Raw genomic sequence first — 144,179 nt, 5'->3', positions numbered from 1 at the left:
ATATCGATTACAGGGACTATTATTCTGCAAATCGAACGTTCTTTACCCTGGTAGATATCTACATGATAAAACTACAAAACAAATGCTAGGAAACGCAGTTTTAAAAGTACAGTGCATTCGAGGAAAAAATCTGAATACACCCGGGGCTATGTGATTTTTCCATATTTGAGAAAAAGTTTTGTTTCCAAAAACTACACTTTTTAATCATAATGCAAAACGACATTGCATCCACTTTCGATTCATGGAACTGGCACGCGTATTTGACAAAAAGTACGCAGGATACTACCGTCTGAACTTGCGCAAAGGAACAAAGAGTAACCAATTCAAATATCGATTACAGACACTCTTATTCTGCAAATCGAATATTCTTTACCCTGGTAGATATCTACATGATAAAAACTACAAAACAAATGCTAGGAGACGCAGTTTTAAAAGTACAGTGCATTCGAGGAAAAAATCTGAATACACCTAGGGGTTTGTGATTTATCCATATTTGAGAACAAGTTCAGTTTCCAAAAACTACACTTTTTAAACATCATGCCAAACTTCATTGCATCCTCCTTCGATTCATTCAACTGGCAAGCGTATTTGACAAAAAGTACCCAGTCTACTACTGTCTGAACATCCGCAAAGGTACAAAGAGTGACGAGTTCAAATACCGATTACAGACACTCTTATTCAGCGAATCGAACGATCTTTACTCTGGTAGATATCTACACGATAAAAACTACAAAACAAATGCTAGGAAACGCAGTTTTAAAAGTACAGTGCATTCGAGGAAAAAATCTGAATACACCCGGGGGTTTGTGATTTATCCATATTTGAGAACAAGTTTAGTTTCCAAAAACTACACTTTTTAAACATCATGCCAAACTTCATTGCATCCTCCTTCGATTCATTCAACTGGCAAGCGTATTTGACAAAAAGTACCCAGTCTACTACTGTCTGAACATCCGCAAAGGTACAAAGAGTGACGAGTTCAAATACCGATTACAGACACTCTTATTCAGCGAATCGAACGATCTTTACTCTGGTAGATATCTACACGATAAAAACTACAAAACAAATGCTAGGAAACGCAGTTTTAAAAGTACAGTGCATTCGAGTCAAAAATCTGAATACACCCGGGCTTTGTGATTTTTCCATATTTGAGAAAAAGTTTTGTTTCCAAAAACTACACTTTTTAATCATCATGCAAAACGACATTGCATCCACTTTCGATTCATGGAACTGGCACGCGTATTTGACAAAAAGTACGCAGTCAACTACCCTCTGAACTTGCGCAAAGGTAGACAGAGTAACGAATTCATATATCGATTACAGGGACTATTATTCTGCAAATCGAACGTTCTTTACCCTGGTAGATATCTACATGATAAAAACTACAAAACAAATGCTAGGAAACGCAGTTTTAAAAGTACAGTGCATTCAAGGAAAAAATCTGAATACACCCGGGGCTTTGTGATTTTTCCATATTTGAGAAAAAGTTTTGTTTCCAAAAACTACACTTTTTAAACATCATGCCAAAAGTCATTGCATCCTCTTTCGATTCATGGAACTAGCACGCGTATTCGACAAACAGTACGCACGATGCTACTGTCTGAACTTCCGCAAAGGTACAAAGAGTAACGAATTCAAATATGGATTACAGACACTCTCATTCTGCAAATCGAACGTTCTTTACCCTGGTAGATATCTACATGATAAAAACTACAAAACAAATGCTAGGAGACGCAGTTTTAAAAGTACAGTGCATTCGAGGAAAAAATCTGAATACACCCAGGGCTTTGTGATTTTTTCATAATTGAGAAAAAGTTTTGTTTCCAAAAACTACACCTTTTAAACTACGTGCCAAGCGTCATTGCATCCTCTTTCGATTCATGGAACTAGCACGCCTATTTGACAAAGAGTACGCAGGATACTACCGTCTGAACTTCCGCAAAGGTACGAGAAGTGACGAATTCAAATATCGATTACAGGGACTATTATTCTGCAAATCGAACGTTCTTTACCGTTGTAGATATCTATATGATAAAAACTACAAAACAAATGCTAGGAAACGCAGTTTTAAAAGTACAGTGCATTCAAGGAAAAAATCTGAATACACCTGGGGCTTTGTGATTTTTCCATATTTGAGAAAAAGTTTTGTTTCCAAAAACTACACTTTTTAATCATCATGCAAAACGACATTGCATCCACTTTCGATTCATGGAACTGGCACGCGTATTTGACAAAATGTACGCAGTCAACTACCCTCTGAACTTGCGCAAAGGTAGACAGAGTAACGAATTCATATATCGATTACAGGGACTATTATTCTGCAAATCGAACGTTCTTTACCCTGGTAGATATCTACATGATAAAAACTACAAAACAAATGCTAGGAAACGCAGTTTTAAAAGTACAGTGCATTCGAGGAAAAAATCTGGATACACCCGGGGCTATGTGATTTTTCCATATTTGAGAAAAAGTTTTGTTTCCAAAAACTACACTTTTTAATCATAATGCAAAACGACATTGCATCCACTTTCGATTCATGGAACTGGCACGCGTATTTGACAAAAAGTACACAGGATACTACTGTCTGAACTTGCGCAAAGGAACAAAGAGTAACCAATTCAAATATCGATTACAGACACTCTTATTCTGCAAATCGAACGTTCTTTACCCTGGTAGATATCTACATGATAAAAACTACAAAACAAATGCTAGGAGACGCAGTTTTAAAAGTACAGTGCATTCGAGGAAAAAATCTGAATACACCCGGGGGTTTGTGATTTATCCATATTTGAGAACAAGTTTAGTTTCCAAAAACTACACTTTTTAAACATCATGCCAAACTTCATTGCATCCTCCTTCGATTCATTCAACTGACAAGCGTATTTGACAAAAAGTACCCAGTCTACTACTGTCTGAACATCCGCAAAGGTACAAAGAGTGACGAGTTCAAATACCGATTACAGACACTCTTATTCAGCGAATCGAACGATCTTTACTCTGGTAGATATCTACACGATAAAAAACTACAAAACAAATGCTAGGAAACGCAGTTTTAAAAGTACAGTGCATTCGAGGAAAAAATCTGAATACACCCGGGGGTTTGTGATTTATCCATATTTGAGAACAAGTTTAGTTTCCAAAAACTACACTTTTTAAACATCATGCCAAACTTCATTGCATCCTCCTTCGATTCATTCAACTGGCAAGCGTATTTGACAAAAAGTACCCAGTCTACTACTGTCTGAACATCCGCAAAGGTACAAAGAGTGACGAGTTCAAATACCGATTACAGACACTCTTATTCAGCGAATCGAACGATCTTTACTCTGGTAGATATCTACACGATAAAAACTACAAAACAAATGCTAGGAAACGCAGTTTTAAAAGTACAGTGCATTCGAGTCAAAAATCTGAATACACCCGGGCTTTGTGATTTTTCCATATTTGAGAAAAAGTTTTGTTTCCAAAAACTACACTTTTTAATCATCATGCAAAACGACATTGCATCCACTTTCGATTCATGGAACTGGCACGCGTATTTGACAAAAAGTACGCAGTCAACTACCCTCTGAACTTGCGCAAAGGTAGACAGAGTAACGAATTCATATATCGATTACAGGGACTATTATTCTGCAAATCGAACGTTCTTTACCCTGGTAGATATCTACATGATAAAAACTACAAAACAAATGCTAGGAAACGCAGTTTTAAAAGTACAGTGCATTCAAGGAAAAAATCTGAATACACCCGGGGCTTTGTGATTTTTCCATATTTGAGAAAAAGTTTTGTTTCCAAAAACTACACTTTTTAAACATCATGCCAAAAGTCATTGCATCCTCTTTCGATTCATGGAACTAGCACGCGTATTCGACAAACAGTACGCACGATGCTACTGTCTGAACTTCCGCAAAGGTACAAAGAGTAACGAATTCAAATATGGATTACAGACACTCTCATTCTGCAAATCGAACGTTCTTTACCCTGGTAGATATCTACATGATAAAAACTACAAAACAAATGCTAGGAGACGCAGTTTTAAAAGTACAGTGCATTCGAGGAAAAAATCTGAATACACCCAGGGCTTTGTGATTTTTCCATAATTGAGAAAAAGTTTTGTTTCCAAAAACTACACCTTTTAAACTACGTGCCAAGCGTCATTGCATCCTCTTTCGATTCATGGAACTAGCACGCCTATTTGACAAAGAGTACGCAGGATACTACCGTCTGAACTTCCGCAAAGGTACGAGAAGTGACGAATTCAAATATCGATTACAGGGACTATTATTCTGCAAATCGAACGTTCTTTACCGTTGTAGATATCTATATGATAAAAACTACAAAACAAATGCTAGGAAACGCAGTTTTAAAAGTACAGTGCATTCAAGGAAAAAATCTGAATACACCTGGGGCTTTGTGATTTTTCCATATTTGAGAAAAAGTTTTGTTTCCAAAAACTACACTTTTTAATCATCATGCAAAACGACATTGCATCCACTTTCGATTCATGGAACTGGCACGCGTATTTGACAAAAAGTACGCAGTCAACTACCCTCTGAACTTGCGCAAAGGTAGACAGAGTAACGAATTCATATATCGATTACAGGGACTATTATTCTGCAAATCGAACGTTCTTTACCCTGGTAGATATCTACATGATAAAAACTACAAAACAAATGCTAGGAAACGCAGTTTTAAAAGTACAGTGCATTCGAGGAAAAAATCTGAATACACCCGGGGCTATGTGATTTTTCCGTATTTGAGAAAAAGTTTTGTTTCCAAAAACTACACTTTTTAATCATAATGCAAAACGACATTGCATCCACTTTCGATTCATGGAACTGGCACGCGTATTTGACAAAAAGTACGCAGGATACTACCGTCTGAACTTGCGCAAAGGAACAAAGAGTAACCAATTCAAATATCGACTACAGACACTCTTATTCTGCAAATCGAACGTTCTTTACCCTGGTAGATATCTACATGATAAAAACTACAAAACAAATGCTAGGAGACGCAGTTTTAAAAGTACAGTGCATTCGAGGAAAAAATCTGAATACACCCGGGGGTTTGTGATTTATCCATATTTGAGAACAAGTTTAGTTTCCAAAAACTACACTTTTTAAACATCATGCCAAACTTCATTGCATCCTCCTTCGATTCATTCAACTGGCAAGCGTATTTGACAAAAAGTACCCAGTCTACTACTGTCTGAACATCCGCAAAGGTACAAAGAGTGACGAGTTCAAATACCGATTACAGACACTCTTATTCAGCGAATCGAACGATCTTTACTCTGGTAGATATCTACACGATAAAAACTACAAAACAAATGCTAGGAAACGCAGTTTTAAAAGTACAGTGCATTCGAGTCAAAAATCTGAATACACCCGGGCTTTGTGATTTTTCCATATTTGAGAAAAAGTTTTGTTTCCAAAAACTACACTTTTTAATCATCATGCAAAACGACATTGCATCCTCTTTCGATTCATGGAACTAGCACGCGTATTCGACAAACAGTACGCACGATGCTACTGTCTGAACTTCCGCAAAGGTACAAAGAGTAACGAATTCAAATATGGATTACAGACACTCTCATTCTGCAAATCGAACGTTCTTTACCCTGGTAGATATCTACATGATAAAAACTACAAAAAAATGCTAGGAGACGCAGTTTTAAAAGTACAGTGCATTCGAGGAAAAAATCTGAATACACCCAGGGCTTTGTGATTTTTCCATAATTGAGAAAAAGTTTTGTTTCCAAAAACTACACCTTTTAAACTACGTGCCAAGCGTCATTGCATCCTCTTTCGATTCATGGAACTAGCACGCCTATTTGACAAAGTGTACGCAGGATACTACCGTCTGAACTTCCGCAAAGGTACGAGAAGTGACGAATTCAAATATCGATTACAGGGACTATTATTCTGCAAATCGAACGTTCTTTACCGTTGTAGATATCTATATGATAAAAACTACAAAACAAATGCTAGGAAACGCAGTTTTAAAAGTACAGTGCATTCAAGGAAAAAATCTGAATACACCTGGGGCTTTGTGATTTTTCCATATTTGAGAAAAAGTTTTGTTTCCAAAAACTACACTTTTTAAACATCATGCCAAACGTCATTGCATCCTCTTTCGATTCATGGAACTGGCAAGCGTATTTGACAATAAGTACGCAGTCTACTACCGTCTGAACTTGCGAAAAGGTACAAAGAGTAACGAATTCAAATATCGATTACAGACACTCTTACTCAGCAAATCGAACGTTCTTTACCCTGGTAGATAGCTACATGATAAAAACTACAAAACAAATGCTAGGAAGCGCAGTTTTAAAAGTACAGTGCATTCGAGGAAAAAATCTGAATACACCCGGGCCTTTGAGATTTTTCCATATTTGAGAAAAAATTTGTTTCCAAAAACTACACCTTTTAAACATCATGCCAAACGACATTGCATCCACTTTCGACTCATGGAACAGGCACGCGTATTTGACAAAAAGTACGCAGGATACTAACGTCTGAACTTGCGCAAAGGAACAAAGAGTAACGAATTCAAATATCGATTACAGACACTCTTATTCTGCAAATCGAACGTTCTTTACCCTGGTACATATCTACATGACAAAAACTTCAAAACAAATGCTAGGAAACGCAGTTTTAAAAGTACAGTGCATTCGTGGAAAAAATCTGAATACACCCGTTGCTTTGTGACTTTTCCATATTTGAGAAAAAGTTTTGTTTCCAAAAACTACACGTTTTAAACATCATGCCAAACGTCATTGCATCCTCTTTCGATTCATGAAACTGGCACGCGTATTTGACAAAAAGTACGCAGTCAACTACCCTCTGAACTTGCGCAAAGGTACAAAGAGTAACGAATTCAAATATCGATTACAGGGACTATTATTCTGCAAATCGAACGTTCTTTACCCTGGTAGATATCTACATGATAAAAACTACAAAACAAATGCTAGGAAACGCAGTTTTAAAAGTACAGTGCATTCGAGGAAAAAATCTGAATACACCCGGGGCTATGTGATTTTTCCATATTTGAGAAAATGTTTTGCTTCCAAAAACTACACTTTTTAAACATCATGCCAAACGTCATTGCATCCTCTTTCGATTCATGGAACTGGCACGCCTATTTGACAAAAAGTACGCAGTAAACTACCGTCTGAACTTCCGCAAAGGTACGAAGAGTAACGAATTTAAATATCGATTACAGACACTCTTATTCTGCAAATCGAACTTTCTTTACAATGGTAGATATCTACATGATAAAAACTACAAAACAAATACTAGGAAAAGCAGTTTTAAAAGTACAGTGCATTCGAGGAAAAAATCTGAATACACCCGGGGCTCTGTGATTTTTCCATATTTGAGAAAAAGTTTTGTTTCCAAAAACTACACTTTTTTATCATCATGCAAAACGACATTGCATCCACATTCTATTCATGGAACTGGCACGCGTATTTGACAAAAAGTACACAGGATACTACCGTCTGAACTTGAGCAAAGGTACAAAGAGTAACGAATTAAATATCGATTACAGGGACTATTATTCAGCAAATCGAACGTTCTTTACCCTGGTACATATCTACATGATGAAAACTACAAAACAATTGCTAGGAAACGCAGTTTTAAAAGTTTAGTGCATTCAAGGAAAAAATCTGAATACACCCGTGGGTTTGTGATTTATCCATATTTGAGAACAAGTTTAGTTTCCAAAAACTACACTTTTTAAACATCATGCCAAACTTCATTGCATCCTCCTTCGATTCATTCAACTGGCAAGCGTATTTGACAAAAAGTACCCAGTCTACTACTGTCTGAACATCCGCAAAGGTACAAAGAGTGACGAGTTCAAATACCGATTACAGGGACTATTATTCAGCGAATCGAACGTTCTTTACTCTGGTAGATATCTACACAATAAAAACTACAAAACAAATGCTAGGAAACGCAGTTTTAAAAGTACAGTGCATTCGAGTCAAAAATCTGAATACACCAGGGCTTTGTGATTTTTCCATATTTGAGAAAAATTTTTGTTTCCAAAAACTACACTTTTTAATCATCATGCAAAACGACATTGCATCCACTTTCGATTCATGGAACTGGCACGCGTATTTGACAAAAAGTACGCAGTCAACTACCCTCTGAACTTGCGCAAAGGTAGACAGAGTAACGAATTCAAATTTCGATTACAGGGACTATTATTCTGCAAATCGAACGTTCTTTACCCTGGTAGATATCTACATGATAAAAACTACAAAACAAATGCTAGGAAACGCAGTTTTAAAAGTACAGTGCATTCGAGGAAATAATCTGAATACACCCGGGGCTCTGTGATTTTTCCATATTTGAGAAAAAGTTTTGTTTCCAAAAACTACACGTTTTAAACATCATGCCAAACGTCATTGCATCCTCTTTTGATTCATCTAACTGGCGTGCGTATTCGACAAAAAGCACGCAGGATACTACCGTCTGAACTTCCGCAGAGGTACAAAGAGTAACGAATTCAAATATCGATTACAGGGACTATTATTCTGCAAATCGAACGTTCTTTACCCTGGTAGATATCTACATGATAAAAACTACAAAACAAATGCTAGGAAACGCAGTTTTAAAAGTACAGTGCATTCGAGGAAGAAATCTGAATACACCCGGGGCTTTGTGGTTTTTCCATATTTGAGAAAAAGTTTTGTTTCCAAAAACTACACTTTTCAAACATCATGCCAAACGTCATTGCATCCTCTTTCGATTCATGGAACTGGCACGCGTATTCGACAAAAAGCACGCAGGATACTACCGTCTGAACTTGCGCAAAGGAACAAAGAGTAACGAAATCAGATATCGATTACAGACTCTCTTATTCTTCAAATCGAACGTTCTTTACACTGGTACATATCTACATGATAAAAACTTCAAAACATATGCTAGAAAACGCAGTTTTAAAAGTACGGTGCATTCGAGGAAAAAATCTAAATGCACCCATTCCTTTGTGACTTTTCCATATTTGAGAAAATTTAGTTTCCAAAAACTACACGTTTTAAAAATCATGCCAAACGTCATTGCATCCACTTTCGATTCATGGAACTGGCGTGCGTATTCGACAAAAAGTACGCAGGATACTACTGTCTGAACTTCCGCTAAGGTACAACGAGTAACGAAATCAAATATCGATTACAGGGACTATTATTCTGCAAATCGAACGTTCTTTACCCTGGTAGATATCTACATGATAAAAACTACAAAACAAATGCAAGGAAACGCAGTTTAAAAAGTACAGTGCATTCGAGAAAAAATCTGAATACACCCGGGGATTTGAGATGTTTCCATATTTGAAAAAAAGTTTTATTTTCAAAAACTACACCTTTTAAACATCATGCCAAACGTCATTGCATCCTCTTTCGATTCATGGAACTGGAACGCCTATTCGACAAAAAGTACGCAGTCTACTACTGTCTGAACTTCCGCAAAGGTACAAAGAGTAACGAATTCAAATATCGATTACAGGGACTATTATTCTGCAAATCGAACGTTCTTTACCCTGGTAGATGTCTACATGATAAAAACTACAAAACAAATGCTAGGAAACACAGTTTTAAAAGTACAGTGCATTCGAGGAGAAAATCTGAATACACCCGGAGCTTAGTGATTTCTCCATATTTGAGAAAAAGTTTTGTTTCCAAAAACTACACTTTTTAAACATCATGCACAAACGTCATTGCATCCTCTTTCGATTCATGGAACTGGCACGCGTATTCGAGAAAAAGCACGCAGTCAACTACCGTCTGAGCTTCCGCAAAGGTACAAAGAGTAACGAATTCAAATATCGATTACAGACACTCTTATTCTGCAAATCGAACGTTCTTTACCCTGGTAGATAGCTACATGATAAAAACTACAAAACAAATGCTAGGAAACGCAGTTTTAAAAGTACAGTGCATTCGAGGAAAATATCTGAATACACCCGGGGCTTTGTGATTTTTCCATATTTGAGAAAAAGTTTTGTTTCCTAAAACTACACGTTTTAAACATCATGCCAAACGTCATTGCATCCTCTTTCGATTCATGGAACTGGCACGCGTATGCGACAAAAAGCACGCAGGATACTACTGTCTGAAGTTCCGCAAAGGTACAAAGAGTAACGAATTCAAATATCGATTACAGGGACTATTATTCTGCAAATCGAACGTTCTTTACACTGGTAGATATCTACATGATAAAAACTACAAAACAAATGCTAGGAAACACAGTTTTAAAAGTACAGTGCATTCGAGGAGAAAATCTGATTACACCCGTTGCTTTGTGACTTTTCCATATTTGAGAAAAAGTTTTGTTTCCAAAAACTACACGTTTTAAACATCATGCCACACGTCATTGCATCCTCTTTCGATTCATGGAACTGGCACGCGTATTCGACAAAAAGCACGCAGGATACTACTGTCTGAACTTTCTTAAAGGTACAAAGAGTAACGAATTCAAATATCGATTACAGGGACTATTATTCCGCAAATCGAACGTTCTTTACACTGGTAGATATCTACATGATAAAAACTTCAAAACAAATGCTCGGAAACGCAGTTTTAAAAGTACAGTGCATTCGAGGAAAAAATCTGAATACACCCGGAGCTTAGTGATTTTTCCATATTTGAGAAAAAGTTTTGTTTCCAAAAACTACACTTTTTAATCATCGTGCAAAACGACATTGCATCCACTTTCGATTCATGGAACTGGCACGAGTATTCGACAAAAGGTAGGCAGGATACTACCGTCTGAACTTGCGCAAAGGTACAAAGAGTAACGAATTCAAATATCGATTACAGGGACTATTATTCTGCACATCGAACGTTCTAAACCCTAGTAGATACCTACATGATAAAAACTACAAAACAAATGCTAGGAAACGCAGTTTTAAAAGTACATTGCATTCGAGGAAAAAATTTGAATACACCCGGGGCTTTGTGATTTTTCCATATTTGAGATAAAGTTTTGTTTCCAAAAACTACACTTTTTAAACATCATGCCAAACGTCATTGCATCCTCTTTCGATTCATGAAACTGGCACACCTATTCGACAAAAAGTACGCAGTAAACTACCGTCTGAACTTCCGCAAAGGTTCAAAGAGTAACGAATTCAAATATCGATTACAGACACTCTTATTCTGCAAATCGAACTTTCTTTACCAAGGTAGAAATCTACATGATAAAAACTACAAAACAAATGCTGGGAAACGCAGTTTTAAAAGTTTAGTGCATTCGAGGAAAAAATCTGAATACACCTGGGGCTTTGTGATTTATCCATATTTGAGAACAAGTTTAGCTTCCAAAAACTACACTTTTTTAACATCATGCCAAACTTCATTGCATCCTCCTTCGATTCATTTAACTGGCAAGCGTATTTGACAAAAAGTATGCAGGATACTACCTTCTGAACATGCGCAAAGGAACAAAGGGTAACGAATTCAAATATCGATTACAGACACTCTTATTCTGCAAATCGAACGTTCTTTACCCTGGTACATATCTACATGATAAAAACTACAAAACAAATGCTAGGAAACGCAGTTTTAAAACTACAGTGCATTCGAGGAAAGAATCTGAATACACCTGGTGCTTTGTGACTTTTCCATATTTGAGAAAAGGTTTTGTTCCCAAAGACTACACTTTTTAAACATCATGCACAAACGTCATTGCATCCTCTTTCGATTCATGGAACTGGCACACCTATTCGAGAAAAAGCACGCAGTCAACTACCGTCTGAGCTTCCGCAAAGGTACAAAGAGTAACGAATTCAAATATCGATTACAGACACTCTTATTCTGCAAATTGAACGTTCTTTACCCTGGTAGATATCTACATGATAAAAACTACTAAACAAATGCTAGGAAACGCAGTTTTAAAAGTACAGTGCATTGGAGGAAAAAATCTGAATACACCCGGGGCTTTGTGATTTTTCCATAATTGAGAAAAAGTTTTGTTTCCAAAAACTACACTTTTTAAACATCATGCCAAACGTCATTGCATCTTCTTTCGATTCATGAAACTGGCACACGTATTCGACAAAAAGTACGCAGGATACTACCGTCTGAACTTCCGCAAAGGTACAAAGAGTAACGAATTCAAATATCGATTACAGACACTCTTATTCTGCAAATCGAACGTTCTTTACCCTGGTAGAAATCTACATGATAAAAACTACAAAACAAATGTTAGGAAACGCAGTTTTAAAAGTACAGTGCATTCGAGGAAAAAAGCTGAATACACCCGGAGCTTTGTGATTTCTCCATATTTGAGAAAAAGTTTTGTTTCCAAAAACTACACTTTTTAATCATAATGCAAAACAACAATGCAACCACTTTCGATTCATGGAACTGGCACGCTTATTTGACAAAAGGTACTCAGGATACTACCGTCTGAACATGCGCAAAGGAACAAAGGGTGACGAATTCAAATATCGATTACAGACACTCTTATTCTGCAAATCGAACGTTCTTTACCCTGGTACATATCTACATGATAAAAACTACAAAACAAATGCTAGGAAACGCAGTTTTAAAAGTACAGTGCATTCGAGGAAAGCAACTGAATACACCCGGTGCTTTGTGACATTTCCATATTTGAGAAAAGGTTTTGTTCCCAAAAACTACACTTTTTAAACATCATGCACAAACGTCATTGCATCCTCTTTCGATTCATGGAACTGGCACGCGTATTCGAGAAAAAGTACGCATTCAACTACCGTCTGAACTTCCGCAAAGGTACAAAGAGTAACGAATTCAAATATCGATTACAGACACTCTTATTCTGCAAATCGAACGTTCTTTACCCAGGTAGATATCTACATGATAAAAACTACAAAACAAATGCTAGGAAACGCAGTTTTAAAAGTACAGTGCATTCGAGGAAAATATCTGAATACACCCGTGGCTTTGTGATTTTTCCATATTTGAGAAAACGTTTTGTTTCCAAAAACTACACTTTTTAAACATCATGCCAAACGTCATTGCATCCTCTTTTGATTCATGGAACTGGCACGCGTATTCGACAAAAAATACGCAGGATACTACCGTCTGAACTTGCGCAAAGGTACAAAGAGTAACGAATTCAAATATGGATTACAGACACTCTCTTTCCTCAAATCGAACGGTCTTTAGCCTGGTAGATATCTACATGATAAAAACTACAAAACAAATGCTAGGAAACGCATTTTTAATAGTACAGTGCATTCGAGGAAAAAATCTGAATACACCCGGTGCTTTGTGACTTTTCCACATTTGAGAAAAAGTTTTGTTCCCAAAAACTAAACTTTTTAAACATCATGCCAAACGTCATTGCATCCTCTTTCGATTCATAGAACTGGCACGCGTATTGGAGAAGAAGCACGCAGTCAACTACCGTCTGAGCTTCCGCAAAGGTACAAAGAGTAACGAATTCAAATATCGATTACAGACACTCTTATTCTCCAAATTGAACGTTCTTTACCCTGGTAGATATCTACATGATAAAAACTACTAAACAAATGCTAGGAAACGCAGTTTTAAAAGTACAGTGCATTCGAGGAAAAAATCTGAATACACCCGGGGCTTTGTGATTTTTCCATAATTGAGAAAAAGTTTTGTTTCCAAAAACTACACTTTTTAAACATCATGCCAAACGTCATTGCATCCTCTTTCGATTCATGGAACTGGCACGCGTATTCGAGAAAAAGTACGCAGTCAACTACCGTCTGAGCTTCCGCAAAGGTACAAAGAGTAACGAATTCAAATATCGATTACAGTCACTCTTATTCTGCAAATCGAACGTTCTTTACCCAGGTAGATAGCTACATGATAAAAACTACAAAACAAATGCTAGGAAACGCAGTTTTAAATGTACAGTGCATTCGAGGAAAAAATCTGAATACACCCGGGGCTTTGAGATTTTTCCATATTTGAGAAAGAGTTTTATTTCCAAAAACTACACCTTTTAAACATCATGCCAAACGTCATTGCATCCTCTTTCGATTCATGGAACTGGAACGCCTATTCGACAAAAAGTACGCAGTCTACTACCGTCTGAACTTCCGCAGAGGTACAAAGAGTAACGAATTCAAATATCCATTACAGACACTCATATTCTGCAAATCGAACGTTCTTTACCCTGGTAGATATCTACATGATAAAAACTACAAAACAAATGCTAGGAAACGCAGTATTAAAAGTACTGTGCATTCAAGGAAAAAATCTGAATACACCTGGGGCTTTGTGATTTTTCCATATTTGAGAAAAAGTTTTGTTTCCAAAAACTACACTTTTTAAACATCATGTCAAACGTCATTGCATCCTCTTTCGATTCATGGAACTGGCAAGCGTATTTGACAATTAGTACGCAGTCTACTACCGTCTGAACTTGCGAAAAGGTACAAAGAGTAACGAATTTAAATATCGATTACAGACACTCTTATTCAGCAAATCGAACGTTCTATACCCTGGTAGATAGCTACATGATAAAAACTACAAAACAAATGCTAGGAAACGCAGTTTTAAAAGTACAGTGCATTCGAGGAAAAAATCTGAATACACCTGGGGCTTTGTGATTTTTCCGTATTTGAGAAAAAGTTTTGCTTCCAAAAACTACACTTTTTGAACATCATGCACAACGTCATTTCAACCTCTTTCGAATCATGGAACTGGCACGCGTATTCGAGAAAAAGTATGCAGTCAACTACCGTCTGAGCTTCCGCAAAGGTACAAACAGTAACGAATTCAAATATCGATTACAGACACTCTTATTCTGCAAATCGAACGTTCTTTACCCTGGTAGATATCTACATGATAAAAACTACAAAACAAATGCTGGGAAACGCAGTTTTAAAAGTACAGTGCATTTGAGGAAAAAATCTGAATACACCCGGGGCTTTGTGATTTTTCCATAATTGAGAAAAAGTTTTGTTTCCAAAAACTACACTTTTTAAACTACGTGCCAAACGTCATTGCATCCTCTTTCGATTCATGGAACTAGCACGCCTATTCGACAAAAAGTACGCAGGATACTACCGTCTGAACTTCCGCAAATGTACAAAGAGTAAGGAATTCAAATATCGATTATAGGGACTATTATTCTGCAAATCGATTGTTCTTTACCTTAGTAGATATCTACATGATAAAAACTACAAATCAAATGCTAGGAAACGCAGTTTTAAAAGTACAGTGCATTCGAGGTAAAAATCTGATTTTTCCATATTTGAGAAAAAAGTTTGTTTCCAAAAACTACACTTTTTGAACATCATGCCAAACGTCATTGCATCCTCTTTCGATTCATGGAACTGGCACGCGTATTTGACAAAAAGTACGCACGATACTACTGTCCAAACTTCCGCAAGGGTACAAAGAGTAACGAATTCAAATATCGATTACAGACACTTCTATTCTGCAAATCGAACGTTCTTTACCCTGGTAGATATCTACATGATAAAAACTACACAATAAATGCTAGGGAACGCAGTTTTAAAAGTACACTGCAATCGAGGAAAAAATCTGAATACACCTGGGGCTTTGTGATTTTTCCATAGTTGAGAAAAAGTTTTGTTTCCAAAAACTACACTTTTGAAACATCATGCCAAACGTCATTGCATCCTCTTTCGATTCATGGAACTGGCACGCGTATTCGACAAAAAATACGCAGGATACTACCGTCTGAACTTGCGCAAAGGTACAAAGAGTAACAAATTCAAATATCGATTGCAGGGACTATTATTCTGCAAATCGAACGTTCTTTACCGTGGTACATATCTACATGATAAAAACTACAAAACAAATGCTAGGAAACGCATTTTTAATAGTACAGTGCATTCGAGGAAAAAATCTGAATACACCCGGTGCTTTGTGACTTTTCCACATTTGAGAAAAAGTTTTGTTCCCAAAAACTACACTTTTTAAACATCATGCCAAACGTCATTGCATCCTCTTTCGATTCATGGAACTGGCACGCGTATTCGAGAAAAAGTACGCAGTCAACTACCGTCTGAGCTTCCGCAAAGGTACAAAGAGTAACGAATTCAAATATCGATTACAGTCACTCTTATTCTGCAAATCGAACGTTCTTTACCCAGGTAGATAGCTACATGATAAAAACTACAAAACAAATGCTAGGAAACGCAGTTTTAAATGTACAGTGCATTCGAGGAAAAAATCTGAATACACCCGGGGCTTTGAGATTTTTCCATATTTGAGAAAGAGTTTTATTTCCAAAAACTACACCTTTTAAACATCATGCCAAACGTCATTGCATCCTCTTTCGATTCATGGAACTGGAACGCCTATTCGACAAAAAGTACGCAGTCTACTACCGTCTGAACTTCCGCAGAGGTACAAAGAGTAACGAATTCAAATATCCATTACAGACACTCATATTCTGCAAATCGAACGTTCTTTACCCTGGTAGATATCTACATGATAAAAACTACAAAACAAATGCTAGGAAACGCAGTATTAAAAGTACTGTGCATTCAAGGAAAAAATCTGAATACACCTGGGGCTTTGTGATTTTTCCATATTTGAGAAAAAGTTTTGTTTCCAAAAACTACACTTTTTAAACATCATGTCAAACGTCATTGCATCCTCTTTCGATTTATGGAACTGGCAAGCGTATTTGACAATTAGTACGCAGTCTACTACCGTCTGAACTTGCGAAAAGGTACAAAGAGTAACGAATTTAAATATCGATTACAGACACTCTTATTCAGCAAATCGAACGTTCTATACCCTGGTAGATAGCTACATGATAAAAACTACAAAACAAATGCTAGGAAACGCAGTTTTAAAAGTACAGTGCATTCGAGGAAAAAATCTGAATACACCTGGGGCTTTGTGATTTTTCCGTATTTGAGAAAAAGTTTTGCTTCCAAAAACTACACTTTTTGAACATCATGCACAAGGTCATTTCAACCTCTTTCGAATCATGGAACTGGCACGCGTATTCGAGAAAGGTATGCAGTCAACTACCGTCTGAGCTTCCGCAAAGGTACAAACAGTAACGAATTCAAATATCGATTACAGACACTCTTATTCTGCAAATCGAACGTTCTTTACCCTGGTAGATATCTACATGATAAAAACTACAAAACAAATGCTGGGAAACGCAGTTTTAAAAGTACAGTGCATTTGAGGAAAAAATCTGAATACACCCGGGGCTTTGTGATTTTTCCATAATTGAGAAAAAGTTTTGTTCCCAAAAACTACACTTTTTAAACTACGTGCCAAACGTCATTGCATCCTCTTTCGATTCATGGAACTAGCACGCCTATTCGACAAAAAGTACGCAGGATACTACCGTCTGAACTTCCGCAAATGTACAAAGAGTAAGGAATTCAAATATCGATTATAGGGACTATTATTCTGCAAATCGATGGTTCTTTACCTTAGTAGATATCTACATGATAAAAACTACAAATCAAATGCTAGGAAACGCAGTTTTAAAAGTACAGTGCATTCGAGTTAAAAATCTGATTTTTCCATATTTGAGAAAAAAGTTTGTTTCCAAAAACTACACTTTTTGAACATCATGCCAAACGTCATTGCATCCTCTTTCGATTCATGGAACTGGCACGCGTATTTGACAAAAAGTACGCACGATACTACTGTCCAAACTTCCGCAAGGGTACAAAGAGTAACGAATTCAAATATCGATTACAGACACTTCTATTCTGCAAATCGAACGTTCTTTTCCCTGGTAGATATCTACATGATAAAAACTACAAAATAAATGCTAGGGAACGCAGTTTTAAAAGTACACTGCAATCGAGGAAAAAATCTGAATACACCTGGGGCTTTGTGATTTTTCCATAGTTGAGAAAAAGATTTGTTTCCAAAAACTACACTTTTGAAACATCATGCCAAACGTCATTGCATCCTCTTTCGATTCATGGAACTGGCACGCGTATTCGACAAAAAATACGCAGGATACTACCGTCTGAACTTGCGCAAAGGTACAAAGAGTAATAAATTCAAATATCGATTACAGGGACTATTATTCTGCAAATCGAACGTTCTTTACCGTGGTACATATCTACATGATAAAAACTACAAAAGAAATGCTAGGAAACGCAATTTAAATAGTACAGTGCATTCGAGGAAAAAATCTGAATACACCCCGTGCTTAGTGACTTTTCCATATTTGAGAAAAAGGTTTGATCCCAAAAACTACACTTTTTAAACGTCATGCCAAACGTCATTGCATCCTCTTTCGATTCATGGAACTGGCACGCGTATTCGAGAAAAAGCACGCAGTCAACTACCGTCTGAGCTTCCGCAAAGGTACAAAGAGTAACGTATTCAAATATCGATTACAGACTCTATTAGTCTGCAAATCGAACGTTCTTTACCGTGGTAGATATCTACATGATAAAAACTACAAAACAAATGCTAGGAAACGCAGTTTTAAAAGTACAGTGCATTCGAGGAAAAAATCTGAATACACCCGGGGCTTTGTTATTTTTCCATAATTTAAAAAAAATTTTGTTTCCAAAAACTACACTTTTTAAACTACGTGCCAAACGTCATTCCATCCTCTTCCGATTCATGGAACTAGCACGCCTATTTGATTAAAAGTACGCAGGATACTACCGTCTGAACTTCCGCAAAGGTACGAGGAGTGACGAATTCAAATATCGATTACAGGGACTATTATTCTGCAAATCGAACGTTCTTTACCGTTGTAGATATCTATATGATAAAAACTACAAAACAAATGCTAGGAAACGCAGTTTTAAAAGTACAGTGCATTCAAAGAAAAAATCTGAATACACCTGGGGCTTTGTGATTTTTCCATATTTGAGAAATAGTTTTGTTTCCAAATACTACACTTTTGAAGCATCATGCCAAACGTCATTGCATTCTCTTTCGATTCATGGAACTGGCACGCGTATTCGACAAAAAATACGCAGGATACTACCAACTGAACTTGCGCAAAGGTACAAAGAGTAACGAATTCAAATATGGATTACAGACACTCCCATTCTGCAAATCGAACGTTCTTTACCGTGGTACATATCTACATGATAAAAACTACAAAACAAATGCTAGGAAACGCATTTTTAATAGAACAGTGCATTCGAGGAAAAAATCTGAATACACCCTGTGCTTTGTGACTTTTCCCTATTTGAGAAAAAGTTTTGTTCCCAAAAACTACACTTTTTAAACATCATGCCAAACGTCATTGCATCCTCTTTCGATTCATGGAGCTGGCACGCATATTCGACAAAAAGCACGTAGTCAATTACCGTCTGAGCTTCCGCAAAGGTACAAAGAGTAACGAATTCAAATATCGATTACAGACACTCTTAATCTGCAAATCGAACGATCTTTACCCTGGTAGATATCTACATGATAAAAACTACAAAACAAATGCTAGGAAACGCAGTTTTAAAAGTACAGTGCATTCGAGGAAAAAATCTGAATACACCCGGGGCTTTGAGATTTTTCCATATTTGAGAAAAACTTTGTTTCCAAAAACTACACCTTTTAAACATCATGCCAAACGTCATTGCATCCTCTTTCGATTCATGGAACTGGCACGCGTATTCGACAAAAAATACGCACGATACTACCGTCTGAACTTGCGCAAATGTACAAAGAGTAACGAATTGAAATATGGATTACAGACACTCTTATTCTGCAAATCGAACGTTCTTTACCCTGGTAGATATCTACATGATAAAAACAACAAAATAAATGCTAGGAAACGCATTTTTAATAGTACAGTGAATTCGAGGAAAAAATCTGAATACACCCGGTGCTTTGTGACTTCTCCATATTTGAGAAAATGTTTTGTTCCCAAAAACTACACTTTTTAAACATCATGCCAAACGTCATTGCATCCTCTTTCGATTCATGGAACTGGCACGCGTATTCGAGAAAAAGTACGCAGTCCACTACCGTCTGAGCTTCCGCAAAGGTAAAAAGAGTAACGAATTCAAATATCGATTACAGACACTCTTATTCTCCAAATCGAACGTTCTTTACCCTGGTAGATATCTACATGATAAAAACTACAAAACAAATGCAAGGAAACGCAGTTTTAAAAGTACAGTGCATTCGAGGAAAAAATCTGAATACACCCGGGGCTTTGTGATTTTTCCATAATTGAGAAGAAGTTTTGTTTCCAAAAACTACACTTTTTAAACTACGTGCCAAACGTCATTGCATCCGCTTTTGATTCATGGAACTAGCAAGCCTATTCGACAAAAAGTACGCAGGATACTACCGTCTGAACTTCCGCAAATGTACAAAGAGTAAGGAATTCAAATATCGATTATAGTTACTATTATTCTGCAAATCGAAAGTTCTGTACCTTAGTAGATATCTACATGATAAAAACTACAAATCAAATGCTAGGAAACGCTTTTTTAAAAGTACAGTGCATTCGAGGAAAAAATCTGAATACACCTGGGGCTTTGTGATTTTTCCATATTTGAGAAAATGTTTTGTTTCCAAAAACTACACTTTCGAAACATCATGCCAAACGTCATTGCATCCTCTTTCGATTCATGGATGTGGCACGCGTATTCGACAAAAAGTACGCAATATAATACCGTCTGAACTTCCGCAAATGTACAAAGAGTAACAAATTCAAATATCGATTACAGGGACTCTTATTCTGCAAATCGAACGTTCTTTACCCTGGTAGATATCTACATGATAAAAACTACAAAACAAATGCTAGGGAACGCAGTTTTAAAAGTTCAGTGCATTCAAGGAAAAAATCTGAATACACCCGGGGCTTTGTAATTTTCCATATTTGAGAAAACGTTTTGTTTCCAAAAACTACACTTTTTAAACATCATGCCAAACGTCATTGCATCCTCTTTCGATTCATGGAACTGGCACGCGTATTCGACAAAAAGTACGCAGTCAACTACCGTTTGAACTTCCGCAAAGGTACAAAGAGTAACGAATTCGAATATCGATTACTGGGACTATTATTCTGCAAATCGAACGTTATTTACCGTTGTAGATATCTACATGAAAAAAACTACAAAACAAATGCTAGGAAATGCAGTTTTAAAAGTACAGTGCATTCGAGGAAAATATCTGAATACACCCGGGGCTTTGTGAATTTTCCAATTTTGAGAAAAAGTTTTGTTTCCAAAAACTACACTTTTTAAACATCATTCCAAACGTCATTGCATCCTCTTTCGATTCATGGAACTGGCACGCGTATTCAACAAAAAATAAACTGTCAACTACCGTCTGAATTTCGCAAAGGTACAAAGATCTACGAATTCAAATATCGATTACAGGGACTATTATTCTGCAAAAAGAACGTTCTTTACCGTGTTACATATCTACATGATAAAATCTACAAAACAAATGCTAGGGAACCCAGTTTTAAAAGATCAGTGCATTCAAGGAAAAAATCTGAATACACCCGGGGCTTTGTGATTTTTCCATATTTGACAAAAAGTTTTGTTTCCAAAAACTACACTCTTTAAACATCTTGCTAAACGTCATTGCATCCTCTTTCGATTCATGGAACTGGCAAGCGTATTCGAGAAAAAATACGCAGGATACTACCGTCTGAACTTCCGCAAAGGTACAAAGAGTAACGAATTCAAATATCGATTACAGTGACTATTATGCTGCAAATCGAACGTTCTTTAGCCTGGTAGATATCTACATGATAAAAACTACAAAACAAATGCTAGGGAATGCAGTTTTAAAAGATCAGTGCATTCAAGGAAAAAATCTGAATACACCCGGGGCTTTGTGATTTTTCCATATTTGAGAAAAAGTTTTGTTTCCAAAAACTACACTTTTTAAACATCATGCCAAACGTCATTGCATCCTCTTTCGATTCATGGAGCTGGCACGCATATTCGACAAAAAGCACGCAGTCAATTACCGTCTGAGCTTCCGCAAAGGTACAAAGAGTAACGAATTCAAATATCGATTACAGACACTCTTAATCTGCAAATCGAACGTTCTTTACCCTGGTAGATATCTACATGATAAAAACTACAAAACAAATGCTAGGAAACGCAGTTTTAAAAGTACAGTGCATTCGAGGAAAAAATCTGAATACACCCGGGGCTTTGAGATTTTTCCATATTTGAGAAAAACTTTGTTTCCAAAAACTACACCTTTTAAACATCATGCCAAACGTCATTGCATCCTCTTTCGATTCATGGAACTGGCACGCGTATTCGACAAAAAATGCGCACGATACTACCGTCTGAACTTGCGCAAAAGTACAAAGAGTAACGAATTGAAATATGGATTACAGACACTCTTATTCGGCGAATCGAACGTTCTTTACCCTGGTAGATATCTACATGATAAAAACAACAAAATAAATGCTAGGAAACGCATTTTTAATAGTACAGTGCATTCGAGGAAAAAATCTGAATACACCCGGTGCTTTGTGACTTCTCCATATTTGAGAAAAAGTTTTGTTCCCAAAAACTACACTTTTTAAACATCATGCCAAACGTCATTGCATCCTCTTTCGATTCATGGAACTGGCACGCGTATTCGAGAAAAAGTACGCAGTCAACTACCGTCTGAGCTTCCGCAAAGGTAAAAAGAGTAACGAATTCAAATATCGATTACAGACACTCTTATTCTGCAAATCGAACGTTCTTTACCCTGGTAGATATCTACATGATAAAAACTACAAAACAAATGCAAGGAAACGCAGTTTTAAAAGTACAGTGCATTCGAGGAAAAAATCTGAATACACCCGGGGCTTTGTGATTTTTCCATAATTGAGAAGAAGTTTTGTTTCCAAAAACTACACTTTTTAAACTACGTGCCAAACGTCATTGCATCCGCTTTTGATTCATGGAACTAGCACGCCTATTCGACAAAAAGTACGCAGGATACTACCGTCTGAACTTCCGCAAATGTACAAAGAGTAAGGAATTCAAATATCGATTATAGTTACTATTATTCTGCAAATCGAAAGTTCTGTACCTTAGTAGATATCTACATGATAAAAACTACAAATCAAATGCTAGGAAACGCAGTTTTAAAAGTACAGTGCATTCGAGGAAAAAATCTGAATACACCTGGGGCTTTGTGATTTTTCCATATTTGAGAAAATGTTTTGTTTCCAAAAACTACACTTTCGAAACATCATGCCAAACGTCATTGCATCCTCTTTCGATTCATGGATGTGGCACGCGTATTCGACAAAAAGTACGCAATATAATACCGTCTGAACTTCCGCAAATGTACAAAGAGTAACAAATTCAAATATCGATTACAGGGACTCTTATTCTGCAAATCGAACGTTCTTTACCCTGGTAGATATCTACATGATAAAAACTACAAAACAAATGCTAGGAAACGCAGTTTTAAAAGTACAGTCCATTCGAAAAAAAAATTTTAATACACCCGGGGTTTTGTGATTTTTCCATAATTGAGAAAAAGTTTTGTTTAAAAAAACTACACTTTTTAAACATCATGCCAAACGTCATTGCATCCTCTTTCGATTCACAGAACTAGCACGCCTATTCGACAAAAAGTACGCAGGATACTACCGTCTGAACTTCCGCAAAGGTACAAAGAGTAACGAATTCAAATATCGATTACAGACACTCTTATTCTGCAAATCGAGCATTCTTTACCCTGGTAGAAATCTACATGATAGAAACCACAAAACAAATGCAAGGAAACGCAGTTTTAAAAGTACAGTGCATTCGAGGAAGAAATATGAATACACCAGGGGCTTTGTGATTTTTCCATATTTCAGAAAAAGTTTTGTTTCCAAAAACTACACTTTTTAAACATCATGCCAAACGTCATTGCATCCTCTTTCGATTCATGGAACTGGCACGCGTATTAAAAAAAAAATATACTGTCAACTACCGTCTGAATTTCCGCAAAGGTACAAAGATCATCGAATTCAAATATCGATTACAGGGACTATTATTCTGCAAATAGAACGTTCTTTACCGTGGTAGATATCTACATGATAAAAACTACAAAACAAATGCTAGGGAACGCAGTTTTAAAAGTTCAGTGCATTCAAGGAAAAAATCTGAATACACCCGGGGCTTTGTAATTTTCCATATTTGAGAAAACGTTTTGTTTCCAAAAACTACACTTTTTAAACATCATGCCAAACGTCATTGCATCCTCTTTCGATTCATGGAACTGGCACGCGTATTCGACAAAAAGTACGCAGTCAACTACCGTTTGAACTTCCGCAAAGGTACAAAGAGTAACGAATTCGAATATCGATTACTGGGACTATTATTCTGCAAATCGAACGTTATTTACCGTTGTAGATATCTACATGAAAAAACTACAAAACAAATGCTAGGAAATGCAGTTTTAAAAGTACAGTGCATTCGAGGAAAATATCTGAATACACCCGGGGCTTTGTGAATTTTCCAATTTTGAGAAAAAGTTTTGTTTCCAAAAACTACACTTTTTAAACATCATTCCAAACGTCATTGCATCCTCTTTCGATTCATGGAACAGGCACGCGTATTCAACAAAAAATAAACTGTCAACTACCGTCTGAATTTCGCAAAGGTACAAAGATCTACGAATTCAAATATCGATTACAGGGACTATTATTCTGCAAATAGAACGTTCTTTACCGTGGTAGATATCTACATGATAAAATCTACAAAACAAATGCTAGGGAACCCAGTTTTAAAAGATCAGTGCATTCAAGGAAAAAATCTGAATACACCCGGGGCTTTGTGATTTTTCCATATTTGACAAAAAGTTTTGTTTCCAAAAACTACAGCCTTTAAACATCTTGCTAAACGTCATTGCATCCTCTTTCGATTCATGGAACTGGCAAGCGTATTCGAGAAAAAATACGCAGGATACTACCGTCTGAACTTCCGCAAAGGTACAAAGAGTAACGAATTCAAATATCGATTACAGTGACTATTATGCTGCAAATCGAACGTTCTTTACCCTGGTAGATATCTACATGATAAAAACTACAAAACAAATGCTAGGGAATGCAGTTTTAAAAGATCAGTGCATTCAAGGAAAAAATCTGAATACACCCGGGGCTTTGTGATTTTTCCATATTTGAGAAAAAGTTTTGTTTCCAAAAACTACACTCTTTAAACATCTTGCCAAACGTCATTGCATCCTCATTCGATTCATGGAACTGGCACGCATATTCGAGAAAAAGTACGCAGGATACTACCGTCTGAAATTCCGCAAACGTACAAAGAGTAACGAATTCAAATATCGATTACAGTGACTATTATTCTGCATATCGAACGTTCTTTACCCTAGTAGATATCTACATGATAAAAACTACAAGACAAATGCTAGGAAACGCAGTTTTAAAAGTAGAGTGCATTCGAGGAAAAAATCTGAATACACCTGGGGCTTTGTTATTTTTCCATAATTGAGAAAAAGTTTTGTTTCCAAAAACTACACTTTTTAAACATCATGCCAAACGTCATTGCATCCTCTTTCGCTTCATGGAACTGGCACGCGTATTCGACTAAAAGTACTCAGTCAACTACCGTCTGAACTTCCGCAAAGGTACAAAGAGTAACGAATTCAAATATCGATTACAGATACTCTTATTCTGCAAATCGAACGTTCTTTACCCTGGTAGAAATCTACATGATAAAAACTACAAAACAAATGCAAGGAAACGCAGTTTTAAAAGTACAGTGCATTCGAGGAAAAAATATGAATACACCAGGGGCTTTGTGATTTTTCCATATTTGAGAAAACGTTTTGTTTCCAAAAACTACACGTTTTAAACATCATGCCAAACGTCATTGCATCCTCTTTCGATTCATGGAACTATCACGTGTATTCGACAAAAAGGACGCAGTCAACTACTGTCTGAACATCCGCAAAGGTACAAAGTGTAACGAATTCAAATATCGATTACAGGGACTATTAATCTGCAAATCGAACGTTCTTTACCGTGATAGATATCTACATGATAAAAACAACAAAACACATGCTAGGAAACGCAGTTTTAAAAGTACAGTGCATTCGAGGAAAAAATCAGAATACACCCGGTGCTTTGTGATTTTTCCATATTTGAGAAAAAGTTTTGTTTCCAAAAACTACACTTTTTAAACATCATGCCAAACGTCATTGCATCCTCTTTCGATTCATGGAACTGGCACGCGTATTCGACAAAAAGTACGCAATCAACTACTGTCTGAACTTCCGCAAAGGTACAAAGTGTAACGAATTGAAATATTGATTACAGACACTCTTATTCTGCAAATCGAACGTTCTTTACCCTGGTAGAAATCTACATGATAAAAACTACAAAACAAATGCAAGGAAACGCAGTTTTAAAAGTACAGTGCATTCGAGGAAGAAATATGAATACACCAGGGGCTTTGTGATTTTTCCATATTTGAGAAAACGTTTTGTTTCCAAAAACTACACTTTTTAAACATCATGCCAAACGTCATTGCATCCTCTTTCGATTCATGGAACTATCACGTGTATTTGACAAAAAGTACGCACGATACTACTGTCCGAACTTCCGCAAAGGTACAAAGAGTAACGAATTCAAATATCGATTACAGACAATCTTATTCTGCAAATCGAACGTTCTTTACCCTGGTAGATATCTACATGATAAAAACTACAAAACAAATGCTAGGAAACGCCGTTTTAAAAGTACAGTGCATTCGAGGAAAAAATCAGAATACACCCGGTGCTTTGTGATTTTTCCATATTTGAGAAAAAGTTTTGTTTCCAAAAACTACACTTTTTAAACATCATGCCAAACGTCATTGCATCCTCTTTCGATTCATGGAACTGGCACGCGTATTCGACAAAAAGTACTCAGTCAACTACCGTCTGAACTTCCGCAAAGGTACAAAGTGTAACGAATTGAAATATTGATTACAGACACTCTTATTCTGCAAATCGAACGTTCTTTACCCTGGCAGATATCTACATGGTAAAAACTACAAAACAAATGCTAGGAAACGCAGTTTTAAAAGTACAGTGCATTCGTGGAAAAAATCTGAATACACCTGGGGCTTTGTGATTTTTCCATATTTGAGAAATAGTTTTGTTTCCAAAAACTACACTTTTTAAACATCATGCCAAAACGTCACTGCATCCTCTTTCGATTCATGGAACTGGCACGCGTATTCGACAAACAGTACGCAGGATACTACCGTCTGAACTTCCGCAAAGGTACAAAGAGTAACGAATTCAAATATCGATTACAGGGACTATTATTCTGCAAATCGAACGTTCCTTACCCTGATAGAGCTCTACATGATTAAAACTACAAAACAAATGCAAGGAAACGCTGTTTTAAAAGTACAGTGCATTAGAGGAAAAAATCTGAATACACCCGGGGCTTTGTGATTTTTCCATATTTGAGAAAAAGTTTTGTTTCCAAAAACTACACTTTTTAAACATCATGCCAAACGTCATTGCATCCTCTTTCGATTCATGGAACTGGCACGCGTATTCGACAAAAAGTACTCAGTCAACTACCGTCTGAACTTCCGTAAAGGTACAAACAGTAACGAATTCAAATATCGATTACAGACACTCTTATTCTGCAAATCGAACGTTCTTTACCCTGGTAGAAATCTACATGATAGAAACTACAAAACAAATGCAAGGAAACGCAGTTTTAAAAGTACAGTGCAATCGAGGAAGAAATATGAATACACCAGGGGCTTTGTGATTTTTCCATATTTGAGAAAACGTTTTGTTTCCAAAAACTACACTTTTTAAACATCATGCCAAACGTCATTGCATCCTCTTTCGATTCATGGAACTATCACGTGTATTCGACAAAAAGGACGCAGTCAACTACTGTCTGAACATCCGCAAAGGTACAAAGTGTAACGAATTCAAATATCGATTACTGGGACTATTATTCTGCAAATCGAACGTTCTTTACCGTTGTAGATATCTACATGATAAAAACTACAAAACAAATGCTAGGAAGTGCAGTTTTAAAAGTACAGTGCATTCGAGGAAAATATCTGAATACACCCGGTGCTTTGTGATTTTTCCATATTTGAGAAAAAGTTTTGTTTCCAAAAACTACACGTTTTAAACATCATGCCAAACGTCATTGCATCCTCTTTCGATTCATGGAACTATCACGTGTATTCGACAAAAAGGACGCAGTCAACTACTGTCTGAACATCCGCAAAGGTACAAAGTGTAACGAATTCAAATATCGATTACAGGGACTATTAATCTGCAAATCGAACGCTCTTTACCGTGATAGATATCTACATGATAAAAACAACAAAACACATGCTAGGAAACGCAGTTTTAAAAGTACAGTGCATTCGAGGAAAAAATCAGAATACACCCGGTGCTTTGTGATTTTTCCATATTTGAGAAAAAGTTTTGTTTCCAAAAACTACACTTTTTAAACATCATGCCAAACGTCATTGCATCCTCTTTCGATTCATGGAACTGGCACGCGTATTCGACAAAAAGTACGCAATCAACTACTGTCTGAACTTCCGCAAAGGTACAAAGTGTAACGAATTGAAATATTGATTACAGACACTCTTATTCTGCAAATCGAATGTTCTTTACCCTGGTAGAAATCTACATGATAAAAACTACAAAACAAATGCAAGGAAACGCAGTTTTAAAAGTACAGTGCATTCGAGGAAGAAATATGAATACACCAGGGGCTTTGTGATTTTTCCATATTTGAGAAAACGTTTTGTTTCCAAAAACTACACTTTTTAAACATCATGCCAAACGTCATTGCATCCTCTTTCGATTCATGGAACTATCACGTGTATCTGACAAAAAGTACGCACGATACTACTGTCCGAACTTCCGCAAAGGTACAAAGAGTAACGAATTCAAATATCGATTACAGACAATCTTATTCTGCAAATCGAACGTTCTTTACCCTGGTAGATATCTACATGATAAAAACTACAAAACAAATGCTAGGAAACGCCGTTTTAAAAGTACACTGCATTCGAGGAAAAAATCAGAATACACCCGGTGCTTTGTGATTTTTCCATATTTGAGAAAAAGTTTTGTTTCCAAAAACTACACTTTTTAAACATCATGCCAAACGTCATTGCACCCTCTTTCGATTCATGGAACTGGCACGCGTATTCGACAAAAAGTACGCAATCAACTACTGTCTGAACTTCCGCAAAGGTACAAAGTGTAACGAATTGAAATATTGATTACAGACACTCTTATTCTGCAAATCGAACGTTCTTTACCCTGGCAGATATCTACATGGTAAAAACTACAAAACAAATGCTAGGAAACGCAGTTTTAAAAGTACAGTGCATTCGAGGAAAAAATCTGAATACACCTGGGGCTTTGTGATTTTTCCATATTTGAGAAATAGTTTTGTTTCCAAAAACTACACTTTTTAAACATCATGCCAAAACGTCACTGCATCCTCTTTCGATTCATGGAACTGGCACGCGTATTCGACAAACAGTACGCAGGATACTACCGTCTGAACTTCCGCAAAGGTACAAAGAGTAACGAATTCAAATATCGATTACAGGGACTATTATTCTGCAAATCGAACGTTCCTTACCCTGATAGAGATCTACATGATTAAAACTACAGAACAAATGCAAGGAAACGCTGTTTTAAAAGTACAGTGCATTAGAGGAAAAAATCTGAATACACCCGGGGCTTTGTGATTTTTCCATATTTGAGAAAAAGTTTTGTTTCCAAAAACTACACTTTTTAAACATCATGCCAAACGTCATTCCATCCTCTTTCGATTCATGGAACTGGCACGCGTATTCGACAAAAAGTACTCAGTCAACTACCGTCTGAACTTCCGTAAAGGTACAAACAGTAACGAATTCAAATATCGATTACAGACACTCTTATTCTGCAAATCGAACGTTCTTTACCCTGGTAGAAATCTACATGATAGAAACTACAAAACAAATGCAAGGAAACGCAGTTTTAAAAGTACAGTGCATTCGAGGAAAAAATCGGAATACACCCGGGGCTTTGTGATTTTTCTATAATTGAGAAAAAGTTTTGTTTAAAAAAACTACACTTTTTAAACATCATGCCAAACGTCATTGCATTCTCTTTCGATTCATGGAACTGGCACGGGTATTTGACAAAAAGTACGCACGATAGTACTGTCCGAACTTCCGCAAAGGTACAAAGAGTAACGAACTAAAATATCGATTACAGACAATCTTATTCTGCAAATCGAACGTTCTTTACCCTGGTAGATATCTACATGATAAAAACTACAAAACAAATGCTAGGAAATGACGTTTTAAAAGTACAGTGCATTCGAGGAAAAAATCAGAATACACCCGGTGCTTTGTGATTTTTCCATATTTGAGAAAAAGTTTTGTTTCCAAAAACTACACTTTTTAAACATCATGCCAAACGTCATTGCATCCTCTTTCGATTCATGGAACTGGCACGCGTATTCGACAAAAAGTACGCAATCAACTACTGTCTGAACTTCCGCAAAGGTACAAAGTGTAACGAATTGAAATATTGATTACAGACACTCTTATTCTGCAAATCGAACGTTCTTTACCCTGGCAGATATCTACATGGTAAAAACTACAAAACAAATGCTAGGAAACGCAGTTTTAAAAGTACAGTGCATTCGAGGAAAAAATCTGAATATACCTGGGGCTTTGTGATTTTTCCATATTTGAGAAATAGTTTTGTTTCCAAAATCTACACATTTTAAACATCATGTCAAAACGTCACTGCATCCTCTTTCGATTCATGGAACTGGCACGCGTATTCGACAAACAGTACGCAGGATACTACCGTCTGAACTTCCGCAAAGGTACAAAGAGTAACGAATTCAAATATCGATTACAGGGACTATTATTCTGCAAATCGAACGTTCCTTACCCTGATAGAGATCTACATGATTAAAACTACAAAACAAATGCAAGGAAACGCTGTTTTAAAAGTACAGTGCATTAGAGGAAAAAATCTGAATACACCCGGGGCTTTGTGATTTTTCCATATTTGAGAAAAAGTTTTGTTTCCAAAAACTACACTTTTTAAACATCATGCCAAACGTCATTCCATCCTCTTTCGATTCATGGAACTGGCACGCGTATTCGACAAAAAGTACTCAGTCAACTACCGTCTGAACTTCCGTAAAGGTACAAACAGTAACGAATTCAAATATCGATTACAGACACTCTTATTCTGCAAATCGAACGTTCTTTACCCTGGTAGAAATCTACATGATAGAAACTACAAAACAAATGCAAGGAAACGCAGTTTTAAAAGTACAGTGCAATCGAGGAAGAAATATGAATACACCAGGGGCTTTGTGATTTTTCCATATTTGAGAAAACGTTTTGTTTCCAAAAACTACACTTTTTAAACATCATGCCAAACGTCATTGCATCCTCTTTCGATTCATGGAACTATCACGTGTATTCGACAAAAAGGACGCAGTCAACTACTGTCTGAACATCCGTAAAGGTACAAAGTGTAACGAATTCAAATATCGATTACAGACACTCTTATTCTGCAAATCGAACGTTCTTTACCGTGGTAGATATCTACATGATAAAAACAACAAAACACATGCTAGGAAACGCAGTTTTAAAAGTACAGTGCATTCGAGGAAAAAATCGGAATACACCCGGGGCTTTGTGATTTTTCTATAATTGAGAAAAAGTTTTGTTTAAAAAAACTACACTTTTTAAACATCATGCCAAACGTCATTGCATTCTCTTTCGATTCATGGAACTGGCACGGGTATTTGACAAAAAGTACGCACGATAGTACTGTCCGAACTTCCGCAAAGGTACAAAGAGTAACCAACTCAAATATCGATTACAGACAATCTTATTCTGCAAATCGAACGTTCTTTACCCTGGTAGATATCTACATGATAAAAACTACAAAACAAATGCTAGGAAATGCCGTTTTAAAAGTACAGTGCATTCGAGGAAAAAATCAGAATACACCCGGTGCTTTGTGATTTTTCCATATTTGAGAAAAAGTTTTGTTTCCAAAAACTACACTTTTTAAACATCATGCCAAACGTCATTGCATCCTCTTTCGATTCATGGAACTGGCACGCGTATTCGACAAAAAGTACGCAATCAACTACTGTCTGAACTTCCGCAAAGGTACAAAGTGTAACGAATTGAAATATTGATTACAGACACTCTTATTCTGCAAATCGAACGTTCTTTACCCTGGCAGATATCTACATGGTAAAAACTACAAAACAAATGCTAGGAAACGCAGTTTTAAAAGTACAGTGCATTCGAGGAAAAAATCTGAATATACCTGGGGCTTTGTGATTTTTCCATATTTGAGAAAAAGTTTTGTTTCCAAAAACTACACTTTTTAAACATCATGCCAAAACGTCATTGCATCCTCTTTCGATTCATGGAACTGGCACGTGTATTCGACAAACAGTACGCAGGATACTACCGTCTGAACTTCCGCAAAGGTACAAAGAGTAACGAATTCAAATATCGATTACAGGGACTATTATTCTGCAAATCGAACGTTCCTTACCCTGATAGAGATCTACATGATTAAAACTACAAAACAAATGCAAGGAAACGCTGTTTTAAAAGTACAGTGCATTCGAGGAAAAAATCTGAATACACCCGGGGCTTTGTGATTTTTCCATATTTGAGAAAAAGTTTTGTTTCCAAAAACTACACTTTTTAAACATCATGCCAAACGTCATTGCATCCTCTTTCGATTCATGGAACTGGCAAGCGTATTCGACAAAAAGTACTCAGTCAACTACCGTCTGAACTTCCGCAAAGGTACAAACAGTAACGAATTCAAATATCGATTACAGACACTCTTATTCTGCAAATCGAACGTTCTTTACCGTGGTAGAAATCTACATGATAGAAACTACAAAACAAATGCAAGGAAACGCAGTTTTAAAAGTACAGTGCAATCGAGGAAGAAATATGAATACACCAGGGGCTTTGTGATTTTTCCATATTTGAGAAAACGTTTTGTTTCCAAAAACTACACTTTTTAAACATCATGCCAAACGTCATTGCATCCTCTTTCGATTCATGGAACTATCACGTGTATTCGACAAAAAGGACGCAGTCAACTACTGTCTGAACATCCGCAAAGGTACAAAGTGTAACGAATTCAAATATCGATTACTGGGACTATTATTCTGCAAATCGAACGTTCTTTACCGTAGTAGATATCTACATGATAAAAACAACAAAACAAATGCTAGGAAACGCGGTTTTTAAAGTACAGTGCATTCGAGGATAAAATCTAAATACACCCGGGGCTTTGTTATTTTTCCATAATTGAGAAAAAGTTTTGTTTCCAAAAACTACACTTTTTAAACATCGTGCCAAACGTCATTGCATCCTCTTTCGATACATGGAACTGGCACGCGTATTCGACAAAAAGTACGCAGGATACTACTGTCTGAAATTCCGCAAAGGTACAAAGAGTAACGAATTCAAATATCGATTACAGGGACTATTATTCTGCAAATCGAACGTTCTTTACCCTGGTAGATATCTACATGATAAAAACAACAAAACAAATGCTAGGAAACGCAGTTTTAAAAGTACAGTGCATTCGAGGAAAAAATCTGAATACACCCGGGGCTTTGTGACTTTTCCACACTAGAGAAAAAGGTTTGTTTCCAAAAACTACACTTTTTAAACATCATGCCAAACGTCATTGCATCCTCTTTCGATTCATGGAACTAGCACGCGTATTCAACAAAAAATAAACTGTCAACTACCGTCTGAATTTCCGCAAAGGTACAAAGATCAACGAATTCAAATATCGATTACAGGGACTATTATTCTGCAAATAGAACGTTCTTTACCGTGGTAGATATCTACATGATAAAAACTACAAAACAAATGCTAGGGAACGCAGTTTTAAAAGATCAGTGCATTCAAGGAAAAAATCTGAATACACCCGGGGCTTTGTGATTTTTCCATATTTGAGAAAAAGTTTTGTTTCCAAAAACTACACTCTTTAAACATCTTGCCAAACGTCATTGCATCCTCTTTCGATTCATGGAACTGGCACGCGTATTCGAGAAAAAGTATGCAGGATACTACCGTCTGAACTTCCGCAAAGGTACAAAGAGTAACGAATTCAAATATCGATTACAGGGACTATTATTCTGCAAATCGAACGTTCCTTACCCTGATAGAGATCTACATGATTAAAACTACAAAACAAATGCAAGGAAACGCTGTTTTAAAAGTACAGTGCATTAGAGGAAAAAATCTGAATACACCCGGGTCTTTGTGATTTTTCCATATTTGAGAAAAAGTTTTGTTTCCAAAAACTACACTTTTTAAACATCATGCCAAACGTCATTCCATCCTCTTTCGATTCATGGAACTGGCACGCGTATTCGACAAAAAGTACTCAGTCAACTACCGTCTGAACTTCCGTAAAGGTACAAACAGTAACGAATTCAAATATCGATTACAGACACTCTTATTCTGCAAATCGAACGTTCTTTACCCTGGTAGAAATCTACATGATAGAAACTACAAAACAAATGCAAGGAAACGCAGTTTTAAAAGTACAGTGCAATCGAGGAAGAAATATGAATACACCAGGGGCTTTGTGATTTTTCCATATTTGAGAAAACGTTTTGTTTCCAAAAACTACACTTTTTAAACATCATGCCAAACGTCATTGCATCCTCTTTCGATTCATGGAACTATCACGTGTATTCGACAAAAAGGACGCAGTCAACTACTGTCTGAACATCCGTAAAGGTACAAAGTGTAACGAATTCAAATATCGATTACAGACACTCTTATTCTGCAAATCGAACGTTCTTTACCGTGGTAGATATCTACATGATAAAAACAACAAAACACATGCTAGGAAACGCAGTTTTAAAAGTACAGTGCATTCGAGGAAAAAATCGGAATACACCCGGGGCTTTGTGATTTTTCTATAATTGAGAAAAAGTTTTGTTTAAAAAAACTACACTTTTTAAACATCATGCCAAACGTCATTGCATTCTCTTTCGATTCATGGAACTGGCACGGGTATTTGACAAAAAGTACGCACGATAGTACTGTCCGAACTTCCGCAAAGGTACAAAGAGTAACCAACTCAAATATCGATTACAGACAATCTTATTCTGCAAATCGAACGTTCTTTATCCTGGTAGATATCTACATGATAAAAACTACAAAACAAATGCTAGGAAATGCCGTTTTAAAAGTACAGTGCATTCGAGGAAAAAATCAGAATACACCCGGTGCTTTGTGATTTTTCCATATTTGAGAAAAAGTTTTGTTTCCAAAAACTACACTTTTTAAACATCATGCCAAACGTCATTGCATCCTCTTTCGATTCATGGAACTGGCACGCGTATTCGACAAAAAGTACGCAATCAACTACTGTCTGAACTTCCGCAAAGGTACAAAGTGTAACGAATTGAAATATTGATTACAGACACTCTTATTCTGCAAATCGAACGTTCTTTACCCTGGCAGATATCTACATGGTAAAAACTACAAAACAAATGCTAGGAAACGCAGTTTTAAAAGTACAGTGCATTCGAGGAAAAAATCTGAATATACCTGGGGCTTTGTGATTTTTCCATATTTGAGAAAAAGTTTTGTTTCCAAAAACTACACTTTTTAAACATCATGCCAAAACGTCATTGCATCCTCTTTCGATTCATGGAACTGGCACGTGTATTCGACAAACAGTACGCAGGATACTACCGTCTGAACTTCCGCAAAGGTACAAAGAGTAACGAATTCAAATATCGATTACAGGGACTATTATTCTGCAAATCGAACGTTCCTTACCCTGATAGAGATCTACATGATTAAAACTACAAAACAAATGCAAGGAAACGCTGTTTTAAAAGTACAGTGCATTCGAGGAAAAAATCTGAATACACCCGGGGCTTTGTGATTTTTCCATATTTGAGAAAAAGTTTTGTTTCCAAAAACTACACTTTTTAAACATCATGCCAAACGTCATTGCATCCTCTTTCGATTCATGGAACTGGCAAGCGTATTCGACAAAAAGTACTCAGTCAACTACCGTCTGAACTTCCGCAAAGGTACAAACAGTAACGAATTCAAATATCGATTACAGACACTCTTATTCTGCAAATCGAACGTTCTTTACCCTGGTAGAAATCTACATGATAGAAACTACAAAACAAATGCAAGGAAACGCAGTTTTAAAAGTACAGTGCAATCGAGGAAGAAATATGAATACACCAGGGGCTTTGTGATTTTTCCATATTTGAGAAAACGTTTTGTTTCCAAAAACTACACTTTTTAAACATCATGCCAAACGTCATTGCATCCTCTTTCGATTCATGGAACTATCACGTGTATTCGACAAAAAGGACGCAGTCAACTACTGTCTGAACATCCGCAAAGGTACAAAGTGTAACGAATTCAAATATCGATTACTGGGACTATTATTCTGCAAATCGAACGTTCTTTACCGTAGTAGATATCTACATGATAAAAACAACAAAACAAATGCTAGGAAACGCGGTTTTTAAAGTACAGTGCATTCGAGGATAAAATCTAAATACACCCGGGGCTTTGTTATTTTTCCATAATTGAGAAAAAGTTTTGTTTCCAAAAACAACACTTTTTAAACATCGTGCCAAACGTCATTGCATCCTCTTTCGATACATGGAACTGGCACGCGTATTCGACAAAAAGTACGCAGGATACTACTGTCTGAAATTCCGCAAAGGTACAAAGAGTAACGAATTCAAATATCGATTACAGGGACTATTATTCTGCAAATCGAACGTTCTTTACCCTGGTAGATATCTACATGATAAAAACAACAAAACAAATGCTAGGAAACGCAGTTTTAAAAGTACAGTGCATTCGAGGAAAAAATCTGAATACACCCGGGGCTTTGTGACTTTTCCACACTAGAGAAAAAGGTTTGTTTCCAAAAACTACACTTTTTAAACATCATGCCAAACGTCATTGCATCCTCTTTCGATTCATGGAACTAGCACGCGTATTCAACAAAAAATAAACTGTCAACTACCGTCTGAATTTCCGCAAAGGTACAAAGATCAACGAATTCAAATATCGATTACAGGGACTATTATTCTGCAAATAGAACGTTCTTTACCGTGGTAGATATCTACATGATAAAAACTACAAAACAAATGCTAGGGAACGCAGTTTTAAAAGTTCAGTGCATTCAAGGAAAAAATCTGAATACACCCGGGGCTTTGTAATTTTCCATATTTGAGAAAACGTTTTGTTTCCAAAAACTACACTTTTTAAACATCATGCCAAACGTCATTGCATCCTCTTTCGATTCATGGAACTGGCACGCGTATTCGACAAAAAGTACGCAGTCAACTACCGTTTGAACTTCCGCAAAGGTACAAAGAGTAACGAATTCAAATATCGATTACAGGGACTATTATTCTGCAAATCGAACTTTCTTTACCGTTGTAGATATCAACATGATAAAAACTACAAAACAAATGCTAGGAAATGCAGTTTTAAAAGTACAGTGCATTCGAGGAAAATATCTGAATACACCCGGGGCTTTGTGAATTTTCCAATTTTGAGAAAAAGTTTTGTTTCCAAAAACTACACTTTTTAAACATCATGCCAAACGTCATTGCATCCTCTATCTTTTCATGGAACTGGCACGCGTATTTGACAAAAAGTACGCACGATACTACTGTCCGAACTTACGCAAAGGTACAAAGAGTAACGAATTCAAATATCGATTACAGACACTCTTATTCTGCAAATCGAACGTTCTTTACCCTGGCAGATATCTACATGGTAAAAACTACAAAACAAATGCTAGGAAACGCAGTTTTAAAAGTACAGTGCATTCGAGGAAAAAATCTGAATATACCTGGGGCTTTGTGATTTTTCCATATTTGAGAAAAAGTTTTGTTTCCAAAAACTACACTTTTTAAACATCATGCCAAAACGTCATTGCATCCTCTTTCGATTCATGGAACTGGCACGTGTATTCGACAAACAGTACGCAGGATACTACCGTCTGAACTTCCGCAAAGGTACAAAGAGTAACGAATTCAAATATCGATTACAGGGACTATTATTCTGCAAATCGAACGTTCCTTACCCTGATAGAGATCTACATGATTAAAACTACAAAACAAATGCAAGGAAACGCTGTTTTAAAAGTACAGTGCATTAGAGGAAAAAATCTGAATACACCCGGGGCTTTGTGATTTTTCCATATTTGAGAAAAAGTTTTGTTTCCAAAAACTACACTTTTTAAACATCATGCCAAACGTCATTGCATCCTCTTTCGATTCATGGAACTGGCAAGCGTATTCGACAAAAAGTACTCAGTCAACTACCGTCTGAACTTCCGCAAAGGTACAAACAGTAACGAATTCAAATATCGATTACAGACACTCTTATTCTGCAAATCGAACGTTCTTTACCCTGGTAGAAATCTACATGATAGAAACTACAAAACAAATGCAAGGAAACGCAGTTTTAAAAGTACAGTGCAATCGAGGAAGAAATATGAATACACCAGGGGCTTTGTGATTTTTCCATATTTGAGAAAACGTTTTGTTTCCAAAAACTACACTTTTTAAACATCATGCCAAACGTCATTGCATCCTCTTTCGATTCATGGAACTATCACGTGTATTCGACAAAAAGGACGCAGTCAACTACTGTCTGAACATCCGCAAAGGTACAAAGTGTAACGAATTCAAATATCGATTACTGGGACTATTATTCTGCAAATCGAACGTTCTTTACCGTAGTAGATATCTACATGATAAAAACAACAAAACAAATGCTAGGAAACGCGGTTTTTAAAGTACAGTGCATTCGAGGATAAAATCTAAATACACCCGGGGCTTTGTTATTTTTCCATAATTGAGAAAAAGTTTTGTTTCCAAAAACTACACTTTTTAAACATCGTGCCAAACGTCATTGCATCCTCTTTCGATACATGGAACTGGCACGCGTATTCGACAAAAAGTACGCAGGATACTACTGTCTGAAATTCCGCAAAGGTACAAAGAGTAACGAATTCAAATATCGATTACAGGGACTATTATTCTGCAAATCGAACGTTCTTTACCCTGGTAGATATCTACATGATAAAAACAACAAAACAAATGCTAGGAAACGCAGTTTTAAAAGTACAGTGCATTCGAGGAAAAAATCTGAATACACCCGGGGCTTTGTGACTTTTCCACACTAGAGAAAAAGGTTTGTTTCCAAAAACTACACTTTTTAAACATCATGCCAAACGTCATTGCATCCTCTTTCGATTCATGGAACTAGCACGCGTATTCAACAAAAAATAAACTGTCAACTACCGTCTGAATTTCCGCAAAGGTACAAAGATCAACGAATTCAAATATCGATTACAGGGACTATTATTCTGCAAATAGAACGTTCTTTACCGTGGTAGATATCTACATGATAAAAACTACAAAACAAATGCTAGGGAACGCAGTTTTAAAAGTTCAGTGCATTCAAGGAAAAAATCTGAATACACCCGGGGCTTTGTAATTTTCCATATTTGAGAAAACGTTTTGTTTCCAAAAACTACACTTTTTAAACATCATGCCAAACGTCATTGCATCCTCTTTCGATTCATGGAACTGGCACGCGTATTCGACAAAAAGTACGCAGTCAACTACCGTTTGAACTTCCGCAAAGGTACAAAGAGTAACGAATTCAAATATCGATTACAGGGACTATTATTCTGCAAATCGAACTTTCTTTACCGTTGTAGATATCAACATGATAAAAACTACAAAACAAATGCTAGGAAATGCAGTTTTAAAAGTACAGTGCATTCGAGGAAAATATCTGAATACACCCGGGGCTTTGTGAATTTTCCAATTTTGAGAAAAAGTTTTGTTTCCAAAAACTACACTTTTTAAACATCATGCCAAACGTCATTGCATCCTCTATCTTTTCATGGAACTGGCACGCGTATTTGACAAAAAGTACGCACGATACTACTGTCCGAACTTACGCAAAGGTACAAAGAGTAACGAATTCAAATATCGATTACAGACACTCTTATTCTGCAAATCGAACGTTCTTTACCCTGGTAGATATCTACATGATAAAAACTACAAAACAAATGCTAGGAAACGCCGTTTTAAAAGTACAGTGCATTCGAGGAAAAAATCAGAATTCACCCGGTGCTTTGTGATTTTTCCATATTTGAGAAAAAGTTTGGTTTCCAAAAACTACACTCTTTAAATATCATGCCAAACGTCATTGCATCCTCTTTCGATTCATGGAACTGGCACGCGTATTCGACAAAAAATATGAAGTCAACTACCGTCTGAATTTCCGCAAAGGTACAAAGAGTAACGAATTCAAATATCGATTACAGGGACTATTATTCTGCAAATCGAATGTTCTTTACCCTGGTAGATATCGACATGATAAAAACTACAAAACAAATGCTAGGGAACGCAGTTTTAAAAGATCAGTGCATTCAAGGAAAAAATCTGAATACACCCGGGGCTTTGTGATTTTTCCATATTTGAGAAAAAGTTTTGTTTCCAAAAACTACACTCTTTAAACATCTTGCCAAACGTCATTGCATCCTCTTTCGATTCATGGAACTGGCACGCGTATTCGAGAAAAAGTATGCAGGATACTACCGTCTGAACTTCCGCAAAGGTACAAAGAGTAACGAATTCAAATATCGATTACAGGGACTATTATTCTGCAAATCGAACGTTCTTTACCCTGGTAGATATGTACATGATAAAAACTACAAAACAAATGCTAGGAAACGCTGTTTTAAAAGTACAGTGCATTCAAGGAAAAAATCAGAATACACCCGGGGCTTTGCGATTTTTCCATATTTGAGAGAAAGTTTTGTTTCCAAAAACTACACTTTTCAAACATCATGCCAAACGTCATTGCATCCTCTTTCAATTCATGGAACTGGCACGCTTATTCAACAAAAAGTACGCAGTCTACTACCGTCTGAACTTCCGCAAAGGTACAAAGAGTAACGAATTCAAATATCGAATACAGGGACTATTATTCTGCAAATCAAACGTTCATTACCCTGGTAGATATCTACATGATAAAAACTACAAAACAAATGCTAGGAAACGCAGTTTTAAAAGTACAGTGCATTCGAGGAAAAAATCTGAATACACCCGGGGCTTTGTGATTTTTCCATATTAGAGAAAAAGTTTTGGTTCCAAAAACTACACTTTTTAAACATCATGCCAAACGTCATTGCATCCTCTCTCGATTCATGGAACTGGCACGCGTATTCGAGAAAATGTACGCAGTCAACTACCGTCTGAGCTTCCGCAAAGGTACAAAGAATAACGAATTCAAATATCGATTACAGACACTCTTATTCTGCAAATCGAACGTTCTTTACCCTGGTAGATATCTACATGATAAAAACTACAAAACAAATGCTAGGAAACGCAGTTTTAAAAGTACTGTGCATTCGAGGAAAAAATCTGAATACACCCGGGGGTTTGTGATTTTTCCATAATTGAGAAAAAGCTTTGTTTCCAAAAACTACACTTTTTAAACTACGTGCCAAACGTCATTGCATCCTCTTTCGATTCATGGAACTAGCACGCCAAATTCGACAAAAAGTACGCAGGATACTACCGTCTGAACTTCCGCAAATGTACAAAGAGTAAGGAATTCAAATATCGATTATAGGGACTATTATTCTGCAAATCGAAGGTTCTTTACCTTAGTATATATCTACATGATAAAAACTACAAATCAAATGGTAGGAAACGCCGTTTTAAAAGTACAATGCATTCGAGGAAAAAATCAGAATACACCCGGTGCTTTGTGATTTTTCCAAATTTGAGAAAAAAGTTTTGTTTCCAAAAACTACACTTTTTAAACATCATGCCAAACGCTATTGCATCCTCTTCCAATTCATGGAACTGGCACGCGTATTTGACAAAATGTACGCACGATACTACTGTCCGAACTTCCGCAAAGGTACAATGAGTAACGAATTCAAATATCGATTACAGACACTCTTATTCTGCAAATCGAACGTTCTTTACCCTGGTAGATATCTACATGATAAAAACTACAAAACAAATGCTAGGAAACGCCGTTTTAAAAGTACAATGCATTCGAGGAAAAAATCAGAATACACCCGGTGCTTTGTGATTTTTCCATATTTGAGAAAAAGTTTTGTTTCCAAAAACTACACTTTTTAAACATCATGCCAAACGTCATTGCATCCTCTTTCGATTCACGGAACTGGCACGCGTATTCGACAAAAAGTACGCAGTCAACTACTGTCTGAACTTCCGCAAAGGTACAAAGTGTAACGAATTCAAATATCGATTACAGGGACTATTATTCTGCAAATCGAACATTCTTTACCCTGGCAGACATCTACATGGTAAAAACTACAAAACAAATGCTAGGAAACGCAGTTTTAAAAGTACAGTGCATTCGAGGAAAAAATCTGAATACACCCGGGGCTTTGTGATTTTTCCATATTTGAGAAAAAGTTTTGTTTCCAAAAACTACACTTTTTAAACATCATGCCAAACGTCATTGCATCCTCTTTCGATTCATGGAACTGGCACGCGTATTCGACAAACAGTACGCAGGATACTACCGTCTGAACTTCCGCAAAGGTACAAAGAGTAACGAAATCAAATATCGATTACAGGGACTATTATTCTGCAAATCGAACGTTCCTTACCCTGGTAGATATCTACATGATAAAATCTACAAAACAAATGCAAGGAAACGCAGTTTTAAAAGTACAGTGCATTTGAGGAAAAAATCTGAATACACCCGTGGCTTTGTGATTTTTCCATATTTGAGAAAAAGTTTTGTTTCCAAAAACTACACTTTTTAAACATCATGCGAAACGTCATTGCATCCTCTTTCGATTCATGGAACTGGCACGCGTATTCGACAAAAAGTACGCAGTCAACTACCGTCTGAACTTCCGCAAAGGTACAAAGAGTAACGAATTCAAATATCGATTACAGACACTCTTATTCTGCAAATCGAACGTTCTTTACCCTGGTAGAAATCTACATGATAAAAACTACAAAACAAATGCAAGGAAACGCAGTTTTAAAAGTACAGTGCATTCGAGGAAGAAATATGAATACACCAGGGTCTTTGTGATTGTTCCATATTTGAGAAAAAGTTTTGTTTCCAAAAACTACACTTTTTAAACATCGTGCCAAACGTCATTGCATCCTCTTTTGTTTCATGGAACTGGCACGCGTATTCGACAAAAGATACGCTGTCAACTACCGTCTGAATTTCCGCAAAGGTACAAAGAGTAACGAATTCAAATATCGATTACAGGGACTATTATTCTGCAAATAGAACGTTCTTTACCGTGGTAGATATCTACATGATAAAAACTACAAAACAAATGCTAGGGAACGCAGTTTTAAAAGTACAGTGCATTCGAGGAAAATATCTGAATACACCCGGGGCTTTGTGATTTTTCCATATTAGAGATAAACTTTTGTTTCCAAAACTACACTTTTTAAACTACGTGCCAAACGTCATTGCATCCTCTTTCGATTCATGGAACTAGCACGCTTATTCGACAAAAAGTACGCAGGATACTACCGTCTGAACTTCCGCAAATGTACAAAGAGTAAGGAATTCAAATATCGATTATAGGGACTATTATTCTGCAAATCGAAGGTTCTTTACCTTAGTAGATATCTAAATGATAAAAACTAAAAATCAAATGCTATGAAACGCAGTTTTAAAAGTACAGTGCATTCGAGGAAAATATCTGAATACACCCGGGGCTTTGTGATTTTTCCATATTAGAGAAAAAGTTTTGTTTCCAAAAACTACACTTTTTAAACATCATGAGAAACGTCATTGTATCCTCTTTCAATTCATGGAAATGGCACGCGTATTCGTCAAACAGTACGCATGATACTACCGTCTGAACTTCCGCAAAGGTACAAAGAGTAACGAATTCAAATATCGATTACAGACACTCTTATTCTGCAAATCGAACGTTCTTTACCCTGGTAGAAATCTACATGATAATAACTACAAAAAAAAATGCAAGGAAACGCAGTTTTAAAAGTACAGTGCATTCGAGGATGAAATATGAATACACCAGGGGCTTTGTGATATTTCCATATTTGAGAAAACATTTTGTTTCCAAAAACTACACTTTTTAAACATCATGCCAAACGTCATTGCATCCTCTTTCGATTCATGGAACTATCACGCGTATTCGACAAATAGGACGCAGTCAACTACTGTCAGAACATCCGCAAAGGTACAAAGTGTAACGAATTCAAATATCGATTACAGACACTCTTATTCTGCAAATCGAACGTTCTTTACCCTGGTAGATATCTACATGATAAAAACAACAAAACAAATGCTAGGAAACGCAGTTTTTAAAGTACAGTGCATTCGAGGAAAAAATCTGAATACACCCGGGGCTTTCTTATTTTTCCATAATTGAGAAAAAGTTTTGTTTCCAAAAACTACATTTTTTAAACATCATGCCAAACGTCATTGCATCCTCTTTCGATTCATGGAACTGGCACGTGTATTCGACAAAAAATACGCTGTCAACTACCGTCTGAATTTCTGCAAAGGTACAAAGAGTAACGTATTCAAATATCGATTACAGGGACTATTATTCTGCAAATAGAACGTTCTTTACCGTGGTAGATATCTACATGATAAAAACTACAAAACAAATGCTAGGGAACGCAGTTTTAAAAGTTCAGTGCATTCAAGGAAAATATCTGAATACACCCGGGGCATTGTAATTTTCCATATTTGAGAAAACGTTTTGTTTCCAAAAACTACACTTTTTAAACATCATGCCAAACGTCATTGCATCCTCTTTCGATTCATGAAACTGGCACGCGTATTCGACAAAAAATACGCTGTCAACTACCGTCTGAATTTCCGCAAAGGTACAAAGAGTAACGAAATCAAATATCGATTACAGGGACTATTATTCTGCAAATCGAATGTTCTTTACCCTGGTAGATATCTACATGATAAAAACTACAAAACAAATGCTAGGGAACGCAGTTTTAAAAGATCAGTGCATTCAAGGAAAAAATCTGAATACACCCAGGACTTTGTGATTTTTCCATATTTGAGAAAAAGTTTTGTTTCCAAAAACTACACTCTTTAAACATCTTGCCAACGTGATTGCATCCTCTTTCGATTCATGGAACTGGCACGCGTATTCGAGAAAAAGTACGCAGGATACTACCGTCTGAACTTCCGCAAAGGTACAAAGAGTAACGAATTCAAATATCGATTACAGACACTCTTATTCTGCAAATAGAACGTTCTTTACCCTGGTAGATATCAACTTGATAAAAACTACAAAACAAATGTTAGGAAACGCAGTTTTAAAAGTACAGTTCATTTGAAGGAAAGAATCTGAATACACCCGGGTCTTTGTGATTTTTCCATAAATGAGAAAAATTTTGTTTCCAAAAACTACACTTTTTAAACATCGTGCCAAACGTCATTGCATCCTCTTTCGATTCATGGAACTATCTCGCCTATTCGACAAAATGTACGTAGGATACTACCGTCTGAACTTCCGCAAAGGTACAAAGAGTAACGAATTCAAATATCGATTACTGGGACTATTATTTTGCAAATCGAACGTACTTTACCCTTGTAGATATCAACATGATAAAAACTACAAAACAAATGCTAGGAAACGCCGTTTTAAAAGTACAGTGCATTCGAGGAAAAAATCAGAATACACCCGGTGCTTTCTGATTTTTCCATATTTGAGAAAAAGCTTTGTTTCCAAAAACTACACTCTTTAAACATCATGCCAAACGTCATTGCATTCGCTTTCGATTCATGGAACTGGAACGCGTATTTGACAAAAAGTGCGCACGATACTACCGTCTGAACTTCCGCTAAGGTACAATGAGTAACGAATTCAAATATCGATTACAGACACTCTTATTCAGCAAGTCGAACGTACTTTACCCTGGTAGATATCTACACGATAAAAACTACAAAACAAATGCTAGGAAACGTAGTTTTAAAAGTACAGTGCATTCGAGGAAAAAATCTGAATACACCCGGGCTTTGTGATTTTTCCATATTTGAGAATAAGTTTTGTTTCCAAAAACTACACTTCTTAGACATCATGCCAAAGGTCATTGCATCCTCTTTCGATTCATGGAACTCGCACGCCTATTCAGCAAAAAGTACGCAGTTTACTACCGTCTGAACTTCCGCAAAGGTACAAAGAGTAACGAATTCAAATATCGATTACAGGGACTATTATTCTGCAAATCGAACGTTCTTTACCCTGGTAGATATCTACATGATAAGAACTACAAAACAAATGCTAGGAAACGCAGTTATAAAAGTACAGTGCATTCGAGGAAAATACCTGAATACACCCGGGGCTTTGTGATTTTTCCATATTAGAGAAAAAGTATTGTTTCCAAAAACTACATTTTTTAAACATAATGCCAAACGTCATTGCTTCCTCTTTCGATTCATGGAACTGGCAAGCGTATTTGACAAAAAGTACGCAGTCTACTACCGTCTTAACTTCCTTCAAGGTACAAAGAGTAACGAATTCAAATATCGATTACAGACACTCTTATTCTGCAAATCGAACGTTCTTTACCCTGGTAGATATCTACATGATAAAAACGACAAAACAAATGCTAGGAAACGCACTTTTAAAAGTACAGTGCATTTGAGGAAAAAATCTGAATACACCCGGGGCTTTGTGATTTTTCCATAATTGAGAAAAAGTTTTGTTTAAAAAAACTACACTTTTTAAACATCATGCCAAACGTCATTGCATCCTCTTTCGATTCATGGAACTGGCACGCGTATTCGTCAAACAGTACGCAGGATACTACTGTCTGAACTTCCGCAAAGGTACAAAGAGTAACGAAATCAAATATCGATTACAGGGACTATTATTCTGCAAATCGAACGTTCCTTACCCTGGTAGATATCTACATGATAAAAACTACAAAACAAATGCAAGGAAACGCAGTTTTAAAAGTACAGTGCATTCGAGGAATAAATCTGAATACACCCGGGGCTTTGTGATTTTTCCATATTTGAGAAAAAGTTTTGTTTCCAAAAACTACACGTTTTAAACATCATGCCAAACGTCATTGCATCCTCTTTCGATTCATGGAACTAGCACACGTATTCGACAAAAAGTATGCAGTCAACTACCGTCTGAACTTCCGCAAACGTACAAAGAGTAACGAATTCAAATATCGATTACAGACACTCTTATTCTGCAAATCGAAAGGTCTTTACCCTGGTAGAAATCTACATGATAAAAACTACAAAAAAAATGCAAGGAAACGCAGTTTTAAAAGTACAGTGCATTCGAGGAAGAAATATGAATACACCAGGGGCTTTGTGATATTTCCATATTTGAGAAAACGTTTTGTTTCCAAAAACTACACTTTTTAAACATCATGCCAAACGTCATTGCATCCTCTTTCGATTCATGGAACTATCATGTGTATTCGACAAATAGGACACAGTCAACTACAGTCAGAACATCCGCAAAGGTACAAAGTGTAACGAATTCAAATATCGATTACAGACACTCTTATTCTGCAAATCGAACGTTCTTTACCCTGGTAGATATCTACATGATAAAAACAACAAAACAAATGCTAGGAAACGCAGTTTTTAAAGTACAGTGCATTCGAGGAAAAAATCTGAAAACACCCGGGGCTTTGTGACTTTTCCAATTTTGAGAAAAAGTTTTGTTTCCAAAAACTACACTTTCTAAACATCATGCCAAACGTCATTGCATCCTCTTTCGATTCATGGAACTGGCACGCGTATTTGACAAAAAGTACGCACGATACTACTGTCCGAACTTCCGCAATGGTACGAAGAGTAACGAATTCAAATATCGATTACAGACACTCTTATTCTGCAAATCGAACGTTCTTTACACTGGTAGATATCTACATTATAAAAACTACAAAACAAATGCTAGGAAACGCCGTTTTAAAAGTACAGTGCTTTCGAGGAATAAATCAGAATACACCCGGGGCTTTGTGATTTTTCCATATTTGAGAAAATGTTTGGTTCCCAAAAACTACACTCTTTAAACATCATGCCAAACGTCATTGCATCCTCTTTCGATTCATGGAACTGGCAAGCGTATTCGACAAAAAATACGCTGTAAACTACCGTCTGAATTTCGGCAAAGGTACAAAGAGTAACGAATTCAAATATCGATTACAGGGACTATTATTCAGCAAATCGAATGTTCTTTACCCTGGTAGATATCTACATGATAAAAACTACAAAACAAATGTTAGGAAACGCAGTTTGAAAAGTACAGTTCATTCGAGGAATGAATCTGAATACACCCGGGTCTTTGTGATTTTTCCATAAATGAGAAAAAGTTTTGTTTCCAAAAACAACACTTTTTAAACATCGTGCCAAACGTCATTGCATCCTCTTTCGATTCATGGAACTAGCTCGCCTATTCGACAAAATGTACGTAGGATACTACCGTCTGAACTTCCGCAAAGGTACAAAGAGTAACGAATTCAAATATCGATTGCTGGGACTATTATTTTGCAAATCGAACGTTCTTTACCCTGGTAGATATCTACATGATAAAAACTACAAAACAAATGCTAGGATACGCCGTTTTAAAAGTACAGTGCATTCGAGGAAAAAATCAGAATACACCCGGTGCTTTGTGATTTTTCCATATTTGAGAAAAAGTTTTGTTTCCAAAAACTACACTCTTTAAACATCATGCCAAACGTCATTGCATTCGCTTTCGATTCATGGAACTGGCACGCGTATTTGACAAAAAGTGCGCACGATACTACCGTCTGAACTTCCGCAAAGGTACAATGAGTAACGAATTCAAATATCGATTACAGGGACTATTATTCTGCAAATCGAACGTTCTTTACCCTGCTACATATCTACATGATAAAAACTACAAAAGAAATGCTAGGAAACGTAGTTTTAAAAGTACAGTGCATACAAGGAAAAAATCTCAATACACCCGGGCTTTGCGATTTTTCCATATTTGAGAAAAAGTTTTGCTTCCAAAAACTACACTTTATAAACATCATGCCAAACGTCATTGCATCCTCTTTCAATTCATGGAACTGGCACGCTTATTCAACAAAAAGTATGCAGTCTACTACCGTCTGAACTTCCGCAGAGGTACAAAGAGTAACGAATTCAAATATCGATTACAGGGACTATTATTCTGCAAATCGAACGTTCCTTACCCTGGTAGATATCTACATGCTAAAAACTACAAAACAAATGCTAGGAAACGCAGTTTTAAAAGTACAGTGCATTCGATTAAAATATCTGAATACACCCGGGGCTTTGTGATTTTTCCATATTAGAGAAAAAGTTTTGTTTCCAAATACTACACTTTTTAAACATCATGCCAAACGTCATTGCATCCTCTTTCGATTCATGGAACTGGCAAGCATATTTGACAAAAAGTACGCAGTCTACTACCGTCTGAACTTCCGCAACGGTACAAAAAGTAACGAATTAAAATATCGATTACAGACACTCCTATTCTGCAAATCGAACGTTCTTTACCCTGGTAGATATCTACATGATAAAAACAACAAAACAAATGCTAGGAAACGCAGTTTTAAAAGTACAGTGCATTCGAGGAAAAAATCTGAATACACCCGGGGCTTTGTTACTTTACCACACTAGAGAAAAAGGTTTGTTTCCAAAAACTACGCTTTTGAAACATCATGCCAAACTTCATTGCATCATCTTTCGATTCATTTAACTGGCAAGCGTATTTGACAAAAAGTACGCAGTCTACTACCGTCTGAACTTCCGCAAAGGTACAAAGGGGAACGAATTCAAATATCGATTACAGGGACTATTATTCTGCAAATCGAACGTTCTTTACCCTGGTACATATGTATATGATGAAAACTACAAAACAAATGCTAGAAAACGCAGTTTTAAAAGTACAGTGCATTCGAGGAAAAAATCTGAATACACCCGGTGGTTTGTGATTTTTCCATATTTGAGAAAAAGCTTTGTTTCCAAAACCTACACTTTTTACACATCATGCCAAACGTCAATGCATCCTCTTTCGATTCATGGAACTGGCACGCGTATTCGACAAAAAGTACGCAGTCTACTACCGTCTGAACTTCCGAAAAGGTACAAAGAGTAACGAATTCAAATATCGATTACGGGGACTATTATTCTGCGAATCGAACGATCTTTACCCTGGTACATATCTACATGATGAAAACTACAAAACAAATGCTAGGAAACGCAGTTTTAAAAGTACATTGCATTCGAGGAAAAATCTGAATACACCGAGGCTTTCTGATTTTTCTATATTTGAGAAAAAGTTTTGTTTCCAAAAACTACACTTTTTAAACATCATGCCAAACGTCATTGCATCCTCTTTCGATTCATGGAACTGGCACGCGTATTCGACAAACAGTACGCAGTCAACTACCGTCTGAACTTCCGCAAAGGTACAAAGAGTAACGAATTCAAATATCCATTACAGACACTCTTATTCTGCAAATCGAACGTTCTTTACACTGGTAGATATCTACATTATAAAAACTACAAAACAAATGTTAGGAAGCGCAGTTTTTAATGTACAGAGCATTCTAGGAAAATATCTGAATACACCCGGGGCTTTGTGATTTTTCCATATTTGAGAAAAAGTTTTGTTTCCAAAAACTATACATTTTAAACATCATGCCAAAAGTCATGCATCCTCTTTCGATACATGGAACTGGCACGCGTATTCGACAAAAAGTACGCAGGATACTACTGTCTGAAATTCCGCAAAGGTACAAAGAGTAACGAATTCAAATATCGATTACAGGGACTATTATTCTGCAAATCGAACGTTCTTTACCCTGGTAGATATCTACATGATAAAAACAACAAAACAAATGCTAGGAAACGCAGTTTTAAAAGTACAGTGCATTCGAGGAAAAAATCTGAATACACCCGGGGCTTTGTGACTTCTCCACACTAGAGAAAAAGGTTTGTTTCCAAAAACGACACTTTTTAAACATCATACCAAACTTCATTGCATCCTCTTTCGATTCATTTAACTGGCAAGCGTATTTGACAAAAAGGACGCAGTCTACTACCGTCTGAACTTCCGCAAAGGTACAAAGAGTAACGAATTCAAATATCCATTACAGACACTCTTATTCAGCAAATCGAACGTTCTTTACCCTGGTAGATAGCTACATGATAAAAACTACAAAACAAATGCTAGGAAACGCAGTTTTAAAAGTACAGTGCATTCGAGGCAAAAATCTGAATACACCTGGGGCTTTGTGATTTTTCCGTATTTGAGAAAAAGTTTTGCTTCCAAAAACTACACTTTTTGAACATCGTGCACAACGTCATTTCATCCTCTTTCGATTCATGGAACTGGCACGCGTATTCGAGAAAAAGTATGCAGTCAACTACGGTCTGAGCTTCCGCAAAGGTACAAAGAGTAACGAATTCAAATATCGATTACAGACACTCTTATTCTGCAAATCGAACGTTCTTTACCCTGGTAGATATCTACATGATAAAAACTACAAAACAAATGCTGGGAAACGCAGTTTTAAAAGTACAGTGCATTCGAGGAAAAAATCTGAATACACCCGGTGGTTTGTGATTTTTCCATATTTGAGAAAAAGCTTTGTTTCCAAAACCTACATTTTTTACACATCATGCCAAACGTCAATGCATCCTCTTTCGATTCATGGAACTGGCACGGGTATTCGACAAAAAGTACGCAGTCTACTACCGTCTGAACTTCCGAAAAGGTACAAAGTGTAACGAATTCAAATATCGATTACAGGGACTATTATTCTGCGAATCGAACGATCTTTACCCTGGTACATATCTACATGATGAAAACTACAAAACAAGTGCTAGGAAACGCAGTTTTAAAAGTACATTGCATTCGAGGAAAAATCTGAATACACCGAGGCTTTCTGATTTTTCTATATTTGAGAAAAAGTTTTGTTTCCAAAAACTACACTATTGAAACATCATGCCAAACGTCATTGCATCCTCTTTCGATTCATGGAACTGGCACGCGTATTCGACAAACAGTATGCAGTCAACTACCGTCTGAACTTCCGCAAAGGTACAAAGAGTAACGAATTCAAATATCCATTACAGACACTCTTATTCTGCAAATCGAACGTTCTTTACACTGGTAGATATCTACATTATAAAAACTACAAAACAAATGTTAGGAAACGCAGTTTTTAAAGTACAGAGCATTCTAGGAAAATATCTGAATACACCCGGGGCTTTGTGATTTTTCCATATTTGAGTAAAAGTTTTGTTTCCAAAAACTACACTTTTTAAACATCATGCCAAAAGTCATTGCATCCTCTTTCGATACATGGAACTGGCACGCGTATTCGACAAAAAGTACGCAGGATACTACTGTCTGAAATTCCGCAAAGGTACAAAGAGTAACGAATTCAAATATCGATTACAGGGACTATTATTCTGCAAATCGAACGTTCTTTACCCTGGTAGATATCTACATGATAAAAACAACAAAACAAATGCTAGGAAACGCAGTTTTAAAGGTACAGTGCATTCGAGGAAAAAATCTGAATACACCCGGGGCTTTGTGACTTTTCCACACTAGAGAAAAAGGTTTGTTTCCAAAAACGACACTTTTTAAACATCATGCCAAACTTCATTGCATCCTCTTTCGATTCATTTAACTGGCAAGCGTATTTGACAAAAAGGACGCAGTCTACTACCGTCTGAACTTCCGCAAAGGTACAAAGAGTAACGAATTCAAATATCCATTACAGACACTCTTATTCTGCAAATCGAACGTTCTTTACACTGGTAGATATCTACATTATAAAAACTACAAAACAAATGCTAGGAAACGCAGTTTTAAAAGTACAGTGTATTTGAGGAAAAAATCTGAATACACCCGTTGCTTTGTGATTTTTCTATATTTGAGAAAAAGTTTTGTTTCCAAAAACTACACTCTTTAAACATCATGCCAAACGTCATTGCATTCGCTTTCGATTCATGGAACTGGCACGCGTTTTTGACAAAAAGTGCGCACGATACTACCGTCTGAACTTCCGCAAAGGTACAATGAGTAACGAATTCAAATATCGATTACAGGGACTATTATTCTGCAAATCGAACGTTCTTTACCCTGCTACATATCTACATGATAAAAACTACAAAACAAATGCTAGGAAACGTAGTTTTAAAAGTACAGTGCATTCAAGGAAAAAATCTCAATACACCCGGGCTTTGCGATTTTTCCATATTTGAGAAAAAGTTTTGTTTCCAAAAACTACACTTTATAAACATCATGCCAAACGTCATTGCATCCTCTTTCAATTCATGGAACTGGCACGCTTATTCAACAAAAAGTACGCAGTCTACTACCGTCTGAACTTCCGCAGAGGTACAAAGAGTAACGAATTCAAATATCGATTACAGGGACTATTATTCTGCAAATCGAACGTTCCTTACCCTGGTAGATATCTACATGCTAAAAACTACAAAACAAATGCTAGGAAACGCAGTTTTAAAAGTACAGTGCATTCGATTAAAATATCTGAATACACCCGGGGCTTTGTGATTTTTCCATATTAGAGAAAAAGTTTTGTTTCCAAATACTACACTTTTTAAACATCATGCCAAACGTCATTGCATCCTCTTTCGATTCATGGAACTGGCAAGCGTATTTGACAAAAAGTACGCAGTCTACTACCGTCTGAACTTCCGCAACGGTACAAAAAGTAACGAATTAAAATATCGATTACAGACACTCCTATTCTGCAAATCGAACGTTCTTTACCCTGGTAGATATCTAGATGATAAAAACAACAAAACAAATGCTAGGAAACGCAGTTTTAAAAGTACAGTGCATTCGAGGAAAAAATCTGAATACACCCGGGGCTTTGTTACTTTACCACACTAGAGAAAAAGGTTTGTTTCCAAAAACTACACTTTTGAAACATCATGCCAAACTTCATTGCATCATCTTTCGATTCATTTAACTGGCAAGCGTATTTGACAAAAAGTACGCAGTCTACTACCGTCTGAACTTCCGCAAATGTACAAAGGGTAACGAATTCAAATATCGATTACAGGGACTATTATTCTGCAAATCGAACGTTCGTTACCCTGGTACATATGTATATGATGAAAACTACAAAACAAATGCTAGAAAACGCAGTTTTAAAAGTACAGTGCATTCGAGGAAAAAATCTGAATACACCCGGTGGTTTGTGATTTTTCCATATTTGAGAAAAAGCTTTGTTTCCAAAACCTACACTTTTTACACATCATGCCAAACGTCAATGCATCCTCTTTCGATTCATGGAACTGGCACGCGTACTCGACAAAAAGTACGCAGTCTACTACCGTCTGAACTTCCGAAAAGGTACAAAGAGTAACGAATTCAAATATCGATTACATTGACTATTATTCTGCGAATCGAACGATCTTTACCCTGGTACATATCTACATGATGAAAACTACAAAACAAATGCTAGGAAACGCAGTTTTAAAAGTACATTGCATTCGAGGAAAAATCTGAATACACCGAGGCTTTCTGATTTTTCTATATTTGAGAAAAAGTTTTGTTTCCAAAAACTACACTTTTTAAACATCATGCCAAACGTCATTGCATCCTCTTTCGATTCATGGAACTGGCACGCGTATTCGACAAACAGTACGCAGTCAACTACCGTCTGAACTTCCGCAAAGGTACAAAGAGTAACGAATTCAAATATCCATTACAGACACTCTTATTCTGCAAATCGAACGTTCTTTACACTGGTAGATATCTACATTATAAAAACTACAAAACAAATGTTAGGAAGCGCAGTTTTTAAAGTACAGAGCATTCTAGGAAAATATCTGAATACACCCGGGGCTTTGTGATTTTTCCATATTTGAGAAAAAGTTTTGTTTCCAAAAACTACACTTTTTAAACATCATGCCAAAAGTCATTGCATCCTCTTTCGATACATGGAACTGGCACGCGTATTCGACAAAAAGTACGCAGGATACTACTGTCTGAAATTCCGCAAAGGTACAAAGAGTAACGAATTCAAATATCGATTACAGACACTCTTATTCTGCAAATCGAACGTTCTTTACCCTGGTAGATATCTACATGATAAAAACAACAAAACAAATGCTAGGAAACGCAGTTTTAAAAGTACAGTGCATTCGAGGAAAAAATCTGAATACACCCGGGGCTTTGTGACTTTTCCACACTAGAGAAAAAGGTTTGTTTCCAAAAACGACACTTTTTAAACATCATGCCAAACTTCATTGCATCCTCTTTCGATTCATTTAACTGGCAAGCGTATTTGACAAAAAGGACGCAGTCTACTACCGTCTGAACTTCCGCAAAGGTACAAAGAGTAACGAATTCAAATATCCATTACAGACACTCTTATGCAGCAAATCGAACGTTCTTTACCCTGGTAGATAGCTACATGATAAAAACTACAAAACAAATGCTAGGAAACGCAGTTTTAAAAGTACAGTGCATTCGAGGCAAAAATCTGAATACACCTGGGGCTTTGTGATTTTTCCGTATTTGAGAAAAAGTTTTGCTTCCAAAAACTACACTTTTTGAACATCGTGCACAACGTCATTTCATCCTCTTTCGATTCATGGAACTGGCACGCGTATTCGAGAAAAAGTATGCAGGCAACTACGGTCTGAGCTTACGCAAAGGTACAAAGAGTAACGAATTCAAATATCGATTACAGGGACTCTTATTCTGCAAATCGAACGTTCTTTACCCTGGTAGATATCTACATGATAAAAACTACAAAACAAATGCTGGGAAACGCAGTTTTAAAAGTACAGTGCATTCGAGGAAAAAATCTGAATACACCCGGTGGTTAACTACCGTCTGAAGTTCCGCAAAGGTACAAAGAGTAACGAATTCAAATATCCATTACAGACACTCTTATTCTGCAAATCGAACGTTCTTTACACTGGTAGATATCTACATTATAAAAACTACAAAACAAATGTTAGGAAACGCAGTTTTTAAAGTACAGAGCATTCTAGGAAAATATCTGAATACACCCGTTGCTTTGTGATTTTTCTATATTTGAGGAAAAGTTTTGTTTCCAAAAATTACACTTTTTATACATCATGCCAAACGTCAATGCATCCTCTTTCGAATCATGGAACTGGCATGCATATTCGACAAACAGTACGCAGTCAACTACCGTCTGAACTTCCGCAAAGGTACAAAGAGTAACCAATTCAAATATCGATTACAGGGACTATTATTCTGCAAATCGAACGTTCTTTACCCTGGTAGATATCTACATGATAAAAACTACAAAACAAATGCTAGGAAACGCAGTTTTAAAAGTACAGTGCATTCGAGGAAGAAATCTGAATACACCCGGGGCTCTGTGATTTTTCCATATTTGAGAAAAAGTTTTGTTTCCAAAAACTACACTTTTTAAACATCATGCCAAACGTCATTGCATCCTCTTTCGATTCATGGAACTGGCATATGTATTCGACAAAAAGTACGCAGGATACTACTGTCTGAACTTCCGCAAAAGGACAAAGAGTAACGAATTCAAATATCGATTACAGGGACAATTATTCTTCAAATCGAGCATTCTTTACCCTGGTAGATATCTACATGATAAAAACTACAAAACAAATGCTAGGAAACGCAGTTTTAAAAGTACAATGCTTTCGAGGAAAAAATCTAAATGCAACCGGGCTTTGTGATTTTTCCATTATTGAGAAAAAGTTTTGTTTCCAAAAACTACACTTTTTAATCATCATGCACAACGACATTGCATCCACTTTCGATTCATGGAACTGGCACGCCTAAACGACAAAAAGTACGCAGGATACTACCGTTTGAACTTGCGCAAAGGTACAAAGAGTAACGAATTCAAATATCGATTACAGACACTCTTATTCTGCAAATCGAAAGTTCTTTACCCTGGTAGTTACCTACATGATAAAAACTACAAAACAAATGTTTTGAAACGCAGTTTTGAAAGTACAGTGCATTCGAGGAAAAAATCTCAATACACCCGGGGCTTTGTGAATTTTCCATATTTGAGAAAAAGTTTTGTTTCCAAAAACTACACTTTTTACACATCATGCCAAACGTCATTGCATCCTCTTTCGATTCATGGAAATGGCACGCTTATTCGACAAACAATACGCAGTCAACTACCGTCTGAACTTCCACAAAGGTACAAAGAGTGACGAATTCAATTTTCGATTACAGGGACTATTATTCTGCAATTCGAACGTTCTTTATCCTGGTAGATATCTACTTGATAAAAACAACAAAACAAATGCTAGGAAACGCAGTTTTAAAAGTACAGTGCATTCGAGGAAAAAATGTGAATACAAGCGGGGCTTTGTGACTTTTCCATATTAGAGGAAAAGGTTTGTTTCCAAAAACTACACTTTTTAAACATCATGCCAAACGTCATTGCATCCTCTTTCGAATCATGGAATTGGCACGCGTATTCGACAAAAAGTACGCAGTCAACTACCGTCTGAACTTGCGCAAAGGTACAAAGAGTAACGAATTCAAATGTCGATTAAAGACACTCTTATTCTGCAAATCGAACGTTCTTTACCCTGGTAGATATCTACATGATAAAAACTACAAAAGAAATGCTAGAAAACGCAGTTTTAAAAGTACTTTGCTTCAAGGAAAAATCTGAATACACCCGGGCTTTGTGATTTTTCCATATTTGAGAAAAAGTTTTGTTTCCAAAAACTACACTTTTTAAACATCATGCCAAACGTCATGGCATCCTCTTTCGATTCATGGCACTGGCACGCATATTCGACAAAAGGTACGCAGTCAACTACCGTCTGAACTTGCGCAAAGGTACAAAGAGTATCGAATTCAAATATCGATTAAAGACACTCTTGTTCTGCAAATCGAACGTTCTTTACCCTGGTAGATATCTACATGATAAAAACAGCAAAACAAATGCTAGGAAACGCAGTTTTAAATGTACAGTGCACTCGAGGAAAATATCTGAATACACCCGGGGCTTTGGGATTTCTCCATATTAGAGAAAAGGGTTTGTTTCCAAAAAATACACTTTTTAAACATCATGCCAAACGACATTGCATCCTCTTTCGATTCATGGAACTGGCACGCGTATTCGACTAAAAGTACGCAGGATGCTACTGTCTGAACTTGCACAAAGGTACAAAGAGTAACGAATTCAAATATCGATTACAGACACTCTCATTCAGCAAATCGAACGTTCTTTACGCTGGTACATATCTACAAGATAAAAACTACAAAACAAATGCTAGGAAACGCAGTTTTAAAAGTACATTGCATTCGAGGAAGAAATCTGAATACACCCAGGCTTTGTGATTTTTCTATATTTGAGATAAAGTTTTGTTTTCAAAAACTACACTTTTTAATCATCATGCAAAACGACATTGCATCCACTTTCGATTCATGGAACTGGCACGCATATTCGACAAAAAGTACGCAGGATACTACTGTCTGAACTTCCGCAAAGGGACAAAGAGTAACGAATTCAAATATCGATTACAGACACTCTTATTCTGCAAATCGAACGTTCTTTACCCTGTTAGATATCTACATGATAAAAAATACAAAACAAATGCTAGGAAACGCAGTTTTAAACTACAGTGCATTCGAGGAAATAATTTGAATAGACCCGGGGCTTTGTAATTTTTCCATATTCGAGAAAAAGTTTTGTTTCCAAAAACTACACTTTTTAAACATCATGCTAAACGTCATTGCATCCTCTTTCGATTCATGGAACTGGCACGCCTATTCGACAAAAAGTACACAGTCTACTACAGTCTGAACTTCCGCAAAGGTACAAAGAGTAACGAATTCAAATATCGATTACAGGGACTATTATTCTGCAAATCGATCGTTCTTTACCCTGGTAGATATCTACATGATAAAAACCTCAAAACAAATGGTAGCAAACGCAGTTTTAAAAGTACATTGCGTTCGAGGAAAAAAACTGAATACACCCGGGCCTTCTTGATTTTTCCACATTTGAGAAAAAGTTTTGTTTCCAAAAACTACACTTTTTAAACATCATGCCAAACGACATTGCATCCACTTTCGATTCATGGAACTGGACACGTATTCGACAAAAAGTACGCAGGATACTACCGTCTGAACTTCCGCAAAGGTACAAAGAGTAACGAATTCAAATATCGATTACAGACACTCTTATTCTGCAAATTGAACGTTCTTTACCTTGGTAGATATCTACATGATAAAAACTACAAAACAAATTTTAGGAAACGCATTTTTGAAACTACAGTGCATTCGAGGAAAAAATCTGAATACACCCAGAGCTTTGTGATTTTTCCATATTCCAAAAAAAGTTCTGTTTCCAAAAACTACACTTTTTAAACATCATGTCAAACGTCATTGCATCCTCTTTCGATTCATGGAACTGGCAAGCGTATTTGACAAAAAATACGCAGTCTACTACCATCTGAACTTCCGCAAAGGTACAAAGTGTAACGAATTCAAATATCGATTACAGACACTCTTATTCTGCAAATCAAACGTTCTTTACCCTGGTAGATATCTACATGATAAAAACTACAAAACAAATGCAAGAAAACGCAGTTTTAAAAGTACAGTGCATTCGAGGAAAGTATCTGAATACACCAGGGGCTTTGTGATTTTTCCATATTTGAAAAACAGTTTTGTTTCCAAAAACTACACTTTTTAATCATCATGCAAAACGACATTGCATCCTCTTTCGATTCATGGAACTGGCACGCGTATTCGACTAAAAGTACGCAGGATGCTACTGTCTGAACTTGCACAAAGGTACAAAGAGTAACGAATTCAAATATCGATTACAGACACTCTCATTCAGCAAATCGAACGTTCTTTACGCTGGTAGATATCTACAAGATAAAAACTACAAAACAAATGCTAGGAAACGCAGTTTTAAAAGTACATTGCATTCGAGGAAGAAATCTGAATACACCCAGGCTTTGTGATTTTTCTATATTTGAGATAAAGTTTTGTTTTCAAAAACTACACTTTTTAATCATCATGCAAAACGACATTGCATCCACTTTCGATTCATGGAACTGGCACGCATATTCGACAAAAAGTACGCAGGATACTACTGTCTGAACTTCCGCAAAGGGACAAAGAGTAACGAATTCAAATATCGATTACTGACACTCTTATTCTGCAAATCGAACGTTCTTTACCCTGTTAGATATCTACATGATAAAAACTACAAAACAAATGCTAGGAAACGCAGTTTTTAAAGTACAGTGCATTCGAGGAAAATATCTGAATACACCAGGGGCTTTGTTATTTTTCCATATTTGAGAAAACGTTTTGTTTCCAAAAACTACACTTTTTAAACATCATGCCAAACGACATTGCATCCACTTTCGATTCATGGAACTGGCACGCGTATTCGACAAATAGTACGCAGGATACTACTGTCTGAACTTCCGCAAAGGGACAAAGAGTAACGAATTCAAATATCGATTACAGGGACTATTACTCTGCAAATCGAACGTTCTTTACCCTGGTTGATATCTACATGATAAAAACTACAAAACAAATGCTAGAAAATGCAGTTTTTAAACTACAGTGCATTCGAGGAAAATATCTGAATACACCCGGGGCTTTGTGATTTTTCCATATTTGAGAAAAAGTTTTGTTTCCAAAAACTACACTTTTTAATCATCATGCAAAACGACATTGCATCCTCTTTCGATTCATGGAACTGGCACGCGTATTCGACAAAAAGTACGCAGGATGCTACCGTCTGAACTTGCGCAAAGGTACAAAGAGTAACGAATTCAAATATCGATTACAGACACTCTTATTCTGCAAATCGAACGTTCTTTACCCTGGTAGATATCTACATTATAAAAACTACAAAACAAATGCTAGGAAACGCAGTTTCAAAGGTATAGTGCATTCGAGGAAAATATCTGAATACACCCGGGGCTTTGTGATTTTTCCATATTTGAGAAAAAGTTTTGTTTCCAAAAACTACACTTTTTAATCATCATGCAAAACGACATTGCATCCTCTTTCGATTCATGGAACTGGCACGCGTATTCGACAAAAAGTACGCAGGATGCTACCGTCTGAACTTGCGCAAAGGTACAAAGAGTAACGAATTCAAATATCGATTACAGACACTCTTATTCTGCAAATCGAACGTTCTTTACCCTGGTAGATATCTACATTATAAAAACTACAAAACAAATGCTAGGAAACGCAGTTTCAAAGGTATAGTGCATTCGAGGAAAATATCTGAATACACCCGGGGCTTTGTGATTTTTCCATATTTGAGAAAAAGTTTTGTTTCCAAAAACTACACTTTTTAAACATCATGCCAAACGTCATTGCATCCTCTTTCGATTCATGGAACTGGCACGCGTATTCGGCAAACAGTACGCAGGATACTACTGTCTGAACTTCCGCAAAGGGACAAAGAGTAACGAATTCAAATATCGATTACAGGGACTATTATTCTGCAAATCGATCGTTCTTTAACCTGGTAGATATCTACATGATAAAAACTACAAAACAAATGCTAGGAAACGCAGTTTTTAAAGTACAGTGCATTCGAGGAAAATATCTGAATACACCCGGGTCTTTGTGATTTTTCCATATTTGAGAAAAAGTTTTGTTTCCAAAAACTACACTTTTTAATCATCATGCAAAACGACATTGCATCCTCTTTCGATTCATGGAACTGGCACGCGTATTCGACTAAAAGTACGCAGGATGCTACTGTCTGAACTTGCACAAAGGTACAAAGAGTAACGAATTCAAATATCGATTACAGACACTCTCATTCAGCAAATCGAACGTTCTTTACGCTGGTAGATATCTACAAGATAAAAACTACAAAACAAATGCTACGAAACGCAGTTTTAAAAGTACATTGCATTCGAGGAAGAAATCTGAATACACCCAGGCTTTGTGATTTTTCTATATTTGAGATAAAGTTTTGTTTCCAAAAACTACACTTTTTAATCATCATGCAAAACGACATTGCATCCTCTTTCGATTCATGGAACTGGCACGCGTATTCGACAAATAGTACGCAGGATGCTACTGTCTGAACTTGCACAAAGGTACAAAGAGTAACGAATTCAAATATCGATTACAGACACTCTTATTCTGCAAATCGAACGTTCTTTACCCTGTTAGATATCTACATGATAAAAACTACAAAACAAATGCTAGGAAACGCAGTTTTTAAAGTACAGTGCATTCAAGGTAAATATCTGAATACACCCGGGGCTTTGTGATTTTTCCATATTTGAGAAAAAGTTTTGTTTCCAAAAACTACACTTTTTAATCATCATGCAAAACGACATTGCATCCTCTTTCGATTCATGGAACTGGCACGCGTATTCGACAAAAAGTACGCAGGATGCTACCGTCTGAACTTGCGCTAAGGTACAAAGAGTAACGAATTCAAATATAGATTACAGACACTCTTATTCTGCAAATCGAACGTTCTTTACCCTGGTTGATATCTACATTATAAAAACTACAAAACAAATGCTAGGAAACGCAGTTTCAAAGGTATAGTGCATTCGAGGAAAATATCTGAATACACCCGGGGTTTTGTGATTTTTCCATATTTGAGAAAAAGTTTTGTTTCCAAAAACTACACTTTTTAAACATCATGCCAAACGTCATTGCATCCTCTTTCGATTCATGGAACTGGCACGCGTATTCGGCAAACAGTACGCAGGATACTACTGTCTGAACTTCCGCAAAGGGACAAAGAGTAACGAATTCAAATATCGATTACAGGGACTATTATTCTGCAAATCGAACGTTCTTTACCCTGGTAGATATCTACATGATAAAAACTACAAAACAAATGCTAGGAAACGCAGTTTTTAAAGTACAGTGCATTCGAGGAAAATATCTGAATACACCCGGGTCTTTGTGATTTTTCCATATTTGAGAAAAAGTTTTGTTTCCAAAAACTACACTTTTTAATCATCATGCAAAACGACATTGCATCCTCTTTCGATTCATGGAACTGGCACGCGTATTCGACAAAAAGTACGCAGGATGCTACTGTCTGAACTTGCACAAAGGTACAAAGAGTAACGAATTCAAATATCGATTACAGACACTCTCATTCAGCAAATCGAACGTTCTTTACGCTGGTAGATATCTACAAGATAAAAACTACAAAACAAATGCTAGGAAACGCAGTTATAAAAGTACATTGCATTCGAGGAAGAAATCTGAATACACCCAGGCTTTGTGATTTTTCTATATTTGAGATAAAGTTTTGTTTCCAAAAACTACACTTCTTAATCATCATGCAAAACGACATTGCATCCACTTTCGATTCATGGAACTGGCACGCATATTCGACAAAAAGTACGCAGGATACTACTGTCTGAACTTCCGCAAAGGGACAAAGAGTAACGAATTCAAATATCGATTACAGACACTCTTATTCTGCAAATCGAACGTTCTTTACCCTGTTAGATATCTACATGATAAAAACTACAAAACAAATGCTAGGAAACGCAGTTTTTAAAGTACAGTGCATTCAAGGAAGATATCTGAATACACCCGGGGCTTTGTGATTTTTCCATATTTGAGAAAAAGTTTTGTTTCCAAAAACTACACTTTTTAATCATCATGCAAAACGACATTGCATCCTCTTTCGATTCATGGAACTGGCACGCGTATTCGACAAAAAGTACGCAGGATGCTACCGTCTGAACTTGCGCAAAGGTACAAAGAGTAACGAATTCAAATATCGATTACAGGGACTATTATTCTGCAAATCGAACGTTCTTTACCCTGGTAGGTATCTACATGATAAAAACTACAAAACAAATGGTAGGAAACGCAGTTTTAAAAGTACAGTGCATTCGAGGAAAAAATCTGAATACACCCGAGCCTTTTTGATTTTTCCACATTTGAGAAAAAGTTTTGTTTCCAAAAACTACACTTTTCAATAATCATGCCAAACGTCACTGCTTCCTCTTTCGATTCATGGAACTGGCTCGCGTATTCGACAAATAGTACGCAGTCAACTACCGTCTGAACTTCCGCAAAGGTACAAAGGGTAACGAATTCAAATATCGATTACAGACACTCTTATTCAGCAAGATGAACGTTCTTTACCCTGGTAGATATCTACATGATAAAAACTATAAAACAAATGCTAGGAAACGCAGTTTTAAAAGTACAGTGCATTCGAGGAAAAAATCTGAATACATCCGGGCTTTGTGATTTTTCCATATTTGAGAAAAAGTTTTGTTTCCAAAAACTACACTTTTTAAACATCATGCCAAACGTCATTGCATCCTCTTTCGATTCATGGAACTGGCACGCTTATTCGACATAAAGTACGCAGTCAAATACCGTCTGAACTTCCGCAAAGGTACAAAGAGTAACGAATTCAAATATCGATTACAGACACTCTTAATCTGCAAATCGAACGTTCTTTACCGTGGTAGATATCTACATGATAAAAACTACAAAACAAATGCTAGGAAACGCAGTTTTCGAGGAAAATATCTGAATACACCCGAGGCTTTGTGATTTTTCCATATTTGAGAAAAAGTTTTGTTTCCAAAAACTACACTTTTTAAACATCATGTCAAACGTCATTGCATCCTCTTTCGATTCATGGAACTGGCACGCGTATTCGACAAAAAGTACGCAGTCAACTACTGTCTGAACTTCCACAAAGGTACAAAGTGTAACGAATTCAAATATCGATTACAGACACTCTTATTCTGCAAATCAAACGTTCTTTACCCTGGTAGATATCTACATGATAAAAACTACAAAACAAATGCAAGAAAACGCAGTTTTAAAAGTACAGTGCATTCGAGGAAAATATCTGAATACACCAGGGGCTTTGTGATTTTTCCATATTTGAAAAACAGTTTTGTTTCCAAAAACTACACTTTTTAATCATCATGCAAAACGACATTGCATCCTCTTTCGATTCATGGAACTGGCACGCGTATTCGACTAAAAGTACGCAGGATGCTACTGTCTGAACTTGCACAAAGGTACAAAGAGTAACGAATTCAAATATCGATTACAGACACTCTCATTCAGCAAATCGAACGTTCTTTACGCTGGTAGATATCTACAAGATAAAAACTACAAAACAAATGCTAGGAAACGCAGTTTTAAAAGTACATTGCATTCGAGGAAGAAATCTGAATACACCCAGGCTTTGTGATTTTTCTATATTTGAGATAAAGTTTTGTTTTCAAAAACTACACTTTTTAATCATCATGCAAAACGACATTGCATCCACTTTCGATTCATGGAACTGGCACGCATATTCGACAAAAAGTACGCAGGATACTACTGTCTGAACTTCCGCAAAGGGACAAAGAGTAACGAATTCAAATATCGATTACTGACACTCTTATTCTGCAAATCGAACGTTCTTTACCCTGTTAGATATCTACATGATAAAAACTACAAAACAAATGCTAGGAAACGCAGTTTTTAAAGTACAGTGCACTCGAGGAAAATATCTGAATACACTAGGGGCTTTGTTATTTTTCCATATTTGAGAAAACGTTTTGTTTCCAAAAACTACACTTTTTAAACATCATGCCAAACGACATTGCATCCACTTTCGATTCATGGAACTGGCACGCGTATTCGACAAATAGTACGCAGGATACTACTGTCTGAACTTCCGCAAAGGGACAAAGAGTAACGAATTCAAATATCGATTACAGGGACTATTACTCTGCAAATCGAACGTTCTTTACCCTGGTTGATATCTACATGATAAAAACTACATTACAAATGCTAGAAAATGCAGTTTTTAAACTACAGTGCATTCGAGGAAAATATCTGAATACACCCGGGGCTTTGTGATTTTTCCATATTTGAGAAAAAGTTTTGTTTCCAAAAACTACACTTTTTAATCATCATGCAAAACGACATTGCATCCTCTTTCGATTCATGGAACTGGCACGCGTATTCGACAAAAAGTACGCAGGATGCTACCGTCTGAACTTGCGCAAAGGTACAAAGAGTAACGAATTCAAATATCGATTACAGACACTCTTATTCTGCAAATCGAACGTTCTTTACCCTGGTAGATATCTACATTATAAAAACTACAAAACAAATGCTAGGAAACGCAGTTTCAAAGGTATAGTGCATTCGAGGAAAATATCTGAATACACCCGGGGCTTTGTGATTTTTCCATATTTGAGAAAAAGTTTTGTTTCCAAAAACTACACTTTTTAAATATCATGCCAAACGTCATTGCATCCTCTTTCGATTCATGGAACTGGCACGCGTATTCGGCAAACAGTACGCAGGATACTACTGTCTGAACTTCCGCAAAGGGACAAAGAGTAACGAATTCAAATATCGATTACAGGGACTATTATTCTGCAAATCGATCGTTCTTTAACCTGGTAGATATCTACATGATAAAAACTACAAAACAAATGCTAGGAAACGCAGTTTTTAAAGTACAGTGCATTCGAGGAAAATATCTGAATACACCCGGGTCTTTGTGATTTTTCCATATTTGAGAAAAAGTTTTGTTTCCAAAAACTACACTTTTTAATCATCATGCAAAACGACATTGCATCCTCTTTCGATTCATGGAACTGGCACGCGTATTCGACTAAAAGTACGCAGGATGCTACTGTCTGAACTTGCACAAAGGTACAAAGAGTAACGAATTCAAATATCGATTACAGACACTCTCATTCAGCAAATCGAACGTTCTTTACGCTGGTAGATATCTACAAGATAAAAACTACAAAACAAATGCTACGAAACGCAGTTTTAAAAGTACATTGCATTCGAGGAAGAAATCTGAATACACCCAGGCTTTGTGATTTTTCTATATTTGAGATAAAGTTTTGTTTCCAAAAACTACACTTTTTAATCATCATGCAAAACGACATTGCATCCACTTTCGATTCATGGAACTGGCACGCATATTCGACAAAAAGTACGCAGGATACTACTGTCTGAACTTCCGCAAAGGGACAAAGAGTAACGAATTCAAATATCGATTACAGACACTCTTATTCTGCAAATCGAACGTTCTTTACCCTGTTAGATATCTACATGATAAAAACTACAAAACAAATGCTAGGAAACGCAGTTTTTAAAGTACAGTGCATTCAAGGTAAATATCTGAATACACCCGGGGCTTTGTGATTTTTCCATATTTGAGAAAAAGTTTTGTTTCCAAAAACTACACTTTTTAATCATCATGCAAAACGACATTGCATCCTCTTTCGATTCATGGAACTGGCACGCGTATTCGACAAAAAGTACGCAGGATGCTACCGTCTGAACTTGCGCTAAGGTACAAAGAGTAACGAATTCAAATATCGATTACAGACACTCTTATTCTGCAAATCGAACGTTCTTTACCCTGGTTGATATCTACATTATAAAAACTAGAAAACAAATGCTAGGAAACGCAGTTTCAAAGGTATAGTGCATTCGAGGAAAATATCTGAATACACCCGGGGTTTTGTGATTTTTCCATATTTGAGAAAAAGTTTTGTTTCCAAAAACTACACTTTTTAAACATCATGCCAAACGTCATTGCATCCTCTTTCGATTCATGGAACTGGCACGCGTATTCGGCAAACAGTACGCAGGATACTACTGTCTGAACTTCCGCAAAGGGACAAAGAGTAACGAATTCAAATATCGATTACAGGGACTATTATTCTGCAAATCGAACGTTCTTTACCCTGGTAGATATCTACATGATAAAAACTACAAAACAAATGCTAGGAAACGCAGTTTTTAAAGTACAGTGCATTCGAGGAAAATATCTGAATACACCCGGGTCTTTGTGATTTTTCCATATTTGAGAAAAAGTTTTGTTTCCAAAAACTACACTTTTTAATCATCATGCAAAACGACATTGCATCCTCTTTCGATTCATGGAACTGGCACGCGTATTCGACAAAAAGTACGCAGGATGCTACTGTCTGAACTTGCACAAAGGTACAAAGAGTAACGAATTCAAATATCGATTACAGACACTCTCATTCAGCAAATCGAACGTTCTTTACGCTGGTAGATATCTACAAGATAAAAACTACAAAACAAATGCTAGGAAACGCAGTTATAAAAGTACATTGCATTCGAGGAAGAAATCTGAATACACCCAGGCTTTGTGATTTTTCTATATTTGAGATAAAGTTTTGTTTCCAAAAACTACACTTCTTAATCATCATGCAAAACGACATTGCATCCACTTTCGATTCATTTAACTGGCACGCATATTCGACAAAAAGTACGCAGGATACTACTGTCTGAACTTCCGCAAAGGGACAAAGAGTAACGAATTCAAATATCGATTACAGACACTCTTATTCTGCAAATCGAACGTTCTTTACCCTGTTAGATATCTACATGATAAAAACTACAAAACAAATGCTAGGAAACGCAGTTTTTAAAGTACAGTGCATTCAAGGAAGATATCTGAATACACCCGGGGCTTTGTGATTTTTCCATATTTGAGAAAAAGTTTTGTTTCCAAAAACTACACTTTTTAATCATCATGCAAAACGACATTGCATCCTCTTTCGATTCATGGAACTGGCACGCGTATTCGACAAAAAGTACGCAGGATGCTACCGTCTGAACTTGCGCAAAGGTACAAAGAGTAACGAATTCAAATATCGATTACAGGGACTATTATTCTGCAAATCGAACGTTCTTTACCCTGGTAGGTATCTACATGATAAAAACTACAAAACAAATGGTAGGAAACGCAGTTTTAAAAGTACAGTGCATTCGAGGAAAAAATCTGAATACACCCGAGCCTTTTTGATTTTTCCACATTTGAGAAAAAGTTTTGTTTCCAAAAACTACACTTTTCAATAATCATGCCAAACGTCACTGCTTCCTCTTTCGATTCATGGAACTGGCTCGCGTATTCGACAAATAGTACGCAGTCAACTACCGTCTGAACTTCCGCAAAGGTACAAAGGGTAACGAATTCAAATATCGATTACAGACACTCTTATTCAGCAAGATGAACGTTCTTTACCCTGGTAGATATCTACATGATAAAAACTATAAAACAAATGCTAGGAAACGCAGTTTTAAAAGTACAGTGCATTCGAGGAAAAAATCTGAATACATCCGGGCTTTGTGATTTTTCCATATTTGAGAAAAAGTTTTGTTTCCAAAAACTACACTTTTTAAACATCATGCCAAACGTCATTGCATCCTCTTTCGATTCATGGAACTGGCACGCTTATTCGACATAAAGTACGCAGTCAAATACCGTCTGAACTTCCGCAAAGGTACAAAGAGTAACGAATTCAAATATCGATTACAGACACTCTTAATCTGCAAATCGAACGTTCTTTACCGTGGTAGATATCTACATGATAAAAACTACAAAACAAATGCTAGGAAACGCAGTTTTCGAGGAAAATATCTGAATACACCCGAGGCTTTGTGATATTTCCATATTTGAGAAAAAGTTTTGTTTCCAAAAACTACACTTTTTAAACATCATGTCAAACGTCATTGCATCCTCTTTCGATTCATGGAACTGGCACGCGTATGCGACAAAAAGTACGCAGTCAACTACTGTCTGAACTTCCACAAAGGTACAAAGAGAAACGAATTCAAATATCGATTACAGACACTCTTATTCTGCAAATCGAACGTTCTTTACCCTGGTAGATATCTACATGATAAAAACTACAAAACAAATGCTAGGAAACGCAGTTTTTAAAGTACAGTGCATTCGCGGAAAATATCTGAATACACCCGGGGCTTTGTGATTTTTCCATATTTGAGAAAAAGTTTTGTTTCCAAAAACTACACTTTTTAACCATCATGCAAAACGACATTGCATCCTCTTTCGATTCATGGAACTGGCACACGTATTCGACAAAAAATACGCAGGATACTACCGTCTGAACTTGCGCAAAGGTACAAAGAGTAACGTATTCAAATATCGATTACAGACACTCTTATTCTGCAAATCGAACGTTCTTTACCCTGGTAGATATCTACATTATAAAAACTACAAAACAAATGCTAGGAATCGCAGTTTTAAAAGTATAGTGCATTCGAGGATGAAATATGAATACACCCGGGCTTTGTGATTTTTCCATATTTGAGAAAACGTTTTGTTTCGAAAAACTACCCTTTTTAATCATCATGCAAAACGACATTGCATCCACTTTCGATTCATGGAACTGGCACATCTATTCAACAAAAAGTACGCAGTAAACTACCGTCTGAACTTCCGCAAAGGTACAAAGAGTAACGAATTCAAATATCGATTACAGACTCTCTTATTCTGCAAATCGAACGTTCTTTACCCTGGTAGATAACTGCATGATAAAAACAGCAAAACAAATGCTAGGAATCGCAGTTTTAAATGTACAGTGCATTCGAGAAAAAAATCTGAATACACCGTGGCTTTGCAATTTTTCAATATTCGAGAAAAAGTTTTGTTTCCAAAAACTACACTTTTTAAACATCATGCCAAACGTCATTGCATCCTCTTTCGATTCATGGAACTGGCACGCCTATTCGACAAAAGGTACACAGTCTATTACCGTCTGAACTTCCGCAAAGGTACAAAGAGTAACGAAATCAAATATCGATTACAGGGACTATTATTCTGCAAATCGAACGTTCTTTACCCTGGTAGGTATCTACATGATAAAAACTACAAAACAAATGCTAGGAAACGCAGTTTTTAAAGCACAGTGCATTCGAGGAAAAAATCTGAATACACCCGGGGCTTTGTGACTTTTCCATATTGGAGAAAAGTGTTTGTTTCCAAAAACTACACTTTTTAAACATCATGCCTACCTTCATTGCATCCTCTTTCGATTCATTCAACTGGCATGCGTATTTGACAATAAGTACGCAGTCTACTACCGTATGAACATGCGCAATGGTTCAAAGAGTAACGAATTCAATTATCTATTACAGACACTCTTATTCTGAAAATCGAGCGTTCTTTACCCTGGTAGATATGTACATGATAAAAACTACAAAACAAATGGTAGGAAACGCAGTTTTAAAAAGTATGGTGCATTCGAGAAAAAAATCAGAATACACCCAGGTCTTTGTAATTTTTCAATATTCGAGAAAAAGTTTTGTTTCCAAAAACTACACTTTTTAAACATCATGCCAAACGTCATTGCATCCTCTTTCGATTCATGGAACTGGCACGCCTATTCGACAAAAAGTACACAGTCTACTACCGTCTTAACTTATGCAACGGTACAAAGAGTAAGGATTTCAAATATCGATTACAGGGACTATTATTCTGCATATCGAACGTTCTTTACCCTGGTAGGTATCTACATGATAAAAACTACAAAACAAATGCTAGGAAACGCAGTTTTCAAAGTACAGTGCATTCGAGGAAAAAATCTGAATACACCCGGGCCTTTTTGATTTCTCCACATTTGAGAAAAAGTTTTGTTTCCAAAAACTACACTTTTCAAACATCATGCCAAACGTCACTGCATCCTCTTTCGATTCATGGAACTGGCACGCGTATTCGAGAAATAGTACGCAGTCAACTACCGTCTGAACTTCCGCAAAGGTACAAAGAGTAACGAATTCAAATATCGATTACAGACACTCTTATTCTGCAAATCGAACGTTCTTTACCCTGGTAGATATCTACATGATAAAAACTACAAAACAAATGCTAGGAAACGCAGTTTTAAAAGTACAGTGCATTCGAGGAAAAAATCTGAATACACCCGGGTCTTTGTGATATTTCCATATTAGAGAAAATGTTTGTTTCCAAAAACTACACTTTTTAAACATCATGCCAAACGTGACAGCATCCTCTTTCGAGTCATGGAATTGGCACGCGTATTCGACAAAAAGTACGCAGTCAACTACTGTCTGAACTTCCGCAAAGGTACAAAGAGTAACGAATTCAAATATCGATTACAGACACTCTTATTCTGCAAATCGAACGTTCTTTATCCTGGTAGATACATGACAAAAACTACAAAACAAATGGTAGGAAACGCAGTTTTAAAAGTATGGTGCATTCGAGGAAAAAATCTGAATACACCCGGGGCTTTGTGATTTTTCCATATTTGAGAAAAAGTTTTGTTTCCAAAAACTACACTTTTTAAACATCATGCCAATCGTCATTGCATCCTCTTTCGATTCATGGAACTGGCACACGTATTCGACAAAAAGTACGCAGGATACTACCGTCTGAACTTGCGCAAAGGTACAAAGAGTAACGAATCAAATATCGATTACAGAAACTCTTACTCTTCAAATCGAACGTTCTTTACCTTGTTAGATATCTACATAATAAAAACTACAAAACAAATGCTAGGAAACGCAGTTTTTAAAGTACAGTGCATTGGAGGAAAAAATCTGAATACACCCGGGGCTTTGTGATTTTTCCATATTTGAGAAAAAGTTTTGTTTCCAAAAACCACACTTTTTAATCATCATGCAAAACGACGTTGCATCCACTTTCGATTCATGGAACTGGCACGCGTATTCGACAAAAAGTACGCAGGATGCTACCGTCTGAACTTGCGCAAAGGTACAAAGAGTAACGAATTCAAATATCTATTACAGACACTCTTATTCTGCAAATCGAACGTTCTTTACCCTGGTAGATATGTACATGATAAAAACTACAAAACAAATGGTAGGAAACGCAGTTTTAAAAAGTACGGTGCATTCGAGAAAAAAATCTGAATACACCCGGGGCTTTGTAATTTTTCAATATTCGAGAAAAAGTTTTGTTTCCAAAAACTACACTTTTTAAACATCATGCCAAACGTCATTGCATCCTCTTTCGATTCATGGAACTGGCACGCCTATTCGACAAATAGTACACAGTCTACTACCGTCTTAACTTATGCAACGGTACAAAGAGTAAGGAATTCAAATATCGATTACAGGGACTATTATTCTGCAAATCGAACGTTCTTTACCCTGGTAGGTATCTACATGATAAAAACTACAAAACAAATGCTAGGAAACGCAGTTTTCAAAGTACAGTGCATTCGAGGAAAAAATCTGAATACACCCGGGCCTTTTTGATTTTTCCACATTTGAGAAAAAGTTTTGTTTCCAAAAACTACACTTTTCAAACATCATGCCAAACGTCACTGCATCCTCTTGCGATTCATGGAACTGGCACGCGTATTCGAGATATAGTACGCAGTCAACTACCGTCTGAACTTCCGCAAAGGTACAAAGAGTAACGAATTCAAATATCGATTACAGACACTCTTATTCTGCAAATCGAACGTTCTTTACCCTGGTAGATATCTACATGATAAAAACTACAAAACAAATGCTAGGAAACGCAGTTTTTAAAGTACAGTGCATTCGAGGAAAATATCTGAATACACCCGGGCTTTGTGATTTTTCCATATTTGAGAAAAAGTTTTCTTTCCAAAAACTACACTTTTTAAACATCATGCCAAACGTCATTGCATCCTCTTTCGATTCATGTAACTGGCACGTGTATTCGACAAAAAGTACGCAGTCAACTACCGTCTGAACTTCCGCAAAGGTACAAAGAGTAACGAATTCAAATATCGATTACAGACACTCTTATTCAGCAAAACGAACGTTCTTTACCCTGGAAGATATCTACATGATAAAAACTATAAAACAAATGCTAGGAAACGCAGTTTTAAAAGTACAGTGCATTCGAGGAAAAAATCTGAATACACCCGGGGCTTTGTGATTTTTCCATATTAGAGAAAATGTTTGTTTCCAAAAACTACACTTTTTAAACATCATGCCAAACGTGACAGCATCCTCTTTTGATTCATGGAACTGGCACGCGTATTCGACAAAAAGTACACAGTCAACTACCGTCTGAACTTCCGCAAAGGTACAAAGAGTAACGAATTCAAATATGGATTACAGACACTCTTATTCTGCAAATCGAACGTTCTTTATCCTGGTAGATACATGATAAAAACTACAAAACAAATGGTAGGAAACGGAGTTTTAAAAGTATGGTGCATTCGAGGAAAAAATCTGAATACACCCGGGGCTTTGTGATTTTTCCATATTTGAGAAAAAGTTTTGTTTCCAAAAACTACACTTTTTAAACATCATGCCAATCGTCATTGCATCCTCTTTCGATTCATGGAACTGGCACACGTATTCGACAAAAAGTACGCAGGATACTACCGTCTGAACTTGCGCAAAGGTACAAAGAGTAACGAATCAAAAATCGATTACAGAAACTCTTATTCTGCAAATCGAACGTTCTATACCTTGTAAGATATCTACATGATAAAAACTACAAAACAAATGCTAGGAAACGCAGTTTTTAAAGTACAGTGCATTCGAGGAACAAATCTGAATACACCCGGGGCTTTGTGATTTTTCCATATTAGAGAAAATGTTTGTTTCCAAAAACTACACTTTTTAAACATCATGCCAAACGTCATTGCATCCTCTTTCGATTCATGGAACTGGCACGCCTATTCGACAAAAAGTACGCAGGATGCTAATGTCTGAACTTGCGCAAAGATACAAAGAGTAACGAATTCAAATATCGATTACAGGGACTATTATTCTGCAAATCGAACGTTCTTTACCCTGGTAGGTATCTACATGATAAAAACTACAAAACAAATGCTAGGAAACGCAGTTTTTAAAGTACAGTGCATTCGAGGAAAATATCTGAATACACCCGGGCTTTGTGATTTTTCCATATTTGAGAAAAAGTTTTGTTTCCAAAAACTACACTTTTTAAACATCATGCTAAACGTCATTGCATCCTCTTTCGATTCATGGAACTGGCACGCGTATTCGACAAAAAGTACGCAGTCAACTACCGTCTGAAATTCCGCAAAGGTACAAAGAGTAACGAATTCAAATATCGATTACAGACACTCTTATTCAGCAAAACGAACGTTCTTTACCCTGGAAGATATCTACATGATAAAAACTATAAAACAAATGCTAGGAAACGCAGTTTTAAAAGTACAGTGCATTCGAGGAAAAAATCTGAATACACCCGGGGCTTTGTGATTTTTCCATATTAGAGAAAATGTTTGTTTCCAAAAACTACACTTTTTAAACATCATGCCAAACGTGACAGCATCCTCTTTCGATTCATGGAACTGGCACGCGTATTCGACAAAAAGTACGCAGTCAACTACCGTCTGAACTTCCGCAAAGGTACAAAGAGTAACGAATTCAAATATCGATTATAGACACTCTTATTCTGCAAATCGAACGTTCGTTATCCTGGTAGATACATGATAAAAACTACAAAACAAATGGTAGGAAACGGAGTTTTAAAAGTATGGTGCATTCGAGGAAAAAATCTGAATACACCCGGGGCTTTGTGATTTTTCCATATTTGAGAAAAAGTTTTGTTTCCAAAAACCACACTTTTTAATCATCATGCAAAACGACATTGCATCCACTTTCGATTCATGGAACTGGCACGTGTATTCGACAAAAAGTACGCAGTCAACTACCGTCTGAACTTCCGCAAAGGTACAAAGAGTAACGAATTCAAATATCGATTACAGACACTCTTATTCAGCAAAACGAACGTTCTTTACCCTGGAAGATATCTACATGATAAAAACTATAAAACAAATGCTAGGAAACGCAGTTTTAAAAGTACAGTGCATTCGAGGAAAAAATCTGAATACACCCGGGGCTTTGTGATTTTTCCATATTAGAGAAAATGTTTGTTTCCAAAAACTACACTTTTTAAACATCATGCCAAACGTGACAGCATCCTCTTTTGATTCATGGAACTGGCACGCGTATTCGACAAAAAGTACACAGTCAACTACCGTCTGAACTTCCGCAAAGGTACAAAGAGTAACGAATTCAAATATGGATTACAGACACTCTTATTCTGCAAATCGAACGTTCTTTATCCTGGTAGATACATGATAAAAACTACAAAACAAATGGTAGGAAACGGAGTTTTAAAAGTATGGTGCATTCGAGGAAAAAATCTGAATACACCCGGGGCTTTGTGATTTTTCCATATTTGAGAAAAAGTTTTGTTTCCAAAAACTACACTTTTTAAACATCATGCCAATCGTCATTGCATCCTCTTTCGATTCATGGAACTGGCACACGTATTCGACAAAAAGTACGCAGGATACTACCGTCTGAACTTGCGCAAAGGTACAAAGAGTAACGAATCAAAAATCGATTACAGAAACTCTTATTCTGCAAATCGAACGTTCTATACCTTGTAAGATATCTACATGATAAAAACTACAAAACAAATGCTAGGAAACGCAGTTTTTAAAGTACAGTGCATTCGAGGAACAAATCTGAATACACCCGGGGCTTTGTGATTTTTCCATATTAGAGAAAATGTTTGTTTCCAAAAACTACACTTTTTAAACATCATGCCAAACGTCATTGCATCCTCTTTCGATTCATGGAACTGGCACGCCTATTCGACAAAAAGTACGCAGGATGCTAATGTCTGAACTTGCGCAAAGATACAAAGAGTAACGAATTCAAATATCGATTACAGGGACTATTATTCTGCAAATCGAACGTTCTTTACCCTGGTAGGTATCTACATGATAAAAACTACAAAACAAATGCTAGGAAACGCAGTGTTTAAAGTACAGTGCATTCGAGGAAAATATCTGAATACACCCGGGCTTTGTGATTTTTCCATATTTGAGAAAAAGTTTTGTTTCCAAAAACTACACTTTTTAAACATCATGCCAAACGTCATTGCATCCTCTTTCGATTCATGGAACTGGCACGCGTATTCGACAAAAAGTACGCAGTCAACTACCGTCTGAAATTCCGCAAAGGTACAAAGAGTAACGAATTCAAATATCGATTACAGACACTCTTATTCAGCAAAACGAACGTTCTTTACCCTGGAAGATATCTACATGATAAAAACTATAAAACAAATGCTAGGAAACGCAGTTTTAAAAGTACAGTGCATTCGAGGAAAAAATCTGAATACACCCGGGGCTTTGTGATTTTTCCATATTAGAGAAAATGTTTGTTTCCAAAAACTACACTTTTTAAACATCATGCCAAACGTGACAGCATCCTCTTTCGATTCATGGAACTGGCACGCGTATTCGACAAAAAGTACGCAGTCAACTACCGTCTGAACTTCCGCAAAGGTACAAAGAGTAACGAATTCAAATATCGATTACAGACACTCTTATTCTGCAAATCGAACGTTCGTTATCCTGGTAGATACATGATAAAAACTACAAAACAAATGGTAGGAAACGGAGTTTTAAAAGTATGGTGCATTCGAGGAAAAAATCTGAATACACCCGGGGCTTTGTGATTTTTCCATATTTGAGAAAAAGTTTTGTTTCCAAAAACCACACTTTTTAATCATCATGCAAAACGACATTGCATCCACTTTCGATTCATGGAACTGGCACGCGTATTCGACAAAAAGTACGCAGGATGCTACCGTCTGAACTTGCGCAAAGGTACAAAGAGTAACGAATTCAATTATCGATTACAGGGACTATTATTCTGCAAATCGAACGTTCTTTACCCTGGTAGGTATCTACATGATAAAAACTACAAAACAAATGCTAGGAAACGCAGTTTTTAAAGTACAGTGCATTCGAGGAAAATATCTGAATACACCCGGGCTTTGTGATTTTTCCATATTTGAGAAAAAGTTTTGTTTCCAAAAACTACACTTTTTAAACATCATGCCAAACGTCATTGCATCCTCTTTCGATTCATGGAACTGGCACGCGTATTCGACAAAAAGTACGCAGTCAACTACCGTCTGAATTTCCGCAAAGGTACAAAGAGTAACGAATTCAAATATCGATTACAGACACTCTTATTCTGCAAATCGAACGTTCTTTACCCTGGTAGATATCTACATGATAAAAACAGCAAAACAAAAGCTAGGACACGTAGTTTTAAATGTACAGTGCACTCGAGGAAAATATCTGAATACACCCGGGGCTTTGTGATTTTTCCATATTAGAGAAAAGGGTTTGTTTCCAAAAACTACACTTTTTAAACATCATGCCTACCTTCATTGCATCGTCTTTCGATTCATTCAACTGGCAAGCGTATTTGACAAAAAGTACGCAGGATACTACCGTCTGAACTTCCGCAAAGGTACAAAGAGTAACGAATTCAAATATCGATTACAGACACTCTTATTCTGCTAATCGAACGTTCTTTACCCTGGTGGATATCTACACGAAAAAAACTACAAAACAAATGCTATGAAACGCAGTTTTAAAAGTACAGTGCATTCGAGGAAATAATCTGAATACACCAGGGGCTTTGTGATTTTTCCATATTCGAGAAAAAGTTTTGTTTCCAAAAACTACATTTTTTAATCATCATGCAAAACCACATTGCATCCACTTTCGATTCATGGAACTGGCACACGTATTCGACAAAAAGTACGCAGGATACTACCGTCTGAACTTCCGCAAAGGTACAAAGAGTAACGAATTCAAATATCGATTACAGACACTCTTATTCTGCAAATCGAACGTTCTTTACCCTGGTAGATATCTACATGATAAAAACTACAAAACAAATGCTAGGAAACGCAGTTTGAAACTACAGTGCATTCAAGGAAAAAATCTGAATACACCCGGAGCTTTGTGATTTTTCCATATTCGAATAAAAGATTTGTATCCAAAAACTACACTTTTTAAACATCATGCCAAACGTCATTGCATCCTCTTTCGATTCATGGAACTGGCACGCCTATTCGACAAAAAGTACGCAGGATACTACCGTCTGAACTTCCGCAAAGGTACAAAGAGTAACGAACTCAAATATCGATTACAGACACTCTTATTCTGCAAATCGAAAGTTCTTTACCCTGGTAGATATATACATGATAAAAACTAAAAAACAAATGCTAGGAAACGCAGTTTTAAAAGTACAGTGCATTCGAGGAAATAATCTGAATACACCAGGGGCTTTATTAATTTTTTATATTCGAGAAAAAGTTTTGTTTCCAAAAACTACATTTTTTAATCATCATGCAAAACGACGTTGTATCCACTTTCGATTCATGGAACTGGCACACGTATTCGACAAAAAGTACGCAGGATACTACCGTCTGAACTTCCGCAAAGGTACAAAGAATAACAAACTCAAATATCGATTACAGACACTCTTATTCTGCAAATCGAAAGTTCTTTACCCTGGTAGATATATACATGATAAAAACTAAAAAACAAATGCTAGGAAACGCAGTTTTTAAAGTAAAGTGCATTCGAAAAAAAAATCTGAATACACCCGGAGCTTTGTGATTTTTCTATATTTGAGAAAAAGTTTTGATTCCAAAAACTACACTTTTTAAACATCATGCCAAACGTCATTGCATCCTCTTTCATTTCATGGAAGTGGCACGCCTATTCGACAAAAAGTACGCAGTCTACTACCGTCTGAACTTCCGCAAAGGTACAAAGAGTAACGAATTCAAATATCGATTACAGACACTCTTATTCAGCAAAACGAACTTTCTTTACCCTGGTAGATATCTACAAGATAAAAACTACAAAACAAATGCTAGGAAACGCAGTTTTAAATGTATAGTGCACTCGAGGAAAATATCGGAATACACCCGGGGCTTTGTGATTTTTCCTTATTTGAGAAAAAGTTTTGTTTCCAAAAACTACACTTTTTAAACATCATGCCAAACGTCATTGCATTTTCTTTCGATTCATGGAACTGGCACACGTATTCGACAAAGAATACGCAGTCAACTACCGTCTGAACTTCCGCAAAGGTACAAAGAGTAACGAATTCAAATATCGATTACATGGACTATTATTCTGCAAATCGAACGTTCTTTACCCTGGTAGATATCTACATGATAAAAACTACAAAACAAATGCTAGGAAACGCAGTTTTAAAAGTACAGTGCATTCGAGGAAAAAATCTGAATACACCCGGGGCTTTGTGATTTTTCCATATTTGAGAAAAAGTTTTGTTTCCAAAAACTACACTTTTTAAACATCATGCCAAACGTCACTGTATCCTCTTTCGATTCATGGAACTGGCACGCGTATTCGAACAAAAGTACGCAGTCAACTACCGTCTGAACATCCGCAAAGGTACAAAGAGTAACGAATTCAAATATCGATTACAGACACTCTTATTCTGCAAATCGAACGTTCTTTACCCTGGTAGATATCTACATGATAAAAACTACAAAACAAATGCTAGGAAACGCAGTTTGAAACTACAGTGCATTCGAGGAAAAAATCTGAATACACCCGGAGCTTTGTGATTTTTCCATATTCGAATAAAAGTTTTGTTTCCAAAAACTACACTTTTTAAACATCATGCCAAACGTCATTGCATCCTCTTTCGATTCATGGAACTGGCACGCGTATTCGACAAAAAGTACGCAGTCTACTACCGTCTGAACTTCCGCAAAGGTACAAAGAGTAACGAATTCAAATATCGATTACAGACACTCTTATTCAGCAAAACGAACTTTCTTTACCCTGGTAGATATCTACAAGATAAAAACTACAAAACAAATGCTAGGAAACGCAGTTTTAAAAGTACAGTGGATTCGAGGCAACAATCTGAATACACCCGTGGCTTTGTGATTTTTCCATATTTGAGAAAAAGTTTTGTTTCAAAAAACTACACTTTTCAAACATCATGCCAAACGTCATTGCATCCTCTTTGGATTCATGGAACTGGCTCACGTATTCGACAAAAAGTATGCAGGATACTACCGTCGGTATTTGCGCAAAGGTACAAAGAGTAACGAATTCAAATATCGATTACAGGGCCTATTATTCTGCAAATCGAACGTTCTTTACCCTGGTAGATATCTACATGATAAAAACTGAAAAACAAATGCTTATAAACGCAGTTTTAACAGTACAAGCATTCGAGGAAAAAATCTGAATACACCCGGGGCTTTGTGATTTTTCCATATTTGAGAAAAAGTTTTGTTTCCCAAAACTACACTTTTTAAACATCATGCCAAACGTCATTGCATCCTCTTTCGATTCATGGAACTGGCACGCGTATTCGACAAAAATTACGCAGGATACTACCGTCTGAACTTCCACAAAGGTACAAAGAGTAACGAATTCAAATATCGATTACAGGGACTATTATTCTGCAAATCGAACGTTCTTTACCCTGGTAGATATCTACATGATAAAAACTACAAAACAAATGCTAGGAAACGCAGTTTTAAAAGTACAGTGCATTCGAGGAGAAAATCTGAATACACCCGAGGCTTTGTGATTTTTCCATTTTTTAGAAATAGTTTTGTTTCCAATAACTACATTTTTTAATCATTATGCAAAACGACATTGCATCCACTTTCGATTCATGGAACTGGCACGCGTATTCGACAAAAAGTACGCCGGATACTACCGTCTGAACTTCCGCAAAGGTACAAAGAGTAACGAATTCAAATATCGATTACAGACACTCTTATTCAGCAAAACGAACTTTCTTTACCCTGGTAGATATCTACATGATAAAAACTACAAAACAAATGCTAGGAAACGCAGTTTTAAAAGTACAGTGCAGTCGAGGCAACAATCTGAATACACCCGTGGCTTTGTGATTTTTCCATATTTGAGAAAAAGTTTTGTTTCCAAAAACTACACTTTTTAAACATCATGCCAAACGTCATTGCATCCTCTTTGGATTCATGGAACTGGCACGGGTATTCGACAAAAAGTACACAGGATACTACCGTCTGAACTTGCGCAAAGGTACAAAGAGTAACGAATTCAAATATCGATTACAGTGACTATTATTCTGCAAATCGAACGTTCTTTACCCTGGTAGATATCTACATGATAAAAACTACAAAACAAATGGTAGGAAACGCAGTTTTAACAGTACAAGCATTCGAGGAAAAAATCTGAATACACCCGGGGCTTTGTTATTTTTCCATATTTGAGAAAAAGTTTTGTTTCCAAAAACTACACTTTTTAAACATCATGCCAAACGTCATTGCATCCGCTTTCGATTCATGGAACTGGCACGCGTATTCGACAAAAAGTACGCAGTATACTACCGTCTGAACTTCCGCAAAGGTACAAAGAATAACGAATTCAAATATCTATTACAGACACTCTTCTTCGGCAAATAGAACGTTCTTTACCCTGGTAGATATCTACATGATAAAAACTACAAAACTAATGCAAGGAAACGCAGTTTTAAAGGTACAGTGCATTCGAGGAAATAATCTGAATACACCCAGGGCTTTGTGATTTTTCCATATTTGAGAAAAAGTTTTGTTTCCAAAAACTACACTTTTTAATCATCATGCCAAACGACATTGCATCCACTTTCGATTCATCGAACTGGCACGCGTATTCGACAAAAAGTACGCAGGATACTACCGTCTGAACTTGCGCAAAGGTACAAAGAGTAACGAATTACAGACACTCTTATTCTGCAAATCGAACGTTCTTTACCCTGGTAGATATCTACATGATAAAAACAACAAAACAAATGTTAGGAAACGCAGTTTTAAATGTATAGTGCACTCGAGGAAAATATCGGAATACACCCGGGGCTTTGTGATTTTTCCTTATTTGAGAAAAAGTTTTGTTTCCAAAAACTACACTTTTTAAACATCATGCCAAACGTCATTGCATTTTCTTTCGATTCATGGAACTGGCACACGTATTCGACAAAGAATACGCAGTCAACTACCGTCTGAACTTCCGCAAAGGTACAAAGAGTAACGAATTCAAATATCGATTACATGGACTATTATTCTGCAAATCGAACGTTCTTTACCCTGGTAGATATCTACATGATAAAAACTACAAAACAAATGCTAGGAAACGCAGTTTTAAAAGTACAGTGCATTCGAGGAAAAAATCTGAATACACCCGGGGCTTTGTGATTTTTCCATATTTGAGAAAAAGTTTTGTTTCCAAAAACTACACTTTTTAAACATCATGCCAAACGTCACTGTATCCTCTTTCGATTCATGGAACTGGCACGCGTATTCGAACAAAAGTACGCAGTCAACTACCGTCTGAACATCCCCAAAGGTACAAAGAGTAACGAATTCAAATATCGATTACAGACACTCTTATTCTGCAAATCGAACGTTCTTTACCCTGGTAGATATCTACATGATAAAAACTACAAAACAAATGCTAGGAAACGCAGTTTGAAACTACAGTGCATTCGAGGAAAAAATCTGAATACACCCGGAGCTTTGTGATTTTTCCATATTCGAATAAAAGTTTTGTTTCCAAAAACTACACTTTTTAAACATCATGCCAAACGTCATTGCATCCTCTTTCGATTCATGGAACTGGCACGCGTATTCGACAAAAAGTACGCAGTCAACTACCGTCTGAACTTCCGCAAAGGTACAAAGAGTAACGAATTCAAATATCAATTACAGTCACTCTTATTCATCAAAACGAACGTTCTTTACCCTGGTAGATATCTACATGATAAAAACTACAAAACAAATGCTAGGAAACGCAGTTTTAAAAGTACAGTGCATTCGAGGAAAAAATCTGAATACACCCGGGCTTTGTGATTTTTCCATATTTGAGAAAAAGTTTTGTTTCCAAAAACTACACTTTTTAAACATCATGCCAAACGTCATTGCATCCTCTTTCGATTCATGGAACTGGCACGCGTATTCGACAAATAGTACGGAGTCAACTACCGTCTGAACTTCCGCAATGGTACAAAGAGTAACGAATTCAAATATCGATTACAGACACTCTTATTCTGCAAATCGAACGTTCTTTATCCTGGTAGATACATGATAAAATCTACAAAACAAATGCTAGGAAACGCAGTTTTAAAAGTACGGTGCATTCGAGGAAAAATCTGAATACACCCGGGGCTTTGTGATTTTTCCATATTTGAGAAAAAGTTTTGTTTCCAAAAACTACACTTTTTAAACATCATGCCAATCGCCATTGCATCCTCTTTCGATTCATGGAACTGGCACGCGTATTCGACAAAAAGTACGCAGTCAACTACCGTCTGAACTTCCGCAAAGGTACAAAGAGTAACGAATTCAAATATCGATTACAGGGACTATTATTCTGCAAATCGAACGTTCTTTACCCTGGTAGGTATCTACATGATAAAAACTACAAAACAAATGGTAGGAAACGCAGTTTTAAAAGTACAGTGCATTCGAGGAAAAAATCTGAATACACCCGGGCCTTTTTGATTTTTCCACATTTGAGAAAAAGTTTTGTTTCCAAAAACTACACTTTTTAAACATCATGCCAAACGTCACAGCATCCTCTTTCGATTCATGGAACTGGCACACGTATTCAACAAACAGTACGCAGTCAACTACCGTCTGAATTTCCGCAAAGGTACAAAGAGTAACGAATTCAAATATCGATTACAGACACTCTTATTCTGCAAATCGAACGTTCTTTACCCTGGTAGATATCTACATGATAAAAACAGCAAAACAAAAGCTAGGACACGTAGTTTTAAATGTACAGTGCACTCGAGGAAAATATCTGAATACACCCGGGGCTTTGTGATTTTTCCATATTAGAGAAAAGGGTTTGTTTCCAAAAACTACACTTTTTAAACATCATGCCTACCTTCATTGCATCGTCTTTCGATTCGTTCAACTGGCAAGCGTATTTGACAAAAAGTTCGCAGGATACTACCGTCTGAACTTCCGCAAAGGTACAAAGAGTAACGAATTCAAATATCGATTACAGACACTCTTATTCTGCTAATCGAACGTTCTTTACCCTGGTGGATATCTACACGAAAAAAACTACAAAACAAATGCTAGGAAACGCAGTTTTAAAAGTACAGTGCACTCGAGGAAATAATCTGAATACACCAGGGGCTTTGTGATTTTTCCATATTCGAGAAAAAGTTTTGTTTCCAAAAACTACATTTTTTAATCATCATGCAAAACCACATTGCATCCACTTTCGATTCATGGAACTGGCACACGTAGTCGACAAAAAGTACGCACGATACTACCATCTGAACTTCCGCAAAGGTACAAAGAGTGACGAATTCAAATATCGATTACAGACACTCTTATTCTGCAAATCGACCGTTCTTTACCATGGTATATATCTACACGATAAAAACTACAAAACAAATGCTAGGAAACGCAGTTTTAAAAGTACAGTGCATTCGAGGAAATAATCTGAATACACCAGGGGCTTTATTAATTTTTTATATTCGAGAAAAAGTTTTGTTTCCAAAAACTACATTTTTTAATCATCATGCAAAACGACATTGTATCCACTTTCGATTCATGGAACTGGCACACGTATTCGACAAAGAGTACGCAGGATACTACTGTCTGAACTTCCGCAAAGGTACAAAGAGTAACGAATTCAAATATCGATTACAGACACTCTTATTCTGCAAATCGAAAGTTCTTTACCCTGGTAAATATATACATGATAAAAACTAAAAAACAAATGCTAGGAAACGCAGTTTGAAACTACAGTGCATTCGATGAAAAAATCTGAATACACCCGGAGCTTTGTGATTTTTCCATATTCGAATGAAAGGTTTGTTTCCAAAAACTACACTTTTTAAACATCATGCCAAACGTCGTTGCATCCTCTTTCATTTCATGGAAGTGGCACGCCTATTCGACAAAAAGTACGCAGTCTACTACCGTCTGAACTTCCGCAAAGGTACAAAGAGTAACGAATTCAAATATCGATTACAGACACTCTTATTCTGCAAATCGAAAGTTCTTTACCCTGATAGATATCTACATGATAAAAACAACAAAACAAATGTTAGGAAACGCAGTTTTAAATGTATAGTGCACTCGAGGAAAATATCGGAATACACCCGGGGCTTTGTGATTTTTCCTTATTTGAGAAAAAGTTTTGTTTCCAAAAACTACACTTTTTAAACATCATGCCAAATGTCATTGCATTTTCTTTCGATTCATGGAACTGGCACACGTATTCGACAAAGAATACGCAGTCAACTACCGTCTGAACTTCCGCAAAGGTACAAAGTGCAACGAATTCAAATATCGATTACAGGGACTATTATTCTGCAAATCGAACGTTCTTTACCCTGGTAGATATCTACATGATAAAATCTACAAAACAAATGCTAGGAAACGCAGTTTTAAAAGTACGGTGCATTCGAGGAAAAATCTGAATACACCCGGAGCTTTGTGATTTTTCCATATTCGAATAAAAGTTTTGTTTCCAAAAACTACACTTTTTAAACATCATGCCAAACGTCATTGCATCCTCTTTCGATTCATGGAACTGGCACGCGTATTCGACAAAAAGTACGCAGTCAACTACCGTCTGAACTTCCGCAAAGGTACAAAGAGTAACGAATTCAAATATCAATTACAGTCACTCTTATTCATCAAAACGAACGTTCTTTACCCTGGTAGATATCTACATGATAAAAACTACAAAACAAATGCTAGGAAACGCAGTTTTAAAAGTACAGTGCATTCGAGGAAAAAATCTGAATACACCCGGGCTTTGTGATTTTTCCATATTTGAGAAAAAGTTTTGTTTCCAAAAACTACATTTTTTAATCTTCATGCAAAACGACATTGTATCCACTTTCGATTCATGAAACTGGCACACGTATTCGACAAAAAGTACGCAGGATACTACCGTCTGAACTTCCGCAAAGGTACAAAGAGTAACGAATTCAAATATCGATTACAGACACTCTTATTCTGCAAATCGAACGTTCTTTACCCTGGTAGATATCTACATGATAAAAACTACAAAACAAATGCTAGGAAACGCAGTTTGAAACTACAGTGCATTCAAGGAAAAAATCTGAATACACCCGGAGCTTTGTGATTTTTCCATATTCGAATAAAAGATTTGTATCCAAAAACTACACTTTTTAAACATCATGCCAAACGTCATTGCATCCTCTTTCGATTCATGGAACTGCCACGCCTATTCGACAAAAAGTACGCAGTCTACTACCGTCTGAACATCCGCAAAGGTACAAAGAGTAACGAATTCAAATATCGATTACAGACACTCTTATTCTACTAATCGAACGTTCTTTACCCTGGTGGATATCTACACGAAAAAAACTACAAAACAAATGCTAGGAAACGCAGTTTTAAAAGTACAGTGCATTCGAGGAAATAATCTGAATACACCAGGGGCTTTGTGATTTTTCCATATTTGAGAAAAAGTTTTGTTTCCAAAAACTACACTTTTTAAACATCATGCCAATCGTCATTGCATCCTCTTTCGATTCATGGAACTGGCACGGGTATTCGACAAAAAGTACGCAGGATACTACCGTCTGAACTTGCGCAAAGGTACAAAGAGTGACGAATTCAAATATCGATTACAGACACTCTTATTCTGCAAATCGACCGTTCTTTACCATGGTATATATCTACACGATAAAAACTACAAAACAAATGCTAGGAAACGCAGTTTTAAAAGTACAGTGCATTCGAGGAAATAATCTGAATACACCAGGGGCTTTATTAATTTTTTATATTCGAGAAAAAGTTTTGTTTCCAAAAACTACATTTTTTAATCATCATGCAAAACGACATTGTATCCACTTTCGATTCATGGAACTGGCACACGTATTCGACAAAAAGTACGCAGGATACTACTGTCTGAACTTCCGCAAAGGTACAAAGAGTAACGAATTCAAATATCGATTACAGACACTCTTATTCTGCAAATCGAAAGTTCTTTACCCTGGTAGATATATACATGATAAAAACTAAAAAACAAATGCTAGGAAACGCAGTTTGAAACTACAGTGCATTCGATGAAAAAATCTGAATACACCCGGAGCTTTGTGATTTTTCCATATTCGAATGAAAGGTTTGTTTCCAAAAACTACACTTTTTAAACATCATGCCAAACGTCATTGCATCCTCTTTCATTTCATGGAAGTGGCACGCCTATTCGACAAAAAGTACGCAGTCTACTACCGTCTGAACTTCCGCAAAGGTACAAAGAGTAACGAATTCAAATATCGATTACAGACACTCTTATTCAGCAAAACGAACTTTCTTTACCCTGGTAGATATCTACATGATAAAAACTACAAAACAAATGCTAGGAAACGCAGTTTTAAAAGTTTAGTGCATTCGTGGAAAACATCTGAATACACCCGGGGGTTTGTGATTTATCCATATTTGAGAACAAGTTTAGTTTCCAAAAACTACACTTTTTAAACATCATGCCAAACTTCATTGCATCCTCCTTCGATTCATTCAACTGGCAAGCGTATTTGACAAAAAGTACCCAGTCTACTACTGTCTGAACTTCCGCAAAGGTACAAAGAGTAACGAATTCAAATATCGATTACAGACACTCTTATTCTGCAAATCGAAAGTGCTTTACCCTGTTAGATATCTACATGATAAAAACTAAAAAACAAATGCTAGGAAACGCAGTTTGAAACTACAGTGCATTCGAGGAAAAAATCTGAATACACCCGGAGCTTTGTGATTTTTCCATATTCGAATGAAAGGTTTGTTTCCAAAAACTACACTTTTTAAACATCATCCCAAACGTCATTGCATCCTCTTTCGATTCATGGAACTTGCACGCGTATCCGACAAAAAGTACGTAGTCAACTACCGTCTGATCTTCCGCAAAGGTACAAAGAGTAACGAATTCAAATATCGATTACAGACACTCTCATTCTGCAAATCGAACGTTCTTTACCCTGGTAGATATCTACATGATAAAAACTGAAAAACAAATGTTTATAAACGCAGTTTTAAAAGTACAGTGCATTCGAGGAAAAAATCTGAATACACCCGGGGCTTTGTGATTTTTCCCTATTTGAGAAAAAGTTTTGTTTCCAAAAACTACACTTTTTAAACGTCATGTCAAACGTCATTGCATCCTCTTTCGATTCATGGAACTGGCACGGGTATTCGACAAAAAGTACGCAGGATACTACCGTCTGAACTTGCGCAAAGGTACAAAGAGTAACGAATTCAAATATCGATTACAGTGACTATTATTCTGCAAATCGAAGGTTCTTTACCCTGGTAGATATCTACATGATAAAAACTACAAAACAAATGGTAGGAAACGCAGTTTTTACAGTACAAGCATTCGAGGAAAAAATCTGAATACACCCGGGGCTTTGTGATTTTTCCATATTTGAGAAAAACTTTTGTTTCCCAAAACTACACTTTATTAACATCATGCCAAACGTCATTGTATCCTCTTTCGATTCATGGAACTGGCACGCGTATTCGACAAAAAGTACGCAGGATACTACCGTCTGAACTTCCGCAAAGGTACAAAGAGTAACGAATTCAAATATCGATTACAGGGACTATTATTCTGCAAATCGAACGTTCTTTACCCTGGTAGATATCTACATGATAAAAACTACAAAACAAATGCTGGGAAACACAGTTTTAAAAGTACAGTGCATTCGAGGAAAAATCTGAATACATCCGAGGCTTTGTGATTTTTCCACATTTGAGAAAAAGTTTTGTTTCCAAAAACTACACATTTTAAACATCATGCCAAACGTCACTGCATCCTCTTTCGATTCATGGAACTGGCACGCGTATTCGACAAAAAGTACGCAGTCAACTACCGTCTGAACTTCCGCAAACGTACAAAGAGTAACGAATTCAACTATCGATTACAGACACTCTTATTCTGCAAATCGAACGTACTTTACCCTGGTAGATATCTACATGATAAAAACTACAAAACAAATGCTAATAAACGCAGTTTTAAAAGTACAGTGCATTCGAGGAAATAATCTGAATACACCCAGGGCTTTGTGATTTTTCCATTTTTGAGAAATAGTTTTGTTTACAAAAACTACATTTTTTAATCATCATGCAAAACGACATTGCATCCACATTCGATTCATGGAACTGGCACGCGTATTCGACAAAAAGTACGCAGGATACTACCGTCTGAACTTCCGCAAAGGTACAAAGAGTAACGAAGTCAAATATCGATCACAGGGACTATTATTCAGCAAAACGAACTTCTTTACCCTGGTAGATATCTACATGATAAAAACTAAAAAACAAATGCTTATAAACGCAGTTTTAAAAGTACAGTGCATTCGAGGAAAAAATCTGAATACACCCGGGGCTTTGTGATTTTTCCCTATTTGAGGAAAAGTTTTGTTTCCAAAAACTACACTTTTTAAACGACATGCCAAACGTCATTGCATCCTCTTTCGATTCATGGAACTGGCACGCGTATTCGACAAAAAGTACGCAGGATACTACCGTCTGAACTTCCGCAAAGGTACAAAGAGTAACGAATTCAAATATCGATTACAGGGACTATTATTCTGCAAATCGAACGTTCTTTACCCTGGTAGATATCTAATGGTAAAAACTACAAAACAAATGCTAGGAAACACAGTTTTATAGGTACAGTGCATTCGAGGAGAAAATCTGAATACACCCGAGGCTTTGTGATTTTTCCACATTTGAGAAAAAGTTTTGTTTCCAAAAACTACACATTTTAAACATCATGCCAAACGTCACTGCATCCTCTTTCGATTCATGGAACTGGCACGCGTATTCGACAAAAAGTACGCAGTCAACTACCGTCTAAACTTCCGCAAACGTACAAAGAGTAACGAATTCAAATATCGATTACAGACACTCTTATTCTGCAAATCGAACGTACTTTACCCTGGTAGATATCTACATGATAAAAACTACAAAACAAATGCTAATAAACGCAGTTTTAAAAGTACAGTGCATTCGAGGAAATAATCTGAATACACCCGGGGCTTTGTGATTTTTCCATTTTTGAGAAATAGTTTTGTTTACAAAAACTACATTTTTTAATCATCATGCAAAACGACATTGCATGCACATTCGATTCATGGAACTGACACGCGTATTCGACAAAAAGTACGCAGTCAACTACCGTCTGATCTTCCGCAAAGGTACAAAGAGTAACGAATTCAAATATCGATTACAGACACTCTTATTCTGCAAATCGAACGTTCTTTACCCTGGTAGATATCTACATGATAAAAACTACAAAACAAATGCTAGGAAACGCAGTTTTAAAAGTACGGTGCATTCGAGAAAAAAATCTGAATACACCCGGGGCTTTGTGATTTTTCCATATTTGAGAAAAAGGTTTGTTTCCAAAATCTACACTTTTTAATCATCATGCAAAACGTCATTGCATCCACTTTCGATTCATGGAACTGGCACACGTATTCGACAAAAAGTACACAGGATACTACCGTCGGTATTTGCGCAAAGGTACAAATAGTAACGAATTCAAATATCGATTACAGGGACTATTATTCTGCAAATCGAACGTTCTATACCCTGGTAGATATCTACATGATAAAAACTAAAAAACAAATGCTAATAAACGCAGTTCTAAAAGTACAGTGCATTCGAGGAAAAAATCTGAATACACCCGGGGCTCTGTGATTTTTCCATATTTGAGAAAAAGTTTTGTTTCCAAAAACTACACTTTTTAAACATCATGCCAAACGTCATTGCATCCGCTTTCGATTCATGGAACTGGCACGCATATTCGACAAAAAGTACGCAGTATACTACTGTCTGAACTTCCGCAAAGGTACAAAGAGTAACGAATTCAAATATCTATTACAGACACTCTTATTCAGCAAATAGAACGTTCTTTACCCTGATAGATATCTACATGATAAAAACTACAATACAAATGCAAGGAAACGCAGTTTTAAAGGTAATGTGCATTCGAGGAAATAATCTGAATGCACCCAGGGCTTTGTGATTTTTCCATATTTGAGAAAAAGTTTTGTTTCCAAAAACTACACTTTTTAAACATCATGCCAAACTTCATTGCATCCTCCTTCGATTCATTCAACTGGCAAGCGTATTTGACAAAAAGTACCCAGTCTACTACTGTCTGAACTTCCGCAAAGGTACAAAGAGTAACGAATTCAAATATCGATTACAGACACTCTTATTCTGCAAATCGAACGTTCTTTAACCTGATAGATATCTACATAATAAAAACAACAAAACAAATGTTAGGAAACGCAGTTTTAAATGTATAGTGCACTCGAGGAAAATATCTGAATACACCCGGAGCTTTGTGATTTTTCCATATTCGAATAAAAGTATTGTTTCCAAAAACTACACTTTTTAAACATCATGACAAACGTCATTGCATCCTCTTTCGATTCATGGAACTGGCACGCGTATTCGACAAAAAATACGCAGTCTACTACCGTCTGAACTTCCGCAATGGTACAAAGAGTAACGAATTCAAATATCGATTACAGACACTCTTATTCTGCAAATCGAACGTTCTTTATCCTGGTAGATACATGATAAAATCTACAAAACAAATGCTAGGAAACGCAGTTTTAAAAGTACGGTGCATTCGAGGAAAAATCTGAGTACACCCGGGGCTTTGTGATTTTTCCATATTTGAGAAAAAGTTTTGTTTCCAAAAACTACACTTTTTAAACATCATTCCAATCGTCATTGCATCCTCTTTCGATTCATGGACTGGCATGCGTATTCGAAAAAAAGTACGAAGGATACTACTGTCTGAACTTGCGCAAAGGTACAAAGAGTAACGAATTCAAATATCGATTACAGACACTCTTACTCTGCAAATCGACCGTTCTTTACCCTGGTGGATATCTACACGATAAATACTACAAAACAAATGCTAGGAAACGCAGTTTTAAAAGTACAGTCCATTCGAGGAAATAATCTGAATACACCAGGGGCTTTATTAATTTCTTATATTCGAGAAAAAGTTTTGTTTGAAAAACTACATTTTTTAATCATCATGCAAAACGACATTGTATCCACTTTCGATTCATGAAACTGGCACACGTATTCGACAAAAAGTACGCAGGATACTACCGTCTGAACTTCCGCAAAGGTACAAAGAGTAACGAATTCAAATATCGATTACAGACACTCTTATTCTGCAAATCGAACGTTCTTTACCCTGGTAGATATCTACATGATAAAAACTACAAAACAAATGCTAGGAAACGCAGTTTTAAAAGTACGATGCATTTGAGAAAAAAATCTGAATACACCCGGGGCTTTGTTATTTTTCCATATATGAGAAAAAGGTTTGTTTCCAAAAACTACACTTTTTAAACATCATGCCAAACGTCATTGCATCCGCTTTCGATTCATGGAACTGGCACGCGTATTCGACAAAAAGTGCGCAGTATACTACTGTCTGAACTTCCGCAAAGGTACAAAGAGTAACGAATTCAAATATCGATTACAGGGGCTATTATTCTGCAAATCGAACGTTCTTTACCCTGGTAGGTATCTACATGATACAAACTAAAAAACAAATGCTTATAAACGCAGTTTTAAAAGTACAGTGCATTCGAGGAAAAAATCTGAATACACCCGGGGCTCTGTGATTTTTCCATATTTGAGAAAAAGTTTTGTTTCCAAAAACTACACTTTTTAAACATCATGCCAAACGTCATTGCATCCGCTTTCGATTCATGGAACTGGCACGCGTATTCGACAAAAAGTACGCAGTATACCACTGTCTGAACTTCCGCAAAGGTACAAAGAGTAACGAATTCAAATATCTATTACAGACACTCTTATTCAGCAAATAGAACGTTCTTTACCCTGGTAGATATCTACATGATAAAAACTACAAAACAAATGCAAGGAAACGCAGTTTTAAAGGTACAGTGCATTCGAGGAAATAATCTGAATACACCCAGGGCTTAGTGATTTTTCCATATATGAGAAAAAGTTTTGTTTCCAAAAACTACACTTTTTAATCATCATGCAAAACGACATTGCATCCACTTTCGATTCATGGAACTGGCACGCGTATTCGACAAAAAGTACGCAGGATACTACCGTCTGAACTTGCGCAAAGGTACAAAGAGTAACGAATTCAAATATCGATTACAGACACTCTTATTCTGCAAATCGAACGTTCTTTACCCTGATAGATATCTACATGATAAAAACAACAAAACAAATGTTAGGAAACGCAGTTTTAAATGTATAGTGCACTCGAGGAAAAAATCTGAATACACCCGGAGCGTTGTGATTTTTCCATATTCGAATAAAAGTTTTGTTTCCAAAAACTACACTTTTTAAACATCATGCCAAACGTCATTGCATCCTCTTTCGATTCATGGAACTGGCACGCGTATTCGACAAAAAGTACGCAGTCAACTACCGTCTGAACTTCCGCAAACGTACAAAGCGTAACGAATTCAAATATCGATTGCAGACACTCTTATTCTGCAAATCGAACGTACTTTACCCTGGTAGATATCTACATGATAAAAACTACAAAACAAACGCTAATAAACGCAGTTTTAAAAGTACAGTGCATTCGAAGAAATAATCTGAATACACCCGGGGCTTTGTGATGTTTCCATTTTTGAGAAATAGTTTTGTTTCCAAAAACTACATTTTTTAATCATCATGCAAAACGACATTGCATCCACTTTCGATTCATGGAACTGGCACGCGTATCCGACAAAAAGTACGTAGTCAACTACCGTCTGATCTTCCGCAAAGGTACAAAGAGTAACGAATTCAAATATCGATTACAGACACTCTTATTCTGCAAATCGAACGTTCTTTACCCTGATAGATATCTACATGATAAAAACAACAAAACAAATGTTAGGAAACGCAGTTTTAAATGTACAGTGCACTCGAGGAAAATATCGGAATACACCCGGGGCTTTGTAATTTTTCCATATTTGAGAAAAAGTTTTGTTTCCAAAAACTACACTTTTTAACATCATTCCAAACGTCATTGCATCCTCTTTCGATTCATGGAACTGGCACGGGTATTCGACAAAGAATATGCAGGCAACTACCGTCTGAACTTCCGCAAAGGTACAAAGAGTAATGAATTCAAATATCGATTACAGGGACTATTATTCTGCAAATCGAACGTTCTTTACCCTGGTAGATATCTAAATGATAAAAACTACAAAACAAAGCTAGGGAACGCAGTTTTAAAAGTACAGTGCATTCGAGGCAAAAATCTGAATACACCCGGGGCTTTGTGATTTTTCCATATTTGAGAAAAAGTTTTGTTTCCAAAAACTACACTTTTTAAACATCATGCCAAACGTCACTGTATCCTCTTTCGATTCATGGAACTGGCACGCGTATTCGACAAAAAGTACGCAGTCAACTACCGACTGAACTTCTGCAAAGGTACAAAGAGTAACGAATTCAAATATCGATTACAGACAATGTTATTCTGCAAATCGAACGTTCTTTACCCTGGTAGATATCTACATGATAAAACCTACAAAACAAATGTTAGGAAACGTAGTTTTAAATGTACAGTGCACTCGAGGAAAATATCTGAATACACCCTGGGATTTGTGATTTTTCCATATTAGAGAAAAAGGTCTGTTTCCAAAAACTACACTTTTTAAACAACATGCCAAACTTCATTGCATTATCTTTCGATTCATTCAACTGGCAAGCGTATTTGACAAAAAGTACACAGTCTACTACCGTCTGAACATCCGCAAAGGTACAAAGAGTAACGAATTCAAATATCGATTACAGACACTCTTATTCAGCAAATCGAACGTTCTTTACCCTGTAGATATCTACATGATAAAAACTACAAAACAAATGCTAGGAATCGCAGTTTTAAAAATACTGTGCATTCGAGGAAAAAATCTGAATACACCCTGGCTTTGTGATTTATCCATATTTGAGAAAAAGTTTTGTTTCCAAAAACTACACTTTTTAAACATCAAGCCGAACGTCATTGCATCCTCTTTCGATTCATGCAATTGGCACGGGTATTCGACAAAAAGTACGCAGCATACTACCGCCTGAACTTGCGCAAAGGTACAAAGAGTAACAAATTCAAATATCGATTACAGGGACTATTATTCTGCAAATCGAACGTTCTTTACCCTTGTAGATATCTGCATGATAAAAACTACAAAACAAATGCTACTAAACGCAGTTTATAAAGTATAGTGCATTCGAGGAAAATATCTGAATACACCCGGGGCTTTGTGATTTTTCCATATTTGAGAAGAAGTTTTGTTTCCAAAAACTACACTTATTAAACATCATGCCAAATGTCACTGCATCCTCTTTCGATTCATGGAACTGGCACGCGTATTCGACAAAAAGTACGCAGGATACTACTGTCTGAACTTCCGCAAAGAGACAAAGAGTAACGAATTCAAATATCGATTACAGGGACTATTATTCTGCAAATCGAACGTTCTTTACCCTGGTAGATATCTACATGATAAAAACTACAAAACAAATACTAGGAAACGCAGTTTTTAAAGTACAGTGCAATCGATGAAAATATCTGAATACACCCGTGTCTTTGTGATTTTTCCATATTTGAGAAAAAATTTTGTTTCCAAAAACTACACTTTTTAAACATCATGCCAAACGTCATTGCATCCTCTTTCGATTCATGGAACTGGCACGCGTATTCGACAAAAAGTACGCAGTCAACTACTGTCAGAACTTCCGCAAAGGTACAAAGAGTAACGAATTCAAATATCGATTACAGACACTCTTATTCTGCAAATCGAACGTACTTTACCCTGGAAAATATCTACATGATAAAAACTACAAAACAAATGCTAGGAAACGCAGTTTTAAAAATACAGTGCATTCGAGGAAAAAATCTGAATACACCCGGGCTTTGTGATTTTTCCATATTTTAGAAAAAGGTTTGTTTCTAAAAACTACACTTTTTAAACATCATGCCAAACTTCATTGCATCCTCTTTCCATTCATTCAACTGGCAAGCGTATTTGACAAAAAGTATGCAGTCTACTACCGTCTGAACATCCGCAAAGGTACAAAGAGTAACGAATTCAAATATCGATTACAGGGACTATTATTCTGCAAATCGAACGTTCTTTACCCTTGTAGATATCTTCATGATAAAAACTACAAAACAAATGCTACTAAACGCAGTTTTTAAAGTACAGTGCATTCGAGGAAAATATCTGAATACACCCGGGGCTTTGTGATTTTTCCATATTTGAGAAAAAGTTTTGTTTCCAAAAACTACACTTTTTAAACATCATGCCAAAAGTCATTGCATCCTCTTTCGATTCATGGAACGGGCACACGTATTCGACAAAAAGTACGCAGGATACTACCATCTGAACTTCCGCAAAGGTACAAAGAGTAACGAATTCAAATTTCGATTACAGACACTCTTATTCTGCAAATCGAACATTCTTTACCCTGGTAGATATCTACATGATAAAAACTACAAAACAAGTGCTAGGAAATGCAGTTTTAAAAGAACAGTGCATTCGAGGAAAATATCTGAATACACCCGGGGCTTTGTGATTTTTCCATATTTGAGAAAAAAAGTTTGTTTCAAAAAACTACACTTTTTAAACATCATGCCAAACGTCATTGCATCCTCCTTCAATTCATGGAACTGGAGCGCGTATTTGACAAAAAGTACGCACGATTCCACCGTCTGAACGTCCGCAAAGGTACAAAGAGTAACGAATTCAAATATTGATTACAGGGACTATTATTCTGCAAATCAAACGTTCTTTACGCTGGTAGATATCTACATGATAAAAACAACAAAACAAATGTTAGGAAACGCAGTTTTAAAAGTACAGTGCATTCGAAAAAAAATCTAAATACACCCGGGGCTTTGTGATTTTTCCATATTTTGAGAAAAAGTTTTGTTTCCAAAAACTACACTTTTTAAACATCATGCCAAACGTCATTGCATCCTCTTTCGATTCATGGAACTGGCACACGTATTCGACAAAAAATACGCTGTAAACTACTGTCTGAACTTCCGCAAAGGTACAAAGAGTAACGAATTCAAATATCGATTACAGGGACTATTATTCTGCAAATCAAACGTTCTTTACCCTGGTAGATATCTACATGATAAAAACTACAAAACAAATGCTAGGAAACGCAGTTTTAAAAGTACAGTGCAGTCGAGGCCACAATCTGAATACACACGTGGCTTTGTGATTTTTCCATATTTGAGAAAAAGTTTTGTTTCCAAAATCTACACTTTTTAAACATCATGCCAAACGTCATTGCATCCTCTTTCGATTCATGGAACTGGCACGCGTATCCGACAAAAAGTACGTAATCAATTACCGTCTGATCTTCCGCAAAGGTACAAAGAGTAACGAATTCAAATATCGATTACAGACACTCTTATTCTGCAAATCGAACGTTCTTTACCCTGGTAGATATCTACATGATAAAAACTACAAAACAAATGCTAGGAAACGCAGTTTTAAAAGTACGGTGCATTCCAGAAAAAAATCTGAATACACCCGGGGCTTTGTGATTTTTCCATATTTGAGAAAAAGGTTTGTTTCCAAAATCTACACTTTTTAATCATCATGCCAAACGTCATTGCATCCACTTTCGATTCATGGAACTGGCACATGTATTCGACATAAAGTACACAGGATACTACCGTCGGTATTTGCGCAAAGGTACAAATAGTAACGAATTCAAATATCGATTACAGGGACTATTATTCTGCAAATCGAACGTTCTATACCCTGGTAGATATCTACATGATAAAAACTAAAAAACAAATGCTAATAAACGCAGTTCTAAAAGTACAGTGCATTCGAGGAAAAAATCTGAATACACCCGGGGCTCTGTGATTTTTCCATATTTGAGAAAAAGTTTTGTTTCCAAAAACTACACTTTTTAAACATCATGCCAAACGTCATTGCATCCGCTTTCGATTCATGGAACTGGCACGCGTATTCGACAAAAAGTACGCAGTATACTACTGTCTGAACTTCCGCAAAGGTACAAAGAGTAACGAATTCAAATATCTATTACAGACACTCTTATTCAGCAAATAGAACGTTCTTTACCCTGGTAGATATCTACATGATAAAAACTACAAAACAAATGCAAGGAAACGCAGTTTTAAAGGTACAGTGCATTCGAGGAAATAATCTGAATGCACCCAGGGCTTTGTGATTTTTCCATATTTGATAAAAAGTTTTGTTTCCAAAAACTACACTTTTTAATCATCATGCAAAACGACATTGCATCCACTTTCGATTCATGGAACTGGCACGCGTATTCGACAAAAAGTACGCAGGATACTACCGTCTGAACTTGCGCAAAGGTACAAAGAGTAACGAATTCAAATATCGATTACAGACACTCTTATTCTGCAAATCGAACGTTCTTTAACCTGATAGATATCTACATAATAAAGACAACAAAACAAATGTTAGGAAACGCAGTTTTAAATGTATAGTGCACTCGAGGAAAAAATCTGAATACACCCGGAGCTTTGTGATTTTTCCATATTCGAATAAATGTTTTGTTTCCAAAAACTACACTTTTTAAACATCATGCCAAACGTCATTGCATCCTCTTTCGATTCATGGAACTGGCACGCGTATTCGAGAAAAAATACGCAGTCTACTACCGTCTGAACTTCCGCAAAGGTACAAAGAGTAACGAATTCAAATATCGATTACAGACACTCTTATTCTGCAAATCGAACGTTCTTTACCCTGGTAGATATCTACATGATACAAACTAAAAAACAAATGCTTATAAACGCAGTTTTAAAAGTACAGTGCATTCGAGAAAAAAATCTGAATACACCCGGGGCTCTGTGATTTTTCCATATTTGAGAAAAAGTTTTGTTTCCAAAAACTACACTTTTTAAACATCATGCCAAACGTCATTGCATCCGCTTTCGATTCATGGAACTGGCACGCGTATTCGACAAAAAGTACGCAGGATACTACCGTCTGAACTTGCGCAAAGGTACAAAGAGTAACGAATTCAAATATCGATTACAGACACTCTTATTCTGCAAATCGAACGTTCTTTACCCTGATAGATATCTACATGATAAAAACAACAAAACAAATGCAAGGAAACGCAGTTTTAAAGGTACAGTGCATTCGAGGAAATAATCTGAATACACCCAGGGCTTAGTGATTTTTCCATATTTGAGAAAAAGTTTTGTTTCCAAAAACTACACTTTTTAATCATCATGCAAAACGACATTGCATCCACTTTCGATTCATGGAACTGGCACGCGTATTCGACAAAAAGTACGCAGGATACTACCGTCTGAACTTGCGCAAAGGTACAAAGAGTAACGAATTCAAATATCGATTACAGGGACTATTATTCTGCAAATCGAACGTTCTTTACCCTGATAGATATCTACATGATAAAAACAACAAAACAAATGTTAGGAAACGCAGTTTTAAATGTATAGTGCACTCGAGGAAAAAATCTGAATACACCCGGAGCTTTGTGATTTTTCCATATTCGAATAAAAGTTTTGTTTCCAAAAACTACACTTTTTAAACATCATGCCAAAAGTCATTGCATCCTCTTTCGATTCATGGAACTGGCACGCCTATTCGACAAAAAATACGCAGTCTACTACCGTCTGAACTTCCGCAAAGGTACAAAGAGTAACGAATTCAAATATCGATTACAGTGACTATTATTCTGCAAATCGAACGTTCTTTACCCTGGTAGATATCTACATGATAAGAACTACAAAACAAATGCTAGGAAACGCAGTTTTAAAGGTACAGTGCATTCGAGGAAAAAATCTGAATACACCCGGGGCTTTGTGACTTTTCCACATTTGAGAAAAAGTTTTGTTTCCAAAAACTACACTTTTTAAACATCATGCCAAACGTCACTGCATCCTCTTTCGATTCATGGAACTGGCACGCGTATTCGACAAAAAGTACGCAGTCAACTACCGTCTGAACTTCCGCAAACGTACAAAGTGTAACGAATTCAAATATCGATTACAGACACTCTTATTCTGCAAATCGAACGTACTTTACCCTGGTAGATATCTACATGATAAAAACTACAAAACAAACGCTAATAAACGCAGTTTTAAAAGTACAGTGCATTCGAGGAAATAATCTGAATACACCCGGGGCTTTGTGATTTTTCCATTTTTGAGAAATAGTTTTGTTTCCAAAAACTACATTTTTTAATCATCATGCAAAACGACATTGCATCCACTTTCGATTCATGGAACTGGCACGCGTATCCGACAAAAAGTACGTAGTCAACTACCGTCTGATCTTCCGCAAAGGTACAAAGAGTAACGAATTCAAATATCGATTACAGGCGCTCTTATTCTGCAAATCGAACGTTCTTTACCCTGGTAGATATCTACATGATAAAAACTACAAAACAAATGCTAGGAAACGCAGTTTTAAAAGTACGGTGCATTCGAGAGAAAAATCTGAATACACCCGGGGCTTTGTGATTTTTCCATATTTGAGAAAAAGGTTTGTTTTCAAAATCTACACTTTTTAATCATCATGCAAAACGTCATTGCACCCACTTTCGATTCATGGAACTGGCACACGTATTCGACAAAAAGTACGCAGTCAACTACTGACTGAACTTCTGCAAAGGTACAAAGAGTAACGAATTCAAATATCGATTACAGACACTGTTATTCAGCAAATCGAACGTTCTTTACCCTGGTAGATATCTACATGATAAAACCTACAAAACAAATGTTAGGAAACGCAGTTTTAAATGTACATTGCACTCGAGGAAAATATCTGAATACACCCTGGGCTTTGTGATTTTTCCATATTAGAGAAAAAGGTCTGTTTCCAAAAACTACACTTTTTAAACAACATGCCAAACTTCATTGCATTACTTTTCGATTCATTCAACTGGCAAGCGTATTTGACAAAAAGTACACAGTCTACTACCGTCTGAACATCCGCAACGGTACAAAGAGTAACGAATTCAAATATCGATTACAGTCACTCTTATTCAGCAAATCGAACGTTCTTTACCCTGGTAGATATCTACATGATAAAAACTACAAAACAAATGCTAGGAATCGCAGTTTTAAAAATACTGTGCATTCGAAGAAAAAATCTGAATACACCCTGGCTTTGTGATTTTTCCATATTTCAGAAAAAGTTTTGTTTTAAAAAAGTACACTTTTTAAACATCAAGCCGAACGTCATTGCATCCTCTTTCGATTCATGGAATTGGCACGGGTATTCGACAAAAAGTACGCAGCATACTACCGCCTGAACTTGCGCAAAGGTACAAAGAGTAACAAATTCAAATATCGATTACAGGGACTATTATTCTGCAAATCGAACGTTCTTTACCCTTGTAGATATCTGCATGATAAAAACTACAAAACAAATGCTACTAAACGCAGTTTTTAAAGTATAGTGCATTCAAGGAAAGTATCTGAATACACCCGGGGCTTTGTGATTTTTCCATATTTGAGAAAAAGTTTTGTTTCCAAAAACTACACTTTTTAAACATCATGCCAAACTTCATTGCATCTTCTTTCCATTCATTCAACTGGCAAGCGTATTTGACAAAAAGTACGCAGTCTACTACCGTCTGAACATCAGCAAAGGTACAAAGAGTAACGAATTCAAATATCGATTACAGGGACTATTATTCTGCAAATCGAACGTTCTTTACCCTTGTAGATATCTGCATGATAAAAACTACAAAACAAATGCTACTAAACGCAGTTTTTAAAGTACAGTGCATTCGAGGAAAATATCTGAATACACCCGGGGCTTTGTGATTTTTCCATATTTGAGAAAAAGTTTTGTTTCCAAAAACTACACTTTTTAAACATCATGCCAAACGTCACTGCATCCTCTTTCGATTCATGGAACTGGCACGCGTATTCGACAAAAAGTACGGAGGATACTACTGTCTGAACTTCCGCAAAGGGACAAAGAGTAACGAATTCAAATATCGATTACAGGGACTATTATTCTGCAAATCGAACGTTCTTTACCCTGGTAGATATCTACATGATAAAAACTACAAAACAAATGCTAGGAAACGCAGTTTTTAAAGTACAGTGCAATCGATGAAAATATCTGAATACACCCGTGTCTTTGTGACTTTCCATATTTGAGAAAAAATTTTGTTTCCAAAAACTACACTTTTTAAACATCATGCCAAACGTCATTGCATCCTCTTTCGATTCATGGAACTGGCACGCGTATTCGACAAAAAGTACGCAGTCAACTACTGTCAGAACTTCCGCAAAGGTACAAAGAGTAACGAATTCAAATATCGATTACAGACACTCTTATTCTGCAAATCGAACGTACTTTACCCTGGAAAATATCTACATGATAAAAACTACAAAACAAATGCTAGGAAACGCAGTTTTAAAAATACAGTGCATTCGAGGAAAAAATCTGAATACACCCGGGCTTTGTGATTTTTCCATATTTTAGAAAAAGGTTTGTTTCTAAAAACTACACTTTTTAAACATCATGCCAAACTTCATTGCATCTTCTTTCCATTCATTCAACTGGCAAGCGTATTTGACAAAAAGTACGCAGTCTACTACCGTCTGAACATCAGCAAAGGTACAAAGAGTAACGAATTCAAATATCGATTACAGGGACTATTATTCTGCAAATCGAACGTTCTTTACCCTTGTAGATATCTGCATGATAAAAACTACAAAACAAATGCTACTAAACGCAGTTTTTAAAGTACAGTGCATTCGAGGAAAATATCTGAATACACCCGGGGCTTTGTGATTTTTCCATATTTGAGAAAAAGTTTTGTTTCCAAAAACTACACTTTTTAAACATCATGCCAAAAGTCATTGCATCCTCTTTCGATTCATGGAACGGGCACACGTATTCGACAAAAAGTACGCAGGATACTACCATCTGAACTTCCGCAAAGGTACAAAGAGTAACGAATTCAAATTTCGATTACAGACCGTCTTATTCTGCAAATCGAACATTCTTTACCCTGGTAGATATCTACATGATAAAAACTACAAAACAAGTGCTAGGAAATGCAGTTTTAAAAGAACAGTGCATTCGAGGAAAATATCTGAATACACCCGGGGCTTTGTGATTTTTCCATATTTGAGAAAAAAAGTTTGTTTCCAAAAACTACACTTTTTAAACATCATGCCAAACGTCATTGCATCCTCCTTCAATTCATGGAACTGGAGCGCGTATTTGACAAAAAGTACGCACGATTCCACCGTCTGAACGTCCGCAAAGGTACAAAGAGTAACGAATTCAAATATTGATTACAGGGACTATTATTCTGCAAATCAAACGTTCTTTACCCTGGTAGATATCTACATGATAAAAACTACAAAACAAATGCTAGGAAACGAAGGTTTTAAAAGTACAGTGCATTCGAGGAAAATATCTGAATACACCTGGGGCTTTGTGATTTTTCCATATTTGAGAAAAAATTTTGTTTCCAAAAACTACACTTTTTAAACATCATGCCAAACGTCATTGCATCCTCTTTCGATTCATGGAACTGGCACGCCTACTCGACAAAAAGTACGCAGTCAACTACTGTCTGAACTTCCGCAAAGGTACAAAGAGTAACGAATTCAAATATCGATTACAGACACTCTTATTCTGCAAATCGAACGTACTTTACCCTGGAAGATATCTACATGATAAAAACTACAAAACAAATGCTAGGAAACGCAGTTTTAAAAATACAGTGCATTCGAGGAAAAAATCTGAATACACCCGGGCTTTGTGATTTTTCCATATTTCAGAAAAAGGTTTGTTTCTAAAAACTACACTTTTTAAACATCATGCCAAACTTCATTGCATCCTCTTTCCATTTATTCAACTGGCAAGCGTATTTGACAAAAAGTACGCAGTCTACTACCGTCTGAACATCCGCAAAGGTACAAAGAGTAACGAATTCAAATATCGATTACTGACACTCTTACTCAGCAAATAGAACGTTCTTTACCCTGGTAGATATCTACATGAAAAAAACTACAAAACAAATGCTAGGAAACGCAGTTTTAAAAATACAGTGCATTCGAGGAAAAAATCTGAATACACCCCGGCTTTGTGATTTTTCCATATTTTAGAAAAAGGTTTGTTTCCAAAAACTACACTTTTTAAACATCAAGCCAAACGTCATTGGATCCTCTTTCGATTCATGGAACTGGCACGCGTATTCGACAAAAGAAACGCAGTCAACTACCGTCTGAACTTCCGCAAAGGTACAAAGAGTAACGAATTCAAATTTCGATTACAGACACTCTTATTCTGCAAATCGAACATTCTTTACCCTGGTAGATATCTACATGGTAAAAACTACAAAACAAGTGCTAGGAAATGCAGTTTTAAAAGTACAGTGCATTCGAGGAAAATATCTGAATACACCCGGGGCTTTGTGATTTGTCCATATTTGAGAAAAAGTTTTGTTTCCAAAAACTACACTTTTTAAACATCGTGCCAAACGTCATTGCATCCTCTTTCGATTCATAGAACTGGCACGCGTATTTGACAAAAAGTACGCAGTCAACTACCGTCTGTACTTCCGCAAAGGTACAAAGAGTAACGAATTCAAATATCGATTACAGGGACTATTAATCTGCAAATCGAATGTTCTTTACCCTGGTAGATATTTACAAGATAAAAACTACAAAAAAATGCAAGGAAACGCAGTTTTAAAAGTACAATGCATTCGAGGAAAAAATCTGAATACACCCGGGACTTTGTGATTTTTCCAAATTTGAGAAAAGTTTTGTTTCCAAAAACTACAGTTTTTAAACATCATGCCACACGTCATTGCATCCTCTTTCGATTCATGGAACTGGCACGCGTATTTGACAAAAAGTACGCACGATACTACTGCCTGAACTTCCGGAAATGTACAAAGAGTAACGAATTCAAATATCGATTACAGACTATTATTCTGCAAATCGAACGTTCTTTACCCTGGTAGATATCTACATGATAAAAACTACAAAACAAGTGCTAGGAAATGCAGTTTTAAAAGTACAGTGCATTCGAGGAAGATATCTGAATACACCCGGGGCTTTGTGATTTTTCCAAATTTGAGAAAAACTTTTGTTTCCAAAAACTACACTTTTATAACATCATGCAAAACGTCATTGCATCCCTTTTCGATTCATGGAACTGGCACGCGTATTCGACAAAAAATACGCTATCAACTACCGACTGAACTTCCGCAAAGGTACAAAGAGTAACGAATTCAAATATCGATTACAGTTACTATTATTCGGCAAATCGAACGTTCTTTACCCTGGTAGATATCTACATGATAAAAACTACAAAATAAATGCTAGGAAACGCAGTTTTTAAAGTACAGTGCATTCGAGGAAAAAATCTGAATTGGATTTTTCCACATTTGAGAAAAAGTTTTGTTTCCAAAAACTACACTTTTTAAACATCATGCTAAACGTCATTGCACCCTCTTTCGATTCATGGAACTGGCACGGGTATTCGACAAAAAATACGCAGTCAACTACCATCTGAACTTCCGCAAAGGTACAAAGAGTAACGAATTCAAATATTGATTACAGGGACTATTATTCTGCAAATCGAACGTTCTTTACCCTGGTAGATATCTAAATGATAAAAACTACAAAATAAATGCTAGGAAATGCAGTTTTAAAAGTACAGTGCATTCGAGGAAAAAATCTGAATACACCCGAGGCTTTGCGATTTTTCCATATTTGAGAAAAAATTTTGTTTCCAAAAACTACACTTTTTAAACATCATGCCAAACGTCATTGCATCCTCTTTCGATTCATGGAACTGGCACGCGTATTCGACATATAGTACGCAGGATACTACCGTGTGAACATCCGCAAAGGTACAAAGAGTAACGAATTCTAATATCGATTACAGACACTCTTATTCTGCAAATCGAACGTTCTTTACCCTGGTAGATATCTACATGATAAAAACTACAAAACAAATGCTAGGAAACTCAGTTTTAAAAGTACAGTGCATTCGAGGAAAAAATCTGATTACACCTGGGGCTTTGTGATTTTTCCCTATTTGAGAAAAAGTTTTGTTTCAAAAAACTACACTTTCTTAAACATCATTGCAAACGTCATTGCATCTTCTTTCGATTCATGCAACTGGAATGCCTATTCGACAAAAAGTACGCAGTCTACTACCGTCTGAACTTCCGCAAAGGTACAAAGAGTAACTAATTCAATTATCGATTACAGGGACTATTATTCTGCAAATCGAACTACAGTTTTAATCATCATGCAAAACGACATTGCATCCTCTTTTGAATCATGGAACTGGCATGCGTATTCGACAAAAAGTACGCAGTCAACTACCGTCTGAACTTCCGCAAAGGTACAAAGAGTAACGAATTCAAATTTCGATTACAGGGACTATTATTCTGCAAATCGAACGTTCTTTACACTGGTACATATCTACATGATAAAAACTACAAAACAAATGCTAGGAAACGCAGTTTTTAAAGTACAGTGCATTCGAGGAAAAAATCTGAATTGGATTTTTCCACATTTGAGAAAAAGTTTTGTTTCCAAAAACTACACTTTTTAAACATCATGCTAAACGTCATTGCACCCTCTTTCGATTCATGGAACTGGCACGGGTATTCGACAAAAAATACGCAGTCAACTACCATCTGAACTTCCGCAAAGGTACAAAGAGTAACGAATTCAAATATCGATTACAGGGACTATTATTCTGCAAATCGAACGTTCTTTAACCTGGTAGATATCAACATGATTAAAACTACAAAACAAATGCTAGGAAACGCAGTTTTCAAAGTACAGTGCATTCGAGGAAAAAATCTGAATACACCCCGGGCTTTGTGATTTTTCCATATTTGAGAAAAAGTTTTGTTTCCAAAAACTACACTTTTTAAACATCATGCTAAACGTCATTGCATCCTCTTTCGATTCATGGAACTGGCACGCGTATTCGACAAACAGTACGCAGGATACTACTGTCTGAACTTCCGCAAAGGTACAAAGAGTAACGAATTCAAATATCGATTACAGACACTATTATTCTGCAAATCGAATGTTCTTTACCCTGGTAGATATTTACAAGATAAAAACTACAAAAAAATGCAAGGAAACGCAGTTTTAAAAGTACAATGCATTCGAGGAAAAAATCTGAATACACCCGGGACTTTGTGATTTTTCCAAATTTGAGAAAAGTTTTGTTTCCAAAAACTACAGTTTTTAAACATCATGCCACACGTCATTGCATCCTCTTTCGATTCATGGAACTGGCACGCGTATTTGACAAAAAGTACGCACGATACTACTGCCTGAACTTCCGGAAATGTACAAAGAGTAACGAATTCAAATATCGATTACAGGGACTATTATTCTGCAAATCGAACGTTCTTTACCCTGGTAGATATCTACATGATAAAAACTACAAAACAAGTGCTAGGAAATGCAGTTTTAAAAGTACAGTGCATTCGAGGAAGATATCTGAATACACCCGGGGCTTTGTGATTTTTCCAAATTTGAGAAAAACTTTTGTTTCCAAAAACTACACTTTTATAACATCATGCAAAACGTCATTGCATCCCTTTTCGATTCATGGAACTGGCACGCGTATTCGACAAAAAATACGCTATCAACTACCGACTGAACTTCCGCAAAGGTACAAAGAGTAACGAATTCAAATATCGATTACAGGGACTATTATTCGGCAAATCGAACGTTCTTTACCCTGGTAGATATCTACATGATAAAAACTACAAAACAAATGCTAGGAAACGCAGTTTTAAAAGTACAGTGCATTCGAGGAAAAACTCTGAATACACCCGGGGCTTTGTGATTCTTCGATAATTGAGAAAAAGATTGTTTCCAAAAACTACACTTTTTAAACATCGTGCCAAACGTCATTGCATCCTCTTTCGATTCATGGAACTAGCACGCCTAATCTACAAAATGTACGCAGGATACTACCGTCTGAACTTCCGCAAAGGTACAAAGAGTATCGAATTCAAATATTGATTACAGGGACTATTATTCTGCAAATCGAACGTTCTTTACCCTGGTAGATATCTAAATGATAAAAACTACAAAATAAATGCTAGGAAATGCAGTTTTAAAAGTACAGTGCATTCGAGGAAAAAATCTGAATACACCCGAGGCTTTGCGATTTTTCCATATTTGAGAAAAAATTTTGTTTCCAAAAACTACACTTTTTAAACATCATGCCAAACGTCATTGCATCCTCTTTCGATTCATGGAACTGGCACGCGTATTCGACAAAAAGTACGCAGGATACTACCGTGTGAACATCCGCAAAGGTACAAAGAGTAACGAATTCTAATATCGATTACAGACACTCTTATTCTGCAAATCGAACGTTCTTTACCCTGGTAGATATCTACATGATAAAAACTACAAAACAAATGCTAGGAAACTCAGTTTTAAAAGTACAGTGCATTCGAGGAAAAAATCTGATTACACCTGGGGCTTTGTGATTTTTCCCTATTTGAGAAAAAGTTTTGTTTCAAAAAACTACACTATCTTAAACATCATTGCAAACGTCATTGCATCTTCTTTCGATTCATGCAACTGGAATGCCTATTCGACAAAAAGTACGCAGTCTACTACCGTCTGAACTTCCGCAAAGGTACAAAGAGTAACGAATTCAATTATCGATTACAGGGACTATTATTCTGCAAATCGAACTACAGTTTTAATCATCATGCAAAACGACATTGCATCCTCTTTTGAATCATGGAACTGGCATGCGTATTCGACAAAAAGTACGCAGTCAACTACCGTCTGAACTTCCGCAAAGGTACAAAGAGTAACGAATTCAAATTTCGATTACAGGGACTATTATTCTGCAAATCGAACGTTCTTTACACTGGTACATATCTACATGATAAAAACTACAAAACAAATGCTAGGAAACGCAGTTTTTAAAGTACAGTGCATTCGAGGAAAAAATCTGAATTGGATTTTTCCACATTTGAGAAAAAGTTTTGTTTCCAAAAACTACACTTTTTAAACATCATGCTAAACGTCATTGCACCCTCTTTCGATTCATGGAACTGGCACGGGTATTCGACAAAAAATACGCAGTCAACTACCATCTGAACTTCCGCAAAGGTACAAAGAGTAACGAATTCAAATATCGATTACAGGGACTATTATTCTGCAAATCGAACGTTCTTTAACCTGGTAGATATCAACATGATTAAAACTACAAAACAAATGCTAGGAAACGCAGTTTTCAAAGTACAGTGCATTCGAGGAAAAAATCTGAATACACCCCGGGCTTTGTGATTTTTCCATATTTGAGAAAAAGTTTTGTTTCCAAAAACTACACTTTTTAAACATCATGCTAAACGTCATTGCATCCTCTTTCGATTCATGGAACTGGCACGCGTATTCGACAAACAGTACGCAGGATACTACTGTCTGAACTTCTGCAAAGGTACAAAGAGTAACGAATTCAAATATCGATTACAGACACTATTATTCTGCAAATCGAACGTTCTTTACCCTGGTACATATCTACATGATAAAAACTACAAAACAAATGCTAGGAAACGCAGTTTATAAAGTACACTGCATTCGAAAAAAAAATCTGAATACACCCGGGGCTTTGTGATTTTTCCATATGTGAGAAAAAGTTTTGTTTCCAAAAACTACACTTTTTAAACACCATGCTAAACGTCATTGCATCCTCTTTCGATTCATGGAAATGGCACGCGTATTCGACAAACAGTACGCAGGATACTACAGTCTGAACTCTCGCAAAGGTACAAAGAGTAACGAATTCAAATATCGATTACAGGGACTATTATTATGCAAATCGAACGTTCTTTAACCTGGTAGATATCAACATGATTAAAACTACAAAACAAATGCTAGGAAACGCAGTTTTCAAAGTACAGTGCATTCGAGGAAAAAATCTGAATACACCCGGGGCTTTGTGATTTTTCCATATTTGAGAAAAAGGTTTCTTTTCAAAAACTACACATTTTAAACATCATGCTAAACGTCATTGCATCCTCTTTCGATTCATGGAACTGGCACGCGTATTCGACAAACAGTACGCAGGATACTACTGTCTGAACTTCCGCAAAGGTACAAAGAGTAACGAATTCAAATATCGATTACAGACACTCTTATTTTGCAAATCGAACGTTCTTTACCCTGGTTGATATCTACATGATAGAAACTACAAAACAAATGCTAGGAAAAGCAGTTTTTAAAGTACAGTGCATTCGAGGAAAAAATCTGAATACAATCGGGGCTTTGTGATTTTTCCATACTTGAGAAAAAGTTTTGTTTCCAAAAACTACACTTTTTAAACATCATGCCATAAGGCATTGCATCCTCTTACGATTCATGGAACTGGCACGCGTATTTGACAAAAAGTACGCAGTCAACTACCGTCTGTACTTCCGCAAAGGTACAAAGAGTAACGAATACAAATATCGATTACAGGGACTATTAATCTGCAAATCGAATGTTCTTTACCCTGGTAGATAACTACAAGATAAAAACTACAAAAAAATGCAAGGAAACGCAGTTTTAAAAGTACAATGCATTCGAGGAAAAAATCTGAATACACCCGGGACTTTGTGATTTTTCCAAATTTGAGAAACGTTTTGTTTCCAAAAACTACAGTTTTTAAACATCATGCCAAACGTCATTGCATCCTCTTTCGATTCATGGAACTGGCACGCGTATTCGACAAAAAGTACGCACGATACTACTGTCTGAACTTCCGGAAATGTACAAAGAGTAACGAATTCAAATATCGATTACAGGGACTATTATTCTGCAAATCGAACGTTCTTTACCCTGGTAGATATCTACATGATAAAAACTAAAAACAAATGCTAGGAAATGCAGTTTTAAAAGTACAGTGCATTCGAGGAAGATATCTGAATACACCCGGGGCTTTGTGATTTTTCCAAATTTGAGAAAAACTTTTGTTTCCAAAAACTACACTTTTTAAACATCATGCAAAACGTCATTGCATCCCTTTTCGATTCATGGAACTGGCACGCGTATTCGACAAAAAATACGCTATCAACTACCGACTGAACTTCCGCAAAGGTACAAAGAGTAACGAATTCAAATATCGATTACAGGGACTATTATTCGGCAAATCGAACGTTCTTTACCCTGGTAGATATCTACATGATAAAAACTACAAAACAAATGCTAGGTAACGCAGTTTTAAAAGTACAGTGCATTCGAGGAAAAACTCTGAATACAACCGGGGCTTTGTGATTCTTCGATAATTGAGAAAAAGTTTGTTTCCAAAAACTACACTTTTTAAACATCGTGCCAAACGTCATTGCATCCTCTTTCGATTCATGGAACTAGCACGCGTAATCGACAAAAAGTACGCAGGATACTACCGTCTGAACTTCCGCAAAGGTACAATGAGTATCGAATTCAAATATTGATTACAGGGACTATTATTCTGCAAATCGAACGTTCTTTACCCTGGTACATATCTACATGATAAAAACTACAAAATAAATGCTAGGAAATGCAGTTTTAAAAGAACAGTGTATTCGGGGAAAAAATCTGAATACACCCGAGGCTTTGCGATTTTTCCATATTTGAGAAAAAATTTTGTTTCCAAAAACTACACTTTTTAAACATCATGCCAAACGTCATTGCATCCTCTTTCGATTCATGCAACTGGAATGCCTATTCGACAAAAAGTACGCAGTCTACTACCGTCTGAACTTCCGCAAAGGTACAAAGAGTAACGAATTCAAATTTCGATTACAGGGACTATTATTCTGCAAATCGAACGTTCTTTACCCTGGTACATATCTACATGATAAAAACTACAAAACAAATGCTAGGAAACGCAGTTTTTAAAGTACAGTGCATTCGAGGAAAAAATCTGAATACACCCGGGGCTTTGTGATTTTTCCACATTTGAGAAAAAGTTTTGTTTCCAAAAACTACACTTTTTAAACATCATGCTAAACGTCATTGCATCCTCTTTCGATTCATGGAACTGGCACGGGTATTCGACAAAAAATACGCAGTCAACTACCATCTGAACTTCCGCAAAGGTACAAAGAGTAACGAATTCAAATATCGATAAAGGGACTATTATTCTGCAAATCGAACGTTCTTTAACCTGGTAGATATCAACATGATTAAAACTACAAAACAAATGCTAGGAAACGCAGTTTTTAAAGTACAGTGCATTCGAGGAAAAAAATCTGAATACACCCGGGGCTTTGTGATTTTTCCATATTTGACAAAAAGTTTTGTTTCCAAAAACTACAGTTTTAATCATCATGCAAAACGACATTGCATCCTCTTTCGATTCATGGAACTGGCATGCGTATTCGACAAAAAGTACGCAGTCAACTACCGTCTGAACTTCCGCAAAGGTACAAAGAGTAACGAATTCAAATTTCGATTACAGGGACTATTATTCTGCAAATCGAACGTTCTTTACCCTGGTACATATCTACATGATAAAAACTACAAAACAAATGCTAGGAAACACAATTTTTAAAGTACAGTGCATTCGAGGAAAAAATCTGAATACACCCGGGGCTTTGTGATTTTTCCATATTTGAGAAAAAGTTTTGTTTCCAAAAACTTCACTTTTTAAACATCATGCTAAACGTCATTGCATCCTCTTTCGATTCATGGAACTGGCACGCGTATTCGACAAACAGTACGCAGGATACTACTGTCTGAACTTCCGCAAAGGTACAAAGAGTAACGAATTCAAATATCGATTACAGAGACTATTATTCTGCAAATCGAACGTTCTTTAATATGTTACATATCTACATGATAAAAACTACAAAACTAATGCTAGGAAACGCAGTTTTTAAAGTACACTGCATTCGCGGAAAAAATCTGAATACACCCGGAGCTTTGTGATTTTTCCATATGTGAGAAAAAGTTTTGTTTCCAAAAACTACACTTTTTAAACACCATGCTAAACGTCATTGCATCCTCATTCGATTCATGGAACTGGCACGCGTATTCGACAAACAGTACGCAGGATACTACTGTCTGAACTTCCGCAAAGGTACAAAGAGTAACAAATTCAAATATCGATTACAGGGACTATTATTATGCAAATCGAACGTTCTTTAACCTGGTAGATATCAACATGATTAAAACTACAAAACAAATGCTAGGAAACGCAGTTTTCAAAGTACAGTGCATTCGAGGAAAAAATCTGAATACACCCGGGGCTTTGTGATTTTTCCATATTTGAGAAAAAGTTTTCTTTCCAAAAACTACACATTTTAAACATCATGCTAAACGTCATTGCATCCTCTTTCGATTCATGGAACTGGCACGCGTATTCGACAAACAGTACGCAGGATACTACTGTCTGAACTTCCGCAAAGGTACAAAGAGTAACGAATTCAAATATCGATTACAGGGACTATTATTCTGCAAATCGAACGTTCTTTAACCTGGTACATATCTACATGATAAAAACTACATAACAAATGCTAGGAAACGCAGTTTTTAAAGTACACTGCATTCGAGGAAAAAATCTGAATACACCCGGGGCTTTGTGATTTTTCCATATTTGAGAAAAAGTTTTGTTTCCAAAAACTACACTTTTTAAACATCATGCTAAACGTCATTGCATCCTCTTTCGATTCATGGAACTGGCACGCGTATTTGACAAACAGTACGCAGGATACTACTGTCTGAATTTCCGCAAAGGTACAAAGAGTAACGAATTCAAATATCGATTACAGGGACTATTATTCTGCAAATCCAACGTTCTTTACCCTGGTACATATCTACATGATAAAAACTACAAAACAAATGCTAGGAAACGCAGTTTTTAAAGTACAGTGCATTCGAGGAAAAAATCTGAATACACCCGGGGCTTTGTGATTTTTCCATATTTGAGAAAAAGTTTTGTTTCCAAAAACTACACTTTTTAAACATCATGCTAAACGTCATTGCATTCTCTTTCGATTCATGGAACTGGCACGCGTATTCGACAAACAGTACGCAGGATACTACTGTCTGAACTTCCGCAAAGGTACAAAGAGTAACGAATTCAAATATCGATTACAGGGACTATAATTCTGCAAATCCAACGTTCTTTACCCTGGTACATATCTACATGATAAAAACTACAAAACAAATGCTACGAAACGCAGTTTTCAAAGTACACTGCATTCGAGGAAAAAATCTGAATACACCCGGGGCTTTGTGATTTTTCCATATTTGAGAAAAAGTTTTGTTTCCAAAAACTACACTTTTTAAACATCATGCTAAACGTCATTGCATCCTCTTTCGATTCATGGAACTGGCACGCGTATTCGACAAACAGTACGCAGGATACTACTGTCTGAACTTCCGCAAAGGTACAAAGAGTAACGAATTCAAATATCGATTACAGGGACTATTATTCTGCAAATCGAACGTTCTTTAACCTGGTAGATATCAACATGATTAAAACTACAAAACAAATGCTAGGAAACGCAGTTTTAAAAGTACACTGCATTCGAGGAAAAAATCTGAATACACCCGGGGCATTGTGATTTTTCCATATTTGAGAAAAAGTTTTGTTTCCAAAAACTACACTTTTTAAACATCATGCTAAACGTCATTGCATCCTCTTTCGATTCATGGAACTGGCACGCGTATTCGACAAACAGTTCGCAGGATACTACTGTCTGAACTTCCGCAAAGGTACAAAGAGTAACGATTTCAAATATCGATTACAGGGACTATTATTCTGCAAATCGAACGTTCTTTACCTGGTACATATCTACATGACAAAAACTACAAAACGAATGCTAGGAAACGCAGTTTTTAAATTACAGTGCATTCGAAAAAAAAATCTGAATACACCCGGGGCTTTGTGATTTTTCCATATTTGAGAAAAAGTTTTGTTTCCAAAAACTACACTTTTTAAACATCATGCTAAACGTCATTGCATCCTCTTTCGATTCATGGAACTGGCACGCGTATTCGACAAACAGTACGCAGGATACTACTGTCTGAACTTCCGCAAAAGTACAAAGAGTAACGAATTCAAATATCGATTACAGGGACTATTATTCTGCAAATCCAACGTTCTTTACCCTGGTACATATCTACATGATAAGAACTACAAAACAAATGCTTGGAAACGCAGTTTTTAAAGTACACTGCATTCGAGGAAAAAATCTGAATACACCCGGGGCTCTGTGATTTTTCCATATTTGAGAAAAAGTTTTGTTTCCAAAAACTACACTTTTTAAACATCATGCTAAACGTCATTGCATCCTCTTTCGATTCATGGAACTGGCACCAGTATTCGACAAACAGTATGCAGGATACTACTGTCTGAACTTCCGCAAAGGTACAAAGAGTAACGAATTCAAATATCGATTACAGGGACTATTATTCTGCAAATCGAACGTTCTTTAACGTGGTAGATATCAAATGATTAAAAGTACAAAACAAATGCTAGGAAACGCAGTTTTCAAAGTACAGTGCATTCGAGGAAAAAATCTGAATTCACCCGGGGCTTTGTGATTTTTCCATATTTGAGAAAAAGTTTTGTTTCCAAAGACTACACTTTTTAAACATCATGCTAAACGTCATTGCATCCTCTTTCGATTCATGGAACAGGCACGCGTATTCGACAAACAGTACGCAGGATACTACTGTCTGAATTTCCGCAAAGGTACAAAGAGTAACGAATTCAAATATCGATTACAGGGACTATTATTCTGCAAAACCAACGTTCTTTACCCTGGTACATATCTACATGATAAAAACTACAAAACAAATGCTAGGAAACGCAGTTTTTAAAGTACACTGCATTCGAGGAAAAAATCTGAATACACCCGGGGCCTTGTGATTTTTCCATATTTGAGAAAAAGTTTTGTTTCCAAAAACTACACTTTTTAAACATCATGCTAAACGTCATTGCATCCTCTTTCGATTCATGGAACTGGCACGCGTAATCGACAAACAGTACACAGGATACTACTGTCTGAACTTATGCAAAGGTACAAAGAGTAACGATTTCAAATATCGATTACAGGGACTATTAATCTGCAAATCGAATGTTCTTTACCTGGTACATATCTACATGATAAAAACTACAAAACAAATGCTAGGAAACGCAGTTTTTAAAGTACAGTGCATTCGAAAAAAAAATCTGAATACACCCGAGGCTTTGTGATTTTTCCATATTTGAGAAAATGTTTTGTTTCCAAAAACTACACTTTTTAAACATCATGCTAAACGTCATTGCATCCTCTTTCGATTCATGGAACTGGCACGCGTATTCGACAAACAGTACGCAGGATACTACTGTCTGAACTTCCGCAAAGGTACAAAGAGTAACGATTTCAAATATCGATTACAGGGACTATTATTCTGCAAATCGAACGTTCTTTACCCTGGTACATATCTACATGATAAAAACTACAAAACAAATGCTAGGAAACGCAGTTTTTAAAGTACACTGCATTCCAGGAAAAAATCTGAATACACCCGGGGCTTTGTGATTTTTCCATATGTGAGAAAAAGTTTTGTTTCCAAAAACTACACTTTTTAAACACCATGCTAAACGTCATTGCATCCTCTTTCGATTCATGGAAATGGCACGCGTATTCGACAAACAGTACGCAGGATACTACTGTCTGAACTCTCGCAAAGGTACAAAGAGTAACGAATTCAAATATCGATTACAGGGACTATTATTATGCAAATCGAACGTTCTTTAACCTGGTAGATATCAACATGATTAAAACTACAAAACAAATGCTAGGAAACGCAGTTTTCAAAGTACAGTGCATTCGAGGAAAAAATCTGAATACACCCGGGGCTTTGTGATTTTTCCATATTTGAGAAAAAGGTTTCTTTTCAAAAACTACACATTTTAAACATCATGCTAAACGTCATTGCATCCTCTTTCGATTCATGGAACTGGCACGCGTATTCGACAAACAGTACGCAGGATACTACTGTCTGAACTTCCGCAAAGGTACAAAGAGTAACGAATTCAAATATCGATTACAGACACTCTTATTCTGCAAATCGAACGTTCTTTACCCTGGTTGATATCTACATGATAGAAACTACAAAACAAATGCTAGGAAACGCAGTTTTTAAAGTACAGTGCATTCGAGGAAAAAATCTGAATACAATCGGGGCTTTGTGATTTTTCCATACTTGAGAAAAAGTTTTGTTTCCAAAAACTACACTTTTTAAACATCATGCCATAAGGCATTGCATCCTCTTACGATTCATGGAACTGGCACGCGTATTTGACAAAAAGTACGCAGTCAACTACTGTCTGTACTTCCGCAAAGGTACAAAGAGTAACGAATACAAATATCGATTACAGGGACTATTAATCTGCAAATCGAATGTTCTTTACCCTGGTAGATAACTACAAGATAAAAACTACAAAAAAATGCAAGGAAACGCAGTTTTAAAAGTACAATGCATTCGAGGAAAAAATCTGAATACACCCGGGACTTTGTGATTTTTCCAAATTTGAGAAACGTTTTGTTTCCAAAAACTACAGTTTTTAAACATCATGCCAAACGTCATTGCATCCTCTTTCGATTCATGGAACTGGCACGCGTATTCGACAAACAGTACGCAGGATACTACTGTCTGAACTTCCGCAAAGGTACAAAGAGTAACAAATTCAAATATCGATTACAGGGACTATTATTATGCAAATCGAACGTTCTTTAACCTGGTAGATATCAACATGATTAAAACTACAAAACAAATGCTAGGAAACGCAGTTTTCAAAGTACAGTGCATTCGAGGAAAAAATCTGAATACACCCGGGGCTTTGTGATTTTTCCATATTTGAGAAAAAGTTTTGTTTCCAAAAACTTCACTTTTTAAACATCATGCTAAACGTCATTGCATCCTCTTTCGATTCATGGAACTGGCACGCGTATTCGACAAACAGTACGCAGGATACTACTGTCTGAACTTCCGCAAAGGTACAAAGAGTAACGAATTCAAATATCGATTACAGAGACTATTATTCTGCAAATCGAACGTTCTTTAATATGTTACATATCTACATGATAAAAACTACAAAACTAATGCTAGGAAACGCAGTTTTTAAAGTACACTGCATTCGCGGAAAAAATCTGAATACACCCGGAGCTTTGTGATTTTTCCATATGTGAGAAAAAGTTTTGTTTCCAAAAACTACACTTTTTAAACACCATGCTAAACGTCATTGCATCCTCATTCGATTCATGGAACTGGCACGCGTATTCGACAAACAGTACGCAGGATACTACTGTCTGAACTTCCGCAAAGGTACAAAGAGTAACAAATTCAAATATCGATTACAGGGACTATTATTATGCAAATCGAACGTTCTTTAACCTGGTAGATATCAACATGATTAAAACTACAAAACAAATGCTAGGAAACGCAGTTTTCAAAGTACAGTGCATTCGAGGAAAAAATCTGAATACACCCGGGGCTTTGTGATTTTTCCATATTTGAGAAAAAGTTTTCTTTCCAAAAACTACACATTTTAAACATCATGCTAAACGTCATTGCATCCTCTTTCGATTCATGGAACTGGCACGCGTATTCGACAAACAGTACGCAGGATACTACTGTCTGAACTTCCGCAAAGGTACAAAGAGTAACGAATTCAAATATCGATTACAGGGACTATTATTCTGCAAATCGAACGTTCTTTAACCTGGTACATATCTACATGATAAAAACTACAAAACAAATGCTAGGAAACGCAGTTTTTAAAGTACACTGCATTCGAGGAAAAAATCTGAATACACCCGGGGCTTTGTGATTTTTCCATATTTGAGAAAAAGTTTTGTTTCCAAAAACTACACTTTTTAAACATCATGCTATACGTCATTGCATCCTCTTTCGATTCATGGAACTGGCACGCGTATTCGACAAACAGTACGCAGGATACTACTGTCTGAACTTCCGCAAAGGTACAAAGAGTAACGAATTCAAATATCGATTACAGGGACTATTATTCTGCAAATCGAACGTTCTTTAACCTGGTAGATATCAACATGATTAAAACTACAAAACAAATGCTAGGAAACGCAGTTTTAAAAGTACACTGCATTCGAGGAAAAAATCTGAATACACCCGGGGCATTGTGATTTTTCCATATTTGAGAAAAAGTTTTGTTTCCAAAAACTACACTTTTTAAACATCATGCTAAACGTCATTGCATCCTCTTTCGATTCATGGAACTGGCACGCGTATTCGACAAACAGTACGCAGGATACTACTGTCTGAACTTCCGCAAAGGTACAAAGAGTAACGATTTCAAATATCGATTACAGGGACTATTATTCTGCAAATCGAACGTTCTTTACCTGGTACATATCTACATGACAAAAACTACAAAACGAATGCTAGGAAACGCAGTTTTTAAATTACAGTGCATTCGAAAAAAAAATCTGAATACACCCGGGGCTTTGTGATTTTTCCATATTTGAGAAAAAGTTTTGTTTCCAAAAACTACACTTTTTAAACATCATGCTAAACGTCATTGCATCCTCTTTCGATTCATGGAACTGGCACGCGTATTCGACAAACAGTACGCAGGATACTACTGTCTGAACTTCCGCAAAAGTACAAAGAGTAACGAATTCAAATATCGATTACAGGGACTATTATTCTGCAAATCCAACGTTCTTTACCCTGGTACATATCTACATGATAAAAACTACAAAACAAATGCTAGGAAACGCAGTTTTTAAAGTACACTGCATTCGAGGAAAAAATCTGAATACACCCGGGGCTCTGTGATTTTTCCATATTTGAGAAAAAGTTTTGTTTCCAAAAACTACACTTTTTAAACATCATGCTATACGTCATTGCATCCTCTTTCGATTCATGGAACTGGCACGCGTAATCGACAAACAGTACACAGGATACTACTGTCTGAACTTATGCAAAGGTACAAAGAGTAACGATTTCAAATATCGATTACAGGGACTATTAATCTGCAAATCGAATGTTCTTTACCTGGTACATATCTACATGATAAAAACTACAAAACAAATGCTAGGAAACGCAGTTTTTAAAGTACAGTGCATTCGAAAAAAAAATCTGAATACACCCGAGGCTTTGTGATTTTTCCATATTTGAGAAAATGTTTTGTTTCCAAAAACTACACTTTTTAAACATCATGCTAAACGTCATTGCATCCTCTTTCGATTCATGGAACTGGCACGCGTATTCGACAAACAGTACGCAGGATACTACTGTCTGAACTTCCGCAAAGGTACAAAGAGTAACGATTTCAAATATCGATTACAGGGACTATTATTCTGCAAATCGAACGTTCTTTACCCTGGTACATATCTACATGATAAAAACTACAAAACAAATGCTAGGAAACGCAGTTTTTAAAGTACACTGCATTCCAGGAAAAAATCTGAATACACCCGGGGCTTTGTGATTTTTCCATATGTGAGAAAAAGTTTTGTTTCCAAAAACTACACTTTTTAAACACCATGCTAAACGTCATTGCATCCTCTTTCGATTCATGGAAATGGCACGCGTATTCGACAAACAGTACGCAGGATACTACTGTCTGAACTCTCGCAAAGGTACAAAGAGTAACGAATTCAAATATCGATTACAGGGACTATTATTATGCAAATCGAACGTTCTTTAACCTGGTAGATATCAACATGATTAAAACTACAAAACAAATGCTAGGAAACGCAGTTTTCAAAGTACAGTGCATTCGAGGAAAAAATCTGAATACACCCGGGGCTTTGTGATTTTTCCATATTTGAGAATAAGGTTTCTTTCCAAAAACTACACATTTTAAACATCATGCTAAACGTCATTGCATCCTCTTTCGATTCATGGAACTGGCACGCGTATTCGACAAACAGTACGCAGGATACTACTGTCTGAACTTCCGCAAAGGTACAAAGAGTAACGAATTCAAATATCGATTACAGACACTCTTATTCTGCAAATCGAACGTTCTTTACCCTGGTTGATATCTACATGATAGAAACTACAAAACAAATGCTAGGAAACGCAGTTTTTAAAGTACAGTGCATTCGAGGAAAAAATCTGAATACAATCGGGGCTTTGTGATTTTTCCATACTTGAGAAAAAGTTTTGTTTCCAAAAACTACACTTTTTAAACATCATGCCATAAGGCATTGCATCCTCTTACGATTCATGGAACTGGCACGCGTATTTGACAAAAAGTACGCAGTCAACTACTGTCTGTACTTCCGCAAAGGTACAAAGAGTAACGAATACAAATATCGATTACAGGGACTATTAATCTGCAAATCGAATGTTCTTTACCCTGGTAGATAACTACAAGATAAAAACTACAAAAAAATTGCAAGGAAACGCAGTTTTAAAAGTACAATGCATTCGAGGAAAAAATCTGAATACACCCGGGACTTTGTGATTTTTCCAAATTTGAGAAACGTTTTGTTTCCAAAAACTACAGTTTTTAAACATCATGCCAAACGTCATTGCATCCTCTTTCGATTCATGGAACTGGCACGCGTATTCGACAAAAAGTACGCACGATACTACTGTCTGAACTTCCGGAAATGTACAAAGAGTAACGAATTCAAATATCGATTACAGGGACTATTATTCTGCAAATCGAACGTTCTTTACCCTGGTAGATATCTACATGATAAAAACTAAAAACAAATGCTAGGAAATGCAGTTTTAAAAGTACAGTGCATTCGAGGAAGATATCTGAATACACCCGGGGCTTTGTGATTTTTCCAAATTTGAGAAAAACTTTTGTTTCCAAAAACTACACTTTTTAAACATCATGCAAAACGTCATTGCATCCCTTTTCGATTCATGGAACTGGCACGCGTATTCGACAAAAAATACGCTATCAACTACCGACTGAACTTCCGCAAAGGTACAAAGAGTAACGAATTCAAATATCGATTACAGGGACTATTATTCGGCAAATCGAACGTTCTTTACCCTGGTAGATATCTACATGATAAAAACTACAAAACAAATGCTAGGTAACGCAGTTTTAAAAGTACAGTGCATTCGAGGAAAAACTCTGAATACAACCGGGGCTTTGTGATTCTTCGATAATTGAGAAAAAGTTTGTTTCCAAAAACTACACTTTTTAAACATCGTGCCAAACGTCATTGCATCCTCTTTCGATTCATGGAACTAGCACGCCTAATCGACAAAAAGTACGCAGGATACTACCGTCTGAACTTCCGCAAAGGTACAATGAGTATCGAATTCAAATATTGATTACAGGGACTATTATTCTGCAAATCGAACGTTCTTTACCCTGGTACATATCTACATGATAAAAACTACAAAATAAATGCTAGGAAATGCAGTTTTAAAAGAACAGTGTATTCGGGGAAAAAATCTGAATACACCCGAGGCTTTGTGATTTTTCCATATTTGAGAAAAAATTTTGTTTCCAAAAACTACACTTTTTAAACATCATGCCAAACGTCATTGCATCCTCTTTCGATTCATGCAACTGGAATGCCTATTCGACAAAAAGTACGCAGTCTACTACCGTCTGAACTTCCGCAAAGGTACAAAGAGTAACGAATTCAAATTTCGATTACAGGGACTATTAATCTGCAAATCGAACGTTCTTTACCCTGGTACATATCTACATGATAAAAACTACAAAACAAATGCTAGGAAACGCAGTTTTTAAAGTACAGTGCATTCGAGGAAAAAATCTGAATACACCCGGGGCTTTGTGATTTTTCCACATTTGAGAAAAAGTTTTGTTTCCAAAAACTACACTTTTTAAACATCATGCTAAACGTCATTGCATCCTCTTTCGATTCATGGAACTGGCACGGGTATTCGACAAAAAATACGCAGTCAACTACCATCTGAACTTCCGCAAAGGTACAAAGAGTAACGAATTCAAATATCGATAAAGGGACTATTATTCTGCAAATCGAACTTTCTTTAACCTGGTAGATATCAACATGATTAAAACTACAAAACAAATGCTAGGAAACGCAGTTTTTAAAGTACAGTGCATTCGAGGAAAAAAATCTGAATACACCCGGGGCTTTGTGATTTTTCCATATTTGAGAAAAAGTTTTGTTTCCAAAAACTACAGTTTTAATCATCATGCAAAACGACATTGCATCCTCTTTCGATTCATGGAACTGGCATGCGTATTCGACAAAAAGTACGCAGTCAACTACCGTCTGAACTTCCGCAAAGGTACAAAGAGTAACGAATTCAAATTTCGATTACAGGGACTATTATTCTGCAAATCGAACGTTCTTTACCCTGGTACATATCTACATGATAAAAACTACAAAACAAATGCTAGGAAACACAATTTTTAAAGTACAGTGCATTCGAGGAAAAAATCTGAATACACCCGAGGCTTTGTGATTTTTCCATATTTGAGAAAAAGTTTTGTTTCCAAAAACTTCACTTTTTAAACATCATGCTAAACGTCATTGCATCCTCTTTCGATTCATGGAACTGGCACGCGTATTCGACAAACAGTACGCAGGATACTACTGTCTGAACTTCCGCAAAGGTACAAAGAGTAACGAATTCAAATATCGATTACAGAGACTGTTATTCTGCAAATCGAACGTTCTTTAATATGTTACATATCTACATGATAAAAACTACAAAACTAATGCTAGGAAACGCAGTTTTTAAAGTACACTGCATTCGCGGAAAAAATCTGAATACACCCCGAGCTTTGTGATTTTTCCATATGTGAGAAAAAGTTTTGTTTCCAAAAACTACACTTTTTAAACACCATGCTAAACGTCATTGCATCCTCATTCGATTCATGGAACTGGCACCAGTATTCGACAAACAGTACGCAGGATACTACTGTCTGAACTTCCGCAAAGGTACAAAGAGTAACGAATTCAAATATCGATTACAGGGACTATTATTATGCAAATCGAACGTTCTTTAACCTGGTAGATATCAACATGATTAAAACTACAAAACAAATGCTAGGAAACGCAGTTTTCAAAGTACAGTGCATTCGAGGAAAAAATCTGAATACACCCGGGGCTTTGTGATTTTTCCATATTTGAGAAAAAGTTTTCTTTCCAAAAACTACACATTTTAAACATCATGCTAAACGTCATTGCATCCTCTTTCGATTCATGGAACTGGCACGCGTATTCGACAAACAGTACGCAGGATACTACTGTCTGAACTTCCGCAAAGGTACAAAGAGTAACGAATTCAAATATCGATTACAGGGACTATTATTCTGCAAATCGAACGTTCTTTAACCTGGTACATATCTACATGATAAAAACTACAAAACAAATGCTAGGAAACGCAGTTTTTAAAGTACACTGCATTCGAGGAAAAAATCTGAATACACCCGGGGCTTTGTGATTTTTCCATATTTGAGAAAAAGTTTTGTTTCCAAAAACTACACTTTTTAAACATCATGCTAAACGTCATTGCATCCTCTTTCGATTCATGGAACTGGCACGCGTATTTGACAAACAGTACGCAGGATACTACTGTCTGAATTTCCGCAAAGGTACAAAGAGTAACGAATTCAAATATCGATTACAGGGACTATTATTCTGCAAATCGAACGTTCTTTAACCTGGTAGATATCAACATGATTAAAACTACAAAACAAATGCTAGGAAACGCAGTTTTAAAAGTACAGTGCATTCGAGGAAAAAATCTGAATACACCCGGGGCATTGTGATTTTTCCATATTTGAGAAAAAGTTTTGTTTCCAAAAACTACACTTTTTAAACATCATGCTAAACGTCATTGCATCCTCTTTCCATTCATGGAACTGGCACGCGTATTCGACAAACAGTACGCAGGATACTACTGTCTGAACTTCCGCAAAGGTACAAAGAGTAACGATTTCAAATATCGATTACAGGGACTATTATTCTGCAAATCGAACGTTCTTTACCTGGTACATATCTACATGATAAAAACTACAAAACGAATGCTAGGAAACGCAGTTTTTAAATTACAGTGCATTCGAAAAAAAAATCTGAATACACCCGGGGCTTTGTGATTTTTCCATATTTGAGAGAAAGTTTTGTTTCCAAAAACTACACTTTTTAAACATCATGCTAAACGTCATTGCATCCTCTTTCGATTCATGGAACTGGCACGCGTATTCGACAAACAGTACGCAGGATACTACTGTCTGAACTTCCGCAAAAGTACAAAGAGTAACGAATTCAAATATCGATTACAGGGACTATTATTTTGCAAATCCAACGTTCTTTACCCTGGTACATATCTACATGATAAAAACTACAAAACAAATGCTAGGAAACGCAGTTTTTAAAGTACACTGCATTCGAGGAAAAAATCTGAATACACCTGGGGCTCTGTGATTTTTCCATATTTGAGAAAAAGTTTTGTTTCCAAAAACTACACTTTTTAAACATCATGCTAAACGTCATTGCATCCTCTTTCGATTCATGGAACTGGCACCAGTATTCGACAAACAGTATGCAGGATACTACTGTCTGAACTTCCGCAAAGGTACAAAGAGTAACGAATTCAAATATCGATTACAGGGACTATTATTCTGCAAATCGAACGTTCTTTAACGTGGTAGATATCAAATGATTAAAAGTACAAAACAAATGATAGGAAACGCAGTTTTCAAAGTACAGTGCATTCGAGGAAAAAATCTGAATTCACCCGGGGCTATGTGATTTTTCCATATTTGAGAAAAAGTTTTGTTTCCAAAGACTACACTTTTTAAACATCATGCTAAACGTCATTGCATCCTCTTTCGATTCATGGAACAGGCACGCGTATTCGACAAACAGTACGCAGGATACTACTGTCTGAATTTCCGCAAAGGTACAAAGAGTACCGAATTCAAATATCGATTACAGGGACTATTATTCTGCAAAACCAACGTTCTTTACCCTGGTACATATCTACATGATAAAAACTACAAAACAAATGCTAGGAAACGCAGTTTTTAAAGTACACTGCATTCGAGGAAAAAATCTGAATACACCCGGGGCCTTGTGATTTTTCCATATTTGAGAAAAAGTTTTGTTTCCAAAAACTACACTTTTTAAACATCATGCTAAACGTCATTGCATCCTCTTTCGATTCATGGAACTGGCACGCGTAATCGACAAACAGTACACAGGATACTACTGTCTGAACTTCCGCAAAGGTACAAAGAGTAACGATTTCAAATATCGATTACAGGGACTATTAATCTGCAAATCGAATGTTCTTTACCTGGTACATATCTACATGATAAAAACTACAAAACAAATGCTAGGAAACGCAGTTTTTAAAGTACAGTGCATTCGAAAAAAAAATCTGAATACACGCGAGGCTTTGTGATTTTTCCATATTTGAGAAAATGTTTTGTTTCCAAAAACTACACTTTTTAAACTTCATGCTAAACGTCATTGCATCCTCTTTCGATTCATGGAACTGGCACGCGTATTCGACAAACAGTACGCAGGATACTACTGTCTGAACTTCCGCAAAGGTACAAAGAGTAACGATTTCAAATATCGATTACAGGGACTATTATTCTGCAAATCGAACGTTCTTTACCCTGGTACATATCTACATGATAAAAACTACAAAACAAATGCTAGGAAACGCAGTTTTTAAAGTACACTGCATTCGAGGAAAAAATCTGAATACACCCGGGGCTTTGTGATTTTTCCATATTTGAGAAAAAGTTTTGTTTCCAAAAACTACACTTTTTAAACATTATGCAAAACGTCATTGCATCCTCTTTCGATTCATGGAACTGGCACGCGTATTCGACAAACAGTACGCAGGTTACTACTGTCTGAACTTCCGCAAAGGTGCAAAGAGTAACTCATTCAAATATCGATTACAGGGACTATTATTCAGCAAATCGAACGTTCTTTACCCTGGTACATATCTACATGATAAAAACTACAAAACAAATGCTAGGAAACGCAGTTTTTAAAGTACAGTGCATTCGAGGAAAAAATCTGAATACACCCGGGGCTTTGTGATTTTTCCATATTTGAGAAAAAGTTTTGTTTCCAAAAACTACACTTTTTAAACATCACGCTAAACGTCATTGCATCCTCTTTCGACTCATGGAACTGGCACGCGTATTCGACAAACAGTACGCAGGATACTACTGTCTGAACTTCCGCAAAGGTACAAAGAGTAACGATTTCAAATATCGATTACAGGGACTATTATTCTGCAAATCGAACGTTCTTTAACCTGGTAGATATCAACATGATTAAAACTACAAAACAAATGCTAGGAAACACAGCTTTTAAAGTACGGTGCATTCGAAAAAAAAATCTGAATACACCCGGGGCATTGTGATTTTTCCATATTTGAGAAAAAGTTTTGTTTCCAAAAACTACACTTTTTAAACATCATGCTAAACGTCATTGCATCCTCTTTCGATTCATGGAACTGGCACCAGTATTCGACAAACAGTATGCAGGATACTACTGTCTGAACTTCCGCAAAGGTACAAAGAGTAACGAATTCAAATATCGATTACAGGGACTATTATTCTGCAAATCGAACGTTCTTTAACGTGGTAGATATCAAATGATTAAAAGTACAAAACAAATGCTAGGAAACGCAGTTTTCAAAGTACAGTGCATTCGAGGAAAAAATCTGAATTCACCCGGGGCTATGTGATTTTTCCATATTTGAGAAAAAGTTTTGTTTCCAAAGACTACACTTTTTAAACATCATGCTAAACGTCATTGCATCCTCTTTCGATTCATGGAACAGGCACGCGTATTCGACAAACAGTACGCAGGATACTACTGTCTGAATTTCCGCAAAGGTACAAAGAGTAACGAATTCAAATATCGATTACAGGGACTATTATTCTGCAAAACCAACGTTCTTTACCCTGGTACATATCTACATGATAAAAACTACAAAACAAATGCTAGGAAACGCAGTTTTTAAAGTACACTGCATTCGAGGAAAAAATCTGAATACACCCGGGGCCTTGTGATTTTTCCATATTTGAGAAAAAGTTTTGTTTCCAAAAACTACACTTTTTAAACATCATGCTAAACGTCATTGCATCCTCTTTCGATTCATGGAACTGGCACGCGTAATCGACAAACAGTACACAGGATACTACTGTCTGAACTTCCGCAAAGGTACAAAGAGTAACGATTTCAAATATCGATTACAGGGACTATTAATCTGCAAATCGAATGTTCTTTACCTGGTACATATCTACATGATAAAAACTACAAAACAAATGCTAGGAAATGCAGTTTTTAAAGTACAGTGCATTCGAAAAAAAAATCTGAATACACCCGAGGCTTTGTGATTTTTCCATATTTGAGAAAATGTTTTGTTTCCAAAAACTACACTTTTTAAACATCATGCTAAACGTCATTGCATCCTCTTTGGATTCATGGAACTGGCACGCGTATTCGACAAACAGTACGCAGGATACTACTGTCTGAACTTCCGCAAAGGTACAAAGAGTAACGATTTCAAATATCGATTACAGGGACTATTATTCTGCAAATCGAACGTTCTTTACCCTGGTACATATCTACATGATAAAAACTACAAAACAAATGCTAGGAAACGCAGTTTTTAAAGTACACTGCATTCGAGGAAAAAATCTGAATACACCCGGGGCTTTGTGTTTTTTCCATATTGGAGAAAAAGTTTTGTTTCCAAAAACTACACTTTTTAAACATTATGCAAAACGTCATTGCATCCTCTTTCGATTCATGGAACTGGCACGCGTATTCGACAAACAGTACGCAGGATACTACTGTCTGAACTTCCGCAAAGGTGCAAAGAGTAACTCATTCAAATATCGATTACAGGGACTATTATTCAGCAAATCGAACGTTCTTTACCCTGGTACATATCTACATGATAAAAACTACAAAACAAATGCTAGGAAACGCAGTTTTTAAAGTACAGTGCATTCGAGGAAAAAATCTGAATACACCCGGGGCTTTGTGATTTTTCCATATTTGAGAAAAAGTTTTGTTTCCAAAAACTACACTTTTTAAACATTATGCAAAACGTCATTGCATCCTCTTTCGATTCATGGAACTGGCACGCGTATTCGACAAACAGTACGCAGGATACTACTGTCTGAACTTCCGCAAAGGTACAAAGAGTAACAAATTCAAATATCGATTACAGGGACTATTATTCAGCAAATCGAACGTTCTTTACCCTGGTACATATCTACATGATAAAAACTACAAAACAAATGCTAGGAAACGCAGTTTTTAAAGTACAGTGCACTCGAAAAAAAAATCTGAATACACCCGGGGCATTGTGATTTTTCCATATTTGAGAAAAAGTTTTGTTTCCAAAAACTACACTTTTTAAACATCACGCTAAACGTCATTGCATCCTCTTTCGACTCATGGAACTGGCACGCGTATTCGACAAACAGTACGCAGGATACTACTGTCTGAACTTCCGCAAAGGTACAAAGAGTAACGATTTCAAATATCGATTACAGGGACTATTATACTGCAAATCGAACGTTCTTTAACCTGGTAGATATCAACATGATTAAAACTACAAAACAAATGCTAGGAAACACAGCTTTTAAAGTACAGTGCATTCGAAAAAAAAATCTGAATACACCCGGGGCATTGTGATTTTTCCATATTTGAGAAAAAGTTTTGTTTCCAAAAACTACACTTTTTAAACATCATGCTAAACGTCATTGCATCCTCTTTGGATTCATGGAACTGGCACGCGTATTCGACGAACAGTACGCAGGATACTACTGTCTGAAGTTCCGCAAAGGTACAAAGAGTAAGGAATTCAAATATCGATTACAGGGACTATTATTCTGCAAATCGAACGTTCTTTACCCTGGTACATATCTACATGATAAAAACTACAAAACAAATGCTAGGAAACGCAGTTTTTAAAGTGCAGTGCATTCGAAAAAAAAATCTGAATACACCCAGGGCATTGTGATTTTTCCATATTTGAGAAAAAGTTTTGTTTCCAAAAACTACACTTTTTAAACATCATGCTAAACGTCATTGCATCCTCTTTCGATTCATGGAACTGGCACGCGTATTCGACAAACAGTACGCAGGATACTACTGTCTGAACTTCCGCAAAGGTACAAAGAGTAACGAATTCAAATATCGATTACAGGGACTATTATTCTGCAAATCGAACGTTCTTTACCCTGGTACATATCTACATGATAAAAACTACAAAACAAATGCTAGGAAACGCAGTTTTTAAATTACAGTGCATTTGAAAAAAAAATCTGAATTCACCCGGGGCTATGTGATTTTTCCATATTTGAGAAAAAGTTTTGTTTCCAAAGACTACACTTTTTAAACATCATGCTAAACGTCATTGCATCCTCTTTCGATTCATGGAACAGGCACGCGTATTCGACAAACACTACGCAGGATACTACTGTCTGAATTTCCGCAAAGGTACAAAGAGTAACGAATTCAAAAAATCGATTACAGGGACTATTATTCTGCAAAACCAACGTTCTTTACCCTGGTACATATCTACATGATAAAAACTACAAAACTAATGCTAGGAAACGCAGTTTTTAAAGTACACTGCATTCGAGGAAAAAATCTGAATACACCCGGGGCCTTGTGATTTTTCCATATTTGAGAAAAAGTTTTGTTTCCAAAAACTACACTTTTTAAACATCATGCTAAACGTCATTGCATCCTCTTTCGATTCATGGAACTGGCACGCGTAATCGACAAACAGTACACAGGATACTACTGTCTGAACTTCCGCAAAGGTACAAAGAGTAACGATTTCAAATATCGATTACAGGGACTATTAATCTGCAAATCGAATGTTCTTTACCTGGTACATATCTACATGATAAAAACTACAAAACAAATGCTAGGAAACGCAGTTTTTAAAGTACAGTGCATTCGAAAAAAAAATCTGAATACACCCGAGGCTTTGTGATTTTTCTATATTTGAGAAAATGTTTTGTTTCCAAAAACTACACTTTTTAAACATCATGCTAAACGTCATTGCATCCTCTTTCGATTCATGGAACTGGCACGCGTATTCGACAAACAGTACGCAGGATACTACTGTCTGAACTTCCGCAAAGGTACAAAGAGTAACGATTTCAAATATCGATTACAGGGACTATTATTCTGCAAATCGAACGTTCTTTACCCTGGTACATATCTACATGATAAAAACTACAAAACAAATGCTAGGAAACGCAGTTTTTAAAGTACACTGCATTCGAGGAAAAAATCTGAATACACCCGGGGCTTTGTGTTTTTTCCATATTGGAGAAAAAGTTTTGTTTCCAAAAACTACACTTTTTAAACATTATGCAAAACGTCATTGCATCCTCTTTCGATTCATGGAACTGGCACGCGTATTCGACAAACAGTACGCAGGATACTACTGTCTGAACTTCCGCAAAGGTGCAAAGAGTAACTCATTCAAATATCGATTACAGGGACTATTATTCAGCAAATCGAACGTTCTTTACCCTGGTACATATCTACATGATAAAAACTACAAAACAAATGCTAGGAAACGCAGTTTTTAAAGTACAGTGCATTCGAGGAAAAAATCTGAATACACCCGGGGCTTTGTGATTTTTCCATATTTGAGAAAAAGTTTTGTTTCCAAAAACTACACTTTTTAAACATCATGCAAAACGTCATTGCATCCTCTTTCGATTCATGGAACTGGCACGCGTATTCGACAAACAGTACGCAGGATACTACTGTCTGAACTTCCGCAAAGGTACAAAGAGTAACAAATTCAAATATCGATTACAGGGACTATTATTCAGCAAATCGAACGTTCTTTACCCTGGTACATATCTACATGATAAAAACTACAAAACAAATGCTAGGAAACGCAGTTTTTAAAGTACAGTGCACTCGAAAAAAAAATCTGAATACACCCGGGGCATTGTGATTTTTCCATATTTGAGAAAAAGTTTTGTTTCCAAAAACTACACTTTTTAAACATCACGCTAAACGTCATTGCATCCTCTTTCGACTCATGGAACTGGCACGCGTATTCGACAAACAGTACGCAGGATACTACTGTCTGAACTTCCGCAAAGGTACAAAGAGTAACGATTTCAAATATCGATTACAGGGACTATTATTCTGCAAATCGAACGTTCTTTAACCTGGTAGATATCAACATGATTAAAACTACAAAACAAATGCTAGGAAACACAGCTTTTAAAGTACAGTGCATTCGAAAAAAAAATCTGAATACACCCGGGGCATTGTGATTTTTCCATATTTGAGAAAAAGTTTTGTTTCCAAAAACTACACTTTTTAAACATCATGCTAAACGTCATTGCATCCTCTTTGGATTCATGGAACTGGCACGCGTATTCGACGAACAGTACGCAGGATACTACTGTCTGAAGTTCCGCAAAGGTACAAAGAGTAAGGAATTCAAATATCGATTACAGGGACTATTATTCTGCAAATCGAACGTTCTTTACCCTGGTACATATCTACATGATAAAAACTACAAAACAAATGCTAGGAAACGCAGTTTTTAAAGTGCAGTGCATTCGAAAAAAAAATCTGAATACACCCAGGGCATTGTGATTTTTCCATATTTGAGAAAAAGTTTTGTTTCCAAAAACTACACTTTTTAAACATCATGCTAAACGTCATTGCATCCTCTTTCGATTCATGGAACTGGCACGCGTATTCGACAAACAGTACGCAGGATACTACTGTCTGAACTTCCGCAAAGGTACAAAGAGTAACGAATTCAAATATCGATTACAGGGACTATTATTCTGCAAATCGAACGTTCTTTACCCTGGTACATATCTACATGATAAAAACTACAAAACAAATGCTAGGAAACGCAGTTTTTAAATTACAGTGCATTTGAAAAAAAAATCTGAATACACCCGGGGCATTGTGATTTTTCCATATTTGAGAAAAAGTTTTGTTTCCAAAAACTACACTTTTTAAACATCATGCAAAACGTCATTGCATCCTCTTTCGATTCATGGAACTGGCACGCGTATTCGACAAACAGTACGCAGGATACTACTGTCTGAACTTCCGCAAAGGTACAAAGAGTAACGAATTCAAATATCGATTACAGGGACTATTATTCTGCAAATCGAACGTTCTTTACCCTGGTACATATCTACATGATAAAAACTACAAAACAAATGCTAGGAAACGCAGTTTTTAAAGTACAGTGCATTCGAGGAAAAAATCTGAATACACCCGGGGCTTTGTGATTTTTCCATATTTGAGAAAAAGTTTTGTTTCCAAAAACTACACTTTTTAAACATCATGCTAAACGTCATTGCATCCTCTTTCGATTCATGGAACTGGCACGCATATTCGACAAACAGTACGCTGGATACTACTGTCTGAACTTCCGCAAAGGTACAAAGAGTAACGAATTCAAATAACGATTACAGGGACTATTATTCTGCAAATCGAACGTTCTTTAACCTGGTAGATATCAACATGATTAAAACTACAAAACAAATGCTAGGAAACGCAGTTTTTAAAGTACAGTGCATTCGAGGAAAAAATCTGAATACACCCGGGGCTTTGTGATTTTTCCATATTTGAGAAAAAGTTTTGTTTCCAAAAACTACACTTTTTAAACATCATGCTAAACGTCATTGCATCCTCTTTCGATTCATGGAACTGGCACGCGTATTCGACAAACAGTACGCAGGATACTACTGTCTGAACTTCCGCAAAGGTACAAAGAGTAACGAATTCAAATATCGATTACAGGGACTATTATTCTGCAAATCGAACGTTCTTTACCCTGGTACATATCTACATGATAAAAACTACAAAACAAATGCTAGGAAACGTAGTTTTTAAATTACAGTGCATTCGAAAAAAAAATCCGAATACACCCGGGGCATTGTGATTTTTCCATATTTGAGAAAAAGTTTTGTTTCCAAAAACTACACTTTTTAAACATCATGCAAAATATCATTGCATCCTCTTTCGATTCATGGAACTGGCACGCGTATTCGACAAACAGTACGCAGGATACTACTGTCTGAACTTCCGCAAAGGTACAAAGAGTAACGAATTCAAATATCGATTACAGGGACTATTATTCTGCAAATCGAACGTTCTTTACCCTGGTACATATCTACATGATAAAAACTACAAAACAAATGCTAGGAAACGCAGTTTTTAAAGTACAGTGCATTCGAAAAAAAAATCTGAATACACCCGGGGCATTGTGATTTTTCCATATTTGAGAAAAAGTTTTGTTTCCAAAAACTACACTTTTTAAACATCATGCTAAACGTCATTGCATCCTCTTTCGATTCATGGAACTGGCACGCATATTCGACAAACAGTATGCAGGTTACTACTGTCTGAACTTACGCAAAGGTACAAAGAGTAACGAATTCAAATAAGGATTACAGGGACTATTATTCTGCAAATCGAACGTTCTTTACCCTGGTACATATCTACATGATAAAAACTACAAAACAAATGCTAGGAAACGCAGTTTTTAAAGTACATTGCATTCGAAAAAAAATTCTGAATACACCCGGGGCATTGTGATTTTTCCATATTTGAGAAAAAGTTTTGTTTCCAACAACTACACTTTTTAAACATCATGCTAAACGTCATTGCATCCTCTTTCGATTCATGGAACTGGCACGCGTATTCGACAAACAGTACGCAGGATACTACTGTCTGAACTTCCGCAAAGGTACAAAGAGTAACGAATTCAAATATCGATTACAGGGACTATTATTCTGCAAATCGAACGTTCTTTAACCCGGTAGATATCAACATGATTAAAAGTACAAAACAAATGCTAGGAAATGCAGTTTTTAAAGTACAGTGCATTCGAAAAAAAAATCTGAATACACCCGGGGCATTGTGATTTTTCCATATTTGAGAAAAAGTTTTGTTTCCAAAAACTACACTTTTTAAACATCATGCTAAACGTCATTGCATCCTTTTTCGATTCATGGAACTGGCACGCGTATTCGACAAACAGTACGCAGGATACTACTGTCTGAACTTCCGCAAAGGTACAAAGAGTAACGAATTCAAATATCGATTACAGGGACTATTATTCTGCAAATCGAACAATCTTTACCCTGGTACATATCTACATGATAAAAACTACAAAACAAATGCTAGGAAACGCAGTTTTTAAAGTACAGTGCATTCGAGGAAAAATCTGAATACACCCGGGGCTTTGTGATTTTTCCATATTTGAGAAAAAGTTTTGTTTCCAAAAACTACACTTTTTAAACATCATGCTAAACGTCATTGCATCCTCTTTCGATTCATGGAACTGGCACGCGTATTCGACAAACAGTACGCAGGATACTACTGTCTGAACTTCCGCAAAGGTACAAAGAGAAACGAATTCAAATATCGATTACAGGGACTATTATTCTGCAAATCGAACGTTCTTTACCCTGGTACATATCTACATGATAAAAACTACAAAACAAATGCTAGGAAACGCAGTTTTTAAAGTACAGTGCATTCGAAAAAAAATTCTGAATACACCCGGGGCATTGTGATTTTTCCATATTTGAGAAAAAGTTTTGTTTCCAAAAACTACACTTTTTAAACATCATGCTAAACGTCATTGCATCCTCTTTCGATTCATGGAACTGGCACGCGTATTCGACAAACAGTACGCAGGATACTACTGTCTGAACTTCCGCAAAGGTACAAAGAGTAACGAATTCAAATATCGATTACAGGGACTATTATTCTGCAAATCGAACGTTCTTTACCCTGGTACATATCTACATGATAAAAACTACAAAACAAATGCTAGGAAACGCAGTTTTTAAAGTACAGTGCATTCGAAAAAAAAATCTGAATACACCCGGGGCATTGTGATTTTTCCATATTTGAGAAAAAGTTTTGTTTCCAAAAACTACACTTTTTAAACATCATGCAAAACGTCATTGCATCCTCTTTCGATTCATGGAACTGGCACGCGTATTCGACAAACAGTACGCAGGATACTACTGTCTGAACTTCCGCAAAGGTACAAAGAGTAACGAATTCAAATATCGATTACAGGGACTATTATTCTGCAAATCGAACGTTCTTTAACCTGGTAGATATCAACATGATTAAAACTACAATACAAATGCTAGGAAACGCAGTTTTTAAAGTACAGTGCATTCGAAAAAAAAATCTGAATACACCCGGGGCATTGTGATTTTTCCATATTTGAGAAAAAGTTTTGTTTCCAAAAACTACACTTTTTAAACATCATGCTAAACGTCATTGCATCCTCTTTCGATTCATGGAACTGGCACGCGTATTCGACAAACAGTACGCAGGATACTACTGTCTGAACTTCCGCAAAGGTACAAAGGGTAACGAATTCAAATATCGATTACAGGGACCATTATTCTGCAAATCGAACGTTCTTTAACCTGGTAGATATCAACATGATTAAAACTACAAAACAAATGCTAGGAAACGCAGTTTTTAATGTACAGTGCATTCGAAAAAAAAATCTGAACACACCAGGGGCATTGTGATTTTTCCATATTTGAGGAAAAGTTTTGTTTCCAAAAACTACACTTTTTAAACATCATGCCAAACGTCATTGTATCCTCTTTCGATTCATGGAACTGGCATGCGTATTCGACAAACAGTACGCAGGATACTACTGTCTGAACTTCCGCAAAGGTACAAAGAGTAACGAATTCAAATATCGATTACAGGGACTATTATTCTGCAAATCGAACGTTCTTTACCCTGGTACATATGTACATGATAAAAACTACAAAACAAATGCTAGGAAACGCAGTTTTTAAATTACAGTGCATTCGAAAAAAAAATCTGAATACACCCGGGGCATTGTGATTTGTCCATATTTGAGAAAAAGTTTTGTTTCCAAAAACTACACTTTTTAAACATCATGCAAAACGTCATTGCATCCTCTTTCGATTCATGGAACTGGCACGCGTATTCGACAAACAGTACGCAGGATACTACTGTCTGAACTTCCGCAAAGGTACAAAGAGTAACGAATTCAAATATCGATTACAGGGACTATTATTCTGCAAATCGAACGTTCTTTACCCTGGTACATATCTACATGATAAAAACTACAAAACAAATGCTAGGAAACGCAGTTTTTAAAGTACACTGCATTCGAGGAAAAAATCTGAATACACCCGGGGCTTTGTGATTTTTCCATATTTGAGAAAAAGTTTTGTTTCCAAAAACTACACATTTTAAACATCATGCTAAACGTCATTGCATCCTCTTTCGATTCATGGAACTGGCACGCATATTGGACAAACAGTACGCTGGATACTACTGTCTGAACTTCCGCAAAGGTACAAAGAGTAACGAATTCAAATATCGATTACAGGGACTATTATTCTGCAAATCGAACGTTCTTTAACCTGGTAGATATCAACATGATTAAAACTACAAAACAAATGCTAGGAAACGCAGTTTTTAAAGTACAGTGCATTCGAGGAAAAAATCTGAATACACCCGGGGCTTTGTGATTTTTCCATATTTGAGAAAAAGTTTTGTTTCCAAAAACTACACTTTTTAAACATCATGCTAAACGTCATTGCATCCTCTTTCGATTCATGGAACTGGCACGCGTATTCGACAAACAGTACGCAGGATACTACTGTCTGAACTTCCGCAAAGGTACAAAGAGTAACGAATTCAAATATCGATTACAGGGACTATTATTCTGCAAATCGAACGTTCTTTTCCCTGGTACATATCTACATGATAAAAACTACAAAACAAATGCTAGGAAACGCAGTTTTTAAATTACAGTGCATTCGAAAAAAAAATCTGAATACACCCGGGGCATTGTGATTTTTCCATATTTGAGAAAAAGTTTTGTTTCCAAAAACTACACTTTTTAAACATCATGCAAAACGTCATTGCATCCTCTTTCGATTCATGGAACTGGCACGCGTATTCGACAAACAGTACGCAGGATACCACTGTCTCAACTTCCGCAATGGTACAAAGAGTAACGAATTCTAATATCGATTACAGGGACTATTATTCTGCAAATCGAACGTTCTTTACCCTGGTACATATCTACATGATAAAAACTACAAAACAAATGCTAGGAAACGCAGTTTTTAAAGTACAGTGCACTCGAAAAAAAATCTGAATACACCCGGGGCATTGTGATTTTTCCATATTTAAGAAAAAGTTTTGTTTCCAAAAACTACACTTTTTAAACATCATGCTAAACGTCATTGCATCCTCTTTCGATTCATGGAACTGGCACGCGTATTCGACAAACAGTACGCAGGATACTACTGTCTGAACTTCCGCAAAGGTACAAAGAGTAACGAATTCAAATATCGATTACAGGGACTATTATTCTGCAAATCGAACGTTCTTTAACCTGGTAGATATCAACATGATTAAAACTACAAAACAAATGCTAGGAAACGCAGTTTTTAAAGTACAGTGCATTCGAGGACAAAATCTGAATACACCTGGGGGCTTTGTGATTTTTCCATATTTGAGAAAAAGTTTTGTTTCCAAAAACTACACTTTTTAAACATCATGCTAAACGTCATTGCATCCTCTTTCGATTCATGGAACTGGCACGCGTATTCGACAAACAGTACGCAGGATACTACTGTCTGAACTTCCGCAAAGGTACAAAGAGTAACGAATTCAAATATCGATTACAGGGACTATTATTCTGCAAATCGAACGTTCTTTACCCTGGTACATATCTACATGATAAAAACTACAAAACAAATGCTAGGAAACGCAGTTTTTAAAGTACAGTGCATTCGAAAAAAAAATCTGAATACACCCGGGGCATTGTGATTTTTCCATATTTGAGAAAAAGTTTTGTTTCCAAAAACTACACTTTTTAAACATCATGCAAAACGTCATTGCATCCTCTTTCGATTCATGGAACTGGCACGCGTATTCGACAAACAGTACGCAGGATACTACTGTCTGAACTTCCGCAAAGGTACAAAGAGTAACGAATTCAAATATCGATTACAGGGACTATTATTCTGCAAATCGAACGTTCTTTAACCTGGTAGATATCAACATGATTAAAACTACAATACAAATGCTAGGAAACGCAGTTTTTAAAGTACAGTGCATTCGAAAAAAAAATCTGAATACACCCGGGGCATTGTGATTTTTCCATATTTGAGAAAAAGTTTTGTTTCCAAAAACTACACTTTTTAAACATCATGCTAAACGTCATTGCATCCTCTTTCGATTCATGGAACTGGCACGCGTATTCGACAAACAGTACGCAGGATACTACTGTCTGAACTTCCGCAAAGGTACAAAGGGTAACGAATTCAAATATCGATTACAGGGACCATTATTCTGCAAATCGAACGTTCTTTAACCTGGTAGATATCAACATGATTAAAACTACAAAACAAATGCTAGGAAACGCAGTTTTTAATGTACAGTGCATTCGAAAAAAAAATCTGAACACTCCAGGGGCATTGTGATTTTTCCATATTTGAGGAAAAGTTTTGTTTCCAAAAACTACACTTTTTAAACATCATGCCAAACGTCATTGTATCCTCTTTCGATTCATGGAACTGGCATGCGTATTCGACAAACAGTACGCAGGATACTACTGTCTGAACTTCCGCAAAGGTACAAAGAGTAACGAATTCAAATATCGATTACAGGGACTATTATTCTGCAAATCGAACGTTCTTTACCCTGGTACATATGTACATGATAAAAACTACAAAACAAATGCTAGGAAACGCAGTTTTTAAATTACAGTGCATTCGAAAAAAAAATCTGAATACACCCGGGGCATTGTGATTTGTCCATATTTGAGAAAAAGTTTTGTTTCCAAAAACTACACTTTTTAAACATCATGCAAAACGTCATTGCATCCTCTTTCGATTCATGGAACTGGCACGCGTATTCGACAAACAGTACGCAGGATACTACTGTCTGAACTTCCGCAAAGGTACAAAGAGTAACGAATTCAAATATCGATTACAGGGACTATTATTCTGCAAATCGAACGTTCTTTACCCTGGTACATATCTACATGATAAAAACTACAAAACAAATGCTAGGAAACGCAGTTTTTAAAGTACAATGCATTCGAGGAAAAAATCTGAATACACCCGGGGCTTTGTGATTTTTCCATATTTGAGAAAAAGTTTTGTTTCCAAAAACTACACATTTTAAACATCATGCTAAACGTCATTGCATCCTCTTTCGATTCATGGAACTGGCACGCATATTGGACAAACAGTACGCTGGATACTACTGTCTGAACTTCCGCAAAGGTACAAAGAGTAACGAATTCAAATATCGATTACAGGGACTATTATTCTGCAAATCGAACGTTCTTTAACCTGGTAGATATCAACATGATTAAAACTACAAAACAAATGCTAGGAAACGCAGTTTTTAAAGTACAGTGCATTCGAGGAAAAAATCTGAATACACCCGGGGCTTTGTGATTTTTCCATATTTGAGAAAAAGTTTTGTTTCCAAAAACTACACTTTTTAAACATCATGCTAAACGTCATTGCATCCTCTTTCGATTCATGGAACTGGCACGCGTATTCGACAAACAGTACGCAGGATACTACTGTCTGAACTTCCGCAAAGGTACAAAGAGTAACGAATTCAAATATCGATTACAGGGACTATTATTCTGCAAATCGAACGTTCTTTTCCCTGGTACATATCTACATGATAAAAACTACAAAACAAATGCTAGGAAACGCAGTTTTTAAATTACAGTGCATTCGAAAAAAAAATCTGAATACACCCGGGGCATTGTGATTTTTCCATATTTGAGAAAAAGTTTTGTTTCCAAAAACTACACTTTTTAAACATCATGCAAAACGTCATTGCATCCTCTTTCGATTCATGGAACTGGCACGCGTATTCGACAAACAGTACGCAGGATACCACTGTCTCAACTTCCGCAATGGTACAAAGAGTAACGAATTCTAATATCGATTACAGGGACTATTATTCTGCAAATCGAACGTTCTTTACCCTGGTACATATCTACATGATAAAAATTACAAAACAAATGCTAGGAAACGCAGTTTTTAAAGTACAGTGCACTCGAAAAAAAATCTGAATACACCCGGGGCATTGTGATTTTTCCATATTTAAGAAAAAGTTTTGTTTCCAAAAACTACACTTTTTAAACATCATGCTAAACGTCATTGCATCCTCTTTCGATTCATGGAACTGGCACGCGTATTCGACAAACAGTACGCAGGATACTACTGTCTGAACTTCCGCAAAGGTACAAAGAGTAACGAATTCAAATATCGATTACAGGGACTATTATTCTGCAAATCGAACGTTCTTTAACCTGGTAGATATCAACATGATTAAAACTACAAAACAAATGCTAGGAAACGCAGTTTTTAAAGTACAGTGCATTCGAGGAAAAAATCTGAATACACCTGGGGGCTTTGTGATTTTTCCATATTTGAGAAAAAGTTTTGTTTCCAAAAACTACACTTTTTAAACATCATGCTAAACGTCATTGCATCCTCTTTCGATTCATGGAACTGGCACGCGTATTCGACAAACAGTACGCAGGATACTACTGTCTGAACTTCCGCAAAGGTACAAAGAGTAACGAATTCAAATATCGATTACAGGGACTATTATTCTGCAAATCGAACGTTCTTTACCCTGGTACATATCTACATGATAAAAACTACAAAACAAATGCTAGGAAACGCAGTTTTTAAAGTACAGTGCATTCGAGAAAAAAAATCTGAATACACCCGGGGCATTGTGATTTTTCCATGTTTGAGAAAAAGTTTTGTTTCCAAAAACTACACTTTTTAAACATCATGCTAAACGTCATTGCATCCTCTTTCGATTCATGGAACTGGCACGCGTATTCGACAAACAGTACGCAGGATACTACTGTCTGAACTTCCGCAAAGGTACAAAGAGTAACGAATTCAAATATCGATTACAGGGACTATTATTCTGCAAATCGAACGTTCTTTACCCTGGTACATATCTACCTGATAAAAACTACAAAACAAATGCTACGAAACGCAGTTTTTAAATTACAGTGCATTCGAAAAAAAAATCTGAATACACCCGGGGCATTGTGATTTTTCCATATTTGAGGAAAAGTTTTGTTTCCAAAAACTACACTTTTTAAACATCATGCAAAACGTCATTGCATCCTCTTTCGATTCATGGAACTGGCACGCGTATTCGACAAACAGTACGCAGGATACTACTGTCTGAACTTCCGCAAAGGTACAAAGAGTAACGAATTCAAATATCGATTACAGGGACTATTATTCTGCAAATCGAACGTTCTTTACCCTGGTACATATCTACATGATAAAAACTACAAAACAAATGCTAGGAAACGCAGTTTTTAAAGTACAGTGCATTCGAAAAAAAAATCTGAATACACCCGGGGCATTGTGATTTTTCCATATTTGAGAAAAAGTTTTGTTTCCAACAACTACACTTTTTAAACATCATGCTAAACGTCATTGCATCCTCTTTCGATTCATGGAACTGGCACGCGTATTCGACAAACAGTACGCAGGATACTACTGTCTGAACTTCCGCAAAGGTACAAAGAGTAACGAATTCAAATATCGATTACAGGGACTATTATTCTGCAAATCGAACGTTCTTTAACCCGGTAGATATCAACATGATTAAAACTACAAAACAAATGCTAGGAAACGCAGTTTTTAAAGTACAGTGCATTCGAGGAAAAAATCTGAAAACACCCGGGGCTTTGTGATTTTTCCATATTTGAGAAAAAGTTTTGTTTCCAAAAACTACACTTTTTAAACATCATGCTAAACGTCATTGCATCCTCTTTCGATTCATGGAACTGGCACGCGTATTCGACAAACAGTACGCAGGATACTACTGTCTGAACTTCCGCAAAGGTACAAAGAGTAACGAATTCAAATATCGATTACAGGGACTATTATTCTGCAAATCGAACGTTCTTTACCCTGGTACATATCTACATGATAAAAACTACAAAACAAATGCTAGGAAACGCAGTTTTTAAAGTACAGTGCATTCGAAAAAAAAATCTGAATACACCCGGGGCATTGTGATTTTTCCATATTTGAGAAAAAGTTTTGTTTCCAAAAACTACACTTTTTAAACATCATGCTAAACGTCATTGCATCCTCTTTCGATTCATGGAACTGGCACCCGTATTCGACAAACAGTACGCAGGATACTACTGTCTGAACTTCCGCAAAGGTACAAAGAGTTACGAATTCAAATATCGATTACAGGGACTATTATTCTGCAAATCGAACGTTCTTTACCCTGGTACATATCTACATGATTAAAACTGCAAAACAAATGCTAGGAAACGCAGTTTTTAAAGTACAGTGCATTCGAGGAAAAAATCTGAATACACCCGGGGCATTGTGATTTTTCCATATTTGAGAAAAAGTTTTGTTTCCAAAAACTACACTTTTTAAACATCATGCTAAACGTCATAGTATCCTC

Source organism: Schistocerca gregaria, chromosome 11 (assembly GCF_023897955.1).
Source record: "Schistocerca gregaria isolate iqSchGreg1 chromosome 11, iqSchGreg1.2, whole genome shotgun sequence".
In the NCBI taxonomy this organism is placed as follows: domain Eukaryota; kingdom Metazoa; phylum Arthropoda; class Insecta; order Orthoptera; family Acrididae; genus Schistocerca; species Schistocerca gregaria.
This window is presented reverse-complemented; position numbering follows the sequence as displayed.